Source organism: Rhinolophus hipposideros (assembly GCF_964194185.1).
Source record: "Rhinolophus hipposideros genome assembly, chromosome: 17".
Taxonomy (NCBI): domain Eukaryota; kingdom Metazoa; phylum Chordata; class Mammalia; order Chiroptera; family Rhinolophidae; genus Rhinolophus; species Rhinolophus hipposideros.
Genome location: NC_138063.1, coordinates 7,913,039 through 8,041,601, shown reverse-complemented (window position 1 = coordinate 8,041,601; position 128,563 = coordinate 7,913,039). Strand labels below are relative to the sequence as shown.

General features: G+C 33.7%; 1 protein-coding gene across 2 annotated transcripts; it reads right to left on the bottom strand.

The window, feature by feature from the left end:
* Nucleotides 1-25,189: 25,189 nt before the first annotated feature.
* CDH19 (cadherin 19) lies at nt 25,190-83,980 on the bottom strand. Of its 2 annotated transcripts, none has more exons than XM_081078415.1 (12): nt 83,673-83,980; nt 68,112-68,413; nt 65,138-65,432; nt 56,951-57,070; nt 53,723-53,887; nt 50,888-51,072; nt 50,085-50,338; nt 46,798-46,919; nt 37,160-37,281; nt 31,622-31,739; nt 30,009-30,260; nt 25,190-28,648 (listed from the first exon to the last, which is right to left on the bottom strand). In XM_081078415.1, exons 2-12 carry the CDS (start codon nt 68,304-68,306, stop codon nt 28,158-28,160), a joined length of 2,319 nt encoding a protein of 772 aa, XP_080934541.1. In that variant the 5' UTR covers nt 68,307-68,413; nt 83,673-83,980; the 3' UTR covers nt 25,190-28,157. The 2 variants fall into 2 exon arrangements, 1 of the variants encoding a protein (XP_080934541.1); XR_013995263.1 differs by having other exon boundaries at nt 26,408-28,648; nt 30,009-30,232; nt 83,673-83,883.
* Between the last annotated feature and the right edge of the window lie 44,583 nt (nt 83,981-128,563).

The window sequence follows — 128,563 nt, the reverse complement described above, 5'->3', positions numbered from 1 at the left end:
CCACCTTTCCACTATTGCAAATGATGCTGAAATAACGTAAGTCTACAAGTACCTCTTTAAGACCCAGGTTTCAATTCTTTGGGGTATATACCCAGAAGTGGAAATGCCAGATCATACAGTTATTCTAAGTTTGCTTTCTTAAAGACCTGCCATTCTGTTTTCCATAACAACTATACCATTTTATGTTTTCATCAACAGAACACGGAGTTTCCAATTTTTCCGCATCCTTGTCAACACTTCTTATTTCCTGTTTTTCAATAGTAGCCATACTTATGAAAGTGAGGTGGTGTCTCGTTGCATTGTTGATTTGCTTTTCCCTAATTATTAGCGATGTTCAGCATTTTTTCATGTGTTTATTGGCCATTTGTCTATTTTCATCGGATACATTTCTATTCAAGTCCTGTTTCCTTTTTAAAAATTGGGTTGTTTGTTCTTTCACATGTTATGGGGATATAGGAATTCTTTATATATCCCTGATATTATTTTCTTTATATGTTTATAATTTCCAAATATTTTCCTCTACTCTGAGGGTTGTCTTTTCACTCTATTGTGTCCTTTGATGCACAAGACATTTAATTTTAATATAGTCACATTTGTTTACTTTTTTCCTCTGGTCACCTGTGTTTTTGGTATCATATCCAAGAAACCACTGACAAATATAATGTCATGAAGCTTCCTCACTTAAAAAAAAAAAAATCAAGTCCTACTACTCTGGCAAACTGTTATGTTGATGCAGTTCTTCTTGTGTACAGTTTCTTTCTTCTTCTTTCTACTACATTTTCCTCAACAGCTGAGCCTGCACACACCATGTATGCGTCACTAAAATCCTTTAGTCCATTTTTCATAAACTGTACTATAATAGTCTTACCTTAGCTCTAGAAGTAGCAATCTACTCTGTTATAATAAGACAGAGCAATTCCATAAATTGTGTTTATTTTTTCTATCAGATTTGTTCTGTCTTCACTATAGATTTAGTTTTAATATTTGGATGGCAGTAACTCTGCTATACTGCAGTAGCAGTGCAACCGATATAATAGATATAAGCTTTTCAAGAGAGGAAAATATTTATGTAGTGGTTCTCAAGGAAAAACATTTATTTTCTTGACTTTTTTTTATCTATTCTACCCCTGGGAACCCCATGATTTGTTAAACTCTGGTTGCCATTCCATCCTTACAGTAGTTATAGCCATCCTGTCTTTAATACAACACAACTTGACATCTTCTATTTTAGAGTTTTATCATTCCAATGAAAATGGGGAGCAGTTTCACAACAGTATCCCTACCACCACCTGTGGCTTACAGAAAGGAGCCAAAGGTAAACAAAACAACAAAGTCAGTGTACATTTCATCAGCAAAATTCTTTTTAGCTCAGTGGACAGAGGGCTGTTTGGCTTTCTCAAGGAACAAAGTTATCTTCTAGTTTCTCTTGCACCATAGATCCATTCTTGCATGCCCACATTCTGAGTTATATGATCTTTTTCTCTGTACTCTGCCAAGGGAATGCGTACATCTTCACTGTATTTTAAGTGAACCATTGGATTTCTAAGCTTCCAGGACCATCCTAGGAGTGTATCAGGATTAGTTTCTGGAGTTATAAAAAGGAAATTATAGCCTAAACCAAAGGAGAGTCCCCCTACCCACACTGACACAGTTTACTTTATGTAGACTTAAATTATTAGTCCTTGTGTTCCATAACTCCCTGATCCACTCACAAACATGCTCTCCAAGTCTCTAATAATCAATGTTAGTGAATTACTACAGTCGCTTTGGTGTGCATGCCATTTTGTACATTTTGTAGTTTAGTCATGCCAGAGATATTTGACCTCATTCTTGGACTTGCGGCCAGGAGAGAATGTGGGGGTCCAATCTTGAGAGAAAAGTATTGTCTTGCAAACCATCTGTCTCATAATTTCAAGATAGAAATGATAGGGCCATTGAAGAAACCTCAGATAGGAATCAATGCTGTTATGTTTCAACCCACAATTCTGAGTCCCAGTTTTACCACTTAGAAAGCATGTGAACTTTGATCACATTAGAAATCCTCTCCAGGTCTTGGCTTCTGGATATGAAAAGAAATGTGGAGGTCATAATTTATGTAATACACTATGTGTATACAGAATATGCATGAATACATATGCACAGTATCCCTACCATCCCCTGTGGCTTACAGAAAGGAGACAAAGGTAACCAAAACAACGAAGAGAAAGACAGAGAGAGAGAGAGAGAGATGAAGGGAAGGGAAAGGAAGGGAAGGGAAGGGAAGGGAAGGGAAGGGAAGGGAAGGGAAGGGAAGGGAAGGGAAGGGAAGGGAAGGGAAGAGAAGAGAAGAGAAGAGAAGAGAAGAGAAGAGAAGAGAAGAGAAGAGAAGAGAAGAGAAGAGAAGAGAAGAGAAGAGAAGAGAAGAGAACTGGATCATTCTTGGACTTTCAGGCTGTAAATCTGAGTGTTAGACTTGAAACTAAATGATGAGGTAACAGAATATGCTCCAAGCAGAACACGACATCCGATAATTAAGTTCATGAACTTGTTGCACAGATGTTGCGAACATTCTTTGATATCAGAGGGATTATTCATTATGAATTTCTACCAACTGGACAAACAGTTAACCAAGTGTACTATTTGAAAGTACTGAAAAGGCCGTGTGAATAAGTTAGATGGCATGAACTTTTTGTCAGCAATTCACGGCTCTTGTATCACGACAATGCACCAGCTTACACAGCACTGTGTGTGAGGGAGTTTTTACCCCGTCAATCGGAAAACCCACCCTACTCACCTGATCTGGCCCCCAATGACTTCTTTCTTTACCTGAAGATAAAGGAAATATTGAGAAGAAGATATTTGGATAACATTCAGGATATCAAGGGTAATACAACAACAGTTCTGATGACCATTCCAGAAAAAAGAGTTCCAAAAATTGCTTTGAAGGGTGTACTGGACACTGGCATCAGTGCATAGCTTCCCAAGGGGAGTACTTTGAAGGTAACTATAATGATATTCAGCAATGAGGTATGTAGCACTTTTCCTAGGATGAGTTCACAAATTTAATTGTGCGACCTCGTATACAGGATTGTAAGGAAAACAAAAGCTTGTATGTGAGAAACGAATTTTGGCTGTTGAAGAGACAAATGGTGGTGGGGGGGTATGAAGATTATCTTTAAATAATCAAAGGGATACTGTTATTATGAGAGTAATTGTATGTGTAGAATAAAACTTCACACGAGAGAATTAATGTATAGAAATAATGATGCAGAAGATTTTGTATCAATCACGATATTCTAAAATCAACTTTAGAAAAAAATTGACTAAAATTTCTCTGGAATAGGTTCACTTCATCTGTATGTGTGTGTATAAACAGAGGTGGGATGAGAGTTTCCTAAATGTGTTGAACAAATGTATGCACCTCGTGAGGGCCTGGACTAAGATGTTCAACAATTAACTTTGAACATGAGATCCTAGTATTGTACCTAGCCACATTATATTATAATTAATTAATGATTAATTTTAATGATATATTCAGGTATAGGAAATATTAACATATTTAATATGCATTTCTTTATTAAAATTATTCTTACCATAATACATACAACACTTTCATTTAGGAAAAAATAAAGAATTACTGACAAATTCAAAACAGAGGTATGGATTCATAGAGGTATGGATTTATTTGTAAAAATAAATATAAAATGTCACAGTATTTTCTCCCATTCAGTATTGCTGAATGTCATAGCTAAGATATATTGATGCTTTTCCTAATTTTACCTTTTATTTATTATAGATTTATTTTTCTACTGCTATTAATCAATGTTAACATAATTTAAATAACAGTATGATTTTTGTTCTGTTTTTATGAAACTTGGCTTTGTGAGGCACAATAGTGATTAAAGTTTTGTACAAAGTACCATTTATAAAATGCCAAGAAAAAAATGAAGACTTTCAATATTCATTTCAAATTTTCTAAATAAATTTGCACCCAAAATGTTTTCATCAACTTTAATTCTACTAGTTTATTGTCATTTGGTAAGTATATTAAATTTACATTGGTGAATATAAATTTCACTAATTTCAAAGTATACTTATCTGTAAGAGGTCTGGAACATACTGGCTACACAACTGCTAGAAATCTAAAACAAATCTCTCTCTAAATATTTATATCTTGCTTTCCTTTATTTTTAAGCACTTGGCTTTTAAAAGGAATGTCTAAGAATTCCAGAGAAATGTATGAGAATACACTTTCAGTGTATTCATAACACAGCAGCCATATGATAATTTATCACTGTAAGCAATATCACATTCCTCATTCTGCTCCCATTTACTCAGAGCAGCAGCAAAAACCATCACAATGACTTAGAAGACCGTCTGTCCTGTGGTCCATCACAGCTCTGAGCAAATCTCCTACTGTTGACATACTGTCCTGCCCAACCACAGTGATCTCTTGGTTGTTTTAAATATTTTAAACACAAATCACTTTAACACTTTTGCACATCTTCTCTCTGCCTGGAATGCTTTCCTTCCCCTTATATTCAGGTCTCATTGACTCATCTTGTTCAGGTCTGTAATCAAATGCCACATTTTCCCTTGCTCATCTTACTGCAAATGGCAATGACCTTCTCCCCCCAACATTGATGCTTTCTATTCTAATTCTATTCCTTTCTCCTTAACTTTATCACTTTCTATCCTTCCTGTAGACAGCACATGGTTACATATAATTGAGCTGTTTGTTGTTGTTGTTGTTGTTGGTTTGTTTTCATTTTTTTAATCAATTCTGCCTATATTTGTCATTTGGTGTAATAGACTATTTATATTTAAATTAATTACTGAAATGTTAGATGAAGTGCCATTTTATTATTTGTTCCTCCTTTATTGAAGAAAGTAATCAGAAAAAAAGAAGGAAGAATAACATTCATTCCCAATACAGTAATTTGATTCTGTAAAAATATATTGAGATAGTTTCAAAGAAATACTCTATAAAAAGTCAGACAACATTCTTACAATAGCATACTCAGAATTTCAAAAAATATTCAAGGCTAAGAGAATGAGTTCTTTTTCAATGTAATTTGAAGTCTAGGTCTCAGATTTGTTTTGTGCTTAGCAAAATTTGCTTCAAAAGTACATATTTCAGATTGTGGATAATCTAACCACAAATCAATTTTTGTGCAAAACAAATTGCATATTCGAGAAGATGACTATGGCTGCATACTGTGTAATGTCTCAGTCAGTATTGTAAAACTTTTCAATTTGCTTTATGAATTTTATGTTATTGTGCCAAGCTTTTTTATGTTGTAAAGACAATAGAAACTAACTAACAATTGTAAATTCTCAAAAAACTTTTTTGAATGGTTGACTATATGAATGAATAATGGAGAAAGATTGCGAATATTATAATACAATTATATGATTTTATGATATGTTTATTGACAAAAGTATTTATTTTTCATCACTATATTTTTCATAGGCCTCTAAAACTTGCTTAGAAATATATCGGGCCATCTATAACAATTTATCTCTGAAAGTCAATTTTTATGATTTCTAAATTTTTAGAACTGGAAAACTTGGAAATTATTAAAAATAAGTATTTAGAAATTTTAAAATGTGAAATATTTACAGATGTCATTAATTCACAAAAATATAAAGTATTATAAAAATAAATAATTCTGAAAAAAGTGAATGAAAGAAACCTACAACATTAAAATATTTCCATTTATGCTGAAAATAATTATTTTTAAAAATAAAGTAAAAACGAATAAACTGGATGAAACCCTAGCTAATCTAATCAACAAGGTTGTTTATAAAATTAATTTTATATTACCAAATATAAAATTAAGAAAGGGCAAGGAAATATCATAGAATAAAGAAATTAAAAAAAAGTAACAAAATAGCTCTCTGTTTATAAATGTAAAAACCCAGATGACACGTGTTTTGGAGTGAAATATATAAACACCATGACCAGAAGACATAAAAAATGGGGGAAAAAAAAATATATATATACATACATATATATATTTTAATAGAACACGATTTAAAAGAACTTCCCAGTAAAAATCAAAAGACTCATATATATTTCTTTTTCCCTGAGGGAAATTTTGCCAAATCTTTATAAGGATAGAAATTAAAATATTTAAACAGTTTCAGAGAATAGTAAAGGACAGAAAATTTCCAATACTTACGTGAGTATACTGAAATGTGAGGGACATAATGATAAAGCAATACTACAGGTCAACATCACTTCTGAATATCAATGAAAATTATTTTCAAACAATCTCATAATGTATTATGAAAAATAATACATTATGACCAATTGCAGCTTATTTTTGAAATTTGGTGAAAACGTAAATTAAGAAATAATGTAATGCATTATATTTATAGAACTGGGAAGTAATATCATAATTTCCATAAATACAACAGCACATTTTTTTAACTGAACTTCTACAACAAAAACTAGAGCTAGGCACAATAACACCCATTTTGCACATAAAAATAAAATCTCAGGTAAACTGCACAGAAGTGACATCAGGGTACAAAATGGGACAGGGAATATATTCACCTTATCTTGCTGAGTTCTACCACACTTCCAGCTCTCTTTTTGGAACACCTGAGACCACTAAATTCTAAGCCTTTTGTAAAGTTTCTTGTGCAAATCAGGTCCATCTTGACTTTCTCCATCAGTTTTGGATTCTACTTTCTTGCATCTGTTAGGTCACTTACTTTTACATTTATTTTCTAGCTTTTTATATTTTATTGTTGTTTTCTTCACTTAATATTCTCCATTTCTTTCTCTTTTTCTGGGATCATGTCTTTGAAAATAATATTATTGTCATTTTAAGGGGATTTTTTGAGGCAAGGAAGGTAAATCCATATTTTCAGCCTAGTGATTCTATGTGAAATGATCACAGACTTTTGAAAATAACATTTTTATAGTATTGTCTATTGATAATCTGTCTATATATCCTTGAGGCATACAACACTAAAAGAGGAAACGTGAAAGGGAAATAATGAATGTGGGGAGAGAATCAGAATACTGCTAGAAAGTCTATGGCCACGTTTCAAATACAACCTAGGTTACAATACATTGCTTGAAGAAGAGATTTCTTTAAAAGCTAGTTGCTCCTCCAGTCATATTCTTAGTCACACATATGAAGATTATAAAGTAACTTTTAGCTCAATCCAAACATACTATAAAAGAAAAAAAAATAGAGCAACAAAAAATCCCAAAATATTTATGCTGTGCTAATCACCTGGTACTCCCAATATTGCCAATTTTCTCTTCACTACATATTAGCTGCTCAAAAAAGCATCAATACAGGTGTTCCAGACAGATATGCACTAAACAAACCTAATTACAATTTTCTGGCATGTCTCAAATATATTGAAATTGACTTGCCATGTTTAAGATAACTTTTTAAAGCTGTTTTTTCCATACATTTTTTTTTTTATAAAGGGAAGTGTAAAACTGAACTTTCAAGAGGCAAATATGTTCTTTCAGTAATGTTATAATTCAATACTGTAAGCCAATGTAAATTTTATCATTTGGAAATATTTATCTTACTGAATAATGTTAAACTTTTCTTATAAATAATAAACTTTGTGACTACAATATAGACAATTTTTACACAAACATTTCTTCAGCTTTCGATTTGTTTACTGTGTGGGATGCAATCAAGTAGGTGTATTGAGAAACTAATGTTAGTAATTGCCTGGTAATTTTCTTGCAATTAGCAAAAGATTTTTGTTACTCTGGAGGAGGGAAGATAATACAGGAGAAAAGAGAAGGATATAAATATTGAACTAAGAATCATTGAAGTCAGCATTAGAGTTTGGGTGCAAGAAATTAACCAACTATACACAAAAGCACGATTATTTCACCTCCTTACACCATGAAATAATGAATCAAAATATCTATTCCATGACCTGCAGAAACTGGAAAACCTGTGTCGCTACTCAAGGCAAGTGTAGTCTCTGTTTATGTCACTGGAATGCAGTCACCCAGCTTGAGAAGAAAAGTAAAACTTTATGAATATTTTTTGAAAATATAATGGATCAGAACAGATTAACATAAAAAATACATAATGAGTTTAAGTCTGAGGGAGATAAAAAGCTCAAATGCAAAGTCAGGAGAATGGAAAATGAAGAAATACGGCACAGAGAAAGAGAAGAAGTGGTCTCTAGGTTTCCTCAATTTACACTGGATGTTGTTCAAACTAAAGTTAATATCAATCTAGAGAAACATTTGGTCTCTTATGCAAATTTCAAAAATTAGAAATACATTTATTGGGGTAAGCCCAAGTCAAATGTGATCCACATGTGTGCAGTTTCATTTATTCCATTTTACCAAGTTAGGCAATATTAAGGTAGCCCATGGGACTGACATATTGAACCCAAATCCCAAGACATTGATTTATTTCATAGAAGATTAGTTTATTAATTTAGAATGAGATATTCTTCTGGTTTTAACTCCTGCTCCTATCTCTCAGAAGATAATCAATGATGAAGACCAAGTATAGACAAGAATGGTGCTTAATGAGAAAAAACTTAGAATGAAAAAAAATGAAGTCACCAAGTAATGTTTTTAGGGGACAATAAATTTGTCTTTCCACGTGAAGACTTAAATCTGCAGTTAAAATACAAGCAATGACAACAATAAACAAGAAAAAACTATTTTCTTTAATATTTCCCAATGATTTCTGACTGCTACACAAAACACCATGCTTTTTCAAAATAGTTATTTGTAATAGGTTGTGATTTGAAGGAAATATTATGTTAATTTAAAAGCTCAGTCATTTTTCAGTCCTAAACATTACTCGAATATTGATAACTGTCTCTCTAGTTGCTCAATTCTGCAGCTAGTTCATCCCACTTTTCACATAATGATATCTATTTGTAACATTTCACAGGAAAAATTGTTCTATTGGGAGGCTGTCTCTTAGTGTGTAATTAGTTCCTCAGCACTGGTTAAGAGGATTTTTTTTAAAGCCTTCAACAATGTGAATAAACCATAAACACAAAACACATTACTTCTTCAGGAGGAAGAAATGCCATTTTCTGTATATTTTTCAAAGAGAGACAAAGTAGGTACAACATTAGAGGAAAAAAGATGGAAGAGAGGAAAGGAGGAAGGATGAAGGAGAGAAGAAATTACGTATACCATGTCAACTGAAAGTATAGTGTCTTCTTAGATTACATAATAATATGAGATCAAGTCTTTCATAATTCACCAAACCTATTTATACCTAAAAATTAATAATAATAATAATAATAATAATGTCAAGCAAGAATATACCATGAAGGCTACGAACATTGGATGCAATGAATTCATCTTCAAAGTCTAGAATTCCAAATTCTGTTCTTTACTATTTGTTGAGCCATATATTTTTACATCACTAATTTGTATCAGAATTAATTTTCTTATTCATAAATAAACATAAGGCAATTTGGTCCCTGGGTACAAGACTGAAGCAATGGCATATATCACCATCTTCTGTGACTGAATATCTGTGTCCTGTCCAAAATTCATACGTGAAGATCATAACCCTCAAGGTGACGCTATTAGGAGATGGAACATTTAGGAGGAGATTAGGTCATGAGGGGAGAGCTGTCATGAATGGGATTTGTGCCTTTATAAAAGCAGCCCCAGAGAAGCTTGCCCCTTCTCTCATGTGAGGTTGCAGTGAAAAGAAGGCCATCTAGGAAGAAATGGACCCTCTCCAGACACTGAATCTGCTGGCACCTTGACCTTGGGCTTCCCAGTCTCCAGAACTGTGAGAAATGAATTTCTGTCATATGTAAGCTACACAGTCTGTGGTATTTTATTATAGCAGCCTGAACAGAGTAAAGCACCATCATATGTCTAATTTTAATTATTGCACATGCGTCCTTAATAGTACAGATCTTTTGACCCATTAACAAGATATAATGTTTTACATTTTAGAGGTCATCTTTCATTTTTCTCAGCCCTATTTGTAGTTTTCAGTGTAGAGGTGTTCACATTTGTTAGAATTTTTCCTGTTTTATTTTTTGATACATCATAAATTATTTTCTTTTAACTTCAATTTCTGTTTATTCATGTCTTCATATAAAATATAGTTGATTTTTGTATATTAATCTTGTGTTCTGTAGTTTTCCTAAACTTATTTATTAGTTCTACTACTTTCCTTTGTAAATTTCATAAGATTTTGTTACATAAACTATCATACCATTTGCAAATAAATTCAGCTTTATTATGACTACCCTCATTTTAACTTTAGTACACACACACACACACACACACACACACACACACACACACACACTTGAAAAGAGAAAACTTTGAAATTTTCCAGAGGACAAACTGTCTAGAGAGATTAAAAATATGTTAAGCAAAATGATAAAGTTTATGTTTAAAGAAATTAAGAATATTAATAGAAATGAGTCTAACTCTCTCTAATCATTGCCCTAAACTAAATATGGCATGTGCCTTAGGTACACTACCAATAATAGTACACATGCTTTTACTTGATATAATGTTCAAAGAAAATGGACATTAAGATCTGACTCAAAAAGTGCAATGATTTTATTTGCACTCAACTTTGCATAGGAACGAGGCTATTGTCATTTTTCTTTCCACTCCTGTAAAATTACACATGTATTATGTGTTTACAGTACAAATTAGAGAAAGATAATTGTTATTCATTTTATAGAGAGTCGGGGATGTTTAACAGTGGTATGTGAGAAATGATTGAAGCTGCTTAGTTTACAGAAGAGAAAATTTGATATGAAAAGAAATCTTGCATATAATAGCTAATAGTGGCTTCTAAATATGTATAGGGTTTAACACGGGAAAATGTGCCCCCATCCCGCCTCTGTAGTTTAATGCTTTTTTGAGTAAATCACATGGCATTGAGTTTCATTAATTTATCTGCCTTTAAAGTATTAACATGATGCCATTTGGCCCTTTCCTGACTTGCTACTGAAAATTCCTAAACCCAAACTTTACAGCTTGGTCCTGGTAACAAAGTTTTGACTCTATTCTTCATAATTATTAGATAGATAATCATTAATATTGTTGTTTCTTGAATTTATATTTGGCATAGTTAAAACTTTCAAACTTTTCAGCATCTTGGAAAACAAATTTGAGATAAAGAACAATTACTGCAAGGTGGCAGTGTTTATATCATGAATTGTTTATTAAATTTTATTAGAAATACTTGAATAACACTGCCAAAATTTAACACCAAGGAAGGGGATTTGGGCTTATTTACACTTATTTTCACATCAGAGCTCAATTAAATATTTCATGTAAAATAGACATTAAATACCATTCTTTAAAATGTTATTCTTTGTTGTCATTTCATGAGTTTTCTACAAACTTGTTTCTAAGAAAGTTTGATATTAAATGTTATGTGACAGAAAGAGATAAGTTTACGATCTAAAAGAGAAATGTTAATATTTTATCCCCATGTTTTTCTAGTTCTTTCTTCCCCTATTTATTTGCACCTCCCTCATTCATATTATTTTCACTAGAAAAGTGATTCTTTTTTATTAGTTTTAATGTGGATTTATATATTGTTGTAACCATTACAGATTATTAAAACTGAGTGTTCTTCCAAGTTCTTAGTCTCCATTAATATTTTGGTTAAATTAGTCTCCATTAATATTTAGGTTAAATTACCTAATCTGGAAATAATCTCAACATATATCTGTTCAACATTCATATCTGTTAATACTGGTACATTTACTTCTTTCAGATAAAACCCCCAAAAATGCGCTTCTAGGGACAAAGAGGAAATCCAGTTTTGTTTTCAAAACTTAAAAAAATAATAGTCATTTCTCTAAAATTTACCAAAACGTAGAAGCGTTGTAGTCACAATCTGGTTTAAAGGGAAAAAAACATGTATTTGGGGTGGAGAACTAGCTACAGGGCATTTTTAGTTATATATTTCAATGTTGAAATAAAGCATTGTCAATATGGAATAAATCAATCAAGTTTTTCTTCTGTTATCCAGTTTAACTTATTTTTTTATCCTCCATTGACATTATATATATATATATATATACATATATATGTGTATGTATATATATATATGTGTATATATATATATATATATATATATACATACATACATACATATATATATGGATATGATACACCCTGACACAAAATTATTTCTGACCTTGAGAATTCATTTGATAGGAGGTAAACAATTAAACTTTGATGTGAAAAGATATGAACAGCGCTCTGATTTTTTTTTTTTTTTAACAGTTAAATGGGGCTTGACTGTGGCATGCCTGAGGTAGTTCTTGAGGCCACATACAGATTTTCGGAGTCACAGAGTAGATTGTCTCATGGCCCACTAGGGTTCCCTTGCCCTGGGTAACTGAGTCCAGCAAATGTCTGATTTAGGAGAAATAAGTGCAAAGAAAGAATCTAACTGAACTGACATCCTTTGGGACAGGTTGGTCCAGCACTGACCAGAATTAATATTGCCAGTAAAAAACGACAGGCTTACATGAAAACTTTAATTTTCTAGTAGATATATTTTAAAAAGTAAAAATGAACAGGTAAAATTAATGTTAATATCGTATTTTACTTAATCCCAATCATCAGTATCATTTACAGCATCTACAGTATTATTTTAATATGCAATCAATATATTATCACTTGTTCTCCTGTTAAGTCTTCGAAAGCCTAGATGTATTTTACACTTATATAACACCTCAATCCAAATCCGCTTCATTTCATATGGTCAAGAGTCACATTTTTCTTGCAGCTATCAATAGTCAGTATTGCATATAGTAAATACTTAACAAATGTTAGCTATTATCACTGGCACTATTTTAAGGAGTTTGATTTTATTTGAAATGCAAAGGAAGACATGGAATAGTTAGTGATAAAGGTGGAGAAAATTGAATATTTCTGAGATCTGTTTAAGAAGTAGAGTCAGGAGAACTTGATGATGGACTCGATGCGGGTGAATAAGAAGTGGGCAAAATGATATATTACAACTAATGATCACCTTCACCATCTGCCACTCCCTGAGTAAGCACTGACAGCACATTTCTGGTTGAGGTTTTGCCAGTGAGAGACTTGGAAAGACAGAAAAGCAAAGCCAAGTTAGAAGGCAGAAGAGAAGTAGAAACCATTGGTTTTCCTCCAATGGTCTCCGGTGTAAGCACAGTCCTTGGTAGACTAGAATGTGTGCAGCTCTTGTGGTCCCCCTGACAATTTCCCTGTCTGTTGTTATAGTCAGTATTATCATTGCTGAAGTTTTCCTGTACTTCTGCAAATTATTGATTTTCTAAAAGTGAGAGCTAGTAATGGCTGCCTGGGCCTTGACTTCTTTAGCATTCTCAAAAAAAATTAAGGATCATCATTCCATGTATATTGAAAATTATTTGCAGGAAAAAATGGCTGCCTAACTCTGGCTAGACTGCACTCAATGTCAGAAGTAGGTTGAACCTCCCTCCAACCTGCATTATTTCAGTTTAAACTCTACTGATAAGAAGTGTAAGATCTGGAAAGTGATGGAGAAAAAGAGAGACATCTATTTCAGTAGTGGTGGGCAGACCCATGGGCTTCTGAGGAAGTACCATATTGTAGCTCCTTCAGCTTTACTCTCTTTTTTTCCTGCAAATTTCCTGTGCAGTGCTATAGTCATCTATAGCCATTGGCAATTTCCTGCTAATTTGATAACTTCTTGATTTCCTGAAAATTAAAAAGCCACTGTCTAGGAAAGCTTCTCCTAGACTTTTGTAAATCAAATATTTCAATAATCTTCATGCACTTAATTATTTCAATTACATTTTATCTCTTCGAGTCACCTAGAGTGATAAAAATCAAACTTCAAAAGGCACCTCGTTGAGTCCTGTTAAACATGGTTAGTAATTATAGATCAGGACATGGTGTCAGAAAATAATGCATCTAGATTTTAACACCAAACTTGACAGTGTTTCTTATAATCTTATGGATACCTCTGAATAATACTGGTTCTGTGACAGTGTTTTGGAAGATGGATATATGCTAATAAGATTGTCTAACTGGAGTTCACCAGTGATACATTAAGATTCAATACTAATTAACTTTCATAGAAAATTGCTGTTGAAACCTAAGTTTTCAAAATGTTTGTCCATGACTTCAATTAAAAAGTAGGAAACATGGTACTATATTATCAGATGCAATAAAGATGAGAGATTGAAAAAATAAATTGTGTACCATTAAAATTTCTCTTTGTGGCCAGTTTACCACTCAAGTTTATTTTGACATTTGTCAAATCCAAATATTTAATTTACAAGAAATCACAGTATATCTTTCACCTGCTTGGCTTTTTTCCCCATGTTAGACATGACACTATATAAAAGTTAATATTGGTATAAGTCCATGCATTATAAATGCACGATAGTATTCAGTCTGCAGCCATTTATTTAATACTTATTAACTTGAAAAAGAAGGCATCTATGACCCAAAAAGAGCAATCAGCTCTCTCAGCACAGTTTTAAACATTTCTCTTTTTGGATAAGTCAATTTTGTAAGGATAATTCATACCGATCTGAAGAGACGAATTTATTATTTCATTGATGACCTATGAAGTGCCCAGCTCTGTACGACGCTCTGTGATTATTAAAGAGATAACTTGTTGGCATGATAAATTAGGATCAATTCAGAAAGGACTAACAGATATGAATTTTAAAAAATCTAAGCTAACTAGAGATAAAAAGATGAGGAACAACTATATCTTCCTATATCCTGTAAAGTGTCACTATGGGACTTTGCAAATTAAGTGACTTGCACTTAATCCCTTTTCTAAATGTACTTCTCAAGGCATTTACAAGTGTCTCCAAAAGTGAATGTGGATGGAGATAGTGCTTGAAAACTATTTCAGAATATGCTCCACTGGTGTTAATTTTGAAATCTAGAAGGCTGATTCACACCGGACTATGTTTCAAATAAAACGGCCCATAAAGATACTGTAGTTCCATCCTGACAAATTCATGTTGTAGAAATGTTTCCATAATTCTTTAGCAAAGCATTAAACCTACTTCCCTGTTAAATTACATATGAAAAAAAATGATCTACAAGCTTTTGTTTTAAAGAAATGACAGGGATGGCTACTACTTAAAGAAGATCTGCATTTTATGAGAAGTACTGTATATGATAATCACTCTACTACCAGAAGTGTCCATTCAAAGGAATGGCTGCTTTGGGGAAAATTACAGATGAAATGTGGAGTTATATGCTGAAAATCTAGGTTATTTCAAAGTCATGTAATCTTCTTTGAACCAAGCCGAGTTAAAGCAGAGCCAACAGACAAAACCATCTACTCTTTCAAGGAGTGAAAATGCCAGAGAACCAGGGATAAAATGGTAATTGCTGATCAATTAATTCATGGATTGAATATTGCTTTGATACACTGGGATATATTTAATTAGAAGCTTAGATCAGATTTCCCTGACTGTAAAGGAAAGAATATATTTACCAGTTGTAATTATAACAAATCTTAAGTATCTAGTATCTTATCATTTATAATACATTTTATATTTGATCTTTAAAAATAGACCAAATATAAAAAAGCAGGTGTGTACTCCCACAAAGAACTATAATAGGCTTAAGGAAGTTATAACTCTCTAAATTGTTTTCCTCAGTTCTGTCCTCCTGTCAGATAGCTATTACCGTGCTTGATGTTGCCCATGAATAAACTGAAGCAAGGAATTTCAATTACTTTCCAACATCCCATAGAGCATGTTTTGTAAGCATAATGCAGGCAAATGTCATATCATTTGTTTAACTCTTAAGACATTGACAAGAAATCATTATTTAAAACACTAAAGTACAGAAATATAGAGAGGTATGTATTGGATTTCCAAAGAATATCCTAGAACAAAAATTAGAAAACTACAACCTGTAGGCAAGCTGCCTATTTTCACAAACTATGCTTTAAGGAAACGTAGCCAATCCTGCTAATGTGTGTGTTTTCTATGGCTGTTCTATACCATGCAAGCAAATGATGAAACGTTGCAGTACAGATCATATGCACAGTAAGCTGAAGATATCCTATCTGATTCTGTCAGAAAGTTTTACTGACCACTGTCTGGAGTTGACAAGTTGTCGTGCGGGGCGTCCTGCGGGGTCTCTGCTCCCGCTCCCCACATAAGAACGCAGGACACGGTAAGGCCAAAAAGGAACACCCACAGAGCCATAGATAGAGGAGTCAAACCAAAATATTCTCACTGGCGGCTGGGCTGGAGACACAGGAAGCAGGATCTACATAATCTGCCTAACAGCAGTCCGCGCTTGCCAGCCACCATCTTCTTGCTAGCCCCCATTCTTTCTGCTAGCGTAGCCACAGCCATTATATTAGTGGCCAAGGCTTACGGGTTACAGCTGACGGCCAACTAGCCACAGCTGCTGGCCATCTGATCACAGTTGATGGCCATTTACTACCCGAGCCAGCACCTTTCTATGTGAGGCTGAAAACGTGGAAACTGTTTTTTGGGGGCTTTGTCCCCACACAAGTTAAAAAGAATCTCAAATTTCAACACCACAGTAATGAGAAGAAGCAATCCCCCATCAGAGGGAACTCAGAACCCAGAGCTTCTCGTGAGCAGTGACAGGTTTGAACCCCTTGTTGAGTGACCAACCTGTACGACCTGCAGCTGAGAGATGAGCTCCCCAAACATGTAACTTTGAAAACCCACGGAGCTCGGGACCAGGAAACCCACACACCTGCAGCAAACCAGGAAATCATTTTTAGAAGGCTCTCCCCAGGCCTCAGTGCAGAAGGAGCCCTTTCAAAAGCACCCAGACTTTATGTGAAGAAAGCTCATTTGCTAACCTTAAAGCACCGGCCCGAGCGTCATGGTCCTGCTGGGATCTGCTCCAGGAATGAAGACCATAGGGTGCCATCACTGCATCCTTCTCAGCCAGGGAATCCTTAGCTCCCCCTCCACCTTGCTCCTGCTGGCAGGCGCCTTCTTCACCCTCTCCCTTTACCTTGCTCACGTTTTGGGGAGAGACTTCGGGTATAAGCAACACAGGGTGAAGAGCTTGGAGGATGTCAACCTCATTCTTACAATAATAATGACAAGTGAATCGATGATTGTCATGCCTGGAAACTGCTCTGTCCTCACAATGATGCTCCTTCGACCCGCGGGAGAACTGATATGCAGCTACCATATTGGGGCAAACAGCCAGGTGGGCCCTCAGACACACAGGTGAAGCGGGTCACAGCTTGATTGGCTGCCCTGGACCATCAGCTCCTGGGGCCTGCAGCTGTTATGGGGGTGAATTGCAGGAGACTGAGCGTGGATATCAGGAGAGTGAGAAATTTCTGGGAGCTGCAGTCCTTTTGTGGATTTCCCTTCTGGAATTCCAGCAGGTTCTCATAATAAAGACACAAAAAAAAGAAGGAAAAGGAGAAGAAAGGGAGGAAGGAAGAAAGGAAAGAAGAAGTAACGTTTCCTTGTGTTTCTGGCAGTGGGAAAGGAAAGGTAACCATTGTGAAAATACACCCAGAGTGTTCTCCGAGAGTCTAGAGTACAGCATATGACCATGGCCTACTCTCCAGGGGAAAAGACCTTATCAGACATACCCACCCAGAGACAATGGCATTTATATGTGTGATACAGATGAGAGCATTTACCTTTGCACAATTCTGTGAGGTGCTTAGAGAGTGAGTGGGTGTCTACATGTACTCGTGTATCACTTACTTACCTGAGCCAAATCAACCTCAAAGTGGAGCATTATAGGGATCACGTAGATATCCCATTTTAGTGATATTTAACATTATTATTCAAATGCATCTTTTGAAGAAAATAATTGCTTAAGTAACGAAAAAAATTTCAAAAATTTGCATTTTTACCTCTTGCCACATTTTAGTTGAAGGACACGTCAGGGACATATTGTCTTACAAGTAGTTTCATTGGTGTAACTGTATAAGATTTAATCTTTTGGAAAGATTAACAATGTTAATGACACACTGCACTTCCCTAAAGAATATGTACTAAGACTTGAGAGTTCCAAACCGGTAGCCCTTAACTCATATTAATAATGCAAAGCACTGTAGGTATGTTATTTCAAAATTCATTATTTTTCTCATTTCCTCACATTGAGGGCGATGTCTTAAGACAAAGGCTAATTGTAAAAGTTACACATCAGATCATTTCTATTTGAATTAAGGAGCTGCCTGGAAGAAAAGCATCTTGAATTGTTTTATAAAGGTGATGACGCTGTTGGGATCTCTATGTCTCTCCGTGGGACTGTTGCTATGTTGAACGCATTTAATACATTTAAGCATCCGACTTTTCAGAAAAGCAATTAGAGGTCATAATGAAGTACGCTGATTTGGTAATGTTATCTACAGTAGGAAAATAAGTAGAGGTGATTAGGGACGGGACAATTTGGGTTCAAATCTGCCTCAGGGAGTAGTGTATGTGCCATAGAAAGCGGCATTTTGTTTGCAGAATTGTAAGGCGTGCAGCTAAACAAGACTCAGATTGGAAATGAATAGCACTGCCCCCATAATGCTCTTTGAGTTCCATTCCCAAGGTTTGAAAAGCTTTGTGCAACTGATTTAATTAGAAAAAAGAACACATTGTACACTGACAAATGATTTACAATGGCAGAAACCCTTCTGCCATCTGGAATGTTAAATATTCTAAGATTCACTCATAAAGGCCTAAGATACAACTTTCAGCTCTAGTTCTCTCTATACAGTCTAGTAAATCTATTATTTTCTACTAGTTTTGTAAACCAATAATTTAAAAACCTGGAAATCATAAGAAATTTTGATTTTAGTATGATAGAAACTTCTCTGTCAAGGTTGCTACTTCCTTATACATATTTAACTACATTCTCTTCCTCTGAGACTATAATGGTAATATTTCCCATGATGCAAAATGCAGCATGGCCCATAGTCTTCCATCTAAGTACGAGCGAGGAGAATGCACCCCCTGCTGGGGCACACGTGGCCATGACTTCTATGCCTTGCTTTGGCCAGATCAGGGTCAAGCTTCATTTCAGCAAGAGTAACAAGGCACAAGACATTTCAATTACCTGGGTAGGAATGCAGTACTGATTTCCATGCTAATAATTGCCTCCTGTCATTTCTAATATTTTCTATAAAAATACTAAAGAGAGAGGGTTTTAGATCATGTGCTTTCCACCAAGGAGAGTAAAAATGGAGAGCCGTCACTTAAGCACATTTGCCCTTTGAAAATGTGTTTAGATGTGTCACTCCTAATTTATTTTCTCTTTCTTGTTTTCACTCTTTCCAGGTTTATTATTATAAAGATTTGCATGTCTTTTTTTGCCCTAAATTTGATCAGAAGACATTTTTAAATATGGAATTTCAAGAGAAAACTTCAAATTAAATAGAATGTATCATTCTCTGTTGGCCACCTTAAAAACCAAAAGCACGTTTAAATATATATTTTGGAAGCTCAAAAATAAAATCAATTACAATTCAGATGTGCAAAAGATAGGGTGATTGACGTGCTTCTCAGTGTGTCAATTTTGTACCACGACCATACTGTGAATGAAATGGAAACGTCTCTGTTTTCAGCCTGCATGAAGTGGATGTGTTAGGGCAATCGATAGACTTGACCTGGGGCTCGGTAGGGATGGTGCCTTTTATATTGGTATTTGAGGTCATCTACTGGTCAGTTTCTGTCTCCTTTAATCAGGGAGGACTACACTCTTTCATATGATAGGGGAAAATCAAAGGAACATGTCAAGCTTATCATTTTGTTCTTATTCCTGGGGCACAGATGACTGCTGAAATAAGTCAGATAATCAGATCTGTTTATTTCTGTAAGCTTACTTTGTGTTACCCAACCACACCAGAATCATTCAGAAATCGTGAGTACTCAGTTCTCAGTCTTTATGAATCTCAGAGGACATTGCTTAAAAGCAGCTAATCTCTATCTTTGGTTGAGGATTAAGTAATGAATAGAAGACACAAAAATCAAGCACATTTATTACGAATAATATATCATACAGAAAATGCCGAAATGGGAGAGCAAAGGACGAAGCAGGGGTTGTGGCAGAAGCAATGCAAGTGAATGGTAGTTGCTCTGAATTCTCCAATGTGAATTTAATGTTTTGACGATACTCTTGCCTTAATGTTCTTTCTTTCTTTTGCTAGTCTTTTATTTGCTGTTCATAACAATATAAAAATCACACACACACACACACACACACACAGACACATTTCTTTGTTCTTTGTTAGTATGGACAGGAAAAAAATATAAGACATATTAAGTAAATTAATATACTGAGTTGGTATATTATTACCTAATATGAGAATAATTTAAGAATAAATGTGCTTCAATAATAATTTAAGAATAATGTGCTTCTGTGCCCACATATGTTTTCTGTGTGTCATTTCTATGGTTGATTAGTAGCAATATGAATTATATATAATAATAATGGTAAAATAAAAAATGCTGGCATTTCATTTTAATAGAAACTGTCTAGGTAATAATAATACAAAAATGGATACATATGTTTTGAAAAATAAATGCTAATCAACTCTATCCTCTCTATGTGTACATAACATTAATATGTAACCATGACATCTACCTTAACAAAAAATTATTAGGAAATAAATACTGTTAAAGACTGAGTTAATGACTTAAGGAAGTGATGTAAATGGGGGCGCAGTGTGGTGTAATGGGTAAAAGCTAGGAATCCAAAATTAGAGTGTCTGGGTTTATATTATTACCACTTATCAGGTATATGACTTCAGGCATACGAACAGTCTCTCTTTGTCCCAGTTTCCTTGTTAGTATCCCGAGAATCACATCAGTTCCTTCTCATATAATAGAGGATTAAAAGAGAAAACAGTTTTGGGGAGAAAAAAAAAGAACGCTTAGAATAGGCCCTGGAAATATACCTGCTGAAAAAATAAAAACAGCTAGAGAGATTTAGGGTAACAGCTTTGTTGGTTTATTCAGAAAAAAAAATACAAATCCTCTCATTATAAATATTTACCTTTTTGTGGCCAGTAGCATAACTCAGTGAGTCAGCCCAATTAAGAAGGAGTGATTTCTGTGGAGGGAAGCTGAACTCGGCACCTAGTCTCACCTGAGCACCAACCGGTCATCCTGGTCACATACTCTCACTTCATCTACAAGAATTCCTCGCCATTATTTTTTCAGGTTATGACACAGAGATCTCATTTGTTACGATTTTATTAAGGGTTTATTACACAGCACTCAACTTGGAGATGCTCAGTAGATACTGCTAGATAAAATCTTCCATGTTAGTTATTTACTTACTGAGGAGGAGTGAACACAAGTGAGAGAAATAGAATTTTCACAATTCAAAAATTTTTCTAGCATGTTCTTTGGTACAGATTTCCTTTCCAAGTATTTATGTAAAAAAAAATAAAGTAACATGACAACAGGTAATATTTTTTAAAAAGAGAAAATTTTGTACTCCAAAACTGTGTTATTGAGACAAATTATTTGAACAATGGGGGATAATGGTAAGTTACTATGAATCCACTATATGATTTATCAACTTGTAATTTTATTGATACAATTAGTAAAATTTAGAACACTTTCAAACAACTGGGTGAAATTCTCTCTATGTAAATTAATATGTCAGGTGCAGATACATATGTATTAACTTTTAAAGAGAGCTAAAATTAGATCATTGGCTCTGCAGTAGAAGCTTCCAAAATAATGTAGAGGTCACTTGGGATAAGCAAGAAGTTTCTGAAATCTGAAGTGTCATATGAGCTGGAACAATTGCCTAGAACTTGCCTGAACCCTAAGATTGGATAAAAGAAGCAGAGATGATTAAAAACTTAGTCATCAAAGAACATATGGCAATGTGTGCTTACATTTTGTTTTTAAAAAGAGATAGGACAGGAGAATATAGATGGAAGCCAAAGGTGCAGCATTTCATTCTGTATTGTCAGAGGTAATGAGAACAATCTGCTTTGTAATTTAATTTTAAATTCTTAATATAAAATTAGAACTATGGTTATCAGATGTTTGATATTAACAAGAGGATTGAAAGCGTCTTCTTGGAGCCAATAACATGTTTCTTTTACTTCTTCCACGTAGGTCTAATAGAACATAGAAATAATTTCATTTCTTCATTAGCTACAAATTGAGCAAAACTAATCCTTTCTTTTTTGATAGTTTCTTTTTTCCCTATAATATGTATACCTATAAAAAGTTGCCACAAAACTTGGTTACCACTTAATTTAGCAGTTTCTTTTTTTTCACAAACAAATGTCATAGAGGAGTGACTTTCAATCAGAACATCTCATGCATAACATTTAACTTGAGCAATTTTTTTTTTCTTTTGGTAATCATGTAATATTACTCTAGAAGGGTCAAGTGGAGGGGGCAGTAACAAGAGGATAATTATTGTCTTAAATTAACTTGTTTTCTTTTTGTCCAATTAATTCTAGAGTAAGAATTGTCTAAGAGCATTTTAAAGATCAACCTTATAATATAATAGCAATTATTGTATAAGTAATAATAACGGGTATAAACACTGTGTTTGCCATGCATTTGGCACAGGTCATTCTTTACATGTATTATTCAGTTAATTCCTAAAATAGTGCGATGAGTTATATATTCTTGACATCCACATTATACAGATGAAGCTACCAAAAAATAAAGTTTTAAATAACTTGCCAAAGTTTACACAATAAAGGAATATTAACAACTGGCAAATAATTAAAAATGTACTTCATCGACTGCTTACTCTCACTAGCATGCAATGAGGTAATAGAATGAAATTATGTGAATATCATCCATCATCTCCACTGCCTTTTATAGAAAAAACATTCTATAGATTTTTACCTCTATGTATTGCGAATAAATGGTATTTTCTATGTCCAACTTTACTTGTAGCTGAGATAAATCACTTTGCACTGCAGAACTCACTAGAAGATATCACAATTTAAATATTAAAATGAGTAAGCACAAAGGAATGGCATGAAATAAAGTTGTGTAAACTATTTTAATATGATCTCAAATGTTTTAAGAACATGATAAATTATACATACTTTTTCATATTTTGCTTATGGTTTATATTAGAAAATAAAATTTAAATTATTTGAACTATATGGAATGCCAAATTTATTTGATATGCTAATATATCCTGTTTATTGATTAGTTTGTAACTTGAAGAGGACATCATGAAAATGTTTTATTTTATTCAGTTTTTAGACACATTTGCATTGACCTTTCTAATGCGCACCTTAGCCAAATCTCAGTTTGCACAGTTTCTGGTTATTGCCAGTTTTATTTGTTTTTTGCCTTAACTCCCCCTTTCAGGTACCAGAAGACTTTAAATTCATATCCAATGTAAAGTTCCCTCTCTCACCATCTCCCATTTTCTCGGATGCTTTGGGGCCTTAGCTGTCTAGGTAGGGCTGGAGAGAGAACGTGGGAGATGATGAGCATGGCTGTTGCTATCATATTTTCACAGCCAGAGTTGTGTGATGACAGGCATCTGACTATTCAACCGCTGCCACCCTATCCTGGGGCCCCTGCTTGGGGCATCCGCAGACATTTTAAGCACTTGAGGTTCCCATTGCTCCTTAGCCTGTGTGACATATTATTTAGATGACTGATTTAAGCTTCGTCTCAGCTCCGACCTTCTGTGCAAAAATTTCTACAGCTGCAGTCACTTAACCTATGGGGGACTCATGCAGCTTTGCCTGTCACAGGCTAGGAACTGCATTGTGCCCAGCTGTGGCCCTTGCTTTCCCTGACATTTTGGACCAGTCAGTCAGTCTCCCATCCTCAGAGCTCTAGGTACAAAAGGTGGTAACACATTCTAATAGGTCCCAATCTACTCTGTGATTGAGATGCTCGCCTCCCCTCCTCCAGGAAATCACAGTTTCTCTCAATAGATGAAAGACAGATATAGATAGATGATAGATGATAGAACAGATAGACATAATTAGAAATGTAAAAAGCCACATACACCTTTCCTCCATTTAACTTTCAGCTTAGTCTCCCAGTCTTTAATGTATGCGATAGTCAATGTCCTTTCCCATCACATAGAAGAACGTGAAGCTTACCTTGTAGGGTCTCAGTGGTCCTGTAACTTAACAATGTGTTGGTTACTAAGTTGTACTCTGAAAAATCTCAGACACTGCACATGTTTTCATGTTTGTCACACTTCGTGGGAACTTATTCCTATGAGATTTTCTACCACAGTCATCAAAGGACCTGTTCTGACTGAACATTCTAACTCATTTTTTTTTTATTCCACGTACAATATCAATAAATCCAAATAAGCTAAAATGCCAAACTCATATAATTTCTAGAAACTATATGCCAAATTCTTCTAATTTCTTAGTTCTTTACCCAATTACTACCCATTGCTAGCCTATTATATTTTGAAAATACATTAATTCCATATTAATATTCAACAAAAGTCAATATGGCTTCTAATCATGATCAAGTATTGATTGGGATTCATTATTACATTCATTTAAGACATATTTATTGGTCACTTACTATGTGCTAGAAACAATTTTAGACAAGAAGAACAGACAATTCCTTGCCCACTTATCGTTTACATTCTAATAAGGATAAAGACAATAAAAAGTAAAATATGCATCACGTAATAATTCCAGGTGGCTAAGCGGTTTGATAAGGAGCAAGGCATAGCAAGAGTCACAGTGGGGGACAGTGATCAGCTAGGCTTTTCTGAGAAAACCACAGGTGATCACAGACATGAGGGATTGAACAATAGAAAGTTTTGGAGGAAGATTATTTCAGCCCTAGAAGATGTTATTGGAAGAGTTAAGAAGCTGCACACATAAACAGGGACAGGATAATATATGCCTTCACGGGTCAGCTCAGGATACTGATTTACATCTCAAATGTGCTGTTGGGATTAATCAGTGCAAGGAGAAAAAGGAATCTGTGTTTCCCTGCAGAATAGCATCAGCCATCAGAATGACGCTGTTAAACCGAGACCTTATTGTTCGTCGTGTACAAACTTCTGTGTTGCGTGTTTTATATCCTCTTCACAGCTGTCATGTGACATAGGGGGAATCGGGCCTCATTTCACAGATTACATACAGAGTCAGACCCAGAAAGATTAGGCAGTTTGACAAAATTCACACTGTTCTTTAGATAAAAGTGAACTACTTCAAACTCAGATCTGTGAGGCACAAGCACGTGCTCTGAGTGCACAACTATTATTGCTAAGTTTGTCTGATTCTTTTTTTTTTTTCAATTCAGTATACATTTATTGTACAGCTAAGGTGTGGCTTCTGCTATTTAAGAATACATAGGAAGTTCATAGGAAGACAGTTTTATAAATTAATACATTTCGTTCAGCCTGATTGATTGGCCCAAAGTGGTAGAATACCAGGTACTGGGGGGTCACAAAGAAGATGAAACCCTTCTCAAATTCCCATCCTTGGCTTTGAGTCCAGACTCACTGAAAAACCTTCTAATTACTGATTGGCCTCCAAGATACCCGGATATCTGGAAGCAGGTCCTAAACAGGAGGGCAAAGCAGGTCAGTCAAGAATATTATTGTGAAAACAACTCATTGGGCTTGAAAGAAGTCCAATGTATTGTTGCAATGTCATGTGCTTGGCTGGTATAATCCTGTGTTTGAGAAACTGGGTAATTCTGTGTTTATAGATAGTAGTGAGTTTCTGTTCTGAACTGCTGAGAATCAGACCCCACAAATTCAGTACCTCCAGGTGACATGGTTTAGGTACTAGGAATCCTCTGATTCTTTTCCTGTTCCAACCATCAGTTATTTAAGACTTATGCAAAACCCTGTGAGTTAAGTACTTCAGGTATTAATGTGAAGCTGTGCTATTTTCATGAACATCTGCATTGACTGAGCCTTTATTCGTTTTACAAAAATGAGATTGTAATGGCAGGTCTTTAGCGTAGGACACAGCTGCAACACCCATGTAACTGGAAAAAGATTAAAATGGTTATTGAAAAATCACTAAGTATAATATCTAGGATATTGTAACTTCTGTAGTAGAATTACATAGCACTTTATGATATAGTTTAAAAGGACACTATTCAGACTAGCTGATATGCAACCCGGCATGCAATTCTGCTGTGTATCCTGATTGACAATGTTATCATTAACTAATCCAGTATTTTAACACATCTGCTTAATGACACTGGACACAAACTTTAAGCCCTGTTGATGCAGATACTGCATCAATGTGCATTTTTATAAGGTGTTCATCCAAACTAAAAAGTTGTTTATAAGGTTTTCATCCATGACAGAACCTTCTGCATCCCCAGAACACCCTATCTATTTATTTACTTTTTGTATCTATTTTCCATGGATTGCTTCATCTGTTGTTTATCATACTTTCCGGTTCTTCAGCCAAGATTGTCTCGCATTATTTTTTTTAATTCAGGGAAAGTTTCTTCATGGAATAATTAACAAAAACTTAACCATACTCTTTCAATTTTTGCATTAATATGATAAAAATATAAATGTTCTCTCAACTCATACATTTCTATTTTGCTTGCAAGTTTTCACTCTTTCTAAATTTTCTTTTGTTTTCTTACTTGTCCTTACGTAAATATGATATATGAATATGAATACATAAGGATTTACTACAGCTTAGGTCCTATTATCTTCTTTTAACATCTTTCTAAATTGCTGCATTTCAACTCTGATATTCTTAGGCTTTTCTTAACTTATGATATCTGTGTCACCAACTTAATGGTACCTAATTGATATTGGTGAAAAACCTCTCTTCTATTATATGGCATGGATATTTATATGTGAAAGTACAGAACAAAAATGTTGTAACCATTCAACTACTCTAACTTTAGCTCACAATTATTCAAAATATTTGATTTAAACATATATGGCCAATTTGGTTCAGCTTAGTTTCACATGCTATTAATAAAAAATGAACATATAAACCGATTATTGGGACATTGTATTCACTACTATCTTTCTGTTCAAACTATGGATTTTGAATCCCATCTGGATTTAGAATAATAAGGATCATTCTTAAAAAGTTGGCTGAAATTAAAGTGTTTTATCTTATTATCTAATATTACTATAAAGTTTTATGTCCAGCAGCTTATCATTCTTCCTTCATAATGTTACAATAAAAGTAACTACTGTGCCTAATTTCATATTCCATAATAAAAATGACACTGAGGAACAAGACATATTCTAAGCTCTTAATAAAAAAGAAATGCTGAGAATTTTGTCATTTTTTTATCCTACACATGGTAAGAGTCAGTGCAATTGGGCATAATATTTAGAATGGATATTAATTCAAGTTTCAATCTAACACTCCTTTCATTTACTTCTATCATTTTTAGTAGCAATAAAATTTATTTTTTCACACTTTCCACCATTTTCATAAAGTTTAAATTTAATGCTGAATAAATGTTGACATTTTGTCATTGTATTGTGACATCATAAAGGTATGTTTTGGTTACACATGAAAACAATTTATGAAATACTCCTAAATATATTTTATGCCCCTTTCCATACACAGCTGTAATATAAAAAATAATACAACATATTATATATTAGATTAATTAAAATATACCAATTGTCTGTCTAAATTTGGAATCACTTTTAAAGTGTGGTCTTGACAAAGATTTTAAAACATCAAAGTCGAATGAATTATAGAATCCTAGTAAGAAACTTGCTTGTTCAGGTAAACTGAATAGCTTTTTCGAGTTTGATATAATTATCCATATTCTCTTGGGTGTTTATCTCTGTATAATATCAGGAACTTAACACACATAAACACTGTTCTCTTACTTGGTAAGGTTTAATAAACATTTAAGTGAAATTAGATTGAGATACTCTAGGTTCAGTGCCTTTCTCACATTAAACATTCACAAACTTTGAGAATCAGTATTGGATGGTGCTGAAGAAAATGCTAGAAGACTATGTCAGTGGTACGCTAGAGTTGGCTTGCACTGGAATCCAAGAGCTGATTGCTAGCATGTCTTCCCACATCTGCATTCAGTGACAATATTATGGGTGGACTGAAATAACCACGGGTATTTACTCCAAGAGTAAATAGTGTTTTCATATATAGAAAACAGTATAAACCAGGTCATTTTCTTTTTTTTTCTTCTTCTTCTTCTCCCCAGAGAACTGGGGCATGCATCTCTTTACCAAGAGACTACCAGCTTGCCCACAACACATTAGCACTTCTTATTTTTTTTTTAATTTAAAAGCCCTAATTATTTGGCGGCATAGCAGAACCAAACATGCATGCTAATCTTTTAAAGCGAGGTCCCAGCTCATTAAGATAATCATAATTTTCATCCTGATCGGAGACGGCTGATCCTACGGAGCTCAGGGAGCCAGCCAATGACCCTGTCCCCTCAAAAGCATAGGTCTGAAGGGAATCAAAAGGAGGGGCACAAGGGTCGGTGTCAGCTTCTTGGAGCTTTTCTCGGATGAATTTCCTGAATACGGCACTGTCGGGGCCCACCTGCAACGACTGCCTGTAGAGGCTCCGGACGTCCGCAGGGGCGGTTTTGCGAGCCCTCCGCTCCCGCATGGTGGCGCTGCTCCGCAGCTCTGCAATGTCGAAGGCCTCTGTGTCTTCTTCTCCGCCCCCTTCATCATCATATCGGAATATATTCTCTCTGAAATCTTCACCTTTCTCAGGAAACAGAGACTGCTTTCTTCGGTGTTTCAGACCTAGGATCAGAAAAATAAACCCTGACAAAGGAAGCACACCAGAAGATTAACACATATGATGATATATGATGTGATATGATATGCTACGATATGATATGATATATGATATATAGTAAATATTGCATTATCTGTAATAAAAACTTTACACTCCTTGCTTTTGTTACATGCTCAAGACATAAGCTTAGATTTCATGATTCCAAGACAAAAAGATATGTTTGCTGTGGAAATTTTGCAAAAGGGGCTTGCAAAATAGCATAGGAAAGCATAACAATCATTCCGGTTGATGATTGAAAGTAGTAAAATATCATGAAAATACAGTGCAAGGCTTTTGATGATGATCCATTTAAAACTTAAAATTTTATTTTTTCTTATCCATCGGAAATAGAACAAAGCAAAACAAGGGGAAAAGTTCCAATCTACATGTATTTGTCAATTTAGCAATCAATGATACTGTTTAATAGAAGTTAAGCCTAATGGACCAGTTCGATGGTCCCCATTGAGGGAAATTTTGTGGCATAATTATTTTCTAAGTTAATAATTACTGACTACGTAGTGTGTATCATGCATTTTTCTAAAAGCTTTACATTAATTCATAGATTTAATTGTTATCCATATGTGATTATCCTTCCCTATTGAAGATGGACAAACTGAAGCACAGATGTTAAATCGTATGCTCAGAGTCACACAGCAAGGAAACTGAAAACTGGCATTCAAAATCAGATCATTGGTTCAGAATCTGTGCTCTGTGATAACACATTATTTTCAGAAATTCCAAACTATCAAGTTTCTAATCATAAGATTGGTATGTCCACAATAAATATTTACTAATAAGGTAATTTTAACATCAAGTAGAAACAGAACAATTTCAGAACACTTTATTTTTATTTTAAAGAAAACGTGTATGTGTGTGTGTGTGCACTCGTGTGTGTGTGTGTGTGTGTGTGTGTGTGTATCAAAGACAGTTAATTCTTACTCAGCCTTGGCTCTTATGTGGCTGTTCAGAATTTCATACACAGGACGTAAACCAAATTTGAAGCAATTTATCACAAAGATAAATATATTAGGTAATAATTTATATAAAACACATTTAAAACACTGAAACAGTGCTCTTGAATTAAATAAAGACATCATGTTAAAATTCAAGTACTTATTCTAAAACTCATCTGAGATATATGGTTGAAATAGAAAGGGGTCTAATAAATAATTTCTAAATCTATGAATTGGAGAGGACACTCATAAAACTTTCTGAAAAACTACTGACTATTGTTTGACGTCACTTCCTCCCTCTAAATGTTATGCATGCTTCTATAACGGAATTCTTCTCTATGTTTTTCATGTTATTTTTAATAAATTAAGATATATACAGTTCGGTACTGCTTACCAAATACTACCACGACGCATATCAGAACAGCGATTATGATCTTTGTCCTGAACTCTATGGAAAGCATAAAATCCTTATTACTGCAGCTGTGTGTACTGCCATCGTCATCACAGTCACAGACGTGAATGCTGAGGGTGTTTGTACTCGTCAGTGATGGGATTCCATTGTCAGCAATTAAGATGGATATGTAGAAGACAGGCTCTTCTTGAAGGCTAAAACCGGTTCTATTAGTCAAAATTACAGCTGTGTTATCTAAAACAAAAATCCACGTGCATCATTTTTTCAACAATATAAAATAGATTCGTACCAGGCATAGGTACTAGAGGTAATAGCATAGATGTCTAAATAACTTTTTTCAGTGCAATTTCTTCTGCCTCAGTACTGTTTTCCTTTTTCTGTTTTTTTTTTTTTTTGTTATCTCTCCCTCAAAATATTTCCTGTAGAAATACAACAAACTTTAGAAGACACAAACTAGAAAACGCAAACATAATGGAAGACCTTCAAAATGTATGTCAGTTATGATTTTTCCCAAATTGTCTTTTGAAACCAACTTTCCATCTTGCTCTTGAAGTCTAAAAAACTCTTTTGATTTTAGTTACTAGACAGATTGGGGAGTTTACATTTTTTTCAATAAGATAGCGTATTTATAACCACAAACATTAAACCTGGTCAATTATTTTATTTTTCTGTTTCAGTATATATTTCTTTTGCATCAGTACCTTATTTTTATATTAACATAAATATAAATCTAAGCTACATCTTATGTCTTATATTGATATTTGAGTGCTTATCCTGAGTCTATCTCAGTTTCCTTCACTGGGGAATTTTATGAGGACAAAAAGGACATAACACGTCTGCATTTATTCTCCCAGCAGATGATCTACCTCAGAACAAAATTTAACTCGGTTGTCATGAAGGACAGCTGCAGCTTTTGGTTACAGATGCTTGAGTAATAAGTGCAATGGTGATTCATATCTTTGGGATATAAAGAAAATTAAAACAGATATCCATATGATGATAAAATATTTTACTGAAGTGAAAGAGGAAAAAGAGTGGCTTTCTATAAAGTCAGTCCACTTCTGTATGGAAAGAAAAGCAATTCTCTCTTCATACGAAATCCTTTAAAACACTTTGTCCTTAGATTGACATAATCATTTCATTTTGAAGGAAAAAAGAATATAAAATCAATTTTATATATTTATAGCCATAATTAATGACTCCAAATATCTTTGAATCAATTGAGCTAACATGACTACAAGGTAAGTATATATCATTTTCTTCCCCAGACATAGATTTGAGTTTGAGTTCCATAACATGAAAGAAACATCGTGCCAAAACTGCAATTATATTTGTAAGGTCATTCAAATTTTACAAGAACTTACAGAAACTGATTACTTGAAAAATGTTTCTAATTTAAAGCAATCCAGTGGAAAATGGGGCTAGTGTTTTCAGAGCTTGACTTTGGGTTTTGTTTTTCATTTCCATTTCTTGCTCTGTATCTCAACATTATCACATTGTAATAACAGTATAAATAGCAACACTATAAGTTCCCTTCAAATCAAGCACGATTCTAAGAGAATGGATCAGAAGCCATCATGAGTCAATGGAATTACCTTGATTATCAATGATTGCAAAACTAGCATTCTTTGAGTCTTCCACAGATAAATTAAAGTAAAAATGGTGATCTTCTATGGATTCATCTCTATCCACTGCACTGATGGTCTGAATTATCTAGAAGAAAAATAGAAAAGTGATTTTTTTCTTTGAGTCAAGAAGAAGATCACTGTTGTTATTATTATTACTATTAGCTTTACCAAAATCTTTATAGACACTTCAGAGGATAACTATCAAAGTATTAACATTTTTCAGGTTAAAAATACCTTTACTTACCCCTTTCAAAAGAGTGTTTTGTATTACAGAATAAATAGATTTTTGTTGATGGACCAGATGGTTTCCATAAGCTGAGTTTGTTAGAGTTCTCAAAGTACTGCTGCTATATTAAGACTCACCCGCATCTTTCCCACCTAGATTTCTTCCTTCCTTCTTTCTTCTCCCTTCCTTATCTGAGTGCCAGCCATTATGATTTGCTAACGTTGCATATTTATTGCTTATATTGAGAGCATAACTGTAGTAAAGTTATTATGTTACTAAAGTATTTGCTAAAGTAATGTTTTTAAGTTGATTTAAGGAAATACATTTAAAGTTTAGGGGCAATGTACTTGATTTCCTTTGACACAAAGATTATAGGAAAAGTGTCCCTGTTATAGGAAAGAAACATCAAATAAGTTTCTTTCTCTATCTTCAATCATAAAAAAGTGAAGCAATGGAGTTATGAACAGATCAGTTCTCAATTAATTATTTTCTTTCAGGACATGAATGTATCTGTCAGTCGACTAGTTCATTATTGTCAGAAAGGAGATATGCTGTCAAGATTACATAGTGAGATGGTGATTAATTCTGGAAATTAAAGTAAATTGATTATACAAGTTATCGTTTTGAATTTTCTAGAATTAAAGAGCTTTTAACAGTATGTCAAACAAAAATATACTTAGTTGCAAGATGAAAGACCTAAAATTTGTAGTTATACTTCAAAGAATAGCTATCTCGCTACATGCAGAGAGCCCATGAAACTCATGCAGTTTACACATTATTTCTCTGTATCGATTCTTTCTCTTCATAACATTTCTAATTAAATCATAATCATATAGTGTTAATTAAATAATCGAATAAGAGAAAACATATTTTCATTCAATCCATGCCAACGATAATAAATGTGTATCGCTTCAAGGTAATGCTTTTAGTCCCCTTACCAGAAGACTTTGGGTAGCTGGGATGAAAGGCAGGTGCCTCTTACCAGTTTTCTAAGCTTAAAAAATGGAGATACTAATACTTAACTTTTAGGATTCATTTTTAGGATTATATGTCTTAGCTTGCCAAAGTGCTTGTTGATAGTACATGTCTACTATGTATTTTCTTCATGAAAATATTGTCATGTTGAATTTTCATAGGATGGTTCCTTGAACAATATGAATAATCACAATAAAGGCACATTTGTTTAATTAAGATTGATAGGAAATTGTAAAAAAAATCAAATTTATCTTGTCGGTATGCGCAGTCTTGATTTTTAGACAAGGAATAGTTTTATCTTGCTACCAGACTTTCTATTTTAAACACATACATTTGACTAAATATTGAAAATGTCTCTCTTTCATGTATGAAGGCTTAAGAACATCGGAGAGATTTTATTTTGTGTGTGTGTATATATATATATATATATATGTATATATATATATATATGTACACACACATATATACACATATATAAATGTAAATATATGTATATACATACATATATACATATATACATATATATGTGTATATATATATATATATATATATAAATAAATACTTTTAATTAATCAAACTACCCTACACGTATGCATAGGTAAACTGAATATACATACGTTTCAATACTCTGTCCCCTTTTCAATGAACAGCACCACTTACATTTGCTTTGTAAATTGGGCTTCCATCTATTTTATTGGGTTCCACCACTTTACAAAATAGCAGATATCAATAAAACTACTTCCAGGTTTGTGGAGGAATACATTTTTAATAAAATTATAAACTATAAATTGAAAAATAAACTAGAAATTAATACATAGGTACTGAGTATTAATTGACAGAAATTATCAGTTCCTTGAAACATGCTTAAACAATTTCCCTCAACACAAAAATGATAAACAAAAAGTGGGAGTTGCAATAAACAAATATATGGAAAGTAATTTTTGACAATCTCACCTAAATTTCTTGCTAATCTAGTTATTCTAGGTATTTGAACCTTGCTTGTATCAAGATGTACATGCAACTTCTCTCTCTCATTGTCAAGAAATTATTGTTAACACATCTGAACAAAACCATTGCTTTTTATATTACTCTACAGAGTAAATAATTCCATATAAGGCCAGTTTTGACAAAATGAAATTACAGGATTCAAAAAGGTTGTTCAATATCTGTTCAATAGATCAAAGTACTAATTAATAAAATAATATAATTAGAGCCAACAAGAAAATTTAATCCATAATCTCTTGTTCTTTTTCTTTGTTTATCAAGTTATTAAAAGAAAACTCATTACAGCCTGATATTTTGATCCTGGAACAAAGGCAGATGTACTCTAAATTTCCTTAAAAATCTTTTCATAAAATTACATAAGATGTATTTAACTGTCATACACGTTGTACTGTTTTGCCACTAAGTTGTACAAATCTACTTATATTTAGCTAAAAATCACACCTTCTCAGATTTATATCCCAATATATACTCTATTTTAGTTTGTTAAATTAATTTTAAAAATACATTTTATAAAAATCATATAAAAAGATTAAATATAAAATATCTGATTAATATCCCAAATGCATCCATCTAACAAATATCCCATTAGCATTTAGAACATGCCGAGCTATCTCAGGCCCTGGGTGGCTGGTGGCTCTTGGGGCCAGCTGTGTCTCTGTCACTTGTTTACATTCTAGCAGGGTAGAGACACAAGCAGAATCGCAAACTTAAAGAGTGTCGAGAAGGTATCTAATACCTAAAGGCCAGAACAAAAACACATAATAAAATACATAAAGTATGTAAGAACTAAAATAACCTTTTGGGGGTCAAAGAATTAAGTCATCTAAATGGAAATTGGAAGCTGATATTGCATGGCTGAGCAGTGGCATCGTGACTCTTCTAGGAGGGCATATTACAGATAATACTTTTTACATAGAGGCAGTGTGAATGTCTTTACATTAAACCAAATAATGGTATAAAAGAAACTAAAAATCACCAATATTATACCTTCATTCTGGAAAAGATATTTGGTCTCAGTCAAGATAATAGAAATCATTAACTTGAAAAACGATATCTATTTCCACCAAACAGGAGAGGCAAATTGCTCTAATGTCAGCTTATTTATTATATTCATATTTTGCAAACCACTGAAAACCTCTCTCCCTCTTCTCTTCTCACCCTATCATTTACACATTAAGAATAAAAAAAAAAACAACCCTAAAACTTCTGTTTACTCACGTAGATCATTAAGGAAAATCTCTGGTTTCCTTCAGAATAGAGTGCAACTATTCTGGTATTTTGATTTTCTAGAATGAAGCTATTACCTCTCCGAAGCAAATAGGTATAGGACACATTTTAACTTATCATTTTGTCCAGCTGTTTGAGCTTCTAGCAAATGAGACAAAAAAAATCTTCATAGTATGAGAAAATGCATAAAATATTTCCTTGATGAGTTTTAATTTATTACATGTAAAAAAATCATAATATTCATAGATATTGTTTCAAATAAACATTAGCATGGATCTCATCTTTTAAAAACTTTAATTGTAGTAACAGCACTTAACATGAGATCTAGCCTCTTAACAAAATTTTAAGTATGCAATTCAGCATTGTTAACTATAAGTTCAATATTGTACAGAAAATCTATAAAACTAACTCATCTTGCTGAACTGAAATGGTATATCGGTTGAATTAGCAATCCCCATGTTATTATCTGTTTAAACATGGCTTCAAAAAAAATTAAAATTAGATCATAGGCACTAGATAATCTTAAGTAAATGTCCTTCTTTTCAGTAACTTTATTTCATATGTATTTTATACATTATTGTATGAACCTAAGCTTCAAAACACTATGAAATGATAGTGTGAAAGAGAATTTCTTTCTCAATACTGTTTTAAAGTATGATACCACATGTGTTTCAGTATTGAGATTTTGACTATTGAGTCATATATGACTTACATGATTTATTCTTTATTTACTGTGTGCCTTTTAACTTGTTTTATTTGTGACATAGAAGTTAAGCTTAATTTTGTCAAATGACCTCTTAGTATAAAATGAAAAGTTCATGTCTATCTTTAAATTATATGTATATTATATCAATTTGTCAAAATATGTTAATAGCTTTTAAAATGCTGTTTTGTTATACTGCTAAGTACACTGTTGTGGGATTATCACCTTTTCACACTCTTATAAATTGGTTTTAATTTTAATTTACATAAAATGTTTACAGCCATATGCTTAATAACTTTTTGTTTTTTACTTTATATGTATTTAATTTTGTCATTTTTTGCTATGAGTCATTTGAAAAAGAGTGATTTAATTTTCATTCTATAGTTCCTATCTAAAGATTTATTAAAGATAACAAGAAATTACATGAGTAAATAGGTAGAATTGGCCTTTGCTTAAGGTAATTTTGTTAGTAACAGTAACAGTTAAAAGTAATATCATACAAAGTTCTGACAATTAAGTTTGTGAACTTGTTGCACTGATGTTGCTAAACTTTTTTGATATCAGAGGAATTATTCATTATGAATTTGTACCAACTAGACAGATAGTTAACCATGTTTACTATTTGGAAGTGCTGAAAAGGCTGCGTGAAACAGACGACCTGAACTTTTTTGCCAACAATTCATGGCTCTTGCATCACTACAATGCACCAGTTCACACGGCACTGTTTGTGAGGGAGTTTTTAGTCACTAAACAAATAACTGCATTGGAACACCCCCCCTACTCATCTGATCTGGTCCCCAATGACTTCTTTACCCGTAGATAAAGAAAATATCGAAAGGAAGACATTTTGATGACATTCAGGTCATCAAGGGTAACATGACGACAGCTCTGATGGCCATTCCAGAAAAAGAGTTCCACCCTTGCTTTGAAGGGTGGAGTAGGCACTGGCATCAGTGCATAGCTTCGCAAGGGTGACCATAGTGATATTTGGCAAAGGTGACCATAGTGATATTTGGCAATGAGGTATGGAGCATTTTTACTAGGATGAGTTCATGAACCTAATTGTCAGACCTCATACATCACAAATTGTTAACTTGGGGTCCATTCCCTTCTCAAGAGATTCTGAATGAGCCGTACTGGATCTGTGTACATCTGAGCATTGCCTAGAAACAACACTGTCAATATGTACTGACTCGCTATTTTTTAAAAAGAAATTTAAGTTATACAGTCCTCACAACATAAAAGCATGGAATTAATATAGTTAATAAAACTTATTTTCATCATTTCAAAATGGGAGTAATACACAGCAAAAATTATTATAAATAATATAACATTGTTTAGATGTCAGCAATTTATTACGAGTTCTTACCTGACCAGAGCCTGCATTTTCACAAACATAAGTCTCATAATATTCAGAGAACTCAGGAGCATGATCATTGATATTAAGAACTTGCACATACACGGGAACTGCAGAACTCTGTTGTTTATTGTCTGCAAATTGAATGCACAGAATTAATAGAATGTTAGTGATGTCTGTAGGGGGGAAACGTCACAACAATTGTGTTAGAGTCTATGAGGTGTATTTTTATTTTACCTGAACAGAAGATATCTGAGCACAGGATCACTATATAATTCATATATTTATTAACAATACATCCTAGAAAAAACATGTGCTCAACACATTCCACTCCACCAATATTTATCTGATACCCTACACCTGCTGTGAACTGTACGCCCTCATGAGGAAGAGAGTGAAGAAGATCGTCAGGTACACAAACATCTTCTGAAACTCCAGGAACTGTTGAATATATTTGTATGAATTTATTTCATTCCGAGGAGGATACGTATTATTATCCTCCCCAACTTTACTGATAACAACATTGAGATGCCATTTTGTTTCATAAATTACAGTGAAATTACTTGCCTCGGGGCATAGCGGAAGTGGAAAAGGCAGGTAAGAAGCCAGTCGTCAGTGCTCTGAATGACAGCATTATTCACTGTAGCTTTTAAAAACAAAAATGGGCATGGGATAATGATCTAAATACATTTTTAAATAAAATAATCATAATGAAATCTAAGTAAAGTTCTGTATATATGATGAGTTGGGAGGCTTTTTTTAAGTGGGCAAAAGAAATACAGAAACCAGAAAGGAATGGGAAGATATGCTTAAATACATTTTTTAAATGACCAAAAAAGTAAAAACAGCAACAACAAAAAAGCCAAAGCAACAATAATCTGAAAAAAATGTTTGCATCACAAGATGTAATAGTAACAGTTAATTTCAAATCCCGAGAATTGATATGAAAAGGACATTTCAATGGAACTATTCACAAACTAGAAATTCACAGATGAGAAAATTCAAATGATTCATACCAGGGTTTCTTAACCTTGTCACTATTGATCCTTTTGAATGGATAATACTTTATTTGGGGGGATTTTCCGTACACTGCAGAAAGCTCAGAGGCATCATTGGCCTCTACTAACTAAATGCCAGTGGCAATCCCCACACTAGTTGTGATAATCAAGATTGTCCTCAGACATTGTCAAGTGTTCCAGGAGGCAAAATAGTCCACAGTGGAGACATGCTTCTGTCTCATAATATTCACATATATATTCACATGTATGCTGTACCAGCATATTCACAGAATATTCCCCAGAAGTGAGTAAAATGATGATTTAGTCCATGTGATTTGTGTTAAATATGCAAAACAGAACCAGTGATGGTGGAGTGCTGAAAAATACTGGGGATGTAAAACTTTTCTAGAACCTAATCCAGCAACATATAACAAAAGTTAAATTACACACATCTTTGACTCAGTAATTAGTTTGGGAAACGTAGTCTACAGTTCAAGGCATCAGTATATAAGATTGCGTGATTCCATTTATTTATTCAGAATTGTTTGCATCACACTCAAATAACTGGAAATAACCCAAATGTTTATCAAAAAGGAATTGGGGAAATAAATTACACTCATACTAGGAAATTCTGTGTACTTATTAAAAATGAATGAGTCCATATAACAAATGTGTTAATATTTAAAAATGGATTTAAAAATGGATTTAAAAATATTTAAAAATGGATTTTAATCTTGGTTCTGTTTTAGAAAAATGTTTAACCACGGTTTGTCTCAGTTGGTTCTCTGTAAAAATGGAAATTATACTAGTAACTCCCTTATAGAACTATTATAGAATTTAAATGAAACAATACATATATAAAGCATTTTGAAGATTACTTAGCATATAAACAATAAATATGAAATATCATTATTTTATTTAACTGCTAACCAGATGTGGTATACATATTTTTGTTAAGTGATTAAAAAGAAGTAAGTTGCAGCATAACAGTTATTCTATACTCGCATAACATTCTTTTAAATCATTTTCTTTTTATTTAAAAATACTGTGCAAAAGATACATACAATAAAAGAGAAAGAGGAAGTTCCTTTATTTCTCTTAATGTTTTTATTTATAATCTAAGTGCTCTTTTGCTCTTGGAAAATAATTATATTTGCAACTGTAGTTTTTAAGGGCAAAGACAATACTTTTTGAAAAGGGGTTTAATTCTCTCTGTTGAAAATAAGGGAAAAGATTTTCTCTCCTCCCTCTTCTAAGAACATTACCTTAGAAAACTTGTAATTGTAAGTTCTTTTCTTTCTTCAAAATGTATAACTTTACAACCCAGGTTTGTCTTTCTCAGGTAGTGGGAGCCAACCCTGAAATGTAATGATCAAGGAGAATAGTGCTCCTTTCTTCCAGTTTCTGTGGGAGGGTAGGAGCTAAAGTTGAGCAAACGCCTTGACCCAAAGTACAAAACTATCTGTGGTCATAAAGGTATGAAAAGGGTAGTTTCATTTGGATGACACCAATTAGCAAACACAAATGGTCATTCCAACTACTTAGTGAATTTAAGATGAACTGTGTGTGACACATGGTGGTAAGTCCTCAATCTGAAGCCTAGGAATTATTTAGCTTGAGGACCTACACGCAATGGGTTGTATCTGCCCAAGTCTGCAAAAGGGTGAGATTTCTTTGTCTCAGCAATCCTTTAGTGGATTTGCAGTGCACATCTAACTCTGGTTTAATGCCTCTCAATTATAAAATTGTTTTCTCTCTATTTCACTGTTGTGGAGAGGTTTTCCGGGCTGGGATAAGATTTTGTTTCTAACTACTGTTGTCAAAAAATAACAATTGCAATTATGATAGAAATTGCAATATTCATTTAATTAAAAATTTAAAATTACCAAAAGGGAAAAAAACCCATGGCCTGTAGGAAATACATAAGCCATTAGAGCTGTTTTGAGACTCTTTTCTATTATGTTATATTCAGGATAAAATTGATAAATAAAACATTAAAATTTATGAAAAGATATTGTTAGAGATCTCAAGATGGGATGATTCAAAATTTAAGGCTCATTTTTAATGGCTTAAATATATATCACCATAGAACAACATATTTCTTAGCTAACTAACTAAAGTGGAAAAGTATTTCAGGTACAAATAAATGTAAAAGAAAACAGTAAGAAATTCATTTAAAGTTTTTTTTTATCTTTTGTTCTGAAAAATCTCTTTAAATTTATGTTCAAATTAAACCATTGGCATGACTATACAAAACATACATATATCTTCACAGCTTTGTTTTAGAGCAGTTAGTAGTTTCATTCACTTAGCTGGCACGCAAATAGCGTGTTGCTTAATTTGGCAAGTTTTCCAGGAAAGAGACTAAGCCAGTCACTGGGTTTGCTGGAAAAACAAATGTTACCATGGAACGTCTCTTTTCCATAATCAGCATGACTGTTATGTTAAAAGTTTCTAGGTAACTAACGAATGCAGCAAGTGTTTTTTAAAAGAATTTTCCATCCCGCCATTTTCCACTATTTAGGTGGTTTATTTATATTATTACTGAGGCTCACAACAATTATTTTTTGCTATTGCTTACAGTAATAAAAAATAGGCACTTATAAATATTTTCCAAAATTGTCCTAAAATAAGTTTAATTGTATGCATTTAAAAAAAATGAGAGGAAAAGTACATGAAAATTGGTTATTCAGTGTTACAGAAGTTATTTCTAACCAGTTTCCCTTAAAATGAAACATTTTTTTTTTCGAAAATATGTCTTCAAAGGCGAATCAAATGAACATTAACTATGTAAATTTCTGAGACTATGTATCTAATTATTTCATTTTAGAATTGCATTTTGCACCCTGTAACATTTCAGATATATGATGATAATAACAATGGGAATGTGGAAGATGACATGAGTGGAACCATATTAAAACAGAGCTGAGTAGTCATTTCCCAGAAACTGCCCTGTACGTCTTGTTTCCTGGATCTTCTAAACTGGACCGAGCCACCGATCTTCCATGAAAACAGCAAGGATGAGAATATCCCGTTTATAAGGGCTGATGAAATTGGACTTTGCCAATTCCCCAAATGCTAACCAAACAATAAAGTACAAATCTAGGCTTTTCCCTAATGACTGAATCTCAAGCCAGTTTATAAAGTACAAATCTAACCATACCTCACCTAATACCAATGACCTGTTTAATGCATTTACCTCATCTTCCTGCATTTTCCCCACAAAGCCCTGAGTCCCTCTCCTGCAGGGCGGCAGTAGGGGGGATATGCTTTTGGCTTGTGATAGAATCTGTACTTCAAGAATTGCAATTTCTTTGATCCGAAATAAACGCTTTTAGTTCAATTATTGGTACCTGGATTTTTAGGTTCACAGAAAAATACTTGGGGTAAAAGCTTTTTTTTTTTTTTTTTTTTAATTCTAAGAAAACTATTTTATAGCTTCAGGAGCGGATCAGCATGAATTGTATAATTCCTGTGCTTAATAACATTCCTAAGCATTTATTTCTGAAATAGTGATTAACTTCTAAGGATTAAATTCTATGTAACATAAATATATTCAGCTTATATTCAGTCTGCCTTTGACAGGCATTTGAAATTTTTCCCTCGACTGCAATTGACATCTTTTACTTATAAATTATTTATTATAGTACAATATTTTATAGTTCACAAAATGTTAAGTTTGAAATTGTATTAGTTACTTTTGTTTCAATTTATTAATTTTAACATTGATCTAATCACATTTAATGAAATTTTGTATCTAAATTTACATATCTACTTTTATTAAATCTCATGTTTTATTCTATTTTTTTCCTCTGAATTCACTTTGAAGGCTTATTTACATGCTTTTCCTCAAGAGAATTAAAATATTTTTAAGTCCATTAATTTATTTTTTTTAAATGTCACATGAATCTTGTTTTGCTGTCTTCAAATATAAAATTATAAGTGCAATATAAATACATCACGGCTTACTGTTTCAAGAGCAAATTCATTTTAAAAAAGAAAACCTATATGTTTTTAATGTACTTCAGCACAATAGGACCACAGTCTTTAAAATCTATTTGAAAATGTAATCATCTGTTGAACTCCCCTTAAACAACTATGGCATTACTAGCCACACGTGCTGTCACGGACAAATGCATGTGGATGAAGCAATAGCTTCAGAATGAGTTGGACACACCTCAGAGCAGAGTGATACCTAATAAGCATCAAAGAGGAATTTACCTAACATAATAACAGATTATTGACTGGCTGTGAGGAAGTCACCTGAACTGACTGAGAGCTTACATTTGAGTCATTAATTGAAATAACTTTGTAGCTAAAGTCTATTGTCATGTAGGAGCAAAATGGGGGGAAAATGAAACCTGCTAAGATTATTATGCATATATAAGTCAGAAGACACTAAGTGACAGCACGACAATTTTTCATAGTCTCAGTAAGACATAGTGTGGCATAGGGTTAAGACATACACTTTACAATAAGTTATCATTGACTGCAATTGATCCCAGGCATCAGCACTTATGAGTTGGGCAAATAAATTTCAGAAGTTTTAGAATTATCTTCTGTGAAATAGGAATAACATTTCCCTTTAAATTGTTATTAATACTTTAAAATGCCATTATATGCAGTTTTTCACAGCATATATATACTTTTATATTCACATATATGTACATATGATCTTTTATATTCAATAAAAGTAAAATATTTAACAAAATATAAATCCTCCAAACTCACCATCACTCATACCCCCTTGCAAAATAGACACTTTACAAATAAACATATGAAAAAAACATTAAGAAGTGACAAAGCAAGGATTTTTTTTTCTTCTGGTGAATCACAAGTGATACTTTGTTTTTATTGTCATTGCTGTTATTGTTTGTTATTTTCTCCAACATATGCACCATTATAATATCCAGGATGTTTAGGATAAACCTATCTATGTAATAAGTAATCTTGTAAGCTGTGAATGGAAACAGTTCCATTTCCTGAATAGTATATGTCTACACACAGACACACACACAGACTTTAATGCTGTGAGTACTGTGAGGTCTCATGATACAAAAACAGCCCAAATATTTTCATTGCAAGATAGCTGCTCTCCATAAAAATTACTAATCAATGTATGTATGCATATTTACATATATAGCGTAAACAAAGTCTATGGAGTAATAAATATTTTATTTATGTCATTGTATATTGTGTGCAAAAGTCATATCCAAATACAGAGAGTACCAATAAATGTATACACATTTTAAGAAAGGAAACTGTATTGAAATTGTAATACTCAATGTATACCAATAACAAGAGATGAATATAAGTCACGTTTGACTTCTGCAATTATAAGAGGTGCTCAAAGTGGTTACCATTAGTGTCCAGACACTTCTGATTACGGCAAACTACTGCTTGAGCAACATTGACCAAAGTGTCGTGCACACTTCAGAAACACACACATATATATATATATATATATATATATATATATATATATATATATATATATATGTTTTTGTATATATGTTTTGTATATATGTTTCCACTTGTATATATGTTTTTGGCACTCCCCGTATTTAGTGACCAGCACAACATGAGTAATGAGAGAAGATTTTAACTCTTTAGATGTACTGCTGCTTATCAGCTGATGAACAGACCTCACAGTAGTCACAGCATTAGAGTCTGTGTGTGTGTCTGTGTGTAGACATACACTATTCAGGAAATGGAACTGTTTCCATTCATAGTTTACAAGATTACTTATTACAAAGATAGGTCTATCCTAAAGATCGTGGATATTATAATGGTGTATATGTTGGAGAATATAACAAACAATAACAGCAATGACAATAAAAACTAAGTATCATTTGTGATTCACCAGAAGGCAAAAAAATCCTTGCTTTGTCACTTCTTAATGGTTTTTTCATATGTTTATTTGTAAAGTGTCTATTTTGCAAGGGGGTATGAGTCATGGTGAGTTTGGAGGATTTATATTTTGTTAAATATTTCACTTTCATTGAATATAAAAGATCATATGTACATATATGTGAATATAAAAGTATATATATGCTGTGAAAAACTGCATATAATGGCATTTTAAAGTATTAATAACAATTTGAAGAAAAATGTTATTCCTATTTCACAGAAGATAATTCCAAAACTTCTGTAATTTATTTGCCCAACTCATAGGTGCTGATGCCTGGGATCAATTACAGTCAATTATATCTGATTGTAAAGTGTATGTCTTAACCCTATGCCACACTATAGGGGCATATCCATTTTGTAATGCTATAATGTATTCCCACCATATTAAAAGAAGGCAACAGAATAAATGCTTCAAACTTTCTCCAGAGATATTCCTGACATCCCTGTAATAAAAAGTAATCAAGCAGCTAATGGGATCAGACATAATTAAATTATCTTGCAAAGTTTTCATACCATTTATTCATCATTTTTTTCCCTATTCATTTATAAAAGATCAATGTTTGATATCTCAGAATACACATAATAAATTTTAAAGATTCTTATTTCTAATAACTCAAGTTTTAGTACTTGTAATTTAACAAAACTAAATGATATATTCTTATGAAACACCCCCTCCTTGAATATTAAATAAGCTTACAGTGAATAATTATATAAACTCAATAAAGTATGCTCTTTTAATAGCTGAAAGCTATTAGACTCTTAGCTGAAAGACTCTTTTTAAAGATGTCCAGTCTTCATAAACTTATTTGAATGCATTCTCTCAATATTTTTGTAAATAGTGACATTACAAATAATCTGTTCTCAGAAATGCCCAATATATACAAGATTCTTGCTTTTAGAATAAACATCTTTGTGTTTTCCGACACCAAAATCCTTGACATTTCTTCTGTGGCAGCAGACATTTATTTCCTTGTAACATTTGCTCCCATCCTTTATTGTTTAGTTAATGGGAAAATTCAAAGCCCAGACTCAGTCCTCCTGCAGTGTTTCCATAGAGCTATTTGATATATATCTATATCTATCTGTATCTAGATAGATAGATAGATAGATAGATAGATAGATAGATATAGATATAGATATAGATATATTTATCTATCTAGATATAGATGATATAGATAGATATAGATATAGATATAGATATAGATATAGATATAGATATATCTAGATAGATGATAGATAGATAGATATAGATATCAGAAAGCATGTCTTTAATATATACTAGAATATATATACATATACATATATATGTGTATATATATCTAAGACATCTAGTATATATTAAAGACATGCTATCCACTCCACCATTTCAATGGCCAACTGCTCAATAAAGTGAGGAATAATATATATGTGCAAAGACTTTCTAAAATCAAGCCAAGAAAGGAAACAAATTATTAAAACTTTATGCAAAATCAGGTATGAAAGGATGCATTCTAGAATATTTTGTATTTAAAATTTTAATCCTTTACTGTAGTGTATCAAATCCATTGGCTAAAGGAGAGAATGATTTGAAAATCTTATGTATGGTTATATCTATTCCTTTGAAATTGAATTCAAATGATTGACCTAACACCTGATTAATTTATAATTTTGAAGGCACTAGCCAAGTGATAAATCTGGATAATTTTATCTACTTTTTGCAACCTAAAAATGGAATCATCTGCCTATTTCTGAAACAGACAAACAAACAAACAAAAACCAACACTGGTCTGGTCACTACTGATTATTGAAAATGCGATTATCAGCACAATAGACAACATTTTAATTTGAAAATGCACTAGCTTTTGTGATGCACAGACTCTTAATAAATGTTTCTTGTTTGAATCCTTCATATCATTTCCCATAATTTCACTGAAATATGATTATTTTTAAATTCCTAAGTTTTAAAAACTGCCCTGAAATGTCACCTCATCCCTAATGTCCAAGAATATTGCTAATGTTTTATCCTAGAAATAGGACAAGACATAGGAATTCTGTGTTTGATGCCAGAACAGTCTCCTCGTGTATTGAGTCAACCTAAGCTGATTATGGTTAAATGGTACAATATTAGTAGTCCACTTTAAATTATTTTAAATTAAAACATTTAATTCCAAATCAATAGTTTTATTACTACTTGTATAGTAGTAAAACAATATGTAACATTAACTAAACAGTTCCCCAAATTAAAAAAAAAAATGCTCTAAGCGAGAGAGTCCTATGAAATAATTATCATATGTTTCTGAAATGTGCACAAGAATTTCTTTTTTTCATTAGACTCAACTTCAAAAGGAACCCATATAGAATATTGCTGAGTTTGGAAAACATAACTTGCAAAATTTATAATCAATTTTTATAAATTGATATAAAAATGTATCCATGAAAAATATTATAATGTTTTAGAAATGCAGGGGATTTTTTGTTTTATTACTTATGTTTTTCCATGATTTATTTCTTGCATTAAATATTACATATTGTCTTTAAAAAGTTAAAGGTACTTAGTAGTAAGTACATTAGTAAGCTGTAATAGAAATGAGCAGATATTGTTATTTTAAAATAATAAAATACACATGCATGAATTTACATAAAATATAATTTAACTCTAATCCCAATAATATTTTAAGCTAGTATTTGTCCCTATATTCAGAAATTACTGAATGGTTTTAAAAATTTGGTGAACCAATGTGAAGTTCCCGAATGAGTACTTACATTCTTCTGTGGCTGTAATACTTAGGTTGTGCCAAGCACTAATCTCTCTGTCAAGGGGATTAATTGTGATGATTGTGCCATTCTCATCAATATGGAACACTTTGCTTCTGGTAATAGAATACCTGTACAAAAAAAAAAAATCATAATTTTATTTTTTCTATATATAACACTGATACATCACAGCCTTTGAAAACAATAAGACAGATGATTAAATGCATGATCCATATAGCTAATTTAATGCTGAACAATTTTCAAAAAAGCACATTCTTATATTGAAGATTCAATTCAGTGGAGCTAGAAAAGAAAAAAATAAATAAAACTTAAACGATCTCAGATTTAAATTGATGCATGAGAAATGTAAACACATGTCACTCATTCTCAATCCCAAGAAAGAATTTTAATAACTGAATAACTTGGTTAAAAAGAAATGGTAAAGTGTCATTTGTAAAATGAGTATAAGTGCAAATAAATGGAGAAAAAAACTAATACTTGAGAACCTGGGTTTTTTTGTTGTTGTTTGCTCATTTGAAGCGACATAAAACATTATTGGCCTAGATGCTCTGAGTCTCTTTCCTGCACTATATAGAGGTTTGCTAAATTTGTGCATCATATTATAATTTATTGATTGCTAATGATTGAAATATGCTTGTTTTTGTTTGTGTAAAGGAAACAATTTGATACTTTTTATAAAGTATATACTTATTATATATACTTTATATCTATATCCATATTTATATCTATCTATCCCTCTGCTATCTATCTGTCTATCTAACTACCTGAAAAGTATGGAAAATAGATCAAATGTGCTGTTAGATCATTCATGGAAAGATGTCAGATAATAAAATTGTCTCATGCAAAAGCCTGGAGAATGATCTCCCACTCCACAATGAAAGAAGCCTTTGGAGTAGTCAGCATGTCTTATCTTCTTGCAAATGATTAATAATAAAAAATAAAGAAGAGTAATAACTAGGGTTCAGTGATGACTTCTCATTGCAGCGATGTTCTGGAAGGGTTTGGTGAGACATATGTGAGGTTTCCCATAATTATGTGACAAAAGATGAGACTATTTTAAACTTGAATTGACAGGCCTCTAAAAATATCACTAATTTGCAGCTTGGTGCTCTGGGGACAATTAAAATAGAAATTACAAAGAATTAAACTATAGAGGAATTCAGTTTTAACCATACTCATTTTTAAACTTTTATAAGCAATTTACTTATAAATCTAAAAGTGGTCATATTTCCTACTTAAGAGATTTATTTACAAAATGAAACAGTAGTTTAACAGTTAACATTTTGTATTAAACATCTAGAATATCCAGTTTCTCTAATACACTATTCCAAATAAAGCCAATCAAAAGAGATTGTTTCCAAATATTTTTTTTAATAATTATGATCTTGAGTCACCAGAGACATTTTAAATAATACTTAATACACACCATTTAAGAAAGCAAATATGTTTGCAAATATTTTAGAAGGAGCTTGAGCTAAAAAGCTTAGAATGTGAAGTTGTTATGCTTAGAAGACTTATCTTTGGTTCATTTCAAATTTCCGTTTATGGACTCTTCATTCCTCTAAAAATGCTGAATGAATGAAATGTGACTATGCAATGTTTCTCATTGCTAACAGCTCTTCCCAGAATGAAATAAACAAGTGATTCTGCCCGGTATGCATTTCCAGATGCCTTTATACCTTGTTCTTAATTCCTATATGACTACAAAAGTATTTCCCACTTTAAAGAAGAAGAAACGGAGACATAGAAAAGCCAAATATATATACATATAATTCTGTTTTCATTATATATTTTGAACACCTGCTAACTCAAACTTTACCACGTGAAAAATATTTTGTGATCCTAATATATGAAAAGCAATTTTATTTAAAAAAACACTTCTAAATGAAAGAACATCCAGAAAAAGCATTAAAATATATTCTCTTGACAGATGCTCACAAACTATTTTTAAAAGTAATTAATTTTAATATAAAAATGTAAATTGCTAGTACAAATATTTGTGGTAGAATATTAAGTAACAGCCAGAAGTGATGCTATAAAACACAACCTCTGTTAATATTAGGGTGTGGTTCACTTGTTTGTCTCTCATATACGTAATAGTCTTACCTTTAGTAAACATAAAACTGTAATAATTTTCTATTATCTTTTAAAATCATGCCATGTTTTAATCTATGTTCATAGGCATCGTTGTAAATCATTCAATGTTCATTGCCTTTATACCACTAAGATTTAATATTTAAATTGTTTCTAATGCTTTCATATTATAAATGATAATATAATGAGCCTCTTACTTATCAAAATATCTTTAAAAATTATGTATTCTTTATATTCTAAAAACAACAATAAGTAGGTTAATCGACATACTACTTTAAAAATCTAAACAATTGATTTATTGGGTTATAATTATATGCATATATCACATATAAACTTATATTTATTATTAAAATTACTATAACTAAATAAGAAATATATATAATATATAATACGTATAATATATATTATATGCATTTATTAGGAAGCAGTATTTTATGGTTAAGAATTACATTGGAAAAGTGTGAGTATCCTTCTGTGTCAAAAATTTAAAGAAATGCCATCTTTGTATCTGTAGCCCCTCCAAAGAGTACAGAAGAGCCAGCATCTTAAGAAACACATGGAGGTTTGTGTAATTCCCTGGACTCTGAAGTGTAGAAAATAGATGAGTGAGGGAAGGTAATTGGGAAAAAAATTAACAATTTCTTTTTATATCTAACCAGACCTATAATTTGAATATTTAAAGACAGAATAACATTAGTACATGAGTCTAATAGACTAGATTAATAGTGGCAATTATTTCATTTTATCAGAGAAATTTATTTCTAACCAATTAGACTTATTTTTACTCCTTTAAGTAGTATCCTATAAAAAGCTTTCTCAATTTTTGAATACCATTTTAATTGAAGAATATTTCAATGAACCACATTTAATCAGCTTTGTTACGTCTCTGACTTGGCATAATCAAGTGTTTCTTTTCCTTCACCTCCTTACCCCAATTAATAGTCAGTTTCATTGAATTTCAGTTGGTGATTACCTAGTTCTGGACATTTGCAACTGCTTATTTCACTTATTTTTAACCAACAGTGAGGCTCCCTATTTTAAGTTGTCTAAATTGTTGCAAATTTGATACATGCCATATAAAGAAATATAGAGATATTGTAGTTACACTTGCTTGAAATTTCATACGAAAATTAATTGGTATCCATTCATTCATTTCTGCAAAGCTGGCCTTCCAGACATACCAAATAGGAGATTTCCTCTGATCTGGATCTGTGGCAGAAACCATGCCCACAAAAGACCCATGGGGGCGTCCTTCGAAGATTTCAAATATGTAATATGGGAGGAGGAAGACAGGAGGTTCGTCATCATCTTCCACCTGGACCTTAATCAAAGTGGTGGAAGCTTCAGCATGGTATTTCATGAATTGCTCATCAACATGGCGGTTTTGAACTCTTGCTCGAATACGATGCTGGTTCTGGTGCTCAAAATCCACTCTCTACAAAGAAATACAGTGTGCACAGAAGATGTGGCTTCAGTAACCCAAGGCACTCCTTAGAAAGAGGAAGTTTTAGTTGTCAAATTATCTGTTACAGTTAGGTTTTACTTTTTATGTACTTGGATTCCTTTGATACTGGCATTAAGCAACACAGCAAATCCCAACGTGTATTTTGCTATTTATGTGTATTATAAAAGGTTTGGAGATAATAACTATAGTTTTTAATTTCAGTTTAAAATGATACTTTTCTGGGCAAAAGTATCTTACGGAATTGAGAATTAATTTCTTGTCATTTAAGATCTTTTCAAAAAACCAGTCCTCTATTTGAAATCTTTCTTTAAAAAAAAAACTGTTCAAACATGTAATTCAAGAAGCTCTGTAATAACTATCTCTTATCTCTAAACTCTTTGTTTCCCTAAACTATAAATGACATGTTCTCATGTCAATTGCTTAATGAAGCAAAAACTAACTGGCTACACAAAATAACGATATGTATTTCTGATTTGATTTTGCATTATTTTGCAAAGCAAATAATTTTAATATATTTACCTTTTTTAATATTACTATTCCTTCTTGGTTGTCATTATTAGTAATAATGTCAAATGTTTGTGAATCATCTTCTTCAATGCTGTAATCCATTTCTGCATTCTCTCCAATGTCATTATCATATGCCTTGATTCTTCCTATAGAAGTGCCAGTGGGTGCAGATTCAGAGACAGTCATGCGGTATAAACCTTTAAAAACAAAATTCATGATATGTTGCATAAATAATTACGAGTCCCCTGTTAGAGCACACTTTATGAGTTGTAGGAAAATCCATACCCACTTTTCCACCAGGTACTTGTTCTAAATCTATCTCTGTATATATTACATATATATCTATATTATCAATCTATATATCTATCTATAATATTATCTATGTTACATAGTTATATGTATATATACATATGTATGTGTGTGTGTAATCTCTCTCTCTAGAGAGAGAGAGAGAGAGAGAGAGAGAGAGAGAGAGAGAGAGAGAGAGAGAGGTCAAGGGTAGAATGCTAGTACATGAGGGCAGGGAGGTAATGGGGCAGGGATGGATGATGGCAAATCATTTAGGACCATGTATGTTATGCTAAGGCCTTTGACTTTTTCTCTCAGTGATATGGTAAGTGATTTAAGTGATACGATCTGACTTTAATATTAACAAGATCACTAAAGTTATGTTGGAAATAGATCAAGGGAAAACAATGATGGAAGCAGAGAGCCTAGAGGAGAGCCCATTGCAATAATAGAGGCAAATTAAGATGGTAGCATGATTCAACATTGTAGAATGGAGTTTGTGAGAAATGTTCAGATTATGGATATTTTTAAAAGGCCCAACCAACAGAATCTGCAGAGGACTGAATTTTTGATATGAGAGAAAGAACAAAGGGAAAGGTGACCTTAAACCTTTAAATAAAATGATTTTCTATTATCAGGAAGGGTGTATATGCATGTGTATATGTGTGTGTGTGTGTGTGTTTGCTTACAGAATATAGAAAATCAGGAGCTTGCAGGAATTGTGCATAACTAATTAGTAATCCAGTCTGGATTAGAATTAGAAATTGGAATTGACTTTTATTTGGCCTAGTGTAATCTGAATAGATTGCTTAAAGTGAATTGAATTGAATTGAATTGAATTGAATTGAATTGAATTGAATTGAATTGAATTGAGATTACTGACCTGAACAGTATAAAACCTGGATTTGTTTGTGAGAAGCGAAAATCTGTAGGAAGAGGAGGTTTAGAAGAAGGGAGAGGCAGGATCAGGAACACAATTAATTGTATGTTAAGTTTTAAGTGTATGTGATATATATATGTATATATTCATATATATTCATATATGTATATTCATATTCATATGAATATGAATATTCATATTCATATGAATATGAATATATTGAGTAGAGAGTTGTATATGCATGTGTGGAGTTCTTGGGAGAGGTTCAGACTGGAAGTATATATTTGTAAACTGTCAGCACCAAGGAGGTATTTAAAGTCATATGACTAGATAAAAACACCAAAGAGTCCGGGTAGAAGAAAAAAAGGCTTGATACCAGAAATATGCCAATGAGAAGGAAAGAAGACTGAAATAAAGTGACCAGTGAAATAGCAGAAAAAGCAGATGAGAAAGGCACATTGGATGAAAGCACAGAAATAAAAATTCAGATTTCTAATATTTCTAGAAAAGTCAGAGATTTAATGACTCTGCAGCTGGCACAAACTGAACTGAATAGTGCCTGCATCATTTAGGAGTGTGTGTGTGTGTGTGTGTGTGTGTGTGTGTGTGTGTGTGTGTGTGTGTGTGTGTGTGTGATCTATTTTCTTTAATCCATGTGTATCAAATTTTCTTTCTCTCATGATAATTGCCCATGATGTCTGGAAATGCTTGCAGATGTGTTTCTGTAGCTAAGACAGAAGCCCCTGAAAAAGAAACTCCTTAGAAAACAAACTCCTCCTAGGAATTTAATAAGAAATTCCTTCTGAATCATACCATGTGCTTTAACTTGTGCTTTAACTTGTACTTACTACCTAAATTTTCAGAGCTACAAAAAATAAAATAAACTATATTCATTTTAAATCATTACTGGTAGTAGGTAGAAGAATGACCTCAAAAGATATCTGTGTCCTAGTACCACAGAACACATGTATATGTTACTAAAATGGCAAAAGGGAATTAAGGTTGCAGGTGGAATTAAGATTTCTGCTCAGCTGACCTTGAAGTGTGGAGATTGTCTTTGTTTATCCAAGTGGGCCCATCTATTCACATGGGTCCTCAAAAGTGGAAGAAGAGGCAAAAATACGGGTCAGAGAGAGATGGCAGTGAGAAAAGGGTATGACGTCCTTTATTGTTTCGGAGATGTGTGTGTTATATACGAGTACGAGGGCCAGGAGAGGCCTCTAGGGTCTAACCATGTCCACCAGTTGACTAGACATCAAAGAAACAGAGACCTTCAACCTACAAACACAATCAAGTAAATTCTGCCAACATCCAGATCTAAGGAAATGGATTCTCCCCTAGAGCCCACAGAAAGGAATGCAGCCCTGCAGACACACTAGCATGACCTTGCTTGGCTTGCTGACTCCCGCACAGAGTTCTTTCAGAGGACTAAATTTGTGTTAAGGCATGAAGATTGTGGTGACTTGTTACAGAAGCTATTCAAAAATAACACTTTACTTTTTCATTGGTATTTAACTTTTCACCCTAGTGAAAATAATCACACCTTAGAAAAATAGAGAGATTTATTTTATATAATTTTAGTACTGCTGTAGTGCTTTAAGAATGCAAACTAACATATGCACATATTCGACATACTCGGAATTACGTTATAATAAACATTCTAGATGCTTTCTACTTACTTTCTTTAAATACAGGTTTATTGTCATTAACATCAGAAAGTTTAATTAATACGCTCGTTGTTCCAGACAGTGCTCCAGGCAGACCGATCATGTCTTTGGCTTGAATAATTACCCAATACTCGTCTTGGAGTTCTCTATCCATCTGAGAAGATATTCTTATGACACCTTTAAAAATGTGGTGACTCCAATTATTATTTCATTATTAACCATGGCATGCTCTCAGTTAATTTCTTAAGAATTCAACCTTATAATCATTCTTTCGATACATTTTGAACCACTACAAGATTCCAGACACTGCTCTAGAGAAAAAAAAAAAGTATAATAATAATGAATTAAACAACAACTCTGCCTAGAATTTAGTGTGTCATCACACAATTAAGGACACTACTAGACCCTTAATAAAATACCATGTTAAGATAACCTCCGGGTAGAGAATAGAAATGCCTCAGTTTTGCCTCCATGTATGTTCTGCTATCTTCTCTAACATATTATTAGTGTGCTACAATTAACTTTCCCCTTAACTTGAAAGAAGATAGTTCATTATGGGTAAATGTGTAAATCACAATACCAACTTTATGCAAAATATATTATCCACCTGAGATGTCTATTTTGTGTATGTTGAGTCATGATATACAAACAAGGGTTAGTTTTTTTACCCACAGTTATTCATAATGTAACAATTAAACACACATATACATAGATATTTAAACTCAAGATGAACGATGATAAATATGGTAATACATGTTCACTTTCTGTAAAAGCATTTAGTTAAAAAAATTGTTCATCACTAAAAAACAAAGAAAAACAAACAACAAAAAAAACCTAGGAAAAATTTCAGATGGTTCATAGGACAGGAGGATGCAGTTCTAAAGATTCGGGGAACACATAACAAAAACATAAGAGAATGTCCAATTCTCAAATGTGTCCGGGAAAAAGTGTTTCTTTATGTAAAAAATTGTGATATCAGTAAAACAAAATGGATAAATTGGACCACATTGTGAAAAGATTTTAACTGAGGACTAGAGTGTTTCACAATTGTAATTTATTGCATGAATCAGTATGGAAACCATTGAATATATTAAACATATGCTGGTAGTATCTCCCTATGTGTGACTCAAGAGGGAAATGTGTTTCATATTAGCAAAGGAGAACAGTATTGGAGCTTTTGGAATGATACATCCAAAGGTACAGAGATCAGTCAAGCAGGGAGTAGGGGAAACATATGGGCCTTAGCTCCTCATGTGTATGGGCTTCCATAAAATCTACTTACATTGTTTACAACTTTTCCTCTCACATTCAGACTGAACAAAGGAGATATAGAGGGTGCCAAAAAAATGTATACGCATTTTAAGAAAGGAAAAAACTGCATTCAAATTGTAATAATATATACCGATAACCAAAACTGAATACAAGTCATGTGTATACACTTTGTTAGCACCCTCTGTATATTCTTAGATACTCTTATACACCCCAAAACTCACTTCTTCAGTGTTCAGGCTCTCATTTTCTTTTGCTGCCCATTCAACCTGCCCTCCATTAATGCAATTAACAGTTTTAGTTAACTTGCTCAATATATTTATTTTAAAAAGCAGTGAGAGTTGGGGGGAAAAGACAATGCTTAAAATTGTCCAATATGGCCCACTAAGTGTCTGTTCCTTAGATGTCCCAATTTTCTACCATCCTCCTTTTTGCTTTTCCACACTGACCTCTAGTTAAAGAGCTTCAATGCTCTCCCATGCAGGAATTTCTCATACACCCTTCCCATAACCTGGAATGCTCTTCCATTCTCTCTTCACATTGGCTACAAGTTCAGTTCTTCATTCTGGTGTCCGTGTATTATACCTTGACCATGCACTCTGAAGTAGTCCTTTCTATTTTTCTCTCAGGGAACTTTGTCTGTTTCACTCAATAATATTCACAAAATGAGTGTATGAATATGTATTCATTGATATTCGATGATGAATATATAAGTTTCAAGAGAAAAGAGTTCATGTTTTTGTTATTATTATTTTTTTAAAACTTGCAATGTGATAACACTGTAAACTTAGTATGTTGTACAAAGTCTGTTCCATATTTAACTATTCTTAACCAAGATTGCATGAGGGAATTAAAACCTACTGTCTAAAGGAATCCATTGCATGTATTAAAATAGCTTTTGTCCTGTGCATCCAGAATAATAGAAATGAGGTTCCAACCTTGGGAGAATTAAGAATATAGTCATTCAAGTCATATTTTTCAGAATCTGTTTCTCTCAGGAAACCATGATTGAGAAGACTGAGACATTTAATATTTGCAAACTGAATGAATCAATAAGAAATGTTTAATAGTCCAACAAAATGCTCTATTCTTTTAAGCTTTCATGTCACCAAGATGAAAATAATAATTTGCTTCATTAGCAAGCATAGAATTACCCTTCTTTGGACACTTGCCACATTCTTGATGGTTAGGTAAGTACTTAGGTGGGTTTTCTTTTTCCATTTATAGAGTCTATGAGCTCTTAAAATGGGATTTATATGGGCTTAATCTTTCTTTTGAACATGGCAATCAATATTTGTACAATGAATTAGTGTAATATCATTCTTATGTATTCAATTGACATATTTAAAATAATACAAAAATGTGTGTCCTACTTATTTTATAAAGTATTGATTAATGAAAATTGCAGAAGCAAGTTTAGAAAATTCAATTTTTCGTCTAAAAATACATAAAATACACAACTACATTTTTTTTAAAGTGAATGCCTCATACAAGTGCCTATACTGAGCCATCAATTCTTGCTTAATCTCAGTCATTCTGTTTGGGTGTGCGGGTGTCTCTCCTTGTCTCTCCTTGTATTTAGTTAGTATTTCTGTGATGATTAATGAGGAGAACATTTTTAATATGCTAGCAGGACTTTTGTATGTGAACTTTCACCCAGTTGCTTTGAAATGTATTTCCTCACAGTTTTTCATTGGGTTGTCTCTCTTTTTCTAATTGATTTGTAAGAAACTTTACCTATGTTTTATACCCCATCCACAAACTATTTGCAGTGTGTAAAATTCCATCTTTTAATCTTAGAAAACTCAGCTAAAAGACTAAAAATAATTAAGTAATTAATACTGAATCCCATTTATTTATTTAGATAACACCAGGTCTGCTGTACAACATTTTTGTAAGCTGACAATTGTTGCTCTCACATTCGCCTACTTAGAATCAGGTTGAATTGCACTTGGTTTTGTTCTGAAATACCTGTTGTTGGTTCAATGGAGAAATATGGTTGGCCTTGCAGTAAGCTGTACAGGAGACGAGCATTATTGCCACTTGAAGGGTCATCAGCATCACTTGCTGTCACCTGGATGACGAATGTTCCTGAATAAAGAAGAAATAGTTACGAGAAATTAAGAGTGTGGACTGATTGAACAATGAATTCAGTTCTGTAAAGCATTCTTTCTTCAGCAAGTAGAATGATGATATAGAATGGAACACTATAAAACTTTACATCGTTGTAAATTATACAACTATGTAATATCTTTCTGTATAGACAAGAGAATATAACCTCATACAAAATAGCTCTAATTCCCATTTGCAATTTAGACTTTTAAACATGTAGATCTATGACATAATAAAATGAAACTATTAAACCATCCATTGCTATGTGTAATTCAGGATTTTTCAAAGGTGTGTTATTAGCTGAGGAATCAAAAGTTAATTGGAAACACTTTTCTTCAAAAACATATTGTGAGTATCCCCTCAAATTGCAGAATGTTGATAAAATATTAATAAAGATTATTTAAATGAGCTTGAAATAATATCGAGTTGAGGATGGGCATAACTATTTTGTCGTGTTTAATTCCCTTCTAAAAATACCTACTGTTTAATTTTTTTCTTCTTTTTTAAGTGCAAAACAAAATCTACCAGATACTGATAAGGTAAGCATTCTCATTAGAATTCAGTAACAATCAATAAACATATGAAAAAGAAGCACTTGACAATTAAAGTTAATGCTCAAATTAAAAATATTTATTTAAAAGTATTAAGCTTTTAAATTATCTTTATGGAATCTATCATTATGGGTCTTGTTGAAAATCTGCACTTATTAAAACAGGATGTTCTATTTCAATTAAGAATAGCAACATAAATGGCACAAAATCGAATAGCCGTTGTGATTTTTCTTTACCACTAGCATCATGAATTATTTCATCACAATCTTATGTTATAAAACAAGGTATTCTAATAGGGAGCTCTTTGATTCTTCAGTAATAAAAATTTTGATTTTGGGAGATATTGATCAAAGGATATAAACTTTCAGTAAGAAGAAGAGTAAGCTCTGGAGAGCTAATGCACAACACAGTGATTATAGTCAAATATATTGTATTACGAACTTCAAAGTTTTTAAGAGACTAGATTTTAAAGGTCTTAGCACAGAAAAGAAATGATAATTATGTGACGTTATGGAAATGCTTAGCTAATGCTATGGCGGTAATCATATGGTAATATGTAAACTTATCTAATTAACACATTGTATACCTCAAACTTACACATGTGATATGCAAATTATCTTAATTAATTAATTAGTTATTTAATTAATATAGCCTTGTAATCATTGTGAAGTTATTCCAAGAAAAGCCTTGTTAAGGACCTCTGTTCAATCAGTTTATAGTAGGCAAGACATTCTTTTTTTTTTTTAATTTTTTTTTTTAATTAATTTTATTGGGGTGACAATTGTTAGTAAATTTACATAGATTTCAGGTGTACACTTCTGTATTACATCGTCTATAAATCCCATTGCGTGTTCACCACCCAGAGTCAGTTGCAAGACATTCTTTTAACCGCTTTTCTGGGTACACATCCATTTACTTCCCCTACAATTCCTCCTTATATCTCCACTTCATTTCTTTCCATAAAGGTTTCCCATCACTAGTTTCCCAAACTAGACTCTGTATTTAGCTTCAGAAATTATAGTCAAAATCATTGTGTGGTTAGTTGTTGGATCAAAAGGAATTCTTAGTATTAAAACTTCAGACTTTCTAATATACATACATCCCTTGGAAGAAGGTACAAGTAAAAAACAGGTATCCTCCAAATTCACTCTGGCTTAATGTAATACACATACTAATGATATTTAAAAATAATAAAAAGTCAGGGAAAAATGCTCCCAGGACAAGATGCGAGAAATAAAACAGGGTTAAGCAGGGCTGCTGTGGGTGAAACTAGAGATCGGATCACCGTACGTTAGAACAACTGTGACAATGCAAAATGACACCCAGGATTACGTGCGAAAAAAAGCAGCGATACCTCAATTATGTGTATGTTGAATTGCCTCACTCTTAATCCCTATGATTCCACCATTAAAACAGCATCCTGTAATCAGAATTGGGTAATTGATGGAAACTTTTAAAATTTTAAATTGGCTAGATCCTTGAAATTTAGTTAGCAAGCAAGGCAAACCAGAAAGCGGGAAAAACCTTCACTTGAGAACTGAAAGGTCCAAATATCAGTGTATGTCTCTGAGTTGAGTCACTCTAGATTGCTCGGAGTTGGCCATATTGTTTATAAGTGCAAATAACTGCACTTGCTGTCTAAAGAGCCTCTTAAACCTATTTGTATCTATTCTGTTAAGTAAACAAAAATATTCTCTTAGAATCATATTTTTATAAGATAATTTCTCAGCTTACTTGTTCCAATAATAAACAAATATAATACCAAATTTAATAATTCTGGGTTCTATTAGTACATTGATAGTTAATATCATTTGCCTATATTAGCCTTGAGAGACTTTTACATAGATGCAAATTTAAGATCAGTTTTGTCTGTTTAGCCAGCTTCTGAAACTTTAAAGCTTTCTTTTTCAAAAGGCCTTTATGCAATTAAATTTAAGATATTTGACTGCATATTTTATGAGAGACATTGCATTGCAAAAACGTATTGTTATTCAGGTGATGCAAGACGTAAACTTGAAGCAGGTGCTTTAGAGAAAAATCATAGTTTATGGTATCATAATCTGTATTTGCTGATATGCTTTTTCATTTGTTATGACACAGATAGAATATTATAATAAAATAATGGTATATTAATATAAAGCATTCATTGCATATGAGAAATTACATATAAATTATGCTTTCTGTGACGTTAATGACTGCTAAAACTTATACAAATGCACAAAATTTTTGAAGACTGAAAGCATTGTCGACAGCATCAACATAATTTTGCAACACATTAGACCAGTTTGCCCATTAAGAGTAAAACATAATGTAAAAATAATGTCACTCTGTCGATGTTGATTTATATGGAATTTATTGTTAACCAGAGTATCACAGAGGACTGATGATTCTCATACAAATGTTGTTTAATATTAGTAACAAAAGTTTATTAGATGATGTCTCATGTTTCACACAGAATACTTTATCTTCCAGTGATTACATTTTTACATAAAAATGTAAAAGAGTGATAAATCTTGATAAGGACACTAATTTAAATATCATATAAGAAATTCAGAAGTCAGCAACCTGTGGCAATAATATTTTTTTTATGTAAAGTTTACATGTATTATAGAATACTAAATAAACTGTGCTATCTATAATTTAATACAGTATTTGAATGCAACGATTTGGACTGTAGATTTCAAAACAACTCATTTATTTTACTACGTAAAATTTTGTTTTAAACTCCGTGGTGAAAATATTAACAGGCTTTTCTTAGGATTAAGATATAAATTGTCTAATAACAAAGCTATTTTTACATGCCATTTCAGTACAAGTATACTTTGATTAATCTGAAACAAATTTATTGAGAGGATGTTAACTTGTATTTAAAAATTTTACTTGGACCTACAGTCTGAATCTACGATTTTGGTAACAACAAAAACAGATATCCAATGATCTAGTAAAAGTATAATTTTCAGAAAACAAATTCATGATGGAAATAATGGTTTATATCCAGTGCATCTGCTCACTCCTTCACACTGAAATTTGTTTTATTTGTACAAGGATTATTATTTACAAGTATTGATTGGCCTATCCTTACTGTGTTTATATTTGAAATGTAATTACTTTACAACCTGGAACCTCCACATAAAACTAAACACAGATATTGCCCCACTTATCACCTGAAATGTGCAAAGCATTCTTCAAATATTTTTGTTTTATCGTCCACAATCACCTGAAAATTCGGTCATCCTTATTATTCTTTGGTTGTAGTTTTGACACCTCTACTTTTAATAATATGAGAAAATTTAAATGAAATAAATTGGGCGGCAATTAAGAAAGTAAACAATAATATATTCAAAGAGAGTACAAAGAGTAACCCATCACAATCTCCAACACTTTAAATTCATATGTGCAAAAGAATGCTTCATAGACTCCAATTTTCATATGGATGTATCTGAAGAAAGATTTTTATTTTTCTGAGAAATCTCTGCTATATATTAACGCTTATTACAATTTATGAAATAGAATATTGAAATCGTCTAAATCTGTATGTATTTTACATAAATCGAGTTTATGTAAATTTATAATGGCTTCACACTATGACATGTTTGTGCCATCTTGATAAATATTTTTAAAGTGGATTTTCTTTTTAATTCCAGCTTTATTGAGATAATTGACATATAACATAAGTTTAAGGTATACAACATGATAATTGATACACACGTATATTGGTCAATGATAATCACAATAATCGCAACACCTAACATAATCACAATTTTATATTTTGTGGTAAGAACAGTTAAGATCTATTCCCTTAGCAACTGTCAAGTAAATGATACAGTACCGTAAGAGTACTATTTGTTGTATCCCTAGAACTCAATCACCTTTTAACTGTGTGACTCCTGGCCTATCATATCTTGTATCTCGTATGGAAGAAAAATAACTTTGCAAATCCAGATTGACAAGTGGGAAAACATGATGTTTTATCTCAATTCGACTTGACAGTTCTAATTTGAAAGTAACTGCATTTCAAAAATAAATATAATGAGTAAAAGTCCATCATTATTTGTAAATAAATATTATTTGTTAAATAAGCAACATGTAGTTTGTAGTTTTCTTGGCGTTTCTCTTCTCATTATCCTCAAATGTAGATTCCTTTCAGTAGTCCAACAAAGTCTAAGTTCAAATACAGGTTCAAACACAGTCATTGGGAGCAAACTCCAATGCAACACAAATATATTTAAGAAACACAACAGAGAATAAAATGTTTGCACTGACTGCTTTGTAAAAGATAAAATAGGTGGGTAAGGAATTTAGAAGCGAGGATAACATTCAAGAACCTATTAAATGGCAATTTAATAGAAAGAAGATGAAGAATTAAAGATAGATTCAGGCAAAAGCATCTGCATTATTTATTAATTAAATATTGAGGGAAACAGAGAAATCACATATAATATTTTTAATTGGTTTCTTTGAAGCAAAGCTGATACTTGTTAGATCTTTTCAGAGAGGAGCTGTCTATAAAATGGTTGACAGAATAATAGGGATATCCCACTATTTCCATATTAGATAACATTTGTGACAGCAGTTGACCATCATTATGTTGACCCCCTCCTCCCATGGACAGTTATAAAAAGTGCTCATTGATTTTAGTATGATTCCATACAAAGCCTGAACCTTGACTGGCACGTCCACAGGATGTATTAAATATTAAATCATACAGATTGACTAGGTGAATATGTACAGAAACCTCCAACTGCAAAGCACCAAGATATCTGTGGTAGCCAGGTATTCTATAGACCAAACCAGTGTTTTATGACCTCTATCAAATTGACCACAGTGTGGCTACCCTTGGTGCCATGATACAAATGCTGTGTTGTACACACTGTAATCCCGCCATGGGCTCACCCTCCAACTTTGCAAAATGGTGGTTTTGTACCGGGTCTTTTCTAGCTAAAGTTCTACCCCGCTGCTCTCAGTTACTGACTTTGTTTCATACTTCATTGATAAAATGGAAACAATCGCTTATTAATTGGTTTATTATCAATCAACCTACCTGAATCTGACCATTTTACTATTGCCTTAGATTTCATGGCTTTCTCTTCTCAATAACAGTTTTCCAGCACTTATATCCCTCTTATTTTGCTTCAGAAACACACTTCTATTGCATCATTTCCTACAGTATATAACCGTGCTATGAAATTTCCCATCATAATCAACGATTAAATGATGATTTAAGAAAAATTCCCCTTTACCTTCATTGCCCTCTGCCTAATGCCTCTCATCTCTATTTTCTCTCTGTTGCATAACATCTTTTAAAGTTAGCTAAATTAATCGTTACCTCCTCTTCTATCATTCGTGCAATAGAATTATCTCCAGCATACTGCAACCAAATTGCTCTTACCAAAATCACTAGGAGCCATCAACCTTCTAAATCAAAAGTCACTGCTGCGTCTTGATGTTATTCAACCTCACAGCAGCATTCCACAAAGTTGGAGGATCTTTTGCAACCTCTATTCTTATGTCTTCCTCTTCTTCCTGCATCACTGGCCATTCCCATTCATACCAATTTACCAAGCAACCCCCATTTGCTTAATTGTCAAGTCACCCCATATGCTTTTCTATTCTTTACCCACATTCTCTTCCAAGGGCATCTCACCCATTACCATGCCCACCCTCAACCCCCCCCACCTGCCAAACCACCCCCTGTGCTCACTGCAGGCAAATAACTCCCATTATTGATAATGGAACCCTTGTCATCCTATAGGAATCCTTTCCTAGAACCTGCCATGACTGGCCTCTTTGTATCATTCCCTTCAAATACCACTTCCTAAAATGTCCCCACTTCCTCCAGTCAATTAACCATCATCATACTTAACATTTTCATAACATACAGAATCAAGTATCACCTTGTTAATGAAAGTTATTTATTGTGTTAAAAATAAAATATAAGTTCAATACTATCAGTCACTTCACATATCTCCTTTAACCACAAGATGGCCTCAGGGTTTTTGAAAATTAATTTGGGGAACGTAATTAATAATGTTGTAAAGATTTTGTAGGGTTTCCAAAGGACACGTGTCCCATTGGGAGACCACCTCAGGGATACTGTAGATGCCTGACCATGGCATTGTACACCAGAAGCTAAACAATAATGAATGCCAACTATAATTTTATATATATATATAATGTGATGGCTCGGTGCAAAGTCGGAAGGATAGTGGATGGGGGGAGGGGGGTCCACAGTGTGAGGGATATGAATGATGAACGTCTAAGTATTACCTTGTCTTGTACACCTGAAACCAATAAAAAACAAACAAACAAACAAACAAAAATAACCAGAATCTCCAGTTTCAAAGAAAAGTTACTAGAACATGCTCGTTAGAGCCATAATATATGCTTGTTGAAGAAGGAGGATGAGGAAAATAAAGAGACAGAGGAGAATTGAGGGGGAAGAAGAAATGTCTCATTGCCTAGCTACCAAATAGAAAAATATTATTGTGTCATTTAAATCTAATGATAATTGGTCTTGATACATATCACACAGCTACATTTGTTCATGCTCTAGTTGAGGACCTATGTTCTGAACACATGTAGAAAGACGGCTTAAAATTGCTACCTGGAATGTTAAATAACAAAGAATCAGTAAAATACACAATGGAACATACATTTTTAGACTCAAAGGCTAATGAATCACATATTTAAGTAAAACAGTTTTTAAGCATGTAAGTAAAATTTAAAGTTACCATAATGAATCACATTTTAGTTTATCACATAGGTAAATTTTATAAGTGAAATTTGCTATATGTGTGGTATCAAAATTTTCTGACTCAATGAGTGAGTGGACAAATTTTGCATACCATACTATAATTTCCCTCCTACTAGAAAAACAATTCTGATTCCCAAGGTAGTCAATTCTTATATCATATGGAAAGCACTCTCTTCCAAATCTGCTATATTTAAAATATTTATAAAAGTAATATCTAGCTTGAAAAGCAACTTGAAAATGCGTACAGCTACATAGAGGTACTCAACCAATTTATTCTGTTTTCATTCTATGTGTTCCATCATTTTGATGCATAAGGTATTTTTGTCTTATACATTGGCTTTTCCTACCTTTACATGCATATCGTTTAGGATGACCGTATGTGCTTTTTTAGGATAGAAAATATATTTTATCTTAGAAAATAAATTATTATAGTGAAGAAACCAGTCAGTGAACAAACTAAAGAATTTTATAGATCACACAAATAAACATGTTTAACCTTTTTTTCTATTGCTTTAAAGGCTGAAATTGTATTTTAACAAGACAACTAATTTATTGATACATAGTACCATTGCTTACAAAAGTTTAAGGAATAGTTTAGTTTTTCAAATATTTTACTTAACACATTTGTAGGAGGAAATACAAATGTAGAACTTGAAATAATTCACTTCCAAAACATATGCTAGAAACCTTAAATCTGTTTTCATTTTTAATACATGATTGATGTAAATTAATATGCAATACCTTCTGGAGACATCTCTGGTACAATCGCCTCATAAGGTTCATCTAGGAATTGTGGTTCATTGTCATTGATATCCGAAACTCTGATGACAAACTCAGACTCAGGTTCCACAGCCCTTCCAGTAGTGGTGTCTATTACCTGGGCTCTAAGAGTGTAGAGGGACCGTTCTTCTCTATCAAGCTTCTGGATGGCATATATGTCACCTGTCCTTTCATCAATGACAAAAATACTTCCAGCCCCAGCTCCCAATAGCCTGTACTGGAAAGAGTTGTTTCCATTGTCTATATCAGATTTCAACTGCAAGTGCAAAGAGAAATAATTTAGTTTCCAGACATGTCCAAATGGGCACATCAATTTTTTTGTGATTTCATTTTCATATCTGTTCATGATTTAATGAGGTACTAATTCCATATAATTCCCATCTTATATTAAACAAGGTATACTATTAATTTATGATTAAAATCCAACACTAGGCATATCTTACTCAATTCTCAAATACAAATTTTCCCGTGCTCTCATTATTTTTATTTTTTAAAAGCAAAGTAAATCAGTTCATCATTCATAGTATTAACATAATTTTGAATTTTACATATAAAAATAAGGGTTATTATGATATAGGTAACTAATTGTGTTTATTTTTTCATATCTAAATTGTTTTTACATAAAGAAAGGAAGCATGGCATAAGCTCCTAATTATTGTGAATGCATGGCTTTCTTTATTCATCACTTATGATTATGCCCTTCTTCAAAGTAAGAGCTTCTCCGAATTTTTACAAAGTTAACAAAGAACTACAATCTTAAATTCATAACTTTTGTAATAGCTCAAGGTACAGTGTGTTATTCTGGACTAATTAATACATTTTTCTAAGTGATCGGGGAGAATATCTGAAGATAACTAAAACAACAAATTCTAATAATGTGGTAAATATCACTGCTATGCAATAAAATTGGGACTAGTAATAAAAATGATGGTGAGTTTTAGCTCTTTCAATTTGATAATCCTTTATTACTCATAAAATAAAAAAGGAAGTCTCCATGTCCAATGATAAGAAGTTAAGGAAAACAAATATCCTCTCAAATAAATATATCAAGTAAAGCAAAGTATGGCCCAAGATTTTTCCAAGTATCATTTCAATGTAGGTTGAAAATTGGATTCAATATTAGAATGAAGGTAAGTCAAATTTACTGATGAATACATGTATTTCAAAAAATTCACAATGTAATATTCATCGGTCAGTGAGCTCGGTCTTTTTAAGTATCCAGATTTCAATAAAAAAAGGAAAAAATATTTTTTGAACATCTGCTTCTTAATAACACAGAATGCTTAAGTTAAACACATTTCAATTTCATGAATTCTAGTATTAAAAAAATTTCTATATTTTCATTCAAAAATATTTTTCAGGCAGTTATGAATTCGGCAAATCAATATGACTTTAAATTTTTACTTAACTGTGCTCTCTACACTCAAACTCTTTTAACCAATAGATAAAAAAGAAAGTTATCTTGGACACATCAGGTACCTTTAATTTTTTACCTGCAATTTAATTATAAGCACCTAAATATTCATTTGTAATAGCTCATTCATTCATGTTCATTATTAGTCTCTTTTAAACCAGTTATGTGTGTTATTTAAGCCTAATGAGATTGTTTCCAGTGAAAATAGCTAGTCAAATATTTTCAAAGATATTTATACAGAATGAAGAAAATAGGCAAACCGATTAATTGCTTTGTGAAGGGAGGAAACAGCAGATTTGTGTAGAAAGCAGAAAAACAAAAACTAGAAAATGCGACAGCCCAGGAGCAAGTTTCTGTGCTGACTGTACCGATGCACTTTTCTGCAGAGCCTTATTCACGAAACGTCATCAGCCCATGTTAGCAAGTCACCCCATTCAATGATGGAAGAGCATACAGTGCTCTGTAAAGCCCACCATGCATGTGGAAGAAATACTCAAGTAGCAGCACTGAGCTATGGACCTCATGGCATTCTGCCTATGACTTCCCTGCAGCTCATTTTAGAAAACAAAAAGGGATGAGAAATATTATTTGTAGCAGGCATATGCTACACACACACACACACACACACACACACACACACACACACTCTGCGATCCTAATGTAAGTCTTTGGTTCACTGTTCTCATATACATTTGGATGATAAGATAGATGAACTCATATGGACTCCGGACATCAAGCTAATACTGCAGCTCTCCTGAAAGGGCTAGAGAAAAAGGGTTAATGAATTTTGAGTGCTTCACCCTTTGGGCCCAATTAAATTTTAGTGTCAGTTAATGAGCGGTTAAACTTACTTCACTTCATTCGTCTAGAGAAAAAGCTTTACAGAAAAGGACATGCCATCGTAATTACCTCTGTTTAAAGAAAATCAAATAATAATAATAATAATAATAATAATGACCAAAACCATAAATAGGAAATTGTCTTTCTCCCTAATGAAACTGAAAATAATTATTATATAATTAATATATAATAATTATAAGAAAGTGAAAATATTCTTTGTACTTCAGTTTCACTAATCAACTGAAGTATGGAGGCTCTTGAAGCTACTTAACTGTAAAAGGATTTGGTATTAGTCTGCTTCATTAATAAATAATGAAGGGTAAATCAACACCTACTTAGCATAATAGAAAATCAGGCTAAATACTGTTGGTAACATGGTTGTGCTCAGTGTGGTTGCTTTGATCCATCACCAGAAAAAACACCATCAAATATCCAGACATCCATCAGGAGCACTGCATTTTTATAGGTGCGGCTCAAGGGAAATTTGATATCAGAGCTTTCCCTCTTCCTTAAGTTTTTGAGGATATTTTAGGTGCTTGCAAATCTGATACAATTAATTGCTCTGGTATTTGAACCTTTCTGATGCTTCTACTGAGAAAATGTAGAACTCATCAAAGCCCAAAACTTCCTCATTTAGGTTTGTCAACGTTATTTCCTGTAACACTTTCAGAAAATCAGTACCTGGCCAATGTGATAAGGAATCTTATTCATTTCCTCAGGTACAAAAAAGTGGTTCCACATCCAGCCACGCTTCACTCTCCAATGAGACCCCGCTGGGTGCTTAACTTCTTCCGTTTTAGAGTTTTCTGTCGTGCTAAGACAAGGCCATAGGAGAGGGATTCCCAGCATAAAAGGTAGCAATAAACAACAATTCATTCTGCTCTTTTGATTTCAGCTGATACTCTTCAGAGGAAACGGTATGTTGCAAAATAAATCTTATGTTTCTCTACAATCCTTTTGACTCTTAAGTATCTTTCATATGCCTAAAGGACAAGAAATACAACAACATTTTACATTTTAAAAACAAGATTTTCTCACTTAATTGCTAAAGAAATAATACGACGTTTGCATCCATAAAACATGAAACAAAAATATATATTTAACTTACCTTTCAATTACGCTAGTTAATTATATTTGGTAGCTCAGCAATATTTGAATGGAATAATTATAAATTTCTGCTGAGGCACACTGTCCATTTTAAGCAGTAGTCAAATCTGCCTGAAGGTTGGAAAGTTGCTCTGGCAATCTCCTTGATTGACAGCTGACATTGAGACAGACCTTTTTTTTTTTTTTTTTTTTTTAAACTGCTTACTTCTTCCATTTTATCTCAGTAAACAAAACAAAACAAAAAAAAAAAAAGAAAAAAACACTATCCCATTAAAACAACAGTCAGGCCAGAGGGACAAATGTGCAATTTCTCCTCTTTTTCAATAGAAATATGTTTTCTCATACAATTTTCCAAAGTATCGTTTTATGTAGTATTAAATAAACAAAATGGCAATTAAGCTTAAAACCTGGGGAATTTACTAATCAATTATACTGATGTTATAAAACACTCTGTGAATAGAAAGTCTATGCAAGATATTTACCATATTATACTATGCAAGATATGAAATGAAATGTTTTTCACCTTAACAAAGAAACGATGCCATTTTTAGAAAATAAATACAAAATTATAGGGCCTGGGTCAAAATATGTAAGACAGATGGAAGATATCTTCTATTATTTAAATATTAAAACAAACAACTCAAACTGCTGAGTTTTCTAGTTAAAGCTTTCCATTTAACTGAGACTGATCATACCGACATTCTCTGAAATGACTGGTCAATCTCAAACTTAGTATTTAATTGAATAGCTTTGCATTTTATTTGGGACTCATGAAGAAAAACAATTTTGTGAGATCCACAATCGAGTTGAACAACATAATCAACAGAAAAGACTCAGAGGTCCTGTTCCTATGATGAGTTTTCTATATGATCTTGTTTTGAATCTTCACATATTTTTGAATGCCCCCTGATTGTTTTCTTAAGTCTTTGGCACTCATTAGGAAGTGTGTTACAAACATGTAATTAAAAAAGAACACATTGTTGTAAATGGGTGTCATCCCTCTGTAGTTCTTTCAAGCACCTGTATTTTTTGTTGCAAGTTTACTTAATGAAGGTTATGAAGAAATTCAGCTGAGATTAAAATTAAAGAGAAATTTCATCTTTAGGTTGAATACTTCAAATTAAAATAATGTCTGTTGTTTAGAAATTGTTAAACATATATTTTGATACCTAGTGAATAATGAAAACATTTGGAACACAGTTTCCTTTATGAGAAATATTTTGTATAAATCTGCTAATCTCACTAACAGTGACAAGTATACTGCAACGTTGGGCAAATAACATTCTTGTTAACTTTATATTATGATATTTTCATATATCTAGAAATAGAGAAAATAGTATCATGAACATCTATGCACCATTTCTCAACTTCAAAATTATCAAAGCTTGGACATCATTGTTTCATCCATATACATACCCACTTTCTGATATTAAAACACATTTCAAATGTCATGTTATTGAAAGCATTCATTACACAAATACACACACTTCGGCATAAATGCTATATGTCTATGTGTATGCAAACTTCTAAAAATCAAGTGTGAATATTAAAAAAGAAAATTAGGAATAAATCTTTAATATAATCAAATCTTCAATAGTGTTCAAATTAAAAAAAAATTAAATATCTTTGATTCAGGATTTAACTATATCCACACAATGTAGCTTGTTGATACATTCCTTAAGTCTCATTTAGTCCATAAGTTTCATGATTCTAATTTTCCTTTCCATTTGTGTGTTGGACATCATTTATCCTATACAATTTCCCACATTATCGATTTTGCTAACTGCATCCCACAGTGTGATTTAATATGTTTCTTTATTTTCTATAAATTAATAGACTTAATTAGTTGAGTTTTAAATATTTGTCAAAAATTTCCATAGCTGATCGTCTGTAATTCCTATTGCATGATTTCTGAATGTATAAAATACCTAGTATTTTTCACATTTTGTTTTCAGTATTAATTTTCTTTTTCTTCTAAGATTTATTAATAGATTCATATATTGTCAGTTGGATAATTTATTTTGAATTTCCTAGTCACCCTCTTTTTTTTTCTAAGTTTTACCAGTTATCGAGGTCATTGCCTAAGTTGATTATTTCAGTGACCACATGGTGAAAAACAACAAACAGAAATTCAAAAGAACCGAATGAAACTGCTATAATTGAAAATTTAATATCTGAAATAAAAACCAAAATCACAGGATAGTTTTATCAAAAGATTGAATGCTAAAGAAGAAAATATATTGATTTTGAAAATTGTTTACAGAAATTAATCAAATTAAAGTACAGAGATAAAGTACAGAAGCAAAAATAATTTTAAAAATAAAGATAATTTCATTAACTGTGGACCCATCTCAAGTGGCATAATAAAAGTACAATTGGATTCCCAAAACGAAAGAAGAAAAAAATTGGGTTAAAAAAATAATAACAATGGCCAATGGTTTTTCAGTTTTGCAAAACCAAATCACACCCAAAAATACTCTCAACAAACACTAAGCAGAACACACAAAAAACTAAGGATTTATTATAAAATTACTAAAAATAAAATGTAAACAGAAAATGTTAAAATCTCCCCAGAAAAAAAGTACACAATAAATAAGAAAAGGTGATATAGGAACATTTGTGACAACATGGATGGATCTTGAGAGTATAATGCTAAGCGAAATAGTCAGACAGAAAAAGCAGAGAACCCTATGTTTTCACTGATATGTGGTATATAAACTAAAAACAACAAAAGAACAAGACAAACAAATGAGAAACAAAAACTCATAGACACAGACAATAGTTTGGTGGTTACCAGAGGGTAAGGAGGGCGGGGGGTGGGAGATGAGGGTAAGGGGGATCAAATATATGGTGATGGAAGGAGAACTGACTCTGGGTGGTGAACACACAATGGCATTTATAGATGATGTAATACAGAATTGTACACCTGAAATCTATGTAATTTCACTAACAATTGTCTCCCCAATAAATTAAAAATAAATAAATAAATAAACTATTAAAAAAAAGAATGTCCAATAAATGTTCATCAGAAATAACGTAAGACTGATGGCAATACAACAACATACTAATAAATTCAGATAAATATTCACAATGAAGGGCGTGTAAATGTACATAAAGTAATGAAATGAGATGGAAATATTAAATATACAGATACATATAAAAGGCTATCTTTCTGTTTCTTTAATATTCTTAAGTAATTTACTACTGATGCATTAATAACAATGTGTTATAAGATATTGAACATATATAGAAGTAAGATTCATGATTATAATGACACAAATAGTGAGCTGTGGAAAATGAAAATACCTGGTAGTCAACTTCCTACAGGTAGTGATATAACTAATTCAAGAGACTGCTGTGGACGAGCGACCTTGTACATCAAAATGAACTATTGATGTGCAAAATAACGTCTCAAAAGAATTGTGCTGAACGAAAGTAGCTTGACAAAAATAACTCATACTGTATGTTTCCACTTATATATAATCATTCCAAAAAAATATAAACTCATCACAGTTGACAGAACACAGATTAGTTATAAGAGAATACAGATGAGGAAGGAATAGCGAGGAAAGACTGCCAGGGTCAGGAGGGACCTTTTCAGGATGATGCTTGTGTTCATCATCTTGATTGAGATGGGGGGTCTCACAGGAGTATAAATATATTTAATCTATAAGCTAATAGCTATTTTCTACTCCTTTATACATGAAGAAACTTTCAAATTTGTCCACTGGCAGGCAAATATAAATCAGATTAGTTGGAAAAAAATATGTGAAAATAAGAAATATCAAATGAGGGTACTATATGATACCAACTATAGAAGTGCTTCAAAATTATAAGATGATACCTGATGAGACTACTGTCATAAATAGATTTTTGTGTATAAGTCTAGGAAACGAAAAATGGCATGCAAAATTTATCATGGTAACTATGATAATTACCATGATAGCAACGAGAAAACATGGTTTAAAGTTTGAGGTTTAGAAATACCTGTTACATTTTTCTCCCTCTAAAACAAGTTAAAGTATATATGTCAAACAATAATACTCATTACATCTAGGTTATTTTTCTACCCTATGTTGTATTTTTCTGGTTAAGTGTGTGATTGAAATATTTCACAATTAAATTTTAAAAAGTTGAAATATTTTATAATCATAAATTATAATAAAACAGATATGAGTACCCTTTCATTTGAAGCTTTTTATATAAAAACACTAGAATGAAATGGTCGCAGTAAATATGTCTGAATGATGAGATATTGTGGTTTTGTTTATATTCTTCCACATTCTGAATTTTCTATAATGGTCATATGTTTCAGGGGAAGAGAAAACATTTCAAATAATGGTCCATTTGTGATTGAAGACTGTTGGCAGCTGTCAGCAGTGCCAGACTGAGAAATACACAGGACTGAGTCCAAGCTAATAAGGAAAAATGCTATCAATTAGTATTCTGAAATGTTCTCCAGAGAAACAAGCAGTGATATCTTCACCTTACATCAGCAATCCTGGATATATTTTCCAATCAGGTGAACACCTGGGTGAAAACTGCATATTATTTCAATATGGGGGAAAAAAAAAAAACGTGCTCATACTGTCTCATGTTAGTGTATTAAGATTTAATCTCTGCCGGTTCTAGGCATAGTTATAAATATATATTAAATAAAAAGTATTGTACAGTACATTTCAAAATATATAATGAATAAAAATAAAATGGCATTGGTATTAACATAATATTACATAATAAAATAATTATATTAATATTTTATTTGTACTATTTTCATAAGCATCAATGTATTATGTTCAAGTAGAATCATCTGATTTTAGCATTAAAAAGCACATTTCATCTAATGTAGTACATTCACATATGAAGGAATTTATAGCAAGAAAATTTAAGTAACCTGCCCAGTACCAAATAGTTACTTATCAGTAAAGGTAGGATTGGAAACATAACATTAAGAGAATAGGGTGTATAATATATACCTCGCTTAACTGCATGGAAGAAAGAAAATGCATAGATATTTAACATCATACATGACATCTGGCACCTTACTTAAATTGAATAAAGACCTATAACTGAAACCAGACATTATATAACGTTTTCTGTTATTCCCCTTTTAGGACAATGCTCTCTTATTCTAAAGATTTGTGAGGTGGAAAAAAAAAAAGGCAGTCAGAACGATGGATCTGGTGGTTGTGAGGGGGAATATAAAAATTGAAGCTGGGGAAATGTAGACGAGATAAATATAGAAACGTAATCCTATTTGTAATCTCTTAAAAATCAAAGGAAACTTGGCAGCCTCATAGAGTGACACTATCCATAAAGATTTTTGAATGGCTTTCTCAGAACTGCTAATAGGAAATATGGAAAGGGATGTGAGTGGATAGAGCTGGCGTACACAAGTGAGAAGGGAACAGTATTTCTGGACCAAAAATTATGATTAACTGTGTGCCAACACTTTCTCCATATACCTAGAATATAAAAGATCTTTCTTTGGCCCATTTATCAACTATCATTAAGCATATTGTACATATTTACTGTCACAAATAAAAGCTGTGTGCTGCAGATAAAGCAATGTAAAGTCAGAGTACCCGGATAGTTCCTCTGGGGCTATCTCTGACATCACAGCCTTCTCCATTCATCATTGGTGTGGTGTCTTAAGATTTGGAGTGACAAGTTTATCCCATTCCTAGGCCTGCGAATGTTGTTTGCTTATGTTTAAGCAGTGAGGAATGTCCCTTAAATGAGCACCATACTCGGATTGCTAAACATCGATTGAACCTGAGCATGCAGAATATTCTAGAATGAAGATACAGATTACAGATGACAAAATACACACTGCCAAAAATCTCATTTTTTAAAAATCCTGTATCCCACTTTTTCCCCCCTTCCACAAGCTACCAAAACATGACTTCTCCTTATTATTTCAGGTTAAGTCTTTGTATGGCTCTGGACTGAGGATTCATCTAAAACTCCTTTTGGATCATACTCCTAGTTATATGTTGCTAATGCAAGTAATCTGTATAGAACTTAATTATCTCTTTGCTGTTTTGTAATCTGATTTTAATTTAGCTATTACCTGTCCATAAGCTATTTCTTACATTTAATTTCCTGTGTGACTGCAATCAAGAATAGAAAATACTTTCTTTTTTGAAAACCCTTTTTCTCTTAATGTTCTTCTAAAAATGTGTAACATGGACGAATAAAGCAATATTTTATTTCTAATATCCCAAAAGTTCTTCTATTATCACTTACATTATTTAAGGAGTTAAACCCATGTATATTTGTCTATATTTTTATTTTCATTGTACAATTGAAAAACACTAAAAATCCTCTGAATACCTTCAATCTATTCCTTTGGAGAAGATACATAAAACTGATCTCACAGTCGACAAGGAAACAAGTGAATAAAAAAGAATTTCAAAATTGCTATTATTAATAACATGTTATTCAGCCATTAAGAGTGGTGCTGTAAAGTTACCAAAAGATATGAAAATATGGCTATAGCACTTTGTTAGGTGAAAAAAACCCCAGAAATTAAACCATACACAATGATTCCATTCATTTAAGGAATGGGATTCTTTAAATTATGGAAATGAATTCCATTCATTTAAGGAAAAAAAATGTAGATGACTGCAGAGAAGAAGGTATGGAAGATCATGCCCTCATATGCAAACAGAAAACATCTTTGAATTGATTATAAATAGTTTAAAATTTCCCTCCTGTGTATTTCTACGTTTTACTATTTATTCAGTTCATACATATACAGACATAATTTTGTAGTGAATTATAAAACTATTTTACATAAATAAAGGTCATTTAGCACCACAGTGAATGAAGATTCTGGGGTTATTCTCCCAAATATGTTGGGCTGAATATTCTAAAGTCAGCTTGGTAGACTGAAGAGCCACCCAGGGAGCAAAGATGGCTGAATGACGAGAAGGGCCGGCTACCCACACTGTCTGCATGACTTTGGACACAAGGCTTAACCTCTGGGGGCCTCAGCCAGCTCATGTGAAAAAGGAGGATAACAGTAGTGCCTATCCCAAAGGGTTGTTATCTGGATTAAATGAGTCGATGCAGACAGAATACCGACTGACACATATTGTTATGTGTTTTAAACTAGCTACGTAAGAATAGCAACCTGTAAGTGGGTGGTGGAGACCTAATAATTTATTTCTAAATTTTGAAATATTCAGCTCCTGCTATTTCTGCAAACTATACACACATATATAAAACTTTATAGATGACTCTTGCAAAAACAGCGTAAAATATGTTGTGTTCTACATGTATTTTCAAATGATTTGGATGTCTTCCCCACCGCCCCCACCAAGCATGGCTAAGTGGCTATGAAAAATAAACTTTGTCATGCTTGAAACAATATGTGATAGTGCATGGGCATAGATAGGATGAAAATGATCCCAGGGTGACTCAGAACAATTATGTTTTCAAAGACGACTAATTATGACTTAAGGGATGAAAATATTATAATCTATGCACTTATACCATTTGTAACTGGATCTAATTAGAAATTGTCTTCTATGACCTTTTCTTGGTTACATAAAGATAATTATTCCATCTGCGAGAACTTATAAAAATATAATGTATTCTGGAAAGCTTGTGGAAGCTGAAAGAAGTTCAACTAAGCCAGTTTCTCATAAAGAAAAACAGATGGCAATTAATATAATGTCTCCATCTTTAGAAAACAATTGAGTGGGCTGACCAAACTAATATTTCAAAAGATTTATACTTTGTGATGGTCAGAAAGTTCCAATGCTTAAAAAGAAAAAGGAAAACTCTTAAATTCATGGTTTCTAAAATGTTACTTAAACATACTATAAAAGATTTATCTTCATCAATTTAAAAACGCATGTCTAGCTTCTTACATCAGGGTCTGAAGAAAGCAAATTCAGTGTGAAAGAAATAGTAGAATGTGGTTCTTGGGACTGTAAATGGTAATATTATTACAGAAAAAGTAGTTAGAGATTCTTCTTTTATTTTAATTTGAGGGATTATTTATAAAGCAAAATAAAAAATAAAAAAATGAAGGCCTGCAAATGTCTTTTAACAATCCCTCTTTATTATTCCATAAGCTTCTTTATAATTCCTTATAGAGCAGGAACATGGATGTTTAGTGGCAAGTTATACACTATACCTAGAAGTCTTTCCTTTTTTTAATGTTATAGATACTGCCTCAATATTTATTTCAAAAAAGGTACTTTTTCTTGTGTGAATCGATTTAAAATCTTAACTAAAACAGAGAAGCGAAGGTATTAATAATGGAAAAATGTTAGGTATTTGAACCGTTTCAGCTGAAATATCTTAGGGAATCCATATCACCTATTATCTTATTTCCCATCTCAATGTCTACCTTTATATTTCATTTATATTTATTTTTATTTTAATCATTAGTTGCAAAACAGTGTTGGTTTTCAGTGAAATGATCTGGATCTTCTAATCTGTGCTTAAAAGCGCCTGTGATTTCAGGATGTTGGAATTGTCATTCCATTTCTACCATCTATGATCCTGGATCCATGACAGTTTATCATCCACTTGAAAGTGCAAATGCACCCCAACACTCAGCTAATCATGGCCCCCAGAAAGGGTAATGCAAGTAAGAAACTCAGTGAATAACATGGAAACAGAATTCACAAAACTATATGACCAATTGGATTTCAAGTGAGATTGCCTGCGTAGGGAATATCAAAGGTAGGTTTAGAAACACTGAGGTTAAGATACCTGTAAAAATTATAGGCAAAGATTCTAAGTGGTCATTTTTGTCATTCCAAACTCAGAGAGATCTGTAATTGTTATCACAATTATACCTTTCCACCCTAATGCTCTAAGGAAAGCTTGGCTTAAATTCTGTATGATTTCATAAGCTATCCCTAAACTTTGGGTGATTAGTAAGCATACATGAATGAAACTAGGATATAAAGAAAGATAATTAAAAAAATAATAAAAAAATAAAATACTGTATTTTTGTAACTGTGGTAGACATACTATTGTTTATCAACACTGCTTTTATATTTGGGCAGACTTGCATAACTAGTTTTGCTAATGAATTATAAGTAAGAGTCTATCACTTTAGAGTTGAATAATTCTTTTGTTTTATCTCTCCCTTCTTTGGCAGCCAGAGGCTGTAGTTATGAGATGGTGGAGCCTCAATCAAGCTTGGGTCACTGAGTGACTGTGTGGAGCTGAGCGCTGCACTTTCAGTGACTCTGAGTAAATAGTTGTAGCATGTCGTTGGCTACACACCCTATTAAAATCACTAACTATACACCTGGCACCAAAGTAGGTACTTCACATATTCTCATGTTAATCTTTCTTGTAACTCAATGAGCTATTAATTATTAACCTCCATTTAAAGAGAAAAGAAAGAAGATCAAAGTGAGCTTATATAAACTAATGAGAGAAAGGGAGTCACAGAGGCCAGCTACAGATAATAGCTGGAATAAAGACTTGTCAAACTAATAGAAGAGATAAAAATGCCTAACCTGAAAGAATATGAGAAGGTGAATAGGGTCAGAGTAAGGAAGAAATATGCTGAGCCCAGGGACAGGTACATTTGCATATTAATTTCAAAAACATGATCAGACAGCAGCCCAAGTTAAGCCACTTCCAAGGTAAGACATTAAGGGTACTTAAATAGGCTACAAATCTCCACAGCCTGGGAAATTCAGCTAAGTCCTTCTTGTGTACATGTCAAGTCTTGGTTTCTCTAGTTCAACTATTTTTTGTTTTTTTTAAGGATATTTTTATCCTCAATTTTAGGTAGCAAAAGAATTCTTCTGCCATTTCTTCACTATGTTTAAAGTAAACGCGCACAATTTTTTATCTTGAGTTGTATTTTTTGTGTGATTTCACCATGTGTCTGGAGCATACAGATTCAGAGGCATTCCTTAAGCATTTAATACCAGCATAATTTACATGAATACCCACAATAGATGAAATATTAAAATCAATTTTGGGTATGCCATTTAAAAAAACTAAAACTTGAAAAAAATCTTCACATCTTTAGAGTTATAATGTACAACTTTTAAATCAAGATTTGTTAGATATGAGGAAAATACATTTTCTGCAAAATAACCAATTTTAGATTTTTTTTTCCCTTGAGGTGCACAGCTTATCGGTTTTCTTTCTTGGGTAATTAGTAGAGGTATTATTATTATTATATTATTTTCGACTTGTACTAGATAGATAGATAGATAGATAGATAGACAGACAGACAGAGAGATGGATAGATGTACTGACATTAGTCCAAGAAGCATTCCCATGAGGTGGCAGGCAACAAATAATTTTTTATTAGCTGTATTTAGTTTGTGACATTAATTAACAATAATAGCAGTAAATATTTAAAAATAAGAAAAGCAGATGTTAATTTTTTAGAGGAAATTAAAAGTGTTTTATTTTATATGTGATTATAAAGATGAAAGGCAGTTAGGAACAGTAAATACAAAGAGAGATCTACACTGACGATGAGTCTACATTCACATAGCATAACGTATTAGTAGCAGGTCTAATAGTCTGAATAAAGTATAGTAAGTGCACAAATATATGAACACTTTAAATCCCTTTAAGATGAATGGCATGCTTATATAGTAAATAAATTCCTATACTATAATTCCCAAATTAAGAAATTTGAGTATCATTAAAATTCCAAATAAAATGCATATAGAAAAAAATTAAAACAGGTATGTTTTTAAATCTAGAAAACAGTAAAGGCATATGTCCAAGAGACAAGGTGGGTTAAAAATACATACAAATTGAAGGAAGGAATGCTATCATGCATATATTTAACTTGAAATACACAATGGATTTTAAGAGTGATAGGATATCTCCTATAAGTTTTTGATTCCTTTGTAATTGATACCAGAGAAGGTAAATATGCTTTTTTTTAAGTGCTTAAATGTAGCAGTATTCAGTATAATCTGGATGCATGAATGAATGAATTATTGAGCAAATAAATATGTCTCTTTTTTCTTAAAAATTTTAGTTATATGAACTATGAACAACTTCAATTTGTTGAAGGATAGGGAGAGTTACTATATTCTGTAGAAAGGAATGATGTCCTTATATGAAGTAATTCCTCACATAACATTTTGTTTTTTTAAATCTAGCAACCCTAACACCATTTTTCCCCTATAATATGCAGAAATCAGTTAATTAATATCTTACTGAGATTTGTAAATTTAACTAACATACATCTACTTGTATAGCCTTAAACATGTTCTGCTTATTCTTGTTTTCCCTATAAAACAAAGGCTCAGTGGTACCTTTATAATACAATTTTACATAATCTCACAAAAATTGAACTCATGAGTTAACAGCTGTGTGTTTTAAACATTAGTTTAAACACACACACAATAACAATATTACTTCATATTTTTAAAATAGTTTACATTAAATTTCATATAAATGACTTCATTAAATACACGTGTGATAAAATGGCACAGCATTTTAACAAATAATTTGTGTTTTCATAAAATTATCAAATGAGAATTTATATAAATTTGTAATTTGTCAATAGACAAAATATATAGACACAAATATGTGTATGCATGTATGTGTTTATGCAAAGGCATTTGCTTATTTCTTAATAACCAATACATTTTTAATCAAATTGTGTAATACGTATAGAACTGGCATATTCTATAGACATTTGATGAAAGAGAGAAAATAAATAAGCAAAGAGAAACCAATATCTCATACAACCCCTAAGAAAAAACATCTTATTTAGAAGGAGGGGATTTATGCTCAATTGAAAAGTGATGTTATGACCTCTTTGTGTTTTGTCTAACCCTATGGGAAATGGGTTATATTTTGCTTTACTAATTCAAGAGCAATTTCAAGCACCATCAAGAAAAATGTGCTTAATGACAAATAACAATACCATTAAAAATTTTAAAAAAGATGTGTCTATATTATTTTCTATGTATTTTAATGTTCTAGTATCATTTCATGTTAGTCTCTGAATTTGGTTCTACCATCTCTTTATCAAAATCTCCACCAGAGATTTTTAAGAATAAAATAGATGGCAAACTCTTGGATACAATTTAGCTATAACCCAACTTAAAGTCAGAAAAATGGTGGTGTTTCTCTTTCCTATGATTTATGCATAATTTGCTCATTTCCATAGGAATGACAGTTCTAAATTTTGCACTTACAGAAAATTACCTAGGTTATTTTAAGCCATAACTGATGTGCCAAAATTATTTCCACTTTAATATACTACCCTGCCAATTATCAAAGTTCATTTACCATGTAAGTTCTTAGAATGCACAGAAAAAGTGTGGATGTACTGATCCAACATGTTGCTAAGTCACTGTCCTAAACAACATTTCTAATTTTGATTTTATTGAGTAAGGTTGGGTTATAACATTATGTAAGTTTGAGGTGTGCAGCATTCTCATGCAACATCTGTATACACTACTTTGTGCTCTAAACCATAAGTGGGGTTTTTCATCCATCACCATACAGTGGAGCCCCGTGGCCTGTTTTGTCCACCTCCCGCCCCTCTCCCTCTCTGGTAACCCACAACTAGTTGTCTGCCTCTGTGGGTTTGTTTTTGTTTGACTTTGCATGCCAAAGCAGAGTCTATAAAAACTGATACACTTTGATTTAATTAATATTAAGACATTCTTTGATGATTCTGAATGTCATTAACTAAGTCAACAAATTTCTGACAAAACATTTGTTTTACTAAATCTAGAGCAGTTTTGAAAGTGAATTAAGAATTCTCTTATTGGATCATATCAGAGTCTACAAGAGGGCACGCATCATTTGAAAAAGAAATTGATTTGTTCGAAGTTGTGAAAAGTCAGGCTTTAGATTTCAGCTGGATTTTCTCAATGAGTCTTGATGTGAGTTGGTAACAAACTAACGGTTTTGATTTTTTAAAAAATGTGTCAAACATCTTTCAGGTCACTTTGGTAAAAGTAAATCATTTCTCAAATCTGTGAGCTGTCAGCAGCAATCTAAAGAAAGATATGTGGAAAAAACAATAGGTCCTTATAAACTATACAAAAACAAATGTATTATTATTGTATTACTGCTCAATAACATGTTAAGTACTTGAAATATAACATAATATTTAAGTGATACAAGTTAAGACCAAGAGTGGCAAAAAATTCAATATCCACTTATAAATAATTATAGTATGCCATTATCAAATTATATGTAGATATATTATGACAAATTTCTAAAATAATATTAATTCTTAAGAATGCATTTGTGCACAGCATTTAAAAGCATCTTCAATTTACAGAGATTTAATTGAATTAATAAAAAAGATATACCCTGGAGATAAGTACTTTGGAAACATTCCAAAGGGGAAAGCAAAACAAAACAAAGAATATAAATAGATAATATATGTTTTAAGACTTACAAATTGTGCGTGGATGTGTGTGTGTGTGTGTGTGTGTGTGTGTGTGTGTGTGTGTGTGTGTCTGAGAGAGAGAGAGACAGAGTGAAAAGTATCAATATTTCATTAAGGCACAAGTAAATGACTTAAATTGAGACTATAAAATGCAGATATAATTTAAATAATAAACCGATACATTTCAGCCATTGTTAAAGACTCAGTAAAGTAGGAAACACATTTAAAGATACAGAGAACTGACAATTTCTAGATTTCATAAGTTGTTTATTTTTAAAATGGAATAATTCTAGACTTAATTCTGTGATATTTATTCATTTTTCAAAATACTTTTATTAGTTGCAAAATTTGGGAATCAGAAATATTCACATTAGATTGAAATTTAATATTTTATTTATTTAATCTTTTTTCAATTTACTTGTAAAATTATAGTTGACATATTATATTAATAACTTACTATAATTATTGACTATATTCTCTATGCTGTACATTACATCCTTGTGACTTATGTTGTTTGTGAAAGTTTGTGCTTCTTAATCCCTTTCAGCTTTTTCAAATAAAATTTTTTAAGCATGTATATTTGCATACTTATCACACTTAAACATCTAAAGTACTTAGAATTTTTAATAAAAAATATTATATGGGTGTATATTATTTTATTATTTGCCATTGCAAATACATTCAAAATATACATTACTAAATTTGCAAATGTCTATATAAATAATGTCTTCTCTATAGATATATTAATTCAAAAAATGCATTAATAGAGCAGAGTATAAATTTATATAATCTAAAGAAAACATTTACCATCAATTTAGATATTTTTGTTCACATCTTCATGTGTATGCATTTTTTATATGGTTATTACAGATTTACTAAATTAGTATGGCAAAATTACATTGAAATATTTCATCAAAATTAGTAACCTAAATTATTTGTAATGATTTTAAATTGAAACAATATTAAATGTCTTTCACATTTTGCATTTTCTTAACCTACACTTTTATGTCTTTCATAGTTGATGAACTAGCCTTTTTATTACATGTAATAGATATAATATATTGTAAATTCATGTGTGTACATGTTTGAATATGAATGTGTTTGTGTTCATAACATGTTCAATAATTTACTTTTATTAGTGTTATTATTATAACATCCTTAATTAAACATTTTTGTTTGAAGAATTTTTGAATATTGATAGAAAATTTGATAGAAAAAAGAGGTAGAAAATAAAGTAATTATATATCAGCTTTGATAATAGTTTGTCCCTCAAAGAAACATTTAGTTTTATCCATATATGCGGAAAGCTCCATACTGTATATCATTTTCTAAAAAATAAGTTATTTGTTATATGAAAATATTTACCCTATAAATAAACAATTTTCTCATATCTTTAAGGTTGATTACTTTATTGTTCCTAGCATCTGATAATACCGAAGTAAATGCATAGTAAATCAAAAAACAAAATTCTGGAGAAAGAAAAAGGTGCAGTAGTGATACAGTCCTCCCAAGAAACTTAACATTTTAAATGTCTAGTTATGAGCAACTTTTTTTTCCTCAACCTGAATTGTAGAGATGGCGATTTGTTCTCACTAATATTTGTTTTAGAAAAATTCAATATACATGTCATCGCTATAAAACTTTTAGGATTTTTTTTGTCCTTATGAACTAGCAAAGAGCTCCTCAAGTACTTGTTGGCCCTCTATTCATTAAAAGATCGTTTATCTAATTTAACATATGCCTGATTCTCACATTCTTACCTGTGTATCTTCAAGTTCTAGTTCTGAAATTCAAAATTTGCACTAAACACCTGAGGGACGGTAGATAGTAGGAGAGAGTGTTCCTATTTTGCTTCACCGGCTTCTCCTCAGACCTCCAGGAGCCACATGCCTCTCAGTCACAGACGCTTCTGCTCTCAGAACCACAACACTCAGTATGTCACTGCTTACTGAGTGCTATTTTGGGTTCTCTGAGTAAAGCTATGAACACTGAGCCTTTTGTGCAGAATATCATAAGGTCACTCTGATGTCCGCGCATAGTCTGGGATTAAAATGCACTCAGCACCAGCAAACAGCATGAGCTGATTATCTTTTTTTCCCCCTTTTCCTAACAACAAGCAAAAAGAAAATAAAGTACTTATTGGCTTGAGGTGATAAGGAGGGAATTCAACTTATGTAAGAGAATTCTACAAGTGGCAAGGACATGCCCTCTGCTCGGGGATTAGCTGATGAAACAAAGGATCAATTTAAAGTAGGCATAAAAGTTACCAAAAAGAGAAGAGTTGTTCCGTGGTGTGTCTGTGCCTTTTGGCTGCTTCAATTCAGTCTTTCTGCTCAGGAGTCAAGGCAAAGACTGAAAGAAAAGGCAAGGTCTAAATTAGAATCCTCCTCTTTTCCTGGGTTTATTTGCTACCTATATATACTTATTTTATTAAACTTCTAATTAGATTTTATTATAAATACTTGTTATTTACTGTGAAATACACAATATTAAGTTCTATGTTTTTTAAGCTATTTTTCATTAAAAATAAATTTTGAACCAAATGAGAGAGATGTTGACAAGTATGAACAGTGTTTAAAACTATAATTGATGTCTATAAAGCTTAATCTGTTAAGAGTTACATGTGTAATTATTATAAGGAGACACCCTCAAATTTCAGAAATATACTTAAGTCCTTCAATATTGGGACTATATGCATGTTCATTGCTTTTCTATCATAGCAAGGGAAGGAGAGTGGGAAAAACATTATAACTAATGCTGTGAGAACTAAAAAGATCATGTGATGCCTGAGTTATGCTTACTTCATTTTTTAATTCATAAAAAAACAAATTTTACTAGTTACCATTTGCTAAATAAATGTTAGATGTTTCTGGAACATGCAGCAACCCGAACAAACATAAGCTTTGTCCTATAAGCTTTTTTGTTTTTTTTAATTTTGGTAAGAACACTAAACATGCTATTTACCCTCTTCACAAATTTTAAAATGTATAATACAGAATTGTTAATTATAGGTACAATGTTGTACAGCAGATACCTAGGACTTACTCATCTTGCGTAACTGAAACTTTACACCCATTGAAAAGTGACTCCCTGTTTGTCCCCTGCCCCCAGTCCTGGACCCGCCACTCCACTCTCTGCTTCTATGAAATTGACTAATTGAGATACCTCATATAAGTGGAGTCATACAGTATTTGTCCTTCTGTGACTGATTTATTTCACTTAGCACAATGCCCTCCAGATGCATCCATTTTCTGGTGTTTATGTAAGAATTTAATGTTTTACGGGAAATTGTTTCCTGCTTAGACACACTCTGCAGCTCACTTCAGATGGCAATCATACTTTTCCAACCTGAGTGTGTGTGTTTAAACTGATGTCCTGAGGGTTTATTTTAGGGCCTGAGGGAGCAAGCCTGACTGTTATAATACTACTAAAAGGATAATCAGGATTGTGAAAACTACAGTGAGACAGGATTACATGTTCTAAATAATGTACAGTTGGGAACTTTACGTAGAATACCATTAACAGCAATTTGTGATTTCATTTAATGGAAGGTCTGTTATAAAACACCTACGTAAAGTGACTGACTAGGTTTGATTTTAAGATAGGCACAAAGTACTTCATAACTTAAAACATGTTTCTCTTCCCTGGAGGATGAGAGGTGACTAACCATGGAAAGCCTGGACGCCAGCAAGTTTCTCCACCTAAGCCACAGCCAAAAACGTAGACTTCACGGCAATGATGGGTCTAGGCAGCAAATAAGCTTAGGGATTACTTTTATTGCATTTTCTTCCTATCGGATGAAAAGTCCATGAAGTCTTTTCCAAGTATAGGAGGAGAAAAAAATTTTGAATAGTGCGTGGAACATGACTGTACGTGAATGGAGAGTCTCAGAATGAAGTACATCACTAGCGATAGGAGAGTTACCATACCATAGATTAATGTGTGGGAGGGCGGACAGTTACTGAGACACAGATGCTGTTTCATAACTACACAGAAACATTCTGGTAAACAAATGTTGGCTTTCACATGCAATCTGGGGGAATTCTACAAATGTCATCTGCCAGCAGGCTAAGAAAGGGAACTTGAAGAGTCAGAGCCCTTCAAGCCAGAATTGCACACGTAAACAAATTATATCAAAGAGAAAAACTAAGAACCATTAAGCTATTCCTGCACCTGGGAGTAAGAACTACGAGGTGAAAAAACAGATTAATTTCTTTAAATTGGGGTGAAGTAGTTGGATCAACTTCTCAACCAACAATATTTACTAACAACATGTATAAAATAGCTTTTAAAAAAGCTGAAAATAGAAATGATTTTCTCAATGAATAATCTTTAGATGTTTTTCTTTTCTATTAGTCCAATTTGTGGTATTTTCTTTTATTTCTTTCATAACGGTAAAAAGCAGAAAATAAAATGAATACTGATAACAAAAACAACAATAAGCAAAACACTAGCTAATCCATATACTTCAAACAATGCCAAGTCCCATTTTGTCAAACTTGGTTCCCTGCAAAGAAACATTCTACTGAATATGCCAACAGTTTATATAGTCTTGGAAGATTTATCATTTAAATTCTAACTGCAATAGCTTTAGCAATTATGAATAAAGTGGTTCAGGTTTTTGTGTGGACACAAACTTTTTCTATTTGGTTTTAAGGATTTTTTAAATATCTATTTTTTAAAGTGTTTTCATTCGTACTCTCCAACAGCGTTTAAACTCCTTGCTTTCAATAAGCATTTCTAGAAAATTAGTCTTGGTTTTGTTAAAAAAATAATAACAGCTTATCCTTTCAGACATATTTCATTTGTTATATTGTGTAAATCCATATTTTCAGTAATAAGGAATCCCGGCATAGGTAGTGTTGCAGCATAGCTTGCCCTTGGGAGGCATATATCTGCATGGTTTACAGCAAATGTGTGGTCATGAACTACAGAGTGTTGTGGCAGGTTAAGTGTGGTTTGTTTAGCAAGAAAGAAAAAAAGAAAGGAAATCATCAGTTATTCCTTTTTATAGTACATATGGAATGACTGGACTAGGATATAAGTTATACCTACATAATCTTATTTAATCCTTCAACATTTCTTCCAACAATTGTTGACACCCACTTTACCTTTGTGTAAATAAAAGACAAATAGCACAGCAGTTCTTGAATACTCAGTGGAACATTTTTATGCCACAATCCATGTTGTACTCATTCTAACACCCTCCCTCTTTACTGAAGAAAACTTACAATTTGTCAAAGAAACGCATCTTTAAAAAACATAATCACCAATTTAATGTTGTAGCATTACAGTAATTCTTGAGCATCTACTATTTTCCAGGTACCTGTCTTCGTGCTGGAGGTACACTCCTGAGTACTACCGACAAAACCTCCCATCTAAACAGAGTGCATGTTCTAGTGAAGGGGCACAGGGAAAGGGTGAGATAAATTAGTTAAATATACAGTATACTAGATAAACAAAATAACCCATGAGAGAAAAGTAACACATTAGAGAGGGATAGTTAGTACTGTCATGGAGTAGGAAGCACAGAATTTTATATGGAAAGGTTCAACTGAGAAGATAGTGAGTAGAAACATTCATGAGATAAGGGCACGTGCTCTGAAGTTCTCTAGCTGAAGAACAGCTCAGGGCACATGAAACCTTTAGCCGAAAATGTTCAGAAACACATCAAGGAGGCCACTATGACCGGGGTTGGGAGAGCCAGACAAGGGGTGTGCGTGTGCAAGCCTGTGTGCATGTACTCACTTTTGCACACCGGGACAAGTTTTATCAGGCCTTGCTGGAGGTCATTTGGCCTTTACAGGGAGTGAGGTGGAAAGCTGTTGGAGAGGTTTAAACAAAGATGGATGCTATCTAACTTACATTATAAACAACCAACCCAGCTTGTGTCTTAAGATTAGAATGCCAGTGGCCATGGCAAAGGGGTAAAACGTGGTAAAAGCTCCTGTAAAAATCAACATCCATCTTTATATTTCAGCAAATTTATGAAACAGGTATTGATCTGTCAGGCAATTTGGGTTACACGGAAATCCAAGAGATCTCATTGTAGTTATGCTTAAGCAGAGGTTCGTGGAAATAAAGGCAGAAGAGCCATGCAGGGTTAGAACAGTGATGTCTGTGGTGGGATTCACAGTTTTCGCTTTAGGTTTCCAGAAGTGATTTGGCTTTTCTCTCTCTCTCTCTCTCTCTCTCTCTCTCTCTCTCTCTCTCTCTCTCCCTTTTCTACTTAATACAAAATTTTGTCATTTCTTTCCTCTTTCTCTGTAGGGCGTTTCTTTCCCTCAGAGTTTTTGCTTATGCATAATTTACTTTATTTATGGCTGATTATTACACCTATACATTTTTTGTCACAGATTTTCAACTTCTACTAAGCAATGCTTATTCTCTTTTTATTTTCCTGTTAAAATTTCTAAAGGGACAAAGCATTGATGTACATAAGCAATGATCCTATAATCACCAGCTCTTGGAATCACATCTCTTGTCCAATTTTCCGTAGCAGAGGGAGTACAGGGAGCTGTATGCAGTAAGTGGTAATTCTCCAAGGCATCCCTTCCAGCAGCAGTAGGATAAAGGATGCTGTGATCCTTTTAAGTTATACCACATTGTCAGGCATCAGGATATACGTTGGTTGCAATTATTTTCATCATCCTCATAGAAGGCACAGGGGAAATAAAACTCAGAGAATGTCAAGCAGTTCGGATGTTCTGCAGCCAGATTTCAAGTTTCTGTCAATATGATGCCAGGAATGATACAGTTTCCACTCTATCAGGCTGTGTTATGTTTAGGAGTGCAAGGGAATGTACAATATTCATTTATTCAAAGAGTGTTTATTGAGTGTTCTGTGCGGTGTCCTGCGCTATAAGTAGATAAAAAAACAAACAAATCAAACAATCCCACTGTGGCCTTTCCCCACAAGAATGAAGCCTGCTATTAGCTAAAGGGCCTTGCTCTTTTTATACTCTGATAAGTGCTGTGATATATTTGGCACATGGTACTACAAGAACACAGGAGGTTGTGGCTTCATCTATCGATGTTTTACACATGGAAGGTGAAAAAGACAGTCCGGAAAGCAGTCCCAAAAGAGATGGTTCTCACATTATGCTCGCTGAATAGCAGGTCTACTTACATCAAGAAAGGTAAGCATATGTTCAGTACCACGATAAAGAAGGCCATCTTAATGCAATGCCCCAAATTGGCACTCTTGGATTTTAGGTGGATGTAAGGAAATGTTAGGAGTTAAGCATGACAATGTAAGCAGAACCAGAATACATATGAAGGTGTCTGACCTAGTTCTGAATACATTTAAATATCTGGGGAGAGGATAATTTGACTAGAGCTGATTTTTTGGAAAGTAATTTTGGCAATGTTACGAAAGAGTGATGTTCAACAGCGAACATAAGCTATCCAAATGAGTCTATTTTAGTAAATCTCATACAAAATGAATAAAACATAAAGGTAATGAAAATGAGAAGAAAATGAATTGTCAGGATATTATTATTTAGGCTCTTCAAGACTTGCTAATTGTAGGTAAATGAGAGGGAGAAGTAGAATGTTTTTTTCTACAGGTTTCTAGATTGGCCAAATGTGAGAAGAGACAAAGGAAATGGAATGAAGTGGAGGAGTTAGGGGTAATTTGATTTGGGTATGGAGAGAAAAATAAATAAATAAATAAATAAATAAAACAGAATAGGAGAGACAGGAAGGGAAGGGAATAATGTTTTAAGGGATTGATGTCATTGAACTTATAATCAATGTGGGAGTAATTGAAAATAAAACACCATCGATTCTTCCAATCTGAGAACACGATACAGTCTCCATTTATTTGTACTTCTTTCTAATTTATAACAGCAATGTTTTGTAATTTGGTCTTGATTACACTATGTTAAGTGTATCTATAATGGTTACATAGTCCTGACATTGTATCTTGGAACCTTTTAAGTTCACTTATTAGACATAGTAGCTTTTTTTTTTATAGGTTTCTTAGGATTTTCTATGTAAATGATTAATTTGCAAGTAAAGAGAATTTTGATTTTTTTTCCTTTCAAACCTTTGAATACCTTATTTCCTTTATATACCTTATTGTGCTGGGTCAGACATTCAGTACAATGTATAATACAAATTTTGAAACTGGGTATACTTGTCATGTTACTGTCTAAGGGGAAAACATTCAGTTTTCATGATTACCTTGAAAATGGTCCATTCAGTTCCTAGTGTGCTGAGAGTTTTTACCATGAATGAACATTCAAAGCTATATAAATTTTCTGTAAGTTCTGCTGTAGGTGTTTCACACACATTTGGATAAGTTTTCATTATAATTCTTCCAAAATATTTTCTGACATGTTTTATGCAATGTCTTAATAATGTTTATAGCTTTAAATCAATATACACATACACACTCACACTCATATGATTTAAATAGCTAATGCATAAATAATAACAAATTCGATTTATACATTTATTATTGTTTTATATTCTGTGTATATTCTAATTTTAGAATTTATAATTGTTATTTGCAGGATATTTTGCCCAACCATTTACTCTTGGATTAAATTAACCTTTGATTAGAAGCCTGACGCTTGAAACCTGCCTATATCTTTGTATTAATGATATAAACCTATGGATAAAGAAGATATAAATGAATAATTATTTCACCTCAGCTACTCTTATACAGTTTTTCTCTGTAATTATTTTCATTAATCCTCACAAAAGCTCAATTCTGTAGATATATTTCCCATGTTTGGGATGAGAAGACTGCAGTTTAGAGAGGTCAAGTAATCGCCTCAAAGTTCACAGAGAGTGAATGACAGAATCCAAATTCAAGTTTAGGAAGTATGATACCAGTACTTGTAATGTTAATCTACTATTTTTGGAGATTTTTCTGGAGTGCAATAAAGGAGTTGGAAATGTGCATGAGTAGGCAAGAGTGACCAGAAAAGACTCAGGTGATTTGCTTTCAAATGATCCTCTTTACTAAATTATCAGATAAAAAATAAATCTGGATACAGATATCAATAATCTATGTAAATTGTGAAATAAGCATATCAGTAATGATACTAAATACCATTTAAGCTCCATTTACCTAGATCTGAGACTACTTTTGTTGCCGTAAACACAGGCTCTGTCTAATGTTACGGTGGTTAGAACTAAGGGTGCGTAACCAATACTTTGGGGCATTTTCATATTAATGTGTCCCCTGAACTGTGTGTCTCGGTAGCTTTGTGGCTCCGCATAGTCCTGTGCTGTCAAATTCCATTGCCAGCCCTTATTATAAATATCAAAACATGGCTCACATTATTTTTTAACACTTTCCTCTACAAAACACATATGTGTGGTTATTTTTAAAGATTAGATTATGTACCAAACCACAATCAGAAAAGAATGAAGAGTATATGAACACACCATAATTATAGTATGTTAAATATTTCCAAAGAGACTCAGAACCATAGTTTCCTTTCTGGGGCCTAGACATGAAAAGGCCTAGACAGGTGGCTAAGGGTAGGGACGGTGTGATGATGCCAGAGCAGTGACAGGTCTTCAACTCATATTATTTTTATCTTCCCTTCTCAAAATCAATGATTCTGTTAAAATAATGAAATAGCATTGATCAAGAATTTGCTCACAATTTTCTATTCCTGACCCTCACTTGGTTTTGACCAAACTTTAGCAGGATTTCTCTCCTACCTCAGGGTCCCTGACTCTACCTGCCTCTAAACCTAAAATGTGGAGCCCACCCAGTGACCAGCTTCTTGTGAACACCAGCTGACCACAGGAAGATGCATTTCCTGTCAGAGGTCACTGATCCTCACCCCCTGGCTGGCCGGCTTCCCCTGAAAAATATCTGTTAATCTAGGCTTATTCCTTCTTACTCATTTGTTTTGCTTTTAAGGGCCTATTTCTAGTTGATTCTGAGACAGTGGCATATTTCTAAAATCAGAGCATGCTCCTTATAACAACAGTCTGACTTCTGAATAAAGTCTCTTCTGCTCTAAGTCTGGAGTGGTTTTCATACTCTGACAATGTAAATCTTAGGTCTATCTGACACAGATGGCGAGCATGCCGTCTGGCCCACGCTTTGTCCAATTAGCAAGTGCCATTGGTCCTCTTTCTAATTTCCTTTTGGAGTATTTCCTTGGGTTTGAATGTAAAGTACCTCACCCAGCTCAGTCGATATTTGTATATTCTCTTCTTTCAAAGAGAACAAAAAATTCTTTTTTTTTTCTTTTTAATGGATAAACTCATTCACATTTTATTAAACCCTCTGGTACATCTGTATATTTACACTAAACTACAGAAAAATAGGACACTAGAAGTGGAATACTGACTTAAGAACGCCCTCGGTTCTTCCCAATAAGACAGGATATTTGTATAGAGCAAAGGATAACATACTGCTGTAATTAACTGCAAACATTGGTTAAAAAAAGTGAGAAAACAATGTCCTAAAAGTTTAAATATAAAGCCGAATGGAGGATGAACATAGAGCAATGTTGTCAGTTTTTTCCTAATAACTTTGAAAGCATTCTACTGAATAGTCTCATAAAGACAAAAGAAATGAAATCCCTCAGAAAGGAAGAAGTAGATCTCTCTTTCAGAATTTCTTCTAATTCACATTAAGAAAGCAAACAAACTTTTAAGGAGATGAAAATGCTCTGTGTAATACTGCAATGACAGATATACATAATTATACATTTGGCCAAACCCATACAACGTGCACCCCCAAGTGACCCGTGATGTAATCTGTGGGCTCTGGGTGATCATGATATGTCAATTTGGTCACTGTCACAAATGTACCACTGGCGGGACAGTCATAATGAGGAAGTCTATCCATGACTAGGAGCAGGGAGGACAGTGGAAATCTCTGTACCTTCCTCCCAATTTTGCCCTGAACCTAATACTGCTCTAAAGACAGAGTTAAAGGCAGAATCAGAATCAGGAAGAAGGACGAGGAAAGGAGAGGAAAGCACAGGAAGGAAGAAGAAAGAGAAAGAAGGAGAAAAAAGAGGAGGACGAAGAGAAGGAGGGGGAGAAGAAAAAAGGGAAGGAGAAGAAAGCAAACAAGTCTCAACATCACTGACCCAAACATTACACTATGCTGCTCATCTTGATGACATAAGTGTGCTATGTCTGAGGTTGCCGGAGCGTAGATAAACCTCTATCACTAGAAGTGCTTTTGCGTGTAAGTCAACCTGCATTTAAGAATAAAAAGACTTAAAATGCTACCATTTTGCCTATTACAGCAATTTTATCAAGTTATATTTAGAAATGTTGCAAGATGCTAGAAAAAAAAAATGTCACTGCTGTTCCTCCAAACCTATTCTAATAATATTAAAGACTTCTGGGGCATTAATTTATACCTGTCATAAAATTTTGTACTGGGGAAAAAATAGGGAAATCATTTTGCCCTTCAGCTTCTGTATTTTTTTTTTTAAATCTGCATTCTGTCATGACACTTTCAAAGGAGGAGAGGTATCAGTGATTGAAACAGAAATGAAATGTGTCAGCCAAAAACAAAAACTACTGTAAGTATATTTTGCATTAAAATGTAAGAAGAGACCATATGTTAACATAAGACTTTTCAATATGGCAATAACAAACGTTAATATTTACGATGATTTTTCTCTGTCCAAAACTTGTTTCCTCTGAACTGACTTGTTCATTTAACAATTTATATAATCAACCTTATATTAGTTTTTATGATTGATTGAGGACATATGGAGGAACTCTATGTTTACTTTACCTCAAGTTATATTTTTATGATCTTGCATTAGTCACACATAATACAATTTGGCATAATAATATCAAAAGAAACAACGAATAAAGTATTCTCTTGTAAAGCACAAAATAAACTCTTAAAGATATGTATATTAACGCCTCAATACTTTGTTTTCTTACTGGAGGTAATTTTTTTTCTGCTGGGATGACTAGCCCCACAGATCCATCCCCATTGGGATAATAATGGGAGCTTTTATCCTATAGGACATCTCAGAATATCAAACTAAGTCTTCTCACCAATTCTGAACTGCTTATAAATGCTATAGAATTTCCAGTTAACTAGAGCACAGTTGATACAGTCATGGGAACAAGTAGTGAAATGAATTTCAGTAGTCAGTTTATCAATGAGTAATTCAATGTGAAGTCCAAACACAGTGATATTACAGGTTCTACTTTACACCAGCAGTGTATGTTTTTTCTTTCTTTCCTTATACTAAAGCCATGGATTTCCCCCACGTTAGGGAGGGCATGCATGTATGAATCAGAAATCCTTTTTGCACCAGTTGTAAACATTCATGTTAGACACTGGCTTTGATGGACACATCTTCTATGCCTGGTGACTTATCAAAGACTTTCTTACTAACAAATACTGTTCTTTCTCTGAGAATTGGGAGCAGTTTGTATTGATATACATTACCTTTAGTTGCAATGCCACCTAAACACGTCATGTGAGTCATCTTGGAAGGGGTCTCTTCCCTAATCAAGCCTTCAGATGAGACTATAGCTCCAGCCAACACCTCAATCTCAGCCTTGTGAGAGATTCTAAAGTAGGGCATCAGCTAACTCATATTTGGATTCCCAACCCACAGAAATGTGAGATAATGGTTGGGGGGTATTTTAAGCCATCAATTTTTGGTGTAATGCATTGTGCAATAAAGACAACCAAGCCAATCACAATCTAGGAATCCTGATAGATCCTTCTTTACCAAGAGAGCACATGAAACATTAAGTTTAATACACAGAATTTGCTGCACCTGTGCCATTTACAGATATATTATCTACACTGCTACTAAAGCATATAAGATAAACCTGTGAAAAAATGCATTCCTAATTCATCTCAAGTGTATCCTTATTCTACCAATTATTCAAACCTTGAGTTAACATTGTAAATGTCAGTGGCCCTATATATTGTTTTGATTTAAACACTGATTAAACCTGTATTTTTAATGCAAATTATTCCTCTTCCTGAAGTCCTTTGTCTCTTGGTCCCTATCCTGTGACCAAGTCACAGCGCCATGGTTAACAGTGAGTCAGTGATGAGAACTGAAAGAGTCCGTGCTAAAGGTCAGACATTAAAATATCTGAGAGTGTTTTTGAGGCAGGATTGTGCTTTAAAGTAGTTCTTAATTTGAGATTTTCATAGTGCTTCTCAAGAAAAAAAAAAAAGAAGAAAGAAACGTTAAGGAAAAGAAATAGAGACAGAGTGGAATCAGGGTTTAGGTTCTAAAGGAACATGTTAAGTGCAACAAAGGTTATTTCACTTGAAACATTTAAGTTCAGTTTTAAAGTTAAAACTTTAACTTTCCCATGATATTGTAAAATGTAGATCTTCAAAGACAACTATGCAAGATAACTTACCAAAGGACATTTCTGTCCTCAGGGAACCCAGTAGTAGTTGACAAATCAATGCTTCCTGCAACAAATATTTCCCAGGTATCATGTTTGGTCACTCTGTAAAAGTTGGTAACATACCAACTTTTCAGGATACCTCATGATGACCTCCTATCATTTTCCCCTTTTGATCGTTCTCTTTAAAATATTTTCTAGTTTAAAAAACATCAAGTCATTTATCACTGCCATGTTTGTGAAGGAAGAGGGTCAGTAATAGTTTTCATATATAGCAGCCCACTGTCCATCAAGTAGCTAACGTAGCTGAAGGACCTCCAGAATATTTTCATGCCTTTTTTTGACAACGGAGGTCATGAAACCAGCTTTTTGTCTATTTAGAGACTAAGTCAGTATACAGAACTACAGCAAAAGAATTGACTAATGGTAGGTTAACAAATCTCAGAAAGGTAGGCAGGCAAAAACATTGTTACAGATTTCAACTCTGACTCTTCCACATGTAAGGTATGCGATTAAGGGCAACTCATTGTTTCTGGTACCTGTAAAATGGACAGGAGTGTCATGAATATTCAAATACATAACATAAATCAAGTTGTTACAGGAACCTTGCTCATGCTTACAGGTTGTACCATTTTCCTCTTCTAAAAGCAAATATTTCGCCTGTCAATACTAAAGAAGATTAAATAGTACTGCACATTGATTCAAACCAGTCAGCTTAGCAACTTTGTGAGGTTATTTTTTTCAGGTGTCCTTCAATGAGAGGAGGAAGATGGGAGGCATGGGTGAGGCCACTCCCACCCTGGACTCCATATAACAGAACTGAGGAAAAAGCCTGGAACACCTCGTGTTCTGAATGAGCTTCCCTCCCTTCAAACTCCACAGCACCCCTGGCAGGAGAGAAGAGGGCATTCCAGATATCGGCATGGCCAGGAAAGACCTCAACCCTGCATTTTCCTTCCAGCACACTGAAAGCCTCAACACCATATCTGCATGGGGGTCACTGGGTCTAATCCTGACTGCTATTTAACCCTGCCTATAGCGCAAGAACCCTGACTCCCAGACCTTCCCATCCCCTGACTTCCATCACCATAGAGCTGTACCCATCCATTGTCCTCCGTGGAATTGTTAAGCATCAGCAAAATTCCTCCAAATATTATTTATAAGCATTGCATTCCAATTCTTGCTCTAATCAAACTTAGCTCTACCTGAACATATTGTTTCCTAAGCACCTTTCAAGTTTCTTTTTCCTTCTCACACCTCTAGAAGTGACAGCCTCATGTAGAGATGGGCAGTCTCTCAGCTATCTCGTGCACAATGCTTCTCGATACAGTCATCGACAGAACCTGGATCACGTTTTCCTCACAGTTTGAAGATTTTAACTCATTATACTCTCTAATAAGATTTCCCAGGTTTCTTCAAGAAGACTCTTGTCATAATTCTTAATAATCTCTACAGACCGTGTTTCCCTGAAAATAAGACCTAGCCGGACCATCAGCTCTAATGTGTCTTTTGGAGCAAAAATTAATATAAAACCCAGTATTATTTTATATTATATTATATTATATCCAGTATTATATTATATTACATTGTACTATACTATACTATACTATATTATACCCGGTTTGATGTTATATTAAAATAAGACCGGGTCTTATATTAACTTTTGCTCCAAAAGACACATTAGAGCTGATGGTCCAGCTAGGTGTTATTTTTGGGGAAACACAATAGATGAAGTCAGTAGTTTGAAATCATCTTCTCTACTACATGTCAGCATTTTACTATACCCTAGGATTTGCCATTACCAATAACTGTTACCTATTTAACGACCTTCTTGTCAAACATTACATCACCCAAGCTTCACGGTGTATGTTTCCATCTCACAACTCTCCATTACCTAATTCCAACAGTCTTCGACCACAGAGGGACCCATGATTCCTTAAACACACTTTTATCCCTTCATCCACAACACTCTTGTTTGTTGTCTCCACTCCGAACCCACTACAGTCTTGCTGTTCATCCCAAAGGCAGGCATTCTGCTCCTCAGAGCATGTGAATTTGTGTTTCATCATCACAGAGTGCCTTCCCCCTTTGGAAGCCACATAGTAACTCTTAAACAGCTCCGTCATGGTCAATCGTTGGCTGGGAACAACCTCAGGCATCATGAATTTGGCACCAACGAGGAGGTGTGGTGGTGGACCCATACTCCAAAGGGGTAATTGTGGGGATTGCCAATCACCTGGTTCACCACAGAGGGAAATCATATGGGGGATTCCCATGGCCACCATCATGGCCATATTTAGAGTTTGCTTATCAAAATCACAGAGAGGCTTATAAATTAAATATTAGATATCAAGTATTATTTTGGTAGATATTATAATGTCAAGGTATTTACTTGATCATAATTTGACTTATTATATGACCCGCATGAATAAAGAAAGGGTAATTGGAATGTATTCTCATCATTGTCTATCTTGCATATATCTTCACCTAAAAGCTCTGTCAAGAGAGCGAGTCTTCCCAAAATTGTGGTCTTGACCTCAGCCATTGCTGATCAATAATTCCCATCCCAAATTCTAGTGACTCAACAAGGTAACAAGCCTTTTCTACAGAAGCATAAGGGGAATAAGCAGTAAAGGCTGTTTCCTCTTAAGCCTCCTTTAAGACTAAAACAAAAGATACATAAGCTAACAATGTGTCTTTATTTAAAGGGAAATTGTACTGTGGGATAAACATTTGGGAGTGACACACTTAAAGATCTAACCCACTTGGAATTTCCCTTGTACCTTAGGAAGACACGCACTTAGAGTTTCCTAAATCGTCCCTCCTATGCTTCTTCCACTTCAGATGTAACTCTTTCAATTTCCAAGTTGTTGCCTATGCTACAATTGTATATTTGTTGTAATTTTGTTTGAGAGCAAGTATGGTGAAGCACTATCTCTAAAGCCAATAGCACTTTTATCAATTTAATTTGCACTTCATATTAAAATAATTACAGTGCACTTCACAAAGGTATACAAACCAGTTTCTGTATTGGAGAATAAATGTCTTCTTTCATTCGTTTGGATGTTTGCACTTGAACTCTACAACTAAATAAGAGGCACTTGACTGAGTTGGATGGCACAAAGAATTAAATTGCGCTAATGGCATCCAGAATATTCACTAAAGTATCAGAAACATGAAAGCTTATAAGACACGATAAAGGCAGTTCTGTATAATAAGCTATGACACTCCTCTTTAAAAGGTTGGCTAAGAGAGCCTCATCAACGGGAAACTGTAGGATCATACAAGATAATGAACTCTGACGCTTTATAACATTCTGGATTTGTTTTCAAGTATTTTCCATATTAAAATTATATCCAGTGTAAATTGGCAAGATTAAAAATAAAATTATTCCCCAGAAAATTATTTCAATAGTGTGGAGAAAAATGTACTGAAGTACATTTTTCATTCATATTCAAATAAAATTGATGTTTAGTTCATGCAAAAACTGAAATTTCAGATAAAATTTTATTCATATGAGGGGATTTATGTAATGCTACTGAATCTCAACCTTATTCACATGTAACTATTATAAATACAGAATAAATCAAAGGGAACTTGAAGAGGTTTTAATTTAAATATCTAGTTAATTCAAATATTATTTGGCATATGATTTTACTGGAGAAACATAACACCATTCTAATTAAAAAGATGGTACTCACTTGATTAACTAAATTTAACTTCACAACTCAAAACTGTTTTGATCTTAGTATATTTTTGCTTTCACTCATATTATAAATTATAAATTAAGTTCCTAGGAAGAAACTTACTTATGGAGACTAATTTATGTCCAAGCTCTTACTTTTTTTCCATTTCAATACATTTTTTAGTAAATCACAAGAACATTTCCCTAATAAGAAAGTCTGTAGAAAATGTATGTCTAACCTTAACCAATGAATAGTAGTTGTTTCCTTCACCAATAAAATCGATAGCTACAACGAAGCTATATTTTTCTGTTCAATACTGTCTTGGCATGTATTTTTGCAACAAGATAACAATTGCTTCACTGATCACTTCTCATTGGAAACAGACTTAAATGGAAAAAGCACTATCTATGTTTCTGTGGCTAGAAACAACATTGTCTCTGAGAGAAAAAGTACGCAAAATGTATTCAACATTTTTGTAAAGTTGTGCTGTCATACTGGAGATTATGGCTGCTGGTTTTCACTTGAGTTCAAGTACAACATGTTTTGTGTTTTTTGTAACAAAATTTTCCCTTCCCTCTATTTTCCTTAATGTGGGCAAACCCCACCCCCCCAAAAAATGGGCCTATGTTAATAGTTTCTTCTCCATGTAATGATAATTAAAGAGATATGTGTGGATTAAAACATATGTTATTAGTTTATGATTAATGCAAAAATTAATTAACGTGGAAAAATATGCTGGATAAAAATATGCATTTTTCCCTAGTTTTGAGTAATGTTCAATAAATGGTTTTATCTATCAAGATAGACTAAATCATGCTATAGTTAAAAAAAAAAATGTAAACCTTAGTGGCGTAGAAACAAATGATTCTTTCTCCTAGAACTACATTTTATAAAGGTTAGCTGGGACTCTGCTTGTGTCTACTCTCTCCAGAACTCACATTATCAGGGCAGACACAGTATTGAATTGATGCCTGGTGTCAGAGTTGTGTAAAGAAAGACTGATGGGTTGTGCACTGGTTCTTTAATTTTACAACTGGACCTGACAAATGTCACTTCTGCTCACATTTTACGGGTGTTCAATGGGGCAGGGCAGTGAAATCATATTAGATTCTCAGAAAGGGTCCAGTAACACAGGAGAGGCGGCCCTAATGATACCACAGGCTAACGGTACCTCAGAGATTAGGTTCCTCTCCTTTCTATATGCAGACATACTCATTCCTCTAGGGAATAATGAAAAATTTGCATGCAGTCACTGTGTTCCAACTCAAATTCCATGAACCTTAGTGGTATCTTTTTTGTTTGTTTGTTTGTTTTCATGTCCAGATGTAAGTGCTTCTGATCTAGAGACCTACAGATTAGAAAAACACGTTTTCTCAAAACTCAAACAGTATGCAATGACAAAACAAGTATATAGTCCACAATAAACTCTTTCATTTGGAAGGCATACTAAGTATACAAGGCAGTCCAAGACATGTAGCAACTCTGAACTCCTTCCTGCAAGCATGGCCAGGGCTTTTACTTTAAAGGTGGAAATTGCTCCAGGGTTAGGCCTTAGTTCTGCTCTTTAGGAGGGGTTCCCTAATCAAGTTTTCTCTGTAGATGTTGGTGTCATATTCTGGCAGTTTCTTTTTATCCATTATTCTCACCAACCATGTCTCAGTTGGATTGGAAACTATACCTTAATGCGGTTTAAGCAAGTTTCTCAGCCTATTTCCTGCCGCTAGTCACCTGGACCAACGGAACATTATAAGTCTTAAATGGTCACAGTTTATGTTGGTCTGGGAATGGGGGTGATGGCTGTTCTGGCATTATACCTCTCTCTGAAATGACTTGGCCTTTGCTCTGTTTGATTCTAATTAGATCCACATGCCAAGACGTCTACTCATGTTCTTCCTTAAATCTACTTCCTGTATTTGCTATATACATTATTTTCTCATTTCCACACCAACCATGATGGGGTACATGATAGGCAGAATTCTAAAAATATTTTTTCAGACAATGATTAAAATTGAATGTATATGGAAATAGTTGCGTTGAATGACATCAAATCCCTTTATATAAATGGGCAGTTAAGAGCAGACTTTCTCTATTATCAAAAAACAATACAATAGTCTGAAGATTACTTAGATTTCTACAAATGTAGCCAAGAATATGAAAATGTTCTCCAACTAGAAACACTGAATTGTTGCTCTTGTTTGGGTTTTAGTAATATCATCAAGATTTTTTGTTTCAGGTTGTGCAAAGAAATAAGTCTCTAGTATGGAATTTTCTTCCATCAGCTATTTGATCTGAAACCAGTGATTTACAGTTCTGGATTTCAGTGTTTTATCTTTAACATTATTGTTGCCAATTATTATAAAAATCACAGAGGTAGAATAATTTTTACCATGTTTTTCTCACAAGAATTATAGTACAAATTAAGCCAGATGCTGAAACTATACCATATACACAAATACATGAGAATAAACGTGGTAAAAATATTGATTATATAAAACATATTTACTTAAATATGTTTAGTTTTATGATATAATTTTAGGTTGATTAAATTGTGAGTTTAAGCTTGGCAGGTAATATCATTTGACTCCCTGAAAACTTATACCTAGATGCTTTCCAATGATTAAATAGGAGCCACATATTATTTAAAAGATTGGGACTGCTCTCTATCTAAAAAATAAATTCAAAGGTGAATTTTTAAAAATGTGGATAAAATGTCAAAAAACACAATTGAATTATAGTAATGGTATAATATCAAATTAAATAAGTAGAGAAGTGTTCTCTACTGCTTTAAAATTCAGCAAAATATTGCATAGTATTAGCTTACTTCTGTGCTAATTGATTATCAGAATTTGCCTGTGAGATTACATGGTACTAGAATTTTCATTCTTGGAAGTAGTTTAACTAAAGATTGAATCAATCTATCTATCTATCTATCTATCTATCTATATGTACAGAGAGAGAGAGAGAGAGAAAGAGTGAGAGAGAGAGAGAGAGAGAGAGAGACAGAGACAGAGAGAGACAGAGAGAGACAGAGAGAGAGACAGAGAGAGAGAGAGAGAGGACTGTTTCAATTATTCATTTTTAGGTGACTTTTGTAGTTTGTGTTATTCAAGGATTTGTTCCCTTTCAACTACAGAGTACCCAGAAAGGAATATCCTCATTTATCGTACTTAGCTCTTTACTAAGGGCTCCTTTGATATATATATAATCATTTTGAGGATATATTATATATATGTATGTATATATACAGAAAACAAGCATGACTTACTCTAACCATGCTCTGTGGAGCTTGATTCTCCATACCTGACCACAGACTCACAACTAGGACCGAGGGGACAAATAACCTTACCTCTTCTGAGATAAACCGTATTTCTACCTGAATCACTCTATTTTCTACCCAAAACACCAGGCACCATTTCAATCTTGTTTTTCCTCCTTCTCCTTCTCCTTTTTTTCCTACCCGGTCCCTGATGGCTTATGTGGTTCAACTTACCACTTCCATTCCTCTGAGGCACCTTGGAGCTCTCCTCGGTGCTGAAAGAGACATCAGCACAGGCATCTATACCTGTAAGCGGTAGGCTTTCCTTGGTTGAGCATCAAAACAAATACTGACGCCCAGACAGGGCAACCTGAGGACAAAAGTAAAATTTGCCCTCCACAAAACAGAAGCCTGAGGATCATTCATGTCCATTGCACCCATGACCCAGCAAAGCCTTAATACCCTCAAAAACCACTACCATAGTGACACTGAATGGATAACAGCAGAAGAGTGCTGAAATTGATTTAACTATCTGTGTTCTCTTATTAAGTAAGACCAGAACAAATAATAATGAGTGAAGATGTACAACTTCACCAAGAATACTAGTGGCCACTACCACCACACTGACACCAACTTCATCACAGCACTGCCATGGAGAAATATAGCTTAAAGCAACATAACTCATACCTAAAATAGGTCCCTGCTGTATGCTCATTTGCTTCCATCTTATAAACTCTATTTTCTCAAAAATTGGGGCTGGAATTCATTGTCACAAAAAACAAACAAACAAACAAACAACAACAACAACAACCCTTGAAGTCTGAGGTTGAGTGAATAAGGAGTAACTTGGCGGCCAAGACTGACATTTCTGATGTGAGAAACCATATAATTCCAAAGTGACACACATCATTCCTGAGCAGGGAATCCAAACAAGGGTTGTACTACTTAATCTCTAGGGAAGCAGGGGTACATTTATGACCCCTAGCAAAAAGTACAATGACTAATGTCCTTAGGGCATCTTAATGTAAATATTCCATTAAAAACTCTCTCTATTGAGCTTATACCACATGTACATTTAAGCTAACAAGGACCTCCTAAATTCCTGAGTTGCAATATATTAGGTATTTCTATTGTATATGCTATTTGGACTCAGACCAGTAGGGAATCTCAGCAGTCCCATGGAAATAACAGGAAGCCTGTTACTGTTAGGACTGAAACCCCACGTGAAAAGTAGTCACTACATCTTTTTCTTACCAAAGTATAGAGATATTCCCACCCACTGAAAAAAAATTATTAGTCAATATTCTTTGTTCTAACTGCCACTTTTTTATATCCCAAAATATAATAGAACCACATTTTATGAACGTATTATCTAAGTGCAAACTAATTGAGATGTTACAGAAAACCACGATGACCACATTCATCATGAAAGTATGTTCACAATTATCCTCTGAGTCCTTTTTTGATCCCAGTAGCTTAGTGGTGATGAATTATTTTTGTGTAAAATGGATGAATTCAATGTCACCTTTCTTACACCATGTGTTCAGAATATATGATACGCTCCGGGGAATTAATGGCATATCATCACCATTACCCTCGAAAACATATCAATGCTGTAATTTGTACAAACCATAAACTGGGTATAGGACGAATATTGAAAGTAAATTGACACTGAATGAAAGTTAAAATTGCACCCCCACCACCTACATATGTCCATGTGGCTTCTTTCATTTTAAGAATGCATTACAAAGGAGCTTTCTCATTGATAAGTGTTTGGTATTTATGGACCATCTAAACCAGACAAAAAAAATGCAGAAAACTTATTGAAAGTGGTCTGACTACCTTTCCAGAAGTTATATTCAGTGATGCACATACAGAACTTTTTGTATTGGTGGAAACCAAACTGACAATGTGTCAACGAACTGCATATCATTTGTTTCTAAACTTTGTTGGGGATGATGTAAACAGCCTGCATTTAAAAAAAATCCTATCAATCCTAAAAATTCTGAGGATCAGGTGTTGATAATGTGTTCACATATAGATATTAGTTATGTTTAAAGAGTATCTTCAATTCCTATCATTTGATTTTGTATTTCTATATAATTTTGCTTGGAAATGCAATTGAAGGATAGGAATGTTGCTACTACCTCACTTAATAAAACCACAGGCACTAATTCTTTTTGTGTAATGTAACAATAGCTATGATGGAGTAGCTTGTCCCCTACTCATGCTCCTCTGATAACCATTATAGAAACTAGATAAACACATGAAATCAAAATGAATGTGATGAAAGGTATCTAGAACATGAAGGATCAAGATTCTGGGGAGAAGGTAAGCTCCCTGAGGTGAGCCCAGCACTCTGTCCACCTCTTCCTCCTTGAGGTATTTTCTAATACTAGGCATAGGCAGAGAGTTAGCAAAGTCAGTTAGATGGTGATTTCCATGCAAAAGAGAAACCAGCAGAGCTCTGGGCAATCTGTAGTGATAAATTCTGGATTCCAAGACAAGTAGGGCTTGAAAGCGCAAGTATGTGGAGAAGAGAGAGGCTCATAAAATTGATCTGGACATTTGGCATCCTTGAGGCATTTGTAATTGTTAAGTTGTGTAGGGAGAGAGACTAAGACGTAAAGCAGAAAAGGAACTGAGAAGCAATGGAGAAATGTCCTTAATGACACAGTACTGGAAAAAAATCACACTTGAATCCAGAACCTTCTAGGGAAGATGGACACTAATAATTATTCCAGATTCTCGGTTAATACTCTGAAAGGGTTTTTTACTTTGGAGTGAATATGAATCAGAGGTATGTTTAGATATACAAAAACTGCATACTGTCCTGGAATAAATTCAAACCACAAGCAGATTGAGAAGACTTGTCTCTATTTGGATTTGGGACCCAATTCCAACATGTGTGAATTGCATGGTGGGGGTGTTCAAACATCACCACCAAGCAGTTCTCAGGAGATGAGCTGGGTTCCCTACAATTCAACTCAAGTCTGACAAGATCTACCCAGGGAGATCGCAATAGATCCCACGTGTTAAGGGTTTAGTTTTACAACACTATTCTCCACTTAGACAGCAGTGGTAAGTCCATGTTCTCACCTGAGCTTGTGATGTACCAACTGCAAATTGGAGGATCCTATGACCTCCTTCTTAGACTTCAAATGCCAGTCAAGTACAGGTTGTCACCTTATATATCTGGCTGACTGGCTATGACACAGGTTTCAAGACCCCTTCTTAGGGTTTTATTAAATTGCTAGGTGGCTCACAGAACTCAGGTAAACAGGATACTTATGCTTACCAGTTTATTACAAAAAGATAGAATTTAGGAACAGCTAGATGGAAGGGATGCAAGGTAATGTGAAAAGGCACAGAGCTTCCATGCCTTTTCTGAGCACACTACTCTCTCCACTTTGTCACCAACCCAGAAGCTATTTGAATGCCTGCCTGTCCTTTGGGGGTTTATGGAGACTTCATTACATAGACATAATTGATTAAATTGTTGGCTACTGGTGATTGAACTCAATCTCAAGCTCCTCGCCCCTCCCTGGAGGCCAGGGGTAGGAGAGGGGTGGGACTGAAATTTCCAACCTGTAATCACATGGTTGGCTCCACTGGCAACAAGCCTCCATCCTTAGGAACAGTCCAAAAGCCACCTTACTACATAACAAAGGACAACATTTTAGGTCTTGTCACTTAGGAAATTCCAAGGGAATTTGGAGCTTTATGCCAGAAATGGGACAAAGACCTAATATATATTTCTTGTTATAAATCACAATATCACATCCCCACTCTAGTTCCCTGTCAGTCCAATCTACCCTAAAGGAAGATAGATAACTGCATCTAGATACTTTACAATTTTTTTTCCTATAAGTCTCACATTTAATGCAATATTCCATAAATACATAAGATTTAAAAAAAAAAACAACGCAATGGAAACAAACCCAGAACTAACATATGCATTTATCAGACATAGACTTTAAAAAGTTGTGTCAATAAATTGAATGACATTTATGGCTGGTTGCAGAATTTCAACAAAAACTGGAATACAGACACACACACACACATACACACACACATAGACACACACATATATAAAAGAATCAGTTAAACTTTATGTCATAGGAAAATACAATAATTGAAGTTGAGAACTTAGATGGACAAAAATGGATTTGTCACAGCAGAAGAAAAAGATCAATGTGTGAGGAAATAAACCAGAAGAAAATATAGACTTTCAAGCATGGACAGCAAACAGGGTGGGAAATTAAAAGAAAAAAAAAACACACACGCAAAAAAAACAAGTGTGGAATAGGTAGGTCAGGATGGAAAATATTTGTCATGAATTTAATTTAAATGGACTCCTAGAGGGGGAGGCAGGAAGAACATTCTCCTTGGGCAATGAAGCCTGTGTGGTGTAAGGAATGCTCACAGCTCCTTTAGCTGTCTTGCTCACACTGATGCTTTATTATTATTATCGTTAAATAAGTATGTTCTCCACTTATTTTTTTTGGTTTTTTGTTTGTTTTTGTTTTTAAAATTAAAGACAGTCAGGTTTCTCCAGAGACATACACCTTAAACTTTATATCTATATCTACCTATATCTATATCCATATCTATAGAGATAGATATCTATCTGTCATCTATTATCTATCTATCTATTGGGCCACTTTGTGGTCCAATTATACTCATAACTTTTAAAAAATCTATGTGTAGCATTAAATGGTAAACTTACATGTTCAGTGTGAGATGCACAAAATTTGATTTGTACCAGAAATTCATTACAGGAGAATATGTATAAAAACACTTATTGAATATATCTAAACTGTATATCTATATCTATATTATATATAGATATATTGCATGTATAATATAATATAGTTCATTATATATAATATAATATAATATAATATAATATAATATAATATAATATAATATAATATAATATAATAATATATTATACATATATAATATGTACCCTTGACAACAGTACCCTTGACAACATAGTGATGACTTTGTCAAAGAAGGTAGAAAGCTGCTCTTTATATCCAATCTCCTCTTTTTTTCAATAACACTTCCTTGATGCCGAATTTTAGCAGGAAACATTTATCTTGAGGGAATTATATTTCCAGTGTCTCATAAATTAAAAGCATTAAAAGTTTCACAATACTTAAGCTTGTTTAATTAAATGAAATTTAAAATATTTTATAAGAGATTTATGTTCTTACTAATTTACTAAAAAAAAAAAAATACAGGATAAACATTTTAGAAAACTAACACTTTAAAATGTGTTAGTTGAAAAGACCAGACAAAGTATCATCGCATGTTAAGTTTGACCTAACTGCATGATTTGTAACCTACTTTTATAACTTTTAATTGCTCTCATTTTGTGTTTAATATATCCATTTGCAGGGGTTCAGAACAGGCCTCCCAAGATGTGCCACTTTGGCATATGAATTATTTGGAGCTAAGGCAATCAACACCCTACACGCTCATGAGAAACTGTCACCTCTCCCTTAAAGAATTTCAATTAGAGACCTTGTCCATAATAAGAGTTATCACCAGAAATAACTTTTTCATGACCTAGCTACTAAGCATGGCAAACATAACTACCGAACATCTGGTTTTTTATCATCCTGCAAATGACCTTTTTCCCCTCTGAAGCCTCAAGGTGATCCTTAGCTCAGGACGTCATATGTCTGTCACTGAGCCATCCATGTATGTTCCCATATGTATGTATATATTAAATTCGGTTATTTTTCTCATGCTAAGGTGCCCATGTGGATTTAATTCTTAGACAAAATGGAAGACCTTGAGCATAGAGAAAAGTTTCTTCTTCTCCCACACATCCAATGGAATGTTTCTCATTGCCCTGTAAGTAAAATTATTGCTATTGGTTGCTTAAAAATATGAATTAGTCAAACTTAAGCACATGCATAAGACAGCAAATATTTGAAAATTTTAATGTGTGTGTAGTTCTCCAAAACTTTAGTGTTATTTTTTAAATCTAAATCATTAGGCTCATATATAAATTAAAAATATGTTCATTATTGATGAAATAAACTTTATTTCATCCAAATTCATGAAGAGAAATTTGAAGAATCTAAGTAACACTTTCTCTAAGATATAAGATTCTCTAAAATATCTTAAGCCTCTCTCCACCACTAACATCTATACCTGAAGACACATTAGCATGGGGAGGAGCCATGGAAAAACATGAAGATTCATTCTTCAAGGGATGTTAAAACATAACCATAACAAACAGAGATATATTCCAGTTTCCTCAGATATCTACAGGCAAATTATCCTTCAATGGCAAAATATTAATTAATTCAATTCTGCTAAAGTGAACAGCACTATTAAAAAATAAGTAAATTCATCATGAGAAATGACCTGGTTCTCCATAGACCTTTTTTCAAGTTGGATTGTAAAGTACAAGTAGAGAATGAGACAAAAACCCCGACACCAGTTATCTAACAGTGCCTGATAGTCATAATTGTTTTTGTAGTGTTTTGCTTTTGTTTTTAATATGCTATATACAATGATTACCTAGGTACATGTAAGTAAAAATATTTGCAATTCCATGAGATAACAATGCCACATGAAGTGATATATACCAGTGTCATGCGGGGCGTCCGGCGGGGTCTCTGCTCCCGCCCCCCCCATAAGAACGCAGGACATGGTGAGGCCAAAAAGGAACACCCACAGAGCCATAGATGGGGGAGTCAAACCAACATATTCTCGCTGGTGGCTGGGCTGGAGACACAGGAAGCAGGATCTACATAATTTGCCTAACAGCAGTCCACGCTTGCCAGCCACCATCTTGTTGCTAGCCCCCATTCCTTTTTGCTAGCGTAGCCACAGCCGTTATATTAGTGGCCAATGGCTTACGGGTTACAGCTGACGGCCAACTAGCCACAGCTGCTGGCCATCTGATCACAGTTGATGGCCATTTACTACCCGAACCAGCACCTTTCTATGTGAGGCCGAGAGCCTGGAAACTGCTTTTTGGGGCTTTGTCCCCACACACCACCCCTACAGGTTCTTGCCTCACAATCTACGCCACAAGTGTCTTCCGCGAGGGTCCCTGTGCGAGGAGCCTGGAGGTGAATGCAATACCCTGGACACAGCCAGGCTCTCTGAGCACAGCCAGCGTTTCTCAGGGCACCACCAGTACTTCTGGGCACAGCCAGACATCCTGGGCTTCTTAGGGTACCCCCAGTCTCCTCGGGCACAGCCAGGGTTTCTCAGGGCACCACCCCAGTACTTCTGGGTACAGCCAGACATCCTGGGCTTCTTAGGGTACCACCTGTCTCCCTGGGCACAGCCAGGGCCTCTCAGGGCACTGCCACTTTCTCTCTGGGCCTGTCGGGGTACTGTGCTGGAACAACAGCGGCTCACATCAAGGTACTTACATATTATCAATGGCGGCCAGTCAAGACACAAAAGCAAACATCCGCCAGTCCCACTACATGGTGGTATGTTCCCAAACAGTCAGGCGTCCATTAAATCAGGGATAGAAGGCAATTCCTCATAGTCCATAGTCATTTGCCAGGGCTGTCCTGGGGGTGAGGGACGACCCTGACCTCACCCTCATCTCCCACGGAGGACTCAGTAAGCGTTTCCTCCTGGGACTAAAGGTCCTGCATCCAGGCTGCCTCAGCAAGCACTTCCCAGCCCACAGGGCAACAACCTCGGCTTTCTCCGGCCTCTGCTGGTTGGGGAACCGTCCACATCTTCCCACCCCTCCACGGGGATCGAGCTCTCCTGCAGCTGCTCCTCCTGGTCTTCCTCAGACTGAGCTTTCATACGCACAAACTGCTCCACTGCCCTTTGGAAAGCTTTGTCCAGCACCGTATCCTGCCGACTACGCCATGTGTCATGCGGGGCGTCCGGCGGGGTCTCTGCTCCCGCTCCCCGCATAAGAACGCAGGACATGGTGAGGCCAAAAAGGAACACCCATGGAGCCATAAGTAGGGGAGTCAAACCAATATATTCTCGCTGGCAGCTGGGCTGGAGACACAGGAAGCAGGATCTACATAATCTGCCTAACAGCAGTCCGCGCTTGCCAGCCACCATCTTCTTGCTAGCCCCCATTTTTCTGCTAGCGTAGCCACAGCCGTTATATTAGTGGCCAATGGCTTACGGGTTACAGCTGACGGCCAACTAGCCACAGCTGCTGGCCATCTGATCACAGTTGATGGCCATTTACTACCCAAGCCAGCACCTTTCTATGTGAGGCTGAGAGCCTGGAAACTGCTCTTTGGGACTTTGTCCCCACAACCAGTAAATGGCAATTTATTTTATTAACCAAATTTTAAACACTCTAAACTTCTCAATAGTTTGTCTGGTTTCGAACATTCCAAATCAAACTAGACTGAACAAGAACTACAAAATTATAGGACCTATTTTGTGGATCTGACAGCCAGATAAAAGAGTTTTAAACATATTTAAACAAGATTTATAATCATATTCATCTAAGTCAGTGCAGTTTTGGTGAGTTGAATGACTAACATTATTTATAACTGTCAGGGAACTGTGAAATTAAAGATCAATTCCAAGCATGCAAAAGCAGTACTATGTTAGAATCACTATATGGAAATAATCTTTTAATTTGAATATAAAGAATAGTATTATTTGATTAATAGAAAATGTTTCTTTTAAACAACAATAATTAATATTGAACAAACTCTTCATGGTTTATTTTTGAAGGGTTTGGATTTATGAGTTTGACTGACATATTAAGTTTACTGAATCTTAGATTTTTAATATTTAATTGAAAAGGCAAGATGCAGTGTGATAACATATCCAAAAAGATCAATATAACTATGTAATAAAATGTATATTTATTGGAGATAAAACACTTTCCTGTGTTGAAACTTTCCCCAATGCCCATGGCCAAATCTGAATCTAAATTGGTCTGGTGAGATCCATTGCTCTACCCTGCTGACTTAATGGAACCCAGATGCACCCAATTCCCCCAATACCAGGTGTACTTTCTCTACCAGTAGCCAGCTCCAGCCACATTGCACTCTTTCTTGGAAAACTATGGGAGTTCACGGGGCTCCAGGTGGGTGGGAACTAAACTCTGTGTGCTCTGAGACTTTTGCTGAGTAGCTCCAGACTCAGCACTTGCAGAAAACCAGAGGTCTGCATTAACCTGGTGACCACAGCTCTTCCTACTCTAGTGACTCCCTGAGACTGCCGACTTGGGTACTGCATGAGCCTTTATCAGTGGCTGAACCTTAAGGGAGCTGGCAGGTGGCAGCAGACTTTGGGTTGTCCTGGCTGTTTGCAGAGCTACCCCAGGCCTGACAGTGGTGGCAGATGTCCTTAATTCACAAACATGGTCTCTCCCACATGCCTCCAGGTTTAGCACAGGCAGAGAACAACCATGAGTTGCTTTGCAGCTCCTACCAGGTATTCTCCAACCAGTTACAGGCAGTGGGTGACCTGGGCCTACACCGGAGCCCCTACCAAGAGTCTGCAGGACCAACATAGTTGGAGATTGGATTCAGACCAAAGCAGAGCACTGCCCAATTAGCCCCATAAGTGTCACACACAAAGGGAGGTCTCAACAGGCACCAGAGCCCACTGGGGTGAATCCCATTCAGTAGGGTAAGCCCCTCCCACACATTGCCAAACCCCACATCCCATAAGCCTAAGGGGAATTCCACCCAGTGACATTCTAGTAGTGATCAAGGCTCAACTATAACAGGAATGCACACATCCACACAAGGGACACTCCTGGAGCACCTGCATCAAGTGTCCAAGGAGACTGTTCTAGAGCCCCACAGGGAACCTAGTACATAAGGCCACCCAGTGAAGCTGGGAGATATAGCAGATCTAATTAATAAATAGAAACAAGCACAGAGAGGCAGCCAAAATGAGGGAAAAGAAATATGTCACAAATAAAGAACAGGAGAAAACTCCAGAAAAATAATTAAATGAAATGGAGACAAGCAACCTACTATGGACAGAGTTCAAAACAATGTTTATAAAGATGCTCAAGGAACTTAGTGGGAACTTTAACACAGAGATAGCAAGCATAAAAAGGACATAGAAACCATTAAAAATAACCAGTCAAAAGTGAAGAATACAATAACTGAAATGAAGAATGCACTAGAAGGAATCACCAGCTGACTAGATGAAGCAGTGGATCAAGTCAGTGATTTGGGAGATAAGGTAGCAGAAAACATCCAGTCAGAATAGCAAAAAGAAAAAAAGAATCCAAAAGAAAGGATATTTTCAGAGACCTCTGGGACAGCATCAACAACATTCATAACAACATTCATATCATAGGACTACCAGAAGAAGAAGAGAGAAAACAAGGGATTGAAAAACTATTTGAAGAAATAATTACTGAAAAGTTTCTTAATCTGGTAAAGAAATAGACATACAAGTCCAGCAAGCACAGAGAGTCCCAACCAAGATGAAACTAAACAGGCCCACAATAATACACATTATAATTAGACATGCAAAGGTTAAAGACAAGGAGAGAATCCTAAAAGAAGCAAAAGAAAAAAAATTAGTACCTTACAAGGGGGCTTTCATATGATTGTCAACATAAACTTTGCAGGTCAGAAAGGATTGGCACGAGATATTCAATGTGATAATAAGCAAGTTCCTACAACCAAGGTACTCTACCCCGCAAGGCTATCATTTAAAAATGAAGGAAAAATAAAGCACTTCCTAGACAAGAAAAAGCTAGAGTTCATCACCACCAAATCAGTATTACAAGGAATGTTAGAGGGACTTCTTTAAGATGAAAAAAAGAAAAAGATAAAAATCATGAATAATAAAATGGCAATAGCTACATATTTATCAACAATTACGTTAAATGTAAATGGATTAAATGTTCCAATCAAATGATATAGTGGGGCTGAATGGATACGAAAACAAAACCCTTACATATGCTGCCTACAAGAGAATCACTTCAGATTGAAAGACACACACAGATGGAAAGTAAAGGGATGGAAAAAGATATTTCATGAAAATGGAACAACAACAAAAAACTTGGGTAGCAATACTTATACTAGACAAAACAGCCTTTAAAACAAAGGCTATAATAAGAGACAAAGAAGGACCCAATAATCCCAATTCTGGGTATTTATCTGAAGAAACCCAAAACCCTACTTCGAGGGTATATCTGCATCCATTGTTTACAATGGCCAAGATGTGGAGGCAGCCTGGGTGTCCACTGATGGAAGATACAGAGGAGGTGGTACATATGTACGATGAGATATTCCTCAACCAGGGAAGGAATGGCTTCTCGCCATCTGTGGCAGCATGGATGGACCTGGAGGGCATTGGGCTGAGTGGAGTATGTCAGACAGAGAAAGACAAATGCAATGTGATTTCTCTTACATGTGGAAACTAAAGAACAAAATAAACAACAATAAAAACAGAAAGAAACTCATAGATTCAGAGAACATTTTGATCATTGACTCATGGGAGTGGGGTTGGGGCGTGAGTGAAAAAAGAGGAAAGAATTAAGCAGTACATATTAGTTATTATAAAGTAGTTATGAGGATATAGGGTATAGCACAAGGAATATAGTCAATAATCTTGTTATAACTATGTATAGTGTCAGATAAGTACTAGATTTGTTGGTGTGCTAGATGGGAGGCATTTGGGGGGCAGGGTAAAAATGGTTAAAAGATTAAGAAATACAAATTGGTAGCTACAAAATAGTCACAGGTAATGTGACTATTGTAATATAAAGCCTAGGGAATACAGTCAATAATATGGTAATAACTATGTATCGTGCCAGGTGGGTACTAGAATAGTCAGGGGGATCACTTCTTAAATTATATAAATGTCTAATCACTGTGGTGTACACCTGAAATTAATATAAAATAATAGTAAATATCAAGTGTAATTGAAAAATTTTAAAGGGGAGGGGAAGGTGAAGAAGAATAAGAGGTTCAAATTTCCAGGTATAAAACAAATAAGTTATGGGGATGTAACGTACAGCATACAGACTATAGTTAACAATATTGTGGTAGCATGGGACGGTGTCAGATGGTTGCTGGACTTATGGTGATCACTTCTTAGGTAAATAAATGTTGAATAATTATGATGTACCGCTGAAACTAATATAATATTGTATGCTAGCTATATTTTTAACAAAAAATCTTTTAAAAAATCATCAAAAGGTATTTTAACATTTTCTGGGTGAATTATAGGTTATCTGTAGTTGACTACACTTTTCGTCAAGATGTATTTAGTTTTAATAATACACTTAAGAGATTTTGTAAGTATAAAGAAACAATGTTAATTTGAAAAGATACATAATTTATAACCTGAGGAAAAAATCTGAAGAGACTATAACTTTAGAAAAACATAAGAGTGGTACTAGGTTCTTCGATCAATGATGACAATTTGAAACTGAGGGTTCTCATGATTTTCATTTGATTTGTGATTATACCTTTAGAAATCATTTCATTCCTTTCTCTTTACGCACCTCATATGCACAGCCTTTCACCTTGATAACTGTTAGCCCCTGTGGCAGCAGAAGACAGTAGCACAGACACAACTAATGGTCTCACGGTCCGGACTTCTGGCAGATAAAGATACATCTTGTCCTAAGTTAGGTTTCAGCTCCAGAGTCCTAAGGTGGAAGGACCCCCTGGTGACTCTTCTATGAAACCGGCAGAAAGACTCTGGAGTAGACCTCAGAGCTGTCCTCAAGACTGAAGAAACGATTACCCTTACTTCACTTCCAACCAACCACCTCCTAACGTGACCCCAAACACCTAATGCACGGTGTCTTGTGATTTTGCTCTGTAGAATCTGTGTAGAATTGGTAACCTCCATGCTCTCAAGGTTTTGGGTCTTTTAGAGTAAGAGCAAACCCTCACTCTGGATTGGCCTCTCATATGATAAAATACTTCCTTTCTTCACTGCAAACTCCTGCTCGTGTGTTTCTTTATGGCCTGTGAGCTCCAGCAGATACACTCAGATACTGAGGCTTGACAATAAATTCAAAGTGAATACTCAAGCCTTCACTGAGATCCCGTTATGGGAAGAATATACTCCAAAGTTCTTTCTGAAGCCCACAAAGACCTTAGACAACTGGCCCCTGCCTCAATTACACCACTGTCCCTACCAAGCTCTCTCCTACTTGACTCATCACTCTAGCCCCACTCCTTGCCACTTCAAGAGAAGACAAACGTGTCTGCCTCAGAGCCTTTGCTGTTTGACAAAACTGTTGCAATGTTTTTTCTCTGGATATTCACATAGTTCAGTCTCTCAGCTGTCCCAAATCTTTCTTCAGTCCACTTGCCTGCTACAGGAGCAGGAAACATAGCAGAAGCCACTATAAAGGCTTTACCCGAAATATAAAGTACTTGATAATGGAATTGTAAATTGGTACCATTTTGTGGTGTAATTTGCCAATTTCTGTCACACACACACAGACACACACACACACAAACACACACACACACACACACACACAGCAATTTTTGCTACAAGCAAATATGTGCACACAATTTTCCTTGGAGCATTATTTTTGTTAGGGGAAAAGAAATAGAAAAACTCTGAGTATCCACAAACTAAGCCATGGATGGAATATGAAATAATGAAACAGTTAGCTTAGGACCATGGACATTTCCTTTTTGCAATGCACCACATGAAGAATTCCTTGTGAATGTATACAATGTCCCACAAGACACACGCATTTATAATTTTTGAATCTTGAAGATTACTCAATTTTGCATATAAAAACAACTACATTTTTGCATGGTTTCAAAACACTGACTATACACCTGTATACTTCAGAAATCCCAATCCTGTGTAAACTGAGGGAAGATGATAAGGTATTCTACGTAGAACATTTTCATTTTTAAAAACATTTTGCTGAGATACGTTAACAACGACAACTGCATGTTGTATTATTGCAAAACAGCATGCATATTTCTGTCTGAATTTGTAGCTGGTAGTCACGTGGAGTTTAAATACTAGTACAAAATGATTATGTCTTCCAGCATGGTCATATCTGAATACTTTCATATTGAAAATATTATTGTATTATAATTAACTTCGCTTTTATTTCTCCTTTTAGTAATTACTATTAGCATGCTTTGCTGACTCATTTCAGTTTTTTTTTACATGTTTTGATAGATTATTATATCAATACATTTTGTTTCAGGATACAAAATGGTATTGCAAACTTTTGTTTCAATGATTGAGCATCACAGAGAGAAGTATTTCTCTTATCCTTTGCTGCTCAAATGTCAGTGTTCAGTTGTTAGACCAACAGAAACAGCATAATTTGGGATCTTGTTAGAAGTTCATAATCTCCAGACCGTCCCCCAGACCTGCCCAATTAGAGTCTGAATGTTAATACCTGCAATGCATTCATATTCACATTGGTATTTGAGAAACACTATTTTAATCCATCTATTTGCCTCCTTTTCTGCTGCTAATAGTTTAGTCCTGTATGTTTTATTCAGGGTCCTGCAAGAGTTTAAGTGCTTTCTGTTCCCGCTACCCTTCAATCTACCCTTCAAAAAGTAGAAATAATTATCTGTTTAAAAGAAAACAATCTAATTTGCTTGATCCCTTCGATGGCATATTAGTACGCTTAGGAAAACCCTCACAACCCTAACTGTACATGACCCTTCCTCTTACCCAGAGGCCCCACGCGACCTCGTCCCAGCACACCTCAGCCAACTCATCGTGGGAAAATCTGAATTGCTGTGAATAATGACATTGAGGCCTTTCTGTTTATCCACCTACCATGCTATTTCTTACTTCATAGTATTGTAAATTCTATTCCATTCATTTCACCAGTGCTTTTTCATCCCCTGACCCAAGTTCCTTAATTTTGCTAGTTCTTATTTTTCCTTCAAATGTGAACTCAAATATAGCTTCTTCAAGAGAAACTTCTTTAAACATTATTTATCACTTGACATTTTTATTTTAAAAGTTGATATGATCCTAAATGATACTATTTTTTAAATGAGAAACTGAATATACTAGGGGACAATATCCAGATCATGTATGATGATAAAACTTTGACCACAATCTCTGCAGCAATCAGTGGAGAAGCCAAACCGCTTTAGCAGCAATTGGCCCAGAAGGTCAGCATTCCATCAGTCACTGACAGCTTGCTAATGTTTCTCCCTGCTCCCAGCTCAGGACCGACCAGAGAAAGCCAGTTATGCTTTCCCCAAAAAAGTCACAGAATATATCCTGCTTCTAGTTAGATCACCTACAGCTCCCCCAAAACTGCAAATCAGGGTACACATAGAACCTGCCCTTTATTCTCCTAAAGCTTATCCATTGCCTTGTCTGCCTTTCAGTCTCTGTCAAAAGCGAGTAAAATGGTCAGCGACTTCTTGCAAGTGCTGAATAAACAGCCTTTGTTTTTCTTTATTCTCATTTGGATCATTTTTGTTTATTTCTACATTACTAACTTAATGATTTGAAAATAATTTCTTTATCTTGGATGAAATTCATACAATATGGTACAAATAATAATAAGCTAATTACAAGGAGATTCTATTATTCTCCTTTTCTCTCAAAATTCAGAGCTCTCAGTCAAAATTTATTTTATCTATCTTTAAGTGCGAAATATATTTTTTGATGTATGTTACCAGAGAGAGCACAGATATATCAACATAATACTATATTAAGAGCACTTAAGAATTATGGAAAGTATCTTTTGTTTTCAACCTTTCAGCATTTTCAAGATCTGTCCATCTTTTGAAATATTTTGCTTTCTTGTATACAGCTGATGTGCTGAAATCCAATAAATGCAAGAGTATTTCTAACCTGGAGGCAGTCATTTCTAGGAAATTAATTTCAAAATAGTATGCTACTGCATTGTATTCATGTGCAAGTCATTTTCATAGAAAACTGTATCCCGGTACATTTGACCAAGTTAAATAATGCAATTATGGAATGCAATAATAGAAGTAGAAAGAAAAAGACATGGTTTTAGATGGGATTTGAAATGGCAGCTTCAATAACGCAGAAAGATACAGAAAGCCTGTTCCAGATGTTAGTCACTGCTGCAGAGAAGACTGGGAGTGATAATTTTGCATGAAGTAACATAGAAAGATGAATGAATTCCATGTATTTTGGACATACCAATTTTGATTTTGCAATTCCAATCTGTGGACCTGAAGTTGGGAAAAAAGCAACTTGATATAATTGAAAATATAGGTTGATTTGGAATTACATTCAACTTTTATTGAGAACCTACTAAGTGCTAGAAAACACCCTAGAGTTTTAGATATATTGTTATTGTGAGTTGCTGGAGAGCCCCACTCTAAATATGTGGGAAAAAATAGCTATGGATAAATGCAAAGCCAGGATGGCCAAGTGCAGAGCACCAGTTATAGTTACGTTGATCAAAAGGTTAATTTTGTTTCTAGATTTGGGAAAAGGACATATTTTCTGATTATAAGCATGATATATATTAACAGTAAACACTTACATTATACAGAAAAATATGGTATTTCACCTTTATATGCAGGGAATACATTCTAAGACCCCCAATGGATGCCTGAAAATTGTAAATATTACTGAATCCTATATATACTACATTTTTCCTATGCATATATACCAGTGATAAAGTATAATTTACGAATTAGACACAATGAGAAATTAACAGTAACTAATAATGAAGTAGAACAATTATAAAAATACACTGTAGTAAAAGTTATGTGACAGGTCTCTCTCAAAACATCTCGTACAGAATTGATCCTTTTTCTTGTGACGATCTGAGATGATGAAATAAGGTGAATGACGTGGGCATTGTGACGTAGTATTAGGCTACTACGGACTTTCTGAGGTATGTCCAAAGAAGAATGAAAACTAGCATGAATTTCTGTTTCCTTTTTCATAATTTCAGAGAGAGAAGATTCTTTCTTACTGTAGATCTTACTAACCTCAGCATACAATTTTTTCCTTTCCTTATTTATTGGAGCGCTTTCCCCTTTTCACTGAAATGAAGAACTCCAAGGCTTCTCTTTGGCATATCTGAACTGCCAGCATCCCTACTCCTGTGCTTTGGGGGCCTTTATTCAGTAAAATAAGGGTGACCTGCACACAATCGCTGAGATACCAGGACAGTTGATCTGATAACCAAGAAGACTACTAAGTGACTAATGTCCAGTGTGGAGATGCTGGACAAATGAATGGTTCATGTCACAGGTGGAACAGCACAAGATTTCATCATGCTACTCAGAAAGGCATGCAATTTAAAACGTATGAATTATTTATTTCCATTTAATATTTTTAGATTGTGATTGATTGAAGGTAACTGAAATTACAGAAAGCAAAATTCCGGATAAGAGGCAACTACTGTATGGAGAATATGGTGCTAATAACCCATACTCCCAGCACAAATAATTTTAATATTTTTATAAAAACTCCCAGATATTGTATAAATATTTACTCAGCTAATACATGTATTATTCTCTCCTGTTTATGCAATCTTACTAATTTCCCATCATCTCAGCTTAAACCAATCTCCACTTCTTCTAAGGAGGCTCCTGAACTACCATAGAAATTAGCCCCTTTATCTCTTTCAAGAGGACATATATACTCACAGTCAATCGTAAAACAATGTCGTTAACTAGCACATAATACCTAGAAGTCAGACCTTATATTTTACATTTGTTTATATATATATATATATATATATATATATATATATATTTATCCAAGCATTCAAGAGAGTTCCTTGTATAGAAATGTACTATTAGGACTTTCTTTGGTCATAACTGAAAGCCACCTAGGACAAGATTAAGTAATTTGTTTATAAGGAAAGGACAGAGGTAACGGTAACTTTATTTTGCAAAACAAAGTTAGAACTCTATTTTATCTCTGTTTCTGGGGACATTGGCCCCATTTTCTTTTGCTGCAGGTACACTATGTCAACTTCTTTGCATAGGGGTGTATGAGAGTGTGAGTAAATCTTGCCACAAACAATTTTGATGTTAACCTTACAAGCAAGTTAAAATGACTTCTTTTCAGGGAACTCAAGACAGAAAATCCTGAAAAAAGAATGCAACTCTTACATACCCAACTCGTGGACTGACTTTCTTGGTGATGTGTGGGAGAGGAATTATTATTAGCCTACCCTGTATCATGTGTCTACCTTGTGGCAATACATATAAGTCTATGATTTGCATCTCCCAACAAACCTATGCATTTGTTTTAGTCAAAATGTTGCCAAAATGCAGTACTAAATTATTTCCTGATTCTTTATGCGTGCCTTATCCAAGTTGTCTATAAAACTACTATTAGTAAAATGGTCACAGATGATTGTAACTCTTCCTATGATAAAAATGCATTATAAGTGGAGGGGGAGCTTTATTCAGTGGTGGTAATTTCCTTCATCATCACTCTGCGGTGGAAGAGAGTTCTGTATGTGTGTTTGTTTGGAGAAAACCCTCACATAATAAAGCTACTTCTGCTTTCAGAAAAGAAAAGATGGAAGTAACACATTCAAGGACAATGGGAAACAAGGTTTTTACAAACAATTATGTAAAAACGTCTATGTAATTGCTAAGTGCAGGTTACATGGGGAAGAATTTTGCTATTGAAAATAATGAAAACTATTTTCATTATCTATGGATCATCTGACATGTTTTCCCTCTGACATTTAAAATTGTAAATTAGTTGATAATTAGCTGCATTATCTCAATCTCATCTACTAATAAAATATCCTCTTATATAAAACTAGTATTGCTATAGGAACCAAACAATTTATAAAAAATATTCTGAAGATTCAGCATCAATTATGTAATTAACACTATCAAATGCTGTGAAAAAGGTGGCATGGTTATTAGCATTCTCAATTTTCATATGTAAAAACTTTCACCAGAGATTTCAAGTAATGTGTTCAAGAGCCTATACTTAGTGGTTGTTAGTCGAACTCACAATCCACAGCTCACTGCTCATGCCACTACTCAGGATTTTGTGTACAAGCTTTTAATTTCAATCACATTATTTATCTGTACCAATGTCTTCTGGTAGGTACATTATTTATAAGAGAAAATTCCTGAATCGGACTGCTCCTAGATATAAAACATGGTGTGTTTTTCCATTTTAATAAGGGATTATATGTTTAGAAGTATTCTCATCTTTTTTTTTAGATCCGAATGAATCAATGGTTGATCTTTTTGTGGTTAACCAGTGGAAGGTAAAGCAGAAGAAATTGTGTTTTGTCAGTGTTGTACAGATGTAATTCCACATATCAGCCTTTTTTACTAATTATGTTCCATATTTGGTCTGTTTTTCAATTAGCTGAGAGGAAAGGACTAGTTAGGAGACAGGAAAGAGAAAGAATGGTTAATAATTTTAAGTCACAATTTTCATTTCATGATTGCTGTTTGAGCTAAATAGTATCTGGAGAGTAATGCAGGCAATAAGTAATTGTACTCTTTTCTAAATGAAAGACCTTTTGCCATCTCCCAAGTGCTTCCTTAGCATAATGACCTTATGTCATTTTAAAACTTACCCAAGGTACTATCAAATTAAATTCTTATCTTTGGTATTTGTGTAAATCTATGCATTGTATTATGTTTATGCCAGCCCTAAACATCCATGGCTTCTCTCCATATATATTTATTAATTTCTAATAAACTCATTTCAATGACTCGTTTTTTTTTCCTCTTGACTCTAGTTCCCAGCAGAAGTCAATATTAATGAGAAGAAAACATGAAGGAAACAGTAACAGCATATCCAATATATGGATATTCTCTTCATAAAAGAAACATTAAGGCCACTTGAAGGTGGCTTATGTGTTGTTGTTGGAGAATCCTAGAACATCCAGGCCTCTCACGGGGCAGGATGATTACAGTAATCATTACCTGAAAGTAAAGTTAAAAAATAAATCTAAAATACAGCATGATGAAGCACCACTTTTTCTATCGGTAGCCAGTAATATCAATGCCTGAAAACCATGGGACCGGGAATGGTCAGTCCCATTTTTGCTGTGGTGTTAGAAAGGAAAGTTGTGTGGTATGTGAGTGAGTCAGGGAGACAGAAACAGTCCAAATGAGAGTCTAAATATATGCTATAAGGTTACTTTATTCCAGATGGTTTTCCCTTATTGCTAGAATGACTAAAAATATCTGCATCTGAAAAGCTTCTGTCTGCTATTAAATTTGAAGGACTATCACAGTTATTCCCCAATCTCCCTCCAAGGAGGCAATGTGGCCTCTGGGTGTGGATATTGAAATGTAGTCCATTAAACATGCCTTAAGAGACCTGAAGAAATGGTACAACACTATGTGATTATTAATAAGTAATTGTACTCATCACATTTACAACCAGTAAAACATTTATAAAGGTTGCAAAATTAATAGTATAAATCCAGATAACGGTCTGAGATTGCTCATCTAATGCAGTGAAATGCAACAATATATTTTCCCATAAAATTGATTAGAATGTCTCCTCGACTCCAAGTACTTTCTTAAAACTATCATAGTGAATATTTACAATACAGGAAATATTAATCCAGTTTTACAAATGAGAAGACTTGCCTGTCAAAGAGGTCCAGAAAGCTACGCTGGCTCAGGAAGAGCCACCAGCGTTGGGAACCATTTCTGTTTCTATTCTGTCCTACCAGGGTCCTGTCCCTCTGCCATGCTGTCCTGTATGCACACGGGCCACATTCTTACAAAAAGACTGCTGAACAAACTGAAGAAGGTACCGTTCTATACCATGGGGCACACTGACTACAGAAGTGAACATTTACCTGCACATTGTCAATGAATAGAATTAGGGATGCCAGCAAGGATAATTGGGTTTCCCAGAGGCTTTCAGTAACTTAATCAACCGCTTATTTGTTGAGTATCTAGCATTCTCAAAGACATCCTAAATAGAACAGATTATATAGAAAAAAGGTAGTCATATTATAAAATTGTTCAATAGCTCAAGAAAAAACAAAGATGTACTTAAATCTTAGGACATTTAGGGATGGAAAAGGCGGAGAAAAATAGAAACTGTGATGAGCTTAATTATAAGGAAGCGTGCAGTGTTAGTAGTATTTTATACAGACAACAATGCTTGAATAAGCCTCACATTCTACTAATGTCAAATTCTACCATTCCCTGCATTCATTGTTGAGCAAATAGTGTATAATGACAATTTTAAAAAATAATTTTAGATCTTTACCTGAATTTTCAAACTTTATTAAATGCTTTTGGATTACACAGTTGATAAACAGAATAAGTAGTTGATTTTTAGTTTCTATCAGTCCATATTTTTTTCTGAGAGAACAAAATCCATTTTTGCCCTCAGTAAAAGAAATTTCTATCTGTTTTTAGAGATACCTTTTTAGATATCTCTAAAAGAGTATTTCTATCCTCCAACTAAACTATTACAAAAGAAAACAAAGGTACCTGCTGTAGAGACAATACTGAAAAACAGAAATCTCCCTTTTACACCAAGAAAATAAACATTTGGAAATGTCCGGAATATAAAAGTCATTACAAATAGAAAATGAGTTGCATGGAACCCTGTGAACCTGTAGGAAATCAGTTAATGAAAATGAGCTATAAATGCTCAGACAAGTAAATCCTGTACTAGGTGGTCGACCTTATCACCAGTTTGCAACATTATCAATGGCAGAGAGCATCGGAGTACATTCACTCTGATTTACTCTGTGGAGACTTTTTCCGATTTAAACCTATTTTGCCAAGACAGATGGAGTGAGAAATGTAATAAATTAAGTATGCATTATACAAGCAAAGGCATTTTAGCCCTATAGTTACTGAAAAAAAATCAAAGGCAAAGGAAAACAAAACCTCAGACCTATTCTTCATCTTTACTAAGAGGCAATACCAAAGACCAAGCTGGGGAGAATGATCTCTATATACGTGCCATATGTGTGTGTGTGTATATATATATATATATATATATATATATATATATACACACACACACACACATATACATATATATGTACATATCGCACATATATATGTATATCATATATATGAGATATATATATGTGATATATATATATATAGATAGATAGATAGAGAGAGAGAGAGAGAGAGAGAGAGAGATATGATCTATTTTTCTCTTTCTGTCTCCCCCCCCAAAAAAAAAGACATTTTAGATAATTGTGGCAGATGTGACCCTTCCCTTCCAGGGTAGTGACAGGCAGCCACCTCTTTCTGCTGTGCGGCTTGGTTTCCACAGGAGGGAATCTGCTTGTCCCACTTGGTTCGGTATGTTTGTGAATATTTGATTTTCACAGAAGACAAACAGGAGAAGAGCTCTGGAATTCAATAGAAGGTCAGCATGGCAATCTTTTTGCCGGGTCCAGCTTCCTTTTATACTCTGACATCTGGCACCCATTACCAGAACAAATGAGAGCTATTCCAAGCAGAGGCTGCGGGGAAGGACTTCCTGTTCTCACACAGCACACTCATCCATGCGAACACAGGAACTCAGGCTCAAAACAAGGCAGCCATAGAAATAGATCTGTGACAATTGCTTTGCAGACTTAAAGCATAGCCTGTGGTAAGTGTAATTAAGGAGAAGATGGATTCTATCAGAGTCACAATTATACCGATTAGTTTGCGTTAAGTTTTCATCTTACTATAATGTGAAACATAATTGCATAATCAAGCTTTTGTTTGTTTTGTTTTGTTTATCAAGAGAGAAGACAATCAGTCATCATAAATATTATAAAACCCAACAATTTAACTCATGCTGTTAGAATGCTACAGTGTAATCCTTTAGGTCATTCATAAACCTCATCATTCATTCACTAGGTCTTTTCTCCTATATAATTATTCTTTTTTTATTTTTTTTATTTTAATCACACATATTGGCTCTGTTCCCAAATGTACCCTTTGGATTTTTCATGCCTAGAAATCTCACTGGAAAGAGTTCAACTCTATTAATATTTGTTTTTCCTTGTTGATAATAATATTTAGCATCCTTTTAAAAATTGTATTTATTAAACAACAAAAACAACAAAACCCTAACTCTTCTAGAGTGTTGCACACAGGAAAAAAGATGGCAACACTGTTTAAACAGAATATAGAAATTAAACTTCTGGGTAACTCACTACAGTAACCAGGCTAGGTTTTCATCTGAAATCTCTCGATATTGAATATGCAAATCAAAATTCTGAGACACTAAATAGTGGCCGAAGATGGAGTAATGTCTCATAAAATGATTTTATGATTTATTTTTAAAATGTTTAAGGTAATATCAATAATAGTTGAGTATTTTGAATTATATTTTATACCATAAGAATGAGTTTTGAACTATTCAGTGGACAGAATAAAATGTATTCTCAGAACTTTATTTTTTATTATTGATTTTGCATAAACAAGATACATTTATACATATTGATATATAGACATACATAAATCCATATGCATATTCCTGACTTATACAATTTCCACTTCTTTTCTATGCAGCTTTTTTCTTCCCTCTGTTTCTCATTACATATTGATTTATGTTATTTATATAAACTCTTGACATCATATTTTTCATATTTCCATTCTATGTAAGATGGAAATTCATTAAATATTAAATGGCAAATTATCTGTCTTGTCTACTCAAATGCTATGATCAGCTATGCTCATTTAGTACAAACTCCATGGTATATCCAGGGACTATTAAGATACTCTTTTTTAAATTTGTAAGTAGGAATTTCAACACTGACACTATTCCTATGCTTAAGGAAAAGCCTCATGACACTAAAGGTAGAGAACATTTGGTGAGGGTTGAATGCCTTACCAATTTTTGTTCATTATTTTTTAAAATTTTACTTTACTCTATACACTTTTAATGTCGCATGGACGATTGGTTAGCTTAATGCAGAATGATTTCTACAGTGCAGACGAATGATAAATAGTACGGTTACTACATTTATTGTGAATCTCATGGGTGACTGTATTGGACAGTGCTGAGATGTGTGCACAGTGATTGAGTGTTGAGACTTTGTCTTCCCAGAGTCCATTTGTTTCTGATGGTTTTAAAGGATCATTTTGTCTCTTTTAGTTGTTTGTGTCTGTCTATAAAATGCTTGTCTAGTTGGGTCTAAGATAGCAGGAAGATGAAAAATCCCTCATGTATCCTTTTATAATTGCTCCACATAGTCCACAAATACAATGAAAAGTTACTGCTCCAGAAAAAGAAATATATTCAGTTATTTAGGGAAAAAAATCATGTTTTACATTGGAAAAATGATCTTATCTTTCCATCAATTTTTCAAATATTTCATACACTTTTTTTTAATTGGGGAATATTGGGGAACAGTGTGTTTCTCCAGGGCCCATCAGCTCCAAGTTGTCCTTCAATCTACTTGTGGAGGGCACAGCTCAGCTCCAAGTCCAGTCGTTGTTTTCAATCTTAGTTGCAGGGGGCGCAGCCCACTATCCAATTCAGAAATTGAACCGGCAACCTTACTGTGAAGAGCTTGCACTCTAACCAATTGAGCCATCCGGCCACCCCATATAACGTTTTACATTATGTGAAATTTAGATTATTTTATCCAGTTAATACAATTTAAGTAGATTTTATCTAAATTTACTGTAGAATGTATTAACTTATAGTAGATAAATGTTAAAATTTATATATTGAGACCAATCTTTCAGAAAGAAATGCACCTAACTTTTATTTTGTTATTTTACTATTTAATGTATACCACATTAGATCACTATGTATTATAATACTATATTTTAATATTTTATGATGACTTGCTAAAATGTAATAAGATTTTCAAAACCCACTATATTTAACAGGTATTTTAGAAATATTTTCAAGACCCACACTTTCATTTATTTCTTTTTTAGATTTTTATATTTTTTAATGCCAGTATTTTATAATCATTTTCATTGTCATTATATGATTAGTAGGTATTCATAATTTTCATTTGAATGTCTGGATGGTTACTTTATTATTGCTTCTTTCATTATTGAAGACTGCAATAACATTCAGAAGAATTTCCTTCTTTTGAGCAATTTTCATGCTATCAATTTCTCCATAAAATGTGTTTTTTTTATAAATCTTGATGCAAGTTCCTGTATTTGTATTATAAAATATTCCATAATTTTATAATACTGTAAAAGAGACTATTAATACTGGGCATAATTATTATTAATATTTTACTATACTCTATATAATGGCTTAGTTAAGAAAACAAAGGAATGGAATTTCATCTGATTGCATTTCCATTTCTTGAAATATTTTTTAGTCAAAATTATTTTAAATACTTATTTTCATTTCTAAATTTCCTTTTGTGAACCAAATAATTTTGTTTTTATCATATCTATTCACTAGTCTTACTTTTTTTTTTTTCCTTTTCTTATTGTTAGGTCATTGAAAACCGAGTACATTTAAAATAAATATTTCCTATTTTGTCATTGCTATTGTTATGGAATATTTAGAGAAAAAAAAGAATGGTTGTTTTTCTGAACACAAACATTTTGAATCCACTGTCTTTAAATTTCTTGTATTTAAGTTTACAAAGTGATAATTTTTTTTTCTTAGTACTTACGTTCAGCATCTTTGGCCATTTTATCATTTTATGGTATAAGATGCTTAGTTTTTACTTTAATTAATTTGTCTGTATTTTATTTTGTAATATGATTAAGGGTGTGCACTAAATCTATCATTTCCCTAGTTTCAACCAAACATCAAAACTCTGTTTATTGAATAACCCTTCATTATCTTAATAATTTTACTTTACCCCTTTTTGTCAAATGAAATTTTTCTATATAATAGTGTTTTTCAGGGCCACTTTGTCTCAACCTTCCATCTGTGTTTTCCTTGCTAGTAGCAGATGGTTTTAATTAAATTTCAGTACAATTTTCATTTTGAAATGCTGATAAATCTCTACCAGTCCAAACACAGGAAAAAAAAAAAAAGACTAGAGAGTCAAAGGAAAGTTATTGATGAAAACAACAAAAAATATAGAGTTAGTTGTTCGGTAGCCATCCATACAATTTGAGAATTGGTATAATTTGATGTATTACAATCTATTTTTTAACTATGCTTAAGACATATGTAGCTCTAAACGTGAACATAGTACGACAACACACAGTATGGGAGTTTAGGGTTTTTTTGTTTGTTAGTTTGTTTGTTTTGTTTTGGGGGAAACCCTTTTGATTGTTTAATATCTTTAATCTCTTCTTTCACTTTCTCTGTTGTAGCATGTGCTAGGTATTTCTGTCACTTTCATGTGACTTGTGATGGTTGAAAAGTGATACTATTTAGCACTAAGATAGACTTAGATTAAAATAATTAAATAAATAAAAATTTGGCCTAGATTAAAGTGGCAGTACTATCCTTTTCCAAGTGTGATGTCTCTTACTAACACAAAAAATACAAATATCTATATATATTTTCTACTTGCTAACATATAAACTATAATGATCTA

Coding starts and splice junctions, on each gene's coding strand:
- CDH19 (XM_081078415.1), bottom strand. CDS start 68,306: ATGAATTGTTGTTTATTGCTACCTTTTATGCTGGGAATCCCTCTCCTA. Junction 65,433..68,111: donor TTCCTTATCACATTGGCCAG/GTACTGATTTTC, acceptor TTGCACTTGCAG/TTGAAATCTGATATAGACAA. Junction 31,740..37,159: donor AAAATGCAGGCTCTGGTCAG/GTAAGAACTCGT, acceptor TTTTTCTTCTAG/ATAATTCAGACCATCAGTGC.